This window comes from Anser anser (genome assembly GCF_964211835.1).
Source record: "Anser anser genome assembly, chromosome: 19".
In the NCBI taxonomy this organism is placed as follows: domain Eukaryota; kingdom Metazoa; phylum Chordata; class Aves; order Anseriformes; family Anatidae; genus Anser; species Anser anser.
The window spans coordinates 4,567,903-4,671,416 of NC_139740.1; the positions used below are offsets into that span (position 1 = coordinate 4,567,903).

The window sequence follows — 103,514 nt, forward strand, 5'->3', positions numbered from 1 at the left end:
TTCTCCATCCCTCTCTATCCATCCTTCCATCCCTCCCTCCCTCCATCTCTCCATCCTTCCCTCCAACCCTCCCTCCCTCCTTCCCTACAGCCATCCCTCCATCCACGTCTTTGCTGCCCCATCCCTCCCCCCCTCCACTCCTCCACCCTATGTGACCCTGTTCTCCCTCCCTCCCTGCTCATCCCTATTTCCCTGCTGGAGAAGCCCTTGGCACCTCCCCAGCACTGTGAAGCCACCCATGGCCGGGCTGGGTGACAGCAGGCTGGGGACACGCTGCTGCTTTCTGCTCTGGTGGCACCTGGAAACGGCCTTTCCTTGGTGCCTTCGAGGGAGCTCCTAAGAAAGGGCCCGTGCCAGCATCGATCACGGGCAATGCTCTCCCCCAGCGTCTTTGCAACAGTACGTCTGCTGCAGGGGGCCAGATCCAGCCCAGCTGATGTTGCGGGCAGCGGCAAGGATCCAGCTCTGGGTTTCTTTGAGGGTTTTCGTTTTTCAGAAGAGAGTGACCGCTGCTACGGATGCTCTGAGACTCGAAAACCGCTTGGGCACTGAAATAGATGTGGGTTTCGCAGTGAGATTCCAGTGAATTTTAAAAAAAGCAACCAGAGTCAGAGCCAAAATCCCCCGTAAGTGCTGATCCCCGGTACAACTGCCCACAGCACACATTGCGTGGGACGCTGCGCTCTGAGCCCCCGATGCCACCCGCGCCCTGCAGCACCCTGGGGCTCGCACCGGGTGAAACCCTGCGGTGAGGGGACGGAGCTCGGCCTTCGCCAGCTGAGCCGCCCCGGCGATTCGGAAGAAATTCAGCAAAAATAATAGAGAGGGGAAAGTCTGGTGCCTGTCACGGTGCCACCTGCCTCGCACAGCACAGCACCCAGGTGGAGCAGGCGGAGGTGGGAGCGGCACAGTGCCCTGCACTGCTGCCTCTGCAAGGCCAGGGCCGGGAAGGGCGGCAGTGGGTTGGGGAAAGGCTGCTGGGCACCAGCCCGGTGTCAGTTTTGGGGATGCCAGTCTGACCTCTGGCACTCCTTCTGCTCCAATCCCATCTCCACATTTCTTCCCCAGCCCTTCATGCTTATCCCCAAGCCGGAGGAATCGGGATGTCAGAAGGCCAGACCAGCAGAGGCCACACAGCTCAGGCTGTTAGAGCTGCCACGCGTCCCCCCCCGTCCCTCCGGATCCCACCCCATGCGCTGTGCATGCCATCATCGCCTTGTTTTGCTCCTCGGGGCACGCGGCATGAGGAAGTTACCAAAACTGGTGACTCAGGGGGCTCGTGCCGGGCGGAAGGAAGCGGAGCAGAGCAGGGAGGTGCCGTGCCCTGCCCCTGCTGCAGTGCGCAGTGACAAGGATGACAAACAGCAGAGTGGTGGCCACCAGGCTGGAGCAGCCACCTGGGGGAAGGGACCCCAGAGTAGAGGTGCCTCCAAGGGACCTGAGCGCTGAGCTCCTCCTTATCGCTGAGTTTTTCTAATTTGAGGTCAGGAGACCCTGGGGACACCTGTGCCATGCTCCAGGGTGATCCAAGGTGGCTTTTCAGGTCCTCACAGGGAGCAGTGAGGCAGCCCCAAGCCTGCCCCGGGTGGGTCCACAGCAGGGTTGCGGTCAGGGTGGCTGTGGTCGCACTGACAGCGATGCCAAAGCTCCAGAGCACACTGGTGCCATCAGCACAGTACTGCTGAGCAGGCTGGCAGCCGGCTGCATGCATCTCAGCTGCTGTCACCCAGCCCCACAGCTCTGTCCCCTGCCCTCGAGCTGCCCACTGCTCCAGAGACCCATCTCAGGAGGAGGAGGCTGAGGCTGCACTCCAACGACACCAAGAGCTAGAGATGTGGGTTCTCGGTACCACACTGAGTTCCAGCGAAGGCACCAGAAAAGCCCCCGCCCATGCAAATCGATTCAGGGAGCAGAGATCTGGTGTTCACACCCGTGTCTCCAGGTGGAGGTTTGCCACCATGGCGCTGCTGCCTGGGTGCCGCCTGGGGACCCGGCCACCTCTCCACTTCCAGACATCCACAGGACACTGCCTCTGTTCCAAAGGATGCTCAAGAGCAGATACAGGACTCAAAGATAAAAGTATTTGGGCTTAAACTTTCCACAAGTGACTCCAAAGCAATTCATGGAAACTCCTGGCTGGAACAAGACACTTCCTTCAGTAGAGCAATTGCCACACAATACCCCTTTGGTGATAGAAAGTGATTTCCATAGCGAACATTTCTAAGCAAATCAGGTTTCCGACGCATGCAAAGGGACTGGGGTGTGTGAGTGGCGGCAGGCTGTAAACACTCCCCGCGAGAGTCCCCAGTCAGTCTGCTTCCATCAAATCCTTTCTCGTTTCCAGCAAAGTGAATTCACAAACCCAAATCTCCTTTTCCCAGCTTCTAGTTTCATCCCTCGTCCTCCAAACCATCCCCAAGACACCACTGCCTGCTCAAAATGGGCTCGCCCCTAGCTGGCAGGGGTGCTTGGAAATTTGGCTCACCATCCCACCCCTCTCTGCCCGACACACTTCTAGCAGGCACGTACGTGCTTCCCTGAATCGACCACACGCTGCCGGGTCAGGCTGAGCTGCGTGGAGCATTTCCAGACCGGTGTGAGAAATTCCTGGAAGGCAGTTTTTCTGTCTCAAATATTGCAGTATCGGTTTCTGCTTAGAATACTGTAGTTACAGGCCACATCTAAGCATATTTGTTCTTGATGGCTGCCAGTCAGAGTAGTTAGTTCAGTTGGGCATGTCCTATTGATAAAAATGCTTCAAATCTAGGTGGGAAAAGAGCCTGTGGGGCAAGACCAATTGCTGAGCTTTTTGTTGGGGCACTAACAAACTCTGTTCTCCGTCTCTTCTTCTGCAGCAAGACCAGGAGAGGCTTTAACACAAAGTTACAAACCAAGCAATTAACGACACTCTCTGCAAATGCCTCTTTTCAAAGATGATTTTTTCTTGTGCCCGCGTGCCCCTGTGTCCTCCCACCCCACAGCAGTGGTTCCCATTTGCCCAGCGGATGCCAACGTGGGGACCTCAGGGACAGGGAGCACTGTGGGCGCAGTGACAGCTGCAGGTGGCTTGAGCCAGTGCTGCAGCAGGCAGAGGGAAGGAATTTCCTTCCACAGCCCTCGGTCTCCCCAGGGATTTGCCCCCCATCACACGGATGCACCACCCAGCTCATCCACGTCCCAGCTGAGGGGTCCCTGTGTCTCAGCAAGGGGGGAGCAGCAGGCTCAGGAGCTGGGAATTACCCGAACATCCCACACAGGCATCCCCCTTCCTGCAGCAGCTTTCTGCTGGGTTTTTGCACGCCTGTGTCCCTGGCCCCAATGGCCCTTTGCAGGAAGCCCGGTGGAATGTCCCCTCGCCCTGGGCAGCACCTCCGCAGACAGAAACTCTCCCCGCGCAGGCTGTGATCTCCCTTCGCCACCTCAAATTCCCCCATGCTGGCCCACATCTGCCCTGAAGCCTCTCCCCCACCCCAAATCCACCCCAGCCCAGTGCAGGAGGCACTGGCACATCATCCTTGCATGGGTCACACCAGTGCAGAAACAGCACTGGAGCCTGGTGGCAGCTCCTGGGCTGCAGCAGGGCAGGACTCAGCTGAATGTTAGCCAGGGAATGACCAGGACAGGGAGCAAAGCCGACTACGGGATGGGATGTCCTCTCAGCCACAGAGGTGCTGGGGTGTCCTTGATGGATTCAGGCCCAGCCACACATTGGAAATGCAAAAATTTAGCACCAAAAAAGGGCTACAAAGTCATCAAGCTGGAGTTGACCATGAACATGGTCCAACGGCTGCAGACCACAGCCGGCACATCTCCCGAGGTTGTGCTCACATCTCTTTAGGATATATTTGCATCTCCCAGAGCTGTGTTCTCATCTCCCAGGGATGTTCTCACATCTCTTTAGGATCCATTCACATCTCCCAGAGATGCACCCGGGGCTGCTCTTCCTGTGGCTGCAGAGGCTCTCGGTGCACCCGTTGCTTCCTTCTCTTCTTGTTCCCACAATGACGGAGCCCCACAGCCCCAGCTCAGCACCCCAGGCCTATGCCCACTGCCTGCGCAGCTTCAGAGGGAAGGGGAAGCAGGATCCAGCAAAAAGGGAACCTGCTTTTTCTCGCTTGTTCCTCCCACGACTTGTGTTTTTCATTTCTCTGGTGCAATTTAAAGGATACTGAAAGATTGCTCAACACCACCTGAATCTGACCCTTGAGAAACGAAAATGGGCCATAGGCTTCGGTGGCGGCAGACCTGACCCCAACCTTCCCCTTCTGCCTTCCACACAGGAGGTGAAAACATGACCTTAAACGACCTGATCCTGCGAAGTGATGAAGGTTTGGGGCTGGGGGCGGAGGGCTGCAAAGCAGCCCTCAGCATTCACACATCCCACTCAGATTTTGTCTGACCCACTCTATCCTGCCCTGCACAGGTGGATTTAGCCGGCTAAGTCAGGGTGTGGGGTGCCTGGAGCAAACCCCTGCTAAACACAGGCTCTCTTCCACCTCCTGTCCCTTCTTCCACAGAGAAGGTCTGATCCTGGCCCTCCTGCAGCCCTCAGGATCATTTCCATTTCAGTCTCTGGCTTCAGCACACCAAAAGCCAACCTGGTGCTTGCTGGAAGCCCTCTGTGCTTGTCACAGGGAGAAGGAAGACCTGGGGAACCATCTGGGTAGGAGTCTGATGCAGGATATCAAACATCTTCCCCACTGTGATATTAACAATCTCAGGGGTGATTGTGAGCACAGGGACATACACACACACACACACACACACACACACACACCCCTGCTGCCCCCACAGCCACATCGCACCGTGGTTGGGGTTTGCAGGTGAGCTGTGCACTGCTGTGCAAGTGGCCCACGCTCTTTATAGGACCAGGTTTGCAGCTGGCAAAGAATGACAGAGGTGTGGAACAGGATGGGGTCCTCTTTTCCTACAAACAAAGAGGTGCAGAAATCAGGGCTGACATGGAAACCTGCAGGAGACAGCTGGACCTCGAGGGACCATGCTTTCCATGGCGTGGGGCTGAGCAGAGGGTTGCTTTGCACAGTATTTCCCTGCCATTCCTGCCCATACACTTTGCTGGATGTTTGCCATTTTGCAGGTAAAGATGCTGAGCTGCTCTGACACCGGGCTGTGCCTGCTAAGCTGCTGCCCCATCGTCTGCCTCTGGGATTCACTCCACGACCCCTTGGGGCAAGATGCTGCTGTAAGAGCTCCCCTTGCATGCAGAGAGCCGGCCTTATCCCAGCCTTGCCTGAGCCTAAAACTCTCTCCCGAAGCTGGAACCCCTTATCCCTGACCTTTCGGAGCTTCCTCCCGTGCCCGCTTCCCCAGGGCTTTGCAGCAGGGCTGATCCTGGCCCCCGGGACGGGGCAGGGGGAAGGGGCAGAGCCCTGGGAAGGCCGGGGGCTGGCAGCGGGCTGGCTTTGCACGGGCTGAGGCTTCCACCCTGCGTCCTGCCGCAGAACTGCAGCGCTGGGTGCTGAGCAACACCCGGGGGTGCGCCCTGCGCCCCTGGACAGCACCCACCCGGGGTCCTGCACCCCCGTTAGCACCCAGCCGGGGGGCTCTGCCGCCAGCAGCTTCATGGGGCCAGCACGGAGGAGAGCTGCGGGGTGCCAGGGCAGCTGCGAGCACGAAGAGCTCCAGCACAGCCACGCCTGAGCCCGCAGCACCTCGGTGTTGGGGCATCCCCGCTCCTGCCGAGCCCCTCCGCAGCGATCGGTGCCTTCGGGTGCCAAAGCCTGGATTTGGGAACACGCTCCGGGCACTGTGGCTGGAGCAGGGGCCATACCCCGTTGACCCCACTCCATGTCACCATGGGGCTGAAGAAACCTTCTGGGTTGTCCATCGGCAGCAGTGCGCTGCTCGGGGGCTGGGGGGAGCCGAGGGGAGCCCTCAGCAGCCCCCCGGTCAGACGTGGAGGTGGCAGCGCGCGAAGGCAGCCCCGAGCCCCCAGCACGCTGTGCCAGGAGCCCTGCAGCCACTGCCTCCGCCCTGGCTGCCACCCGGGGCCACCAGGTCCCCAGGCGGTGCCACCCAGCCGTGCCCCCCCTCCCTGCACAGTGGCCGGGGACAGCTTTGGGGTGCTGCTGTCCTCTCCGCCACCCTACGGGAGAGGCACATTTTCAAGCCGCATTTGGTGATGGACGAGCGAGGCATCCGAAGCCGCAAAATCCGAGCAGAGGGCAGGAACCGGTTCCTGGGGTTCCTGCCCTTCCCCACAACTGGTGACAAAGCCTTTCTGCCAGCCCGGCCTTTGGGGACAGGGGCTCCCGGGGCTCCCCAGCCGTCCCGCTCCCCGTGCTGGGCTCTGGGTGCCCGGCAGGTGGCAGCAGGGCCCGGGGTGACAGCGGTGGCACCGCGCCGGGAGCTCTGGGGTCCCCAGCCGGGCTGCGAGGGGGACGCCAGCACCATGGCATCCGAGGTCGCTGCTGCCTGGGATGGGAAAGGTTTTGGGGCCATCCCGCTCCTCTTGGAAGGACAAAGCCCTGCTGCCAGCGCCAGCTGGAGGGGATTTTTGCAAAGGTCTGGGGAGGGCCCGACCTGAGCGGCTGGGAGCACGCAGGGGCTGCAGGAGGCAGGGTACTGCTGGTGACAGTGTCCCGAGCACATGTCCTGGGGGAACCTGCGGGCAGCGAGCCCTTCCAGCTCCCCTCCAGATGAAGCACCTGAGCTGCTGCTGAAACCTCGCTCGCTTGAACATGCCTCAGCAGTGTATTTAATGTTTGGCATTTTGTGGATGGAAGGGTGCTGGGGGCTTGGGGGAAAGCAAAGTGCGATGGCAACGGCACCTCCCCGGCCTTTTGGAGGTACCCACCGAAGGCTGCTCCCCTTCACCAGCCCCAGGCTGCAGAAACTACGGGGAGGGAAGTGGGGAAAGGCAGGGGATGGGGACAGGGACAGGGACGGGGACAGGGACAGGGATGGGGCCAGGGCCAGGGCAGGCAGGCAGCACAGCCCCTGAAGGTGGCAGTGCCCAGGGCCCGGGGTGGGGAAAGGCAGATGTGTGCAGCCGGGAAAGTGTCTGCGAGCCCTCCTCTCCTAGGAGGTTTGTCGGGATGTCAAACCTTTGCCTTTCAGGCCCCAGGGGCAGGTGCAAAGCAAGTCAGGAGGGTGGGGAAGGTGCAACATGAGCAGCCTTTTGTCCCCCAAATTGAGAAGGAACAAAAGACCTGTTTGTCAGCTGGAGGAAACGCTATTCAACATTTCTCCCAGGCTGAAAAAACGCATTGCAAGGCAACACATAGCAGTTGGGAGCTTTTTAATATCAGTAAATTATCTCTGCCAAGGGCTGGTACAGGCAATCCAGCAAAGCCCCGGAGCAGCCCCTGGGCCACCCCACGGGGAGGACGGGGCAGGAGAGGCCGGGTGAGGGGACGTGCAGGGGGCAGCCCTGGGTGAGGACCAAGTGCAGGACCCCCCTTCTCCCCCGGGCAGGAGACCCCCTCGGCCTCTCTGCCCTGCATAAATCCTTAAACTTCAATTAACTCCACTTCCCCCAGGGGTGGGTTTCACCCTGGTGCTCTAATTCTCATTTATTTTAAAGCTGCTCCATGCTTGGGAAATCCATTGGCATTTCTCAGCTCGGATTTGCAAATTCGTATGTTTTAGCATGATTGTAAAACCAAGCCTAGCAGTCGGTAGGAGGCCAGCAGGGGTGGCTGTGTCACTCTTTGTGCTCTCCAGGTCTCAGGTGGTGCAGAGATGTGCACCTTCATCTGTGCATTTTGGGGCAGCACAGGAACAGTCGATGCTGTGTATCAAATCTCACAGAAGTAATAGTTTTCCGTGTCTGTGTCCGCACACCTGGGGATACCTCCAAGTGACCAGGAGACCAGTGTCAGGGACAGGAGGGAGCAGTGAGACCCTGGTGCAGTGTTTGGTAGCAGTGAGCCGGTGACAGCTGGAATTTGTCCTCCGAGGGATCTGTGTGCATCCTTCCGGCCACCCGTGGGCTGGGGACAGGGACAGGCAGGACCCCAGAGATAGGGTTGTTCTCCAGCTGAATCAAAACCCGGCAGTGTGCTGGGAGGATGGGTTTGCTTTTCTCTAGCACACAATGAACACTGAAAAAAAAATTTATATAAATAATTGAAAAAAAATATTTAAAAATTAAGAAATATATATTGATGCCAAAGAGGGTAGAGATGGGCCAGAAAAATGAACTTTTCTCTCTTCCCACCCCGTGTTACTAAGGCATCTGGGGGGCAGGGATGGGGAGTGTGACCAGCTGGCATGTAGCAGCCTTTCCTGCTACGAGCAGCAGAGAGCTTTACCCACAGCGCAAACATCACTGCCCTGCTGAGCACCTGGGGAAACTGAGGCCAGAACACAGTCGCCCACCTGCCTTTGGGCAGGAGGGATGCCGGGTGGGTTTGGGAGGCTGCGGGCCCATCAGCAAGACTCTGCCTCCCTGGAGGCCGATGCAGGCAGGCGAAGGCTGCGCAGAGCCCCTTCCCCAGCCCCCGCGCCTGGGGCTGACCCCGTGCCTCGCCGCCCAGCCAGAGCACACTCCTGCTGCCTTTCCACAGGTTCCCCTATTAAAAGGTTATAGCCACTCGAAGGCCACTTCATCCAGCTTAATACATACTTAATTATAATTGGGTTAGGATGGCTGCCAAAAAGAGAGCGAGTGCTGCGAAGCGTTCTGGGTAAGGCTCAGGAAAAAGCCGTGTCCTCCTGTCCTTCGGGTGACGTGCCCTCGCCGCACTGAGCCCCATGGGTGGGGACACCGCTGCTCCCGGCAGCCTCTCCGTGCAGAGGTGGGTTGGGGTCTGGGGAGTCCCTCGGCACCCGGCGGGCCCCCTCGTGTGACAAGAGGGCGTTCTGCTTAAGGAAGGCGTGCGCTCGCAGTCCCCATGGCCATTTGCATGATGCCCTCTGCTCAGCCCCAAGGACAGACCCTGCTGGCTCAGTCCTGCAAAGCCCCTGCCACGCTGTGACTGTGCCTAAGGGAGCAGGGTATTTTCTGGAACCTGTCTTTATTATTTATAAACATACAAAGACAGACAGCAGCCCCATCACCTGCACTGCTGAAACAGAGCCGGCCCAGGACTGCCACCATTGCAAATGGAGCCAAACCCCAAGAGCCCCCTCATCCCTGCAAAGCAAATGCTGGAGAGGAGAAAATTATTTGGTGAAGAGAGTTATTAGGTGGCTCAGAAGCTCTGGGGATGTGTGTTTGAACAACCCTGCTCCTGAGGCAGCTGGGGTACCCCCGGTTCTGCCTGTCCCAGCCCCACGCAGCCGCGTGCCCTTCCTCCCCGCCCTCTCTGCCCAGGTCTGATCTTTGCCTAACATCAGCTTAAGAAGATCAAATTCCTTTTCACGACTCTATTCTGACTCAGTGGGGAGGAAAATTCCCAACAAGAAGCTCAGCGCCTCAGCTCCCCGGCCTTTCACAGGTCCTGTATGAAACGAAGGTCTCGGGCTCTCCTGGACAGACTCCACTGAGATAGGAAACTTCTGCAGGGCCACTTTCTGGTGCCATACCCAAAGAAAATCCCACACCAGGCTGGTGTCAATTGTGTCCATTGTGCCCAGAGGACATTTCTGTAACATAGGTGAGGAGCTGCCTCCGCTCCAGTTTGCTATTTTAAAGGCACATTTGTTGTTTTCAAGGAGCTGTTGTTTTTCAAGGCGCTTGCTGCACATTGCTCACCCTTTGCTCTGGGCAGCGTTTAGCCACTGCCGTAACACCGACAGGTTTCCCTCTCCATCGAGGTTCCAGAAACCTTGTGCTTTATTTGCTGCTCCAATTTTGTTAACAAATGTAAAAGCAGCAAGAAAAAAAGATCATTTTTTATTTGAATAGTATTGGCCTAGACTCAAGAGCAAGAAACTTCACTGTGTTTTTCCCCAGATGGGACCTGGAGGCAGATGCTTCTCAATCAGCTCAATTTTCCTACTGAAATAATGTCCAGCAGCTCCCAGTGCCTGCCACGGGTGCCAGGGCCAACAGCCACTGGGAACGCGCTGGTGCCCACCGAGGCTGCATTGTCTGAAGGCAGCAAGGGGGGAGGTCGGCACGCCCAAAGCCTCCATCCAAGGGGAACAGAAGGGCAGCTGCAGGGGAGAGATCAGTGCTAAAGATCAGAGCTGGGTACGTGGGGGCAGATTTGCTTATCGTGGCTCCCAAACAGCTTCACAGGCTGCCCAGACCCTTGGCTCAGCACCAAGGGGAGGTTTCTTGGGTGGGCACAGAGCTGGGGGTCCTGGGGCAGGTCTGTCCCCAGAGCCCAGGGACAGCAGCTCGGAGCTGGCCAGTGGGTGGTTGTGAGTTCCCTGTGTCCATCCATAAATCAGGGCCACAACCTTCACGGGAAGAGGCTAGCCCTAAAAGCAGCAGCAAGTCCTTTGCAAAGGGTGGACTTGCCCCCAGGTACCCTGAGATCCAGGATCCTTTGTTCAGATTTGGGGAATGGCTGCTTCTGCATCACTAAAGCTCTGCAGGTCAAACACTGCTGCTGTTTGTCCTACAGTTACTGCACTGTGCCTTCCCAAACCCCACAACCTTGGCACAAGTCTTCCTGGACAAAACATTTTACTGAATGAGTCAGATAACTCTACCCCTTGTGTCCCTCATCTCTTGTGTTTGCTCCTCAGCAAACTTTGAACAGGAATTTTCCTCCCCAGAGCCAAAACCTGCTTTCTGCACCCCACATCTTCCAGCTCCACAAAATCAGGATAATGCCACCAGTGCCCAAAAGGCACCATGTTTTTCTGTTCCACTGGTGCGGGTGTTCCTGCCAGCCCCAGCAAGGTTTCTTCAGCTGTGCTGGGGCGTTCCCAGCAGACCGAGCTCCCATTTCACTTCTGGTGGTTTTGCACATTGAGATCAGAACATTGCTGCAAGGTCATTGTGTTCCTCTCGTCCTGCTCCCTGTGACGTAGTGCTCAGAAAAGTAATTTTCCTGTGGAAATAGCTTAATAATGTAGGATAGCCTTCTTTGGGACACAGGAGCAAATGAAGTCAGGAGTGTCCATGCATATTTTGTAGCTATGCCATGTAACATCCACTTTTTCACCCTGATGACACCTTGACAGCATGTCCAATGTCCAGAACATGAACACATTTTCCAGGCTAATCTGCACTATTTTTTGTTCTGCTACATTTGCACCCATCCAAATTAAGCCATTCTTTCTGCCAAGAAGCACACAACTAAATCGTGGCATTTAACAAATTTATCATGGAGCAGTGCCTTGGGTGTTTGGGTGGTTTTGTACCTGCGCTGCTGCAGGTCCCGGTGGGGGCTGAACCCACCTGCCAGTCCCCGCTCGGTACGGAGGGGAGCTGCTGCATGTCAGCCTGCTCTGCTCAAAGCGAACCGCATATCGCACACAGAGCTTTCTAGCCTGCCTGCCCTAAAGCAAACATTTTGCAGGAGAAAATATAGTATTCCAGGGGCTTATCTCACTTGGTGGCAATTCTGGGTGAATAATTGAAATCCAAGTTGATCATTAGAGGTTCACAGAGATGCTGAATAGCCCAGTGTTCAGTGGTCTCTGCCAGCCATGGCCAATTTACATTAAAGGCTTGATTCCTTCTACAGCCCACTTCTCAGCCCATGGGAAACCTCCCTGTTGCTTATTCTTCGTTTGCAAGGACTGTCTAGTTTAGGGGAAAGCCTTGCCTAGCTGTGCTCTTTCTGCTGCCAGCACTGCTGCCCGGGGTTTCAGCAGGCTGAGGGAGGATGTCACTGGCCATGTGCGCTTGCTGAGGAAGATTTAGCATCGTCCACATGGCCAGCTCTCCTCGTGCTGAAATTGATAGCCAAGGTCTACCTAGTGATCGCTAAACTGAGCAATTTTTGTGTAAATGAGAAGAGGCAGAGGTGTGCTTTCCCGGGAACTGGAGAGAAAACTGGATTATGGGCTGGGGATCTGCGAAATGATCAGAGGCTTATGTGCAAATGATACTTGGTTGGGAGAGAACCATAAGTATTAGAGTAATAATAATAACAATAACTGCCTGCCGGGAGCCAAAGAGCTTTTGGGAGGGAATTAAATGTCATGTGCAAATGTCGTGATCTGTGCTGGCAGGGGCAGCAGTCCGGGAAGAGCCAGCGGTGCCTTCTTGCCTAATTCCCTTGGCACATCTCGGCAGGTTCCCAGATCCTGCTATCTGCCAGCGCTGCAGCCGCGTTTCCACACGCTCCTGCAAATGTGCAACCCGTGTGAGCAGCGGGGAGCCCCGGCCCCGGGGGGACAGCCCCGGGCTCCGCTCGCAGCAGGAGCATCGGGGCGAGGGCGAGCGGCCGCGGCTCGGGCTCTGCCCTGCCCGGGGACCCGCGGAGGGGACGGGGGGGACAGCAGCGGAGCCCCCGGGGGTCGCTGCCCCCGCACCTGCAGCGTGAGGAGGTTTTTTTTACTTTTTTTTTTTTTTGGGGGGGGGGGGCGGGGTCCCGGGGCCGCCCCCGTGCCCGGGTTTAAAACCCGCGGAGATATTTTCACACCTCGAACCGCCGCCCCCCCCTCCCCTCCAGCCCCCATCGCCTTGATTTAGCCCTTGGTAATTAATTTGGCATTTCAGAATAGCTACTGGGCTGGATAATGGCCTCATTCATCTCCCCAGCCTAATCTGAACAGAATCTGGAAGAAAAGCTTTCAGAAAGACAGAAACTGCCATTCGGCAACTGCTCAAAAGAACTGTCACTCCAGGGGAATAAATCGCTCCTGATTATTTCAACCCGGGTCTTCTCTGCTTTTCCAGCCGCTCCCGGTCCCCGCCGGGGGGACGGCCCCCAGATATTTGAGGAGGGGAAGATCTGGTTGGGTTTCCCCCTCCCTTCCCCAAAATCCAAGGCCGGGCGATGGCAGGGGGAGCGCTTTGTTCCCGAGGAGTGGACGAGCTGCGGGGACACGAAGCGATTTGACTTTTAAAACAGGCTCTGAGAGCCGGGGCCGCGTTTTCCCTCTGCCCACGGCGGGGCCGAAATAAAGCCCTTCGCCCCTCTTATTCTCCCCCCAAAAAGGGGCCGCTCTGCCCTGCCCCGGCCCGTCGGGGCTCGCCGTCGGGGCTCTCGGTCCCGCTCCCGGGGATGCCCGGGAGCAGAGCGGGGCTGGCTGGTGCTTAATGCTGGGAAGAACAAACCCAAACTGGGCCGGGGGGCACGGCTTGGGCCCCCCCGAGCATCCCCCGGCCCCTGCCCCGAAGGGGCGGCAGCCTCGGAACCGGCCGCGGGGAGCTGCGCTTCGGTTCCCGCCGAGCTGCTTCCACGCGTTTAATAGCTCGAGGGAGAGGTAATTAGAGGAAAGCCTCAGTAAATCACGTTAATGACCGCAAGAGCCACTGCAAACGCCGAGGGCTGGGAAACGCCGAGCAAAGCCTGCAGGACGGGCAGCGCGGAGGCGAGAACCTGCGCTCGGCGGCCGGGGCAGCGCCGGCTGGTCGTTAAATTGACACCCGGGGAGGGGACTGAACAGCACCTAGGAGCTGCAGGGGAGTTCAGCGATGACCGTCTTTCTTTTTTAAAATTTTTTTTTTCTTAGTATTATTTCGTCCCACTTTGCCCCGAGGTGATGAAGCCTTGGTCCAGGCTGGGCTGGAGGGGCCGGGAGGTGTCCGGGGGGCGGCGTCGGGGCTGCGGGCACCACGATCCCGCCCGCAGGAGCCGCTTTTGGGATCAGTCGTGGGTCTTTAAGAAATCTCCGAAAATCCCCCCTCTGCCCGTCCGGACAGGGCAGAGCGGGGCCGGGGAGGGGGCCGCGGGTTCTGGGGCAGCCGGAGCCAAAAAAAAAACAGGAGAGAACGACAGGCCCGGACAGACACCTGCTCCGGACGGAGCCCCCCCGGGCAGAGGAGTCCCGCACACGGCTACAGGGCCCGGACGGGGCCCCCGTGGGGAAGGGCTGGTCTCGGACACGCGTGGCCGGAGGAGAAGGGCCGGGAAGGCAGAGGGGGACCTCGGACACGACGAGGGGGCATGCTGATAGCAGCCACCCCTGGGGGCAGCCCTTGGCCCGGATTTGGGGTGCCCGGCTGGGCAAGGCGATGCTGAGCCGACGGCTCGGTCACCTGGAGGGGCGCAGCCCGGACCTGGCCCCCTGCAGGGGGGAAAAACTCCGCGGAGGGGGTGCTGGGGCGTGCAGCGGGGCTGGCTTACACCGGGATGCGTGTGTGTGCCCCGGGGTGGGGTGGGGGACTGCAACCTCATCTCTGGACGGCTCGGGTGGGACCAGCAGGAGCGGGACCCCCCCGAGCCGATCGCATCCTTCCCACACGCGTCTCCCTCTGGCCAAGGCCGAGCAGCGGGAGCAGCAAGGGCGGCGGGAGCAGGGCGGAGGGGCTGCTTCCCGGGGAAGAGTTAACAAATCCCGGCAGCCGCGGGGCTGCCGGGGGGGGGTCGGGGGGAGCGATGGGGGCAGGGAGGCTGCGGAGCCCCGCTGCCCTGCAGGGAAGGCGGTTGCATTGCCAAAGACGCCCCGCTGGGCTAGCAGGCCCGGGAGCAGATTAATCAGGCACTAATTCAATTTACAACAACCACTTTTATTCAGCTCGGTGGCAAGGAATTCAAAGCGGGGAGAGGGGCGGGCGGAGGGGAGGGGGCGGAGGCCGGCGCGGGGCTCGCCGCTGCCCGGGCACCCCCGTCCCCTCGGGCCGCCCCGTCGGGGCTGGCAGCGGAGGGGGTCGCGCCGCCGTGCCAGGGCCCGGCCGCTTGAGTGACACGGCGTGGGCAGCGCTCCGAGAAAGGGCACGTCGGTTGGAAAAATAAAAGTGCCCTTTTAATCAAGGGGAGCGGCTGAAGGAGGCAGGGAGGCCGGCAGGGAGGCCGCTCGCCGGGAGGCTCCGCGGCTCCCGGGGTCTCGGCACCGGCACGTCGGGGCAGCGAGGGGCTCAGCGCCCCGAGGGGAGGCGGCCGTCGGGGGGCACGAGGCTGGGGAGGCCAGGGAGGGGAGGTCGGGGCTGGGTACGGCCCGGTGCGGGACAAGTGCTGCCCTCCAACCCCTTCCTCCCGTGGGCGGGCGGAGTCACAAGGTGCGAGCCGAGGGGGAGAGGCCGGGCCGGGCTGTGCCGGGCCTCCGAAATAACCTGCCGGGCTCTGCCGGCCCCTGGGCTACCGAGTCGTGTCCGAGGACTCGAGACTTCCCCGAGTGCAACTTTCCCGGCATCCGGTTTTCTCTCACAGAATCACCCGGGCTGGGACGCGGCGGGCCGGGAGTCCCCCGGGAACGGGCCGGGCACAGACGGGCCCCCTCCCACCTCCGGGCACCTGCGCTCGGGCTCTGCCCCGGGTCTCCCCGCCGCGCCCGGCACCGCTCCGTCTGTTCGGGGCGGCCTCCGCCGTGCGGAGGGGTCAGGCCCGACCTGACTCGAGGACGGGGAGAGGGGGGGATGCCGGCAGCGAGAGGCTGGGAGGGGGCCCGATCCCGGCCCTCTCGGCATCCTCACGGGTGTGCGCGACCCCCGCGGGCTCTCCCCGCCCGGTGCGCACGGAGCCTCGGCGGCTTTGGGCTCTCCCGGCTCCGTCGGGGCACGGCGGCGGCCAGGAGGAACCGAGGGCGGGGGGACCCCCGGCGCGGCGGTGGGAGGGGGCGGCCAGAGCCGGGCCCTTCCCCGGCTTCTCGGGGCGCCCATGGCCGCGGCGTCGGGGCGGGACCCCCCCCACACAGCCCGGGCTCGGCACCCCCCCCACACAGCCCGGGCTCGGCGGGCCCGCTCCCATCCCTCCCCCCTCTTCCCCCCCCGACGCCTGTGCGTGTCTCTGGCTGAGCCGCCAGTGGATGTCGTTGTTCTGTTCCTTGAGCGCAATGTCACTCCTTTAGCATGACCTCAAACGCGGCGGGGGCTGGGACCGCCAGTCATTCTCCGTGCGAGAGCCGGGGCGGGAGGCAGGCGGGACCCAGCCCCGCCGCCAGCGGCACTTTTGTGGTGCCGCCGCCGCCGCCGTCCCCCTTTCCTCCGCGGGGCTGGCCGCGGGGCGGGCGATGCTCCGGGCTCCGTGAGCCGCCCCCCGCGTCCCGCCGCCCTCGGCCGCGTCGCCCCGCGGAGCTGCGCGCAAGAGCCCGGCGCGGCCCCGCGGGTGCCCGGCGGGTCCCTCGCTGCTGCTGCGCGCAGGTCGGCGGCCGCAGGATGCCGCGGAGGGGCGCGGAGGCGCCGCTCGCCCTGCTGCTGGCCGCGGCGTGGCTGGCGCAGCCGCTGCGCGGTGGCTACCACGGGCTGAGCATGTTCGCCGTGCAGACGGCGCAGCCCGACCCCTGCTACGACGAGCACGGGCTGCCCCGCCGCTGCATCCCCGACTTCGTCAACTCGGCCTTCGGCAAGGAGGTGAAGGTGTCGAGCACCTGCGGGAAGCCGCCGTCGCGGTACTGCGTGGTCACGGAGAAGGGCGAGGAGCAGGTCCGCTCCTGCCACCTCTGCAACGCCTCCGACCCCAAGCGCGCCCACCCGCCCTCCTTCCTCACCGACCTCAACAACCCGCACAACCTGACGTGCTGGCAGTCCGACAGCTACGTGCAGTACCCGCACAACGTCACCCTCACCCTCTCCCTCGGCAAGAAGTTCGAGGTGACCTACGTGAGCCTGCAGTTCTGCTCGCCGCGCCCCGAGTCCATGGCCATCTACAAGTCCATGGACTACGGCAAGACCTGGGTGCCCTTCCAGTTCTACTCCACGCAGTGCCGCAAGATGTACAACAAGCCCAGCCGCGCCACCATCACCAAGCAGAACGAGCAGGAGGCCATCTGCACCGACTCGCACACCGACGTGCGGCCCCTCTCCGGCGGCCTCATCGCCTTCAGCACCCTGGACGGCCGCCCCACGGCCCACGACTTCGACAACTCGCCCGTGCTGCAGGACTGGGTGACGGCCACCGACATCAAGGTGACCTTCAGCCGCCTCCACACCTTCGGCGACGAGAACGAGGACGACTCCGAGCTCGCCCGCGACTCCTACTTCTACGCCGTGTCCGACCTGCAGGTCGGCGGGCGCTGCAAGTGCAACGGCCACGCGTCCCGCTGCGTGCGCGACCGCGACGACAACCTGGTGTGCGACTGCAAGCACAACACGGCCGGCCCCGAGTGCGACCGCTGCAAGCCCTTCCACTACGACCGGCCCTGGCAGAGAGCCACGGCCCGGGAGGCCAACGAGTGCGTGGGTGAGTCCCCGCGTGGGAGCGCACGGCGTGGGCACCGCCGGGACCCCGGGGAGAGGGCGCTGGGGTCCCCCCGAAAGGGCACGGCGAGGGAGGGGACAGCCACGGGCACCCAAACCCGCGGCGGGGACCTGCGGGGACAGGGAGCGAAAGGCGCGGGGGCAGCCGGGGCCATCCCGGGACACGGGGAGCGGCGCGGGGACACGCGGGGACACGGGGAGCGGGACGCGGAGAGGACACGGGAGTAGCCGGAAATGCAGGGCAAAGGAGGGGACACCCGAGGGACTCCCAGGGACACAGAAACGCGGAGCGGGGGATACTGAGGCACCCGGGAGCGCAAGGCAGGGGACGCAGCAGCGGCCGGGAGCGCAGCGGTGAGGAGCCCGGGGGACCCCGAGGCGCAGAGCGGGGACCCCGGGGGACCCGGGACCGCCGGCCAGGGGACGGCGAGGGGTCTGCGACAGGGCGGGGGGCACGGAGCACCGAGCGACCCGAGAGTGCAGGGCAGGGGATGCGGGAGGGCCGGGACGCGGAGGCGCCCGGAGGGTCGGGGGCACCGAGGGACGCTGGAGAGCGGAGCAGGGGCCGCGGGCGGCTCGGAAGGACAGGACAGGGGACACGGCGGAGATCAGCGCGGGGAGAGGGGACACGGAGCAAAACGGCAAAACCCCGTTCGTGCGCGACGCCGCCCGGAGAGGCGCGGGCGGGGCAGGGTCCCCTGTCCCGGGCTGGGGTCGGGGGCTCCGTGCCGGGGGCCGGCGCTCGCAGGGAGCCCCGGCCGGGGCCGGGAACGGCTCCGGTCCTGACCGGGAGGAGAAGGCGGCCGGGCGCGGAGCAGCTCGGCCAAGTCCCGGTCCCCGTCCTGCCCCGAGGTGGGGACGGCCCCGGGCGGGCAGCGGGAGGCGGCGGGGACGTGGACGGGAACGGGGACGGGGACGGGACCCGAGAGCAAACGGCAGCGGCAGCAGCGCTCCGGGACGGGCCGGTTCGCTCCGTGCCTGGCGAGAAACCCGCGCCGTCCGGGCTGAAAGCGAGCCCCAGCTCCGGGGCTAACCCGAGGGGAGACGGGGGCGTCCCTGGCACGGGGTGAGGTTTTGGGGGGCAGTTCCCCTGCAGCCCTGTGCACCCCGCCGACGCCTCCCCTTGCGCTGCCGGTCCCCTTCTCGGTCCGGTTTACGGAGCCGTGCCAGGTCCTGCGTGGGACGGGGTCTCGGGGTGAGCTAGCCCGGAGTCTGGGCTCGGCTCGGCTCGGCTCGGTTCGGCTCCGCTCGGTTCGGCTCGGCACGGCACGGCACGGCTCGGCTCGGTTCGGCTCGGCTCGGCAGGGCTCGCCCCTCCGCTCCGGAGCGCGTCTCCGGCACTCCGCCGCCCGCAGCCGCTTGTTTACGCGGAAAACTCGGCCCCGTCGTCCAAAACATTTGCAGCTCCGACGATAGGAAAAAAAAAAAAATCAACAACGAGCGGCCGGGTTGGGCTTTGGCTTTTTTTTTTTTTTCTGCTTTCTTTCCTTTTTTTTTTTTTTATTTTTTTCTTCCCAAATCACAATCAGATGTGTCCCTTGCAGAGAGCACAATTTCTTCGCCGGCGCCTTCAGCACCGAGGCACGGCCAAGCCGGGCAGCGGCCGCGGGTTACCGGCCTCGGGCAGGGGGCTGCGGGGGCCGGGGGCACCGGGACCCGCCGGGGGCGGCCGCGGGGAGCTCCAGGTGCCGCCGCCGGGAAGGTGCAGGGCGAGGGGGGTCCGGGGGAGTCCGGGGGGTGCCGGCTGTGCCCTCGGTGCCGCGGGGCTGCTCAGCGCCGGGGGGGGAACCCGGGGGGCCGGGCCGGGCCGAGCCTCCGCTCCCCGCCGGGCTGCGGCTCACGTCGGGGCGGCTCCGGGGCGGCGGCGGCGGGGAGAGGCCGGGCCCCGGGGGGAGGCGGGCGGGGAGAGCCGCTCGGACGTGCGAACAGCGCCGAGCCGTGATTTATCTCCGGTTTTCCTTCTGTCCCTGCGGGGTTCCTCTGTGCGGCAGTGCTTTGCGCCTGCGGAAGGGGCTCCGCGCCCCGGCCACCGGGCAGGGACAGATCCCAGCGGCACCCCGGGGTGAGCATCCCCGCCAGCAGCTGGAGGGGCTCAGCTTCCCCCAGGCCTCTGCCCCATCTCGCGGCCCGGGACAGGTTCCCTGCGCGCAGAAAGTTCTCTCCGTCAGCAGTGCCGTAAAATTCAGGGTGCCCCAGGGTCACTGCCAGATCCTTGTCTGCTCTGCAGCGCCCTGAAGTGCTCCCGTAAACGCTGCTGTTCAGTCATCGTGCTGGCCCTGTGTGCCTACCATCTTTCTTACTTCCAATTTACTTCCAATAAAGTTCACGGTTTCCAGTAAAATGTGTGTCTTCGTGCCAGGCTCTGCATTTGAGACCATGCACAGTTATAGCCGTGTCGAACTTCTGCAAACGAAAATCTCCGAGGCTTTTTCCTCTTCCTCAGAGTTTGCTGGGAAATGAATGTTTTGCAACGGTAAAGCTACTGTAAAACAATTTTCCTGAGTCTGTTTCTCCTGCAGATTCCCTGGGGCCATACCTATCAGTCTGCAACACCAACCACAGACAAACAACTGCATTGCCCTGCCAAGCCCACACGGCCCGGAATAATCCCCCGAGATAAAGATCACAATAACCCCATTCAGCTCCCACCCACTTGCTCATGACCATCAGCCCACCCTGATTTCTCTCCCAAACCTGGAGATAAAGTCAGCCTTTGCGCTCACTCGGAGGCTGCGGGTGCCAGCCTTCACCGGGCAGAGGCCGGGGACTGGCGGTGAGGAAGTCTGCGGATGATGGTGGTGGTGAAGCCGTTGGCCACGCTCTGGAGGGATCTTCAACCTCTTGAAGAGGTTGAGAAGGAGGTGAATGAGTGGCAGTGATAAGGGGGCAGGTGAATTAGCCAAATTTGCTGAATTTGCACCAGCCAGGGGTGTGAGGAGCAGTTCTGACTTTTTCATTGAATTTGCTCTTTTTCGGGAAAGTTGGGTTTTCAACCAAAGAGAAAAATGACAGAATGTGTCTGCTCTGCCTGAAAATTTGGGTGTTTTCTTTGGTAAGCCCATTCCCCCTGCCAAAACCTGATCTTTGTTCCTATTCATGCTTATTTGGGGCTGAAAAAGAAACGCGCTGGAGTTTCTGACAAAAAGTCAAAATTTCCCACGGGAACGTTTTTCGCCAGCCAGATCTAATTTTTCTTTATCAATTCTTGCTGCCTGCAAGAGCCCGGGCACCATGCAGGGAGAGGACAGGACATGGCCCCAGGAGATGTTCTCCAGGGACCTGCTCCTGCAAAAGGAGCTCGGCCAGGATAACTTCCCTCTGGTTCAGGTTCCCATCGACTTTACCTGGCAAATAACTCCTCCACGTAGAGCTTGGCCTTACAGTCTGGCTTTGGCCAGGCGCCTGGGAGCTAACATGCTCCAGGGAGGACACAGCTTGGAGGGAAGCTGTTGCAATCACTCAGCCAGTCAGGGAGGTCTGCTCTCCATCCTCTGTCTCCCCAGCACCGCTCTGCACCGGCGGGCCAGCTCAGTGTCCGGCCAGCCCAAGCCCCGCTTTTTGTCCAACCCATGTTGTCCTGATGAAGCTTCCAGCTCCCCCGTGAGAGGAGAACGCAGCTGGAAAAGGCTGAACTGAAACGCCTTCAGAGCTCTACTGCTGGTGAGCTTGTGTGGATGCACAAAAACAGCCAGGGACCCAGCTTCGACCAGGTTTAGCAATAGCAACATCAGTAAATTCAATCAACACCACCCCACAATTTCTCATGGACCGTGGTGTTATTTTGAGTGCTGGAAATGAATGCGGACAAAAAAGCCGTGAAACACTTTTGAAATCTCACTTTCGCTTGGAGAAAATACCACTGCACTTGCCTTGGCTGGAGAAAGCTCTGCCAGACAAGCACAGGCTGCAGGCGCTTTGGGAACAACCTCCAGACACCGTTCCCAGTGCCGCCTCGGGCTCTCCGCAGTGTTTTCCCCGCAGGGACAGGAGATGCGCCCGGCACCTGCACATTTCTCTGACGTCAGTGGCGTTTGCAGGTGCCGGGCGCCTCTCGGATTTTGGCCTTCTGTTATGCCTAGAGAGCATTTAACAATAACAAGTGCGATTGCAGTGAGAAAAAGGAAACATATTGTGTTTTCAGATAGGGGATTTGGCACAAGAGGCGCACGAATCCTGGTGTTAGACAGGCTCTGCTCCACGGCGAGCGCTGCGGTGGGGTTCCCAGGCTGCGATACGTCTCTTGTCAGAGCAATTTGCGAGCCAGCCTCTCCTCCAGCTGAGAGGAAACTTCATCTCCGAGGCAGAGGGGTCCAGGAATTACTAGAGACCAGGCTGCCAGACATTCCCAATGAAAAACTTCCTCCCAGACAAACCTGGGGCTGGACCTTTATGTCTCCGTGGCAGTTCAGGGAGATATTTGCGGGGCAGTGCTGACTATAGCAGCTGTTGGGCTCCCCTCCATCCTCATCACAACCGGGGAAATCAAATCCTCCCATGTCCGCAGCGTGCTGCCCCAGCCGTGCCGCAGCAGCATGCTCTTCTCGTTCCAGTCCTGCAGAGGGATCTAGGGACTGTAGGATTTCCTCTCAGGGCATTCCTGGTGTCCCTTATGAAACTTTGGTGATCCTTTTTCTTTAGCCCACCTTAATCATCATGGCTCGTGGTGGCTCAGACCCACCAGGCGGGCAGGGCTGGGCTGGTGGGAGATGTCCTCCTGCCACCTTCTTCCCTCCTGTGGGGGCTCAGGGCCTTGTGAGCAGTCTCGAGGTGAGGAGTTGGGGCAGGAGCAGCGTGGCTGGCAGAGACCAGCTTGGGAGGCAGCTCTGTAAGTGCCCCTGTGAGTTGGGGTGGGGCTGCCCCAACATTTACCCCATGTATCGCTGGGGCTCTTCCAGAGGGAAGGTTGCGAGCATCCCTTCTCTCCTTGTAAAGCAGCGACTTCTCGTATTTGAACAAAAAGGCTCTGAGCAGGATTTCCAAGGTGCCCCTGCAGGATCCCCAGTGTCCCCATAGAGGATCCCAGGGTGCTCGTGCAGGGTCCCCGGGGTGCCCGTTTTGTCCCCTGCACCCAGCTGGGACAGCACAGCCCGACAATGTGCCCGGCTTGAGGCAGTCAGGTGAGGCTGACCAGTGGATTTTGGAGCTGCTGGGTGCCCATGCCACCCAGTACCTATGGAGGATATGCAGGATACTCATCATTTCTTATATCCGGGCTTGTCTTGTCCCCCCGTGCCTCAGTATCCTCTTATATAGAGACCAAAATGGGGCTGTGCAGACTGCTTTGGTCTCGGCGCAGGAAAGGTGTTTAGCAGCAGCAGCACGGCATCCCGGTGCCCAGGCAAACCCCACGGCTGTGGCACCTTCCCCAGCAGCTGGACCAACGCCTGCCCAGGCTGCACCCCTCACGCTGCCATGTGCTGTCCATGGAGCAGCGGATCCGCTGCACCCCAGTCCCGGTTCTGCTCCCGGCGGGTTGTTCTGCATGGGGAACTGCACGAGATGTGGGTAACACGGTTTTGCTGAGCAGATGGGTGCTGTAGCCATAGAAATATGGGCCCATAAGCTGCTGAGACTCCCATTGTAGCCTCCCAAGCGGGCCTTGCATGGGCAGAGCTTTCTCACAGGCTTTTATTCTCAGGAAGCTTAAAGTTAAACTGATTTCCAACAGAAAGGTTTTTACACCAACAAACAAACAAACAAAAAAGCGCAGTTAAGGCTAAAACAAAACCAGGCTTGGCACTCGGGGTTGGACACTTGCCTTCCCTTGAGCTTGTCCACGGCTAATCTCTGCCCTCCTCTTTCTGGGCCAAAGCATGTCATCCTTATTCAGCCAGCGCTGTCCTCGTCTCAGCAAACTCCCTGTGACCGCCCGGGGGGACGTGCTCCTGCCCAGGACGGAGCAAAAAGCACGTGAGGGCTCGCGAGTGGCCGCTGCCCGCAGGGCTCTGCTTGTAAAATCTCCCCCGGCATTCATGCCTTCGTACCTGGGCTGGGATGTGGGGCAGCTGGGACGTGTGAGCACTTCTTTCTATTCTAAATGTATGTCCCCTTCACCCTGGGGATGGGGGACGGGCTTTCTGGCTGTGGGGGGCTGCTGCCCTCCTTTTCCTAGGGGCAAACCCGGCTTTTGGTGCAGTGTTTCTGGAAGCTCTCATGATTTTTACAGGGCAGTTTGTGTTGGGGTTGAGCTGTGCAAGTGCAGGGGCTTTGGGAGGATTTGGGGTGCTGTGATGAGTTTCTTCCCCAGCCAGCTTTGCCTGTGGGACATGCAGGGTGAAGGAGGTGTTGAGGACTGGAGGCTAGCTGGGTACCTTCAGAGCGCTGCAGAGGGCTGCACCGAACATTTAGCCCTGTGTTGCTGTTAGATGGCAGAAACAAACCCAAGACAACCTCAGGACCCACCAAATACCATGGTCAGCCTTCCCTAGAAAACACTGACAGGTCTGCCTGCAGCACAGGACTCAGCAGCCCTTGTCCCTATGGGGCTGAGCCCCGGCCACACGGAGGGATTGCAGCCCTCGGACTTGACCCCACGCACACCATTTATCTGAGGCATCTTCCTAATTCCACCAGGCAGCATCTCCCCAGATTTTCAGGCAGCAGCAGGGCTGGGAGAGGGTTTGCAGCTGCGATCAGCCCATGCGGATGGCTTGGACACGGGGAAAGGGCTCAGCAGGGACAGATTAGCGGCTTTGACGGAGGCAGATCCCAGCCCCAGGCAACCCTCACCCTCCTGATCGCAGGGACCTTGCCGGGTCTGGGGACGTGTTTGAGGGGAGCAATGCCACCGAGAACACCCCCAGAACGAGCCCAGCTCTGCTGCCAGGGGCTTCCTGCTGCACTGCCCTCCTCCCCCTGTGTGGCAGGGATGCAGCCAAGGCAGCGCGGCGCGACTTCGGACGGGCTTCCCATCGCGCAGAACGTGTGAGGAGCAGCCAGAGACACCCGGGGACACTCAGCCACCACATCTGCTCCAACCCCAGGGTGTCTCCAGAGCGGTGGCTGCCGTTTGGCCTTAGCCGCTGCAATCAGTGGGTGACATTTCCTTTGCACAACCCGACCTCCCCACCCTGAGAGTCACTGCCAGCTCCCCGCTGCCTCGTGGAGCCGGGCAGCTCGCGGCCGTGGTGCTCAGCCTGGGCTCAGCCTAAAACCAGGTGCCCACGTGCATCGTGTAAGGAAACGGGGCCAGATCCTCACCCGGTGCAAACCAGGCTCTGCCCGGTGATGGTGCTTCCCCCCTGCGAATGCACTCCAAAAAAAAAATCCCCTGATGGGGAAGTGACAGGCAGGCTTTTAAAAAGATATCTGTATAATAGCTTTCATTTATAGGGGGATTAGGATGCCCTGGGGACTGATAACGAGACGGGGAGGCTTTTCCTACTCGAGCTGAGCAGCCGGGAGCCTGCAGGAGATGGGCTGGGGAGCGGAGCGGGCGCTCGGCAGTGCATTTGCAGCAGGGATCAGCGCACAACGGGGCTGAGCATGCCTCGGCTCCGGCTCCTGCGGCTCGTGGTCTGTGCTGAGCTTGGAGTTTGTGCTGTGCCCGTCAGAATGCAGGGGGTGAGCAGGGGAAGGAAAAATGTCGCTTTTTTGGGATAGCTACTAAAGAAATGTGGGACAGCACAGGCAGCCATGTTGGCATGGGTTGGGGATAGAAGAAGCATGCCGTTCAGCTGGGAATTGGATTTGGGGATTTATGTTAGTGGTTCCCAGAGTTTAAAAATTAATGGGGTGCTACAGCCAGACAGACTGCTCCATCCCCTCCATCCCAGGGATGGTGCTGAGTACCCGAGGTCCCCACTGGCAAAGGCAATCCCGTTGCATTGAAGGCACAAAGCTAGCACAAAATTGCAGCTGTGCACAGTGTGCCCTTCCTGTGCAAAGTGACCTTCCCTCTGCCCAGGAGCTGCATCGCTGGGAGCACAGTGAGCAGGAAAGCAGAGGGTAGGGAAGGAGCCCGGCCCCATGTCCCACACACAGCTCTGAAAGTGAGGAGGATGCAGCTGGGAGTTTTAGTTTCAAACTTTTTCAAAGCATCTCATAAATGATGAGAGGGTTGAAATTTATATCTGTATCTCCCACCTGGATAGGCTGGGATTAAAAAAAAAAAAAAGGCAAACAAAATAAAAACAGTTTTACCCTCATCTTGTAGCACAGGGTCATCCTAAAGTATTTTGTAGTAGGCTAAGGGCTGGAAGGGACCTTTTGCTTCGCCCGCTGGTCATTGTCACCGGGTTGTGGCACACCTGGAGAGCCCAGCACAGGGCAGAGCAGCCCCAGCCCTGCTCCTCAGCAGCTGTTGTGATGCACAACGGATGAGCCCAGGAGATCTTTGCTGTCCTGGGCCAAAAATGAGCAGCGAGCAGGAGGTTGTGCAGCTAGCACACGGGAACGTCAGCATGAGCGGGATTCCTGGGGCAAGCAGCCTCGGGGTGTCTCAGAGACAAACATTTTCCCTGCTTGAGGGTCACAGCTGCTGCATCTCGCCCGTTGGGGGAGAGGGCGAAGGACACCCAGCAGCCCACCCCCACCACCCCCAGTTTCACCTGGAAAGGGCCCAAATGATGTGAGGAGCAGGAGCAGCTGGGCACCGAGGCAGGCTGCGAGCAGCCAGGCTCCGCAGGTCTGTTTTACAGCACATTCATACTTTTTGACCTGCTGTGGGGAACTGTTGGGATGGGTTCAATAATGGTGTGGGACAGAGCGAGAAGAGCGCTCTCTTATCTCTCACAGTGCTTCCAGGTGGGAATCAGAGAGGGAAAAGCAGCAGAGGAGGAGAGCTGCTCCCCGGGCTGCGTGCGGGGCTCTGCTCAGCCACTCTGACCCTATCACTGGTTTTACACCTGCCTTTGTATGCCAAATTCATGGATTGGGATGGAAAGATGGATGAGGAGCCCGTGACATCTTCCCCCTACTATTTCTGAGCCATCCATCAGCCGGATCCCTACCAGGCTGCGTTCTGCAGCACTGCGTGAATCGTCGAGATCCCCACTTCATTTTAACTGAGTATGACTTTATTTTCATGGCAGCTCCACGGGGCAAATTAATGTGCCTTAATGTCAGCCATCTGGATATTGAGGGTCCAGTCTTCGGCAGTTGAGCTGTAGTGGATGCAGAGAGCATGGACAAGACATTTGATGAACAAAAGGGATTTTCTTTACACCCACCAGGGATCGCTCAGCAGCCCCATGCAGCACCTTGGTTTGCTCTTGCAGCCCCAGAAATGCTTTCATTTGGGGACCAGTGGATGATCTGGGGTCCATCAGGAGATGCTCTTCTCACCATGCGTGCAGTGAGGTGGGAAGGACTGGGGGAGAGGCACCACCAGCAGGCAAGACCGGAGCATCCCTGGCTCTCTGCCTCCTCTTGTTCATTCTAGACCTGCCCCAGGCCCCCGTCTCCATCCAGTGAAGCCCTGGCTCTGCTGGGCACTGGGCACCGCGGTGTTCCTTGCCCAGAGGGAGCCTCTCGCGGGAGCAAATCCAGTCCTGGGGTGTGGCAGAGATTTCTGTAACTGGAACGGGGAAGGAGAGGGTAAAAGACAGGGAGAGTTACAGAGGGGAGAAAGTGTGGTGGTTCTGAAAACTAGCCATGGTGGTGCAGGAGGAATAAGCCGAGCCGCCCTCAGAGCACCGTCGGGATGCCAGAGCTGGCTTCTCCCTCGCAGCACTGGCCAGGGGCTGCTGCTCGCGGCCGCATCCGACCCGCGGTGCGGGACCAGGCGGGCAGCCAGGCGGGTTCTGCCTTCCCCTCGCCTCGCAGGCTGTCCCCAGCCAGGCTGTTTACTCGGTCGTTCGCCCGCCCTTTTGCAATAGGGAGTCAGTTCTGGTTAATGTTGGAGATCGTAACGTGATTACCGAAAGTCTCATGAAATTAAATCACTTTGCTTCAAAGCGGACGGGGAGGGGGAGCGTCTCTCTGGCAGCGGGGATGGCCGAGCGGATATTGAAAGCAGACTGGTAGCCAGCATTGCTCTGCACACAATTGAGCTCTGACAGTGTGAAGGCAAATACAAACAGCAGCTTGTGTTTGCACACAAAGGCTCTGTGCACCAGTATCCCCGGCCCTGTACTTTACACCCTCGGCTCTTGGGCAAAAAGTCCTGGGAGGGTAGGAGGGAGGGAAACTCCACTGAATATTTAGAAATGAATTGAACTGTGCAAACATGCCATTGGGAAGCTCTCAGTGTAACGCTTTGGATCAGCTACCCGCCGGGGCTGGAACACAACTGCTGGACTTGAAAGGGCGACTTTCACGCTGAAGCAAAACCGGACAAAAGAAGATAAATGAAACGGGCTCCCGGCGGGGTTTGGTTTGTTTGTTTTTGTAACTCGGCTAATATTCCCGCATTGTTCAGCCCAGCGGCCCAGTGTCTGTCCTTCACACGCTGCTCGTAAATCGGGGCTAAGCAGGCAGTGAGCGGTGCGGGGCTGGGAGCTGATGAGCCCCCCCCGGCTCAGGGCCCCGGCACCACGAGGTTATCCTGCACCGCCGTGGGGCGGGCAGTGGGATGCTCCGCGGGGTCGCAGTCACACCGTGCGGCAGGCTGAGCCGGGGCGGTGCCCCACAGGCTGCTAATTCCCAGGTGAACCTGTGCTCGGATTCAAGCTGTGGCATTTGGGGGCACGGAGCATCATTTGGGCTCGAGGGATGGGGATAAAATCAGTGGACCAACCCAGCTTTGCTGTCGGTTCATTCTCCAGCTGAGCGTGGTGTATCCTAATGATTTTCATGGTGGTCTGGGTGCTGGAGGTAAAAACTGCAGGATGTCCAGGTGGGGACAGCCCAGGCAAGCTGTGGGTACTGGCGGTGATGTCTCCATCCCATGCCCCGGCAGGAGGGCGAGGAGCAGGGCTCATCCTCACAGCACCCTGGGCATGCCTCTGCCACTGGGCCCCAAAACCAGCCGCAGCAGTCAGAGCCTGGTTTACAGGGGCGCTCGACACTTACTGGATTGCTAATGCCAAAATATGCTCAAATGCAAGCCTTTCAAAAATCCGCTTGTTCCTGTGATTTTAGGCAAGGAGGTAGCCACGTCTTACACCTCAATATTTCTCTAGTTAACACCGAGGAAGCAAAAGCTTAACAATCCTCCATATCACAGTTTTGATCAAATCAAACAGCAAATAGAAATGCCTTTAAAACATTAAACAGTGCTTAATCTACTCCATAGCATTTACTTTTCACAAGCCTCTGTGAAGCCACCAAATGTTCACAAAAATGTGGCGGCAAAGTGATTTCTCCAGAAATCCAGCCCCCCAGATGAGCTATTTGGTACTCTCCACTTCACCAAGTTTCACCCAATCAATAAAAAAAAAAAAAAACCCCACCCCAACAAAACCCCAGACGGCCCTTCACGTGCTCGGGGTGACCAAAGAAATCCCCTGGTTTGGGTGACCAATGAATATCCCCAGGAATGAAAAGCGAACAATTTGTCGGCAGCCCATGCACTTGAAAACGAATGATCCAAATTATTCAGCAAGTCTCCCTGGATAGTGAATCCATTGAAAGGGGCTGGAGACAGAGTCATAAATTATTCATAACCCAAAAGAGAATGAAATGCATATAATCATAACAATAATAATAACAACAACAATCACAACTCCAATAATAGCAACGGCGATTCAGCCGGCCCCGCTAAGAGAAGCACGGAGGCATGAAGGCTCGCAGACTTTATTTTTCCTTTATTCCGGCAGCCCTTCAGAGCAGCTGTGTAATATAAAGAGATGCAAAGTGGGTATACATTTGGAATAAATGTATTTATTGCCAATAATTGGGCTAGCTTGCTTTGACCAGGGGTGATGTGGTTTGTGCTCAGGTCCTGGGCACTAAGCAGGTCCCATGGGCTCAGATGTGGTGCCGTTAATTGCTTAACAGAATTAATTTCTCAGGGTCACGGATTACCTTGAAGGAGTCTGTGGGGTGGCTGCAGCGGAAGCTGCCCTGTACCGCAGCCCCAGGTGCCTGCAGGGTCCCTGGAAAATGTGTGGGTGTCCATGAACTGAAAGAGAAGTGGGAAGTGCCGGCTGGCCACACAAACCGGGGATGCAGCTCCTGAGCGGGGCCTCGGTCGCGGTCACCTGGGACCCACTGAGGAGCTCTGAGAGAAGAGGAGAGGCCACAGCCCCATCTGGCCGCGGGTGCACCACGTGCCCGAATTCCTCGCGCTGCAGCCTGCCGTCCTTTTGCCACCCTCGGGACCGGGGTTTCATCTGGGCACCCGCTGTGTTACCTCCCGGGGGGGTTCTCCACGGGCAGCGCACTGCCGGCGATACGGAAGACCCAGACCCATTGATATGCTCCCACCGTGTTGCAAAGTGCCCAGCTACACCGCTGGCATGCAAATGAATTCCCGTTTGCGGCGGAGGGGCTCAGCTGTGGCACTCAGCCATCTCCCATCGCTTTCCCACAGGTTGCCCCGTGTCGGCAAGGGGGGGTCGGGAGGGCTGCAGGGTCCCTTTGGCACCGTGGGGCCTCCCCAGGACGTTTTGCACCTGCTCGTCTCAGCAACGTCCCACTGCTTGGTGCACAGCAGTTGCATGAAAAAAAAAAAAAAAAAAAAAAAAAAGGAAAAAGGGCATTTTTAAGGCTGGGAATCAGCAGGTTGGACCCGAAAAGAGCAAAGTGCTCACCTACATGGCTCCTGTCAGCTCTGGGTGCTCTGGTTGAACTGGACCCTGCATGGGTGCTGCAGAGTGGGGCGGTCATGGAGCTGGATTAGTATTTGCTCGCTGAAATAATCCCAAATCCAGGAGGCACAAGGGCTCAGCCCTGCTGCGGTGGGGCAGGAGGGGAGGCTGGGGCTGGAAGGGGCACAGCAGGGTGCGGGTGGCACGGCCACTGGGCCCGGGGACAGCTCCGTGTCACCGCGCACTGAGCCCAGGGATCCTTGCTGCACGGGCAGCTGCAACGGGAGGAGGAGAAGGAGTTCCTGCTGGCATTTCTGCTGGAAGTCGCATGTGCGCTAAGTGGAGCGCGGTTTTCATTACCAGCTACATTTTGGTACAATAAATCATGAACAAGAAAACACACTTTTGGCCTAGATTCTGCCCTCAGTTATGAGTGGCAGTAACCAGAGGCAGAACCCAGCGCCGGCATTGCAGCCCATATGTTCACCTTTTGGAATTAATTTCTTCTGGTAATTTCTGTGTAATTATACAGCATTGAAGGCTGATTATACGCTTCCTCTCACGGGCAATTAATATCACTGCGCTAGTGCCAGAGGTGCACTTTGCACTGTGTAAACCCACAGGGAGAAGCTCAGCCTCTGGCGCCCGCTGCAAGGTGCCAGCCTGGGCCCTGCTCCCCTCGGAGGGGCTCGGGTCCCCCCGGCATCCTCGGACGAGGGGACCCCCAGCCCGGGGCTGGCTGCAGAGCAGGCACTCGCTGCTCGGCCACACGCAGCACACGGAGGGCTTGCACGAGCTCCAGCTGCCGCCGAAATATTCGGGAGGTCATTTGTGCCGCGCGGGGCTGGAGGAACCTGTAATTGCAACAGATGCTCTCCGACGGCAGCAGCCCCGTGGGTGAGCACAGCGGCTCGTCTCCCGAGCAATAATCTAATTTATATCTCAGAAGACAGTTTTATTTTTCTGAATTAGCGACGCCGTGGGCTGTGCGCGAGCAGCGGCCCCGTGCCACGGGAGGGATGCAGCCGTGTTCCTGCCTGAGACAGGGGGAGTTGAGAGTCGTAAAAGCAACTTCTCGCGGCGGGTTATGGTGCCTATAAAATTAGCCCTGTTAGAAGCCGGCTGCCCATTTAAACGAGCAATTTAAACGGATAACAACAGCATCCCCCCGCCCCAACCCCATCGCAGCCTCTGTAAAATAACTGAGGTTAACTGGATGGAGCAGAGGAACAGCAACAGCTTTGCTTGAGTCAGACTCGGAGGTTTCTGCTGTGACATTTGGGTTTGTTTGTTTATTTCTGCATCCCAAACGCCTTGGTTCAAATTAGATAGAGAAAGAAAGCATGTGGGAGGAGGAGAAATGATTACCAGTTCCATTGCTGGTTTCCATGGGCTTTGGATGAAGCCCTGCTCTCCCTCTGTGCAATTTGTTCTCCCCGTCCGGGTTTGGGCAGAAGGTTGGGTTTGGCCGCGCACGAGCTTTGCTCGCGCTGGTGAATTCGCAAGCAGCCGCTCCGAGCATCAGATTCTCTTGGCCAGGGGAGCGCGGCCCCACCGTGTGCACATTCCCCCCTCTGCGGGAAGCACTTTGTGTGTCACTCCGTCACGTCTGAGCTCGGGAGCTTAACATAAATCCTCATGCTCAGACCCAGCTTGAGGCCTTTCTGCCACAAAACGCTAGCCAAGCCACCGGTCGTTGTTAGGCTTCAGAGTGAACGCTCCTTCGCTATGCCAAAGCAGCTTGTCCCTGCTAGCTCGTGCCACCCGCTAGCTGCGACAGTGTCACTCATTCTGACAGCTTTTCCCAGCCTCCCTAAACCTCTGGTTTTGGGACAGAAGGACAGCCCGAGGTCTGTCCCTGCCAGGGACACAGCCGCTGTGGCTGAGCAGCCCTGCAGGCTCCCTCCTCGGAGACAGCCCCCTGAGAGCTTAATTTTTGGGAAGCTTTAACATCGCCAGCTTACCAACCGCTGAAAGAAAGGTCAGCTAATCCTCCACAATGTCTGAATGAATTCAGGCCCAGAAGTGAGATTACTAAAAGGGGACCGGGAGGCCGGGAATGCTGCATGGATACGGGGACCCTTCCCATAGTCAGGCCTTGCTTTCTAAAGAAATGCAGCTTTTCTTTCCGCTTGCCTCCCCTGGGAGGAGGGGGGTGGGTGCCCAGGTCCCCTCCCCCAGCAGCAGCCCTGCCACCATGATGTCCCAGCTCGGTGGGGGGAGCCCCAAGAGAGCCATGGGGTGCTGCCCATGGCCCAAGCATCCCCGCTGGGCACCCTGCTCTGGGGCTCAGCTCCATTCAGGAAGAAAACCCCCAAAATCAGGATGCCCGTGTCCCTCCTGCCTCGCGGCTCTGGAAGCACCATGTCCCCAGTGTTACCTGTGCCCGGGCACCCAAATGCTGCTGTGCACGGGGTGGTGCTCATGGAGCCCGTGGATTGAAGGCAATGTGGCCACAGCTTGCCGCCGTGCTTCAGGTCCCCTCGGTGGGACACGCGGGGACCCGGCGGTGTCCCAGCCCAGGAGGGGAGTGGGCACCATGCCCAGGGCAGCTCCCTTCTGGGCTGTACCCCCGGTCCTTTGTGAACCCCAGGGGCGATGACATGACAGGACCACTAAGGACTGGCTTTTCTTCTGCAAATCAACTGTCCTCCTCAATGCTGGAGGAGCGGAGCCACTGAAAGGCTGAATGCAGGCGCGAAGCAGCCCCCCGGGGTGTGGATGCACTGCGGATGAGCCATGGTAACCTGGCTACAAGTGTGACAGCACAGACACCCAGACCCCGAGCCTTCCTGCCAGCCTCCCCAGCCTCCCCAGACTGGGTATTCAGGCCACAGGGTTTTCTCTATTGACCTCAGAAAACTGTTCTGCATGGGAGAATTTTCTTTCTTTCTCTCTTGGTAACTGCAGAATCAAGTGTTTGCTGTCAGACCCTTTGGCTACCCCAGTGGCGAGGCGGTCATTCAGCAGGGAGCCGCTTGCCCAGTGGCAGGACTTCATTCTCGAAACCCAGAAGCCAGCTAAGAGAAAGTGGAGAGGATGTTTTTTTCAGGCACAGCAGCTCCAGGGCGGTGGGATGTTCCGTCACCACATGCAGAGCCCCCTGTGCCATCATGTCCTACAGAACCACCAGGTCCTGCCCCGTTGCCTTCCCTGACTTGCTGGGGATGTCTGATGGAAAAGCCCATCCAGAAAAACTCCTTTTGGTGGTGGGATGAAGGCTCTGTGCGACTAGGTGTTGAATTAACAGCCGTGGGCACAGCTGCACCCATCTGTTCTGGACGCGCCTGTGATGCTGTGCAATGCCGTGTGCAATTATGTGAGCCTCCTGGAAAGTACATGCCCAAATTACAGCCAGGTGATACCTAAAGTCAGCCCCAAAAGGTGACATTGATGGGCAGGGACATGGCAGGGTGGTGCCTGCAGGGCCCTGGGAGGTGCTGGAGCTGCCAGCCAGGAGCAGGAGCAGCGTTCCCTTTGTTGTGCGTCCTGTGGGAGTGCCACCTGTAGGTGTGCTGTTGGTTTGCTGCTACCTGCCGGTGTGCTACCTGTCGCTGGCCACAGAGACAGCCTAGGGCCACCAGAAGCACCTTTGAGAAAAACCTGCTGGGGTTTGTGCTTGCAGGCAGAAGGAGGCAGGGGATGGTACAGGGGGAGAAAGATGTGCGGTGATTGCAAGCAGCGGGGTTAAAACCAGCCCCCTGTGTCTTTTGGGGAATTTCCAGCTGCAGCCCTAATTAAGAAGCAGATAGATTCTAGAATATCTGAGCATGACATCATGTCTGCACCACATCTGCAGCACCTGCCCTAGGGAAACTGAGGCACAAGGAGGGGAGGACTAAACAATTGGTATTGCAGTGACAACCAGAGAGGCTCCCTGGTCCTGCTTCTCTCTTCTTTTCCCTGCTCCTGCACTGGCATTACAGGCAAGGAAGAGAGAGGGGGCTCATTGTCCCTGTTTCTCTGCTGGTTGCTATTAACCCAAAGGCTGGGGTGCACAGCATTCAGGGGATGCACACTTTGCTCCACCAGATCTCAGACTGGGCTGGTTTCAGGTATATCTAAAAACCTCTGTCTGTATCAAAAATCTTCTTTCCGCATCTTAATGCACCTAAACAGTTATAAACATTAGCCACGGGCATCTAAGGGAGATGCACAGCCAGTCCCCTTCCCGATGGGGAGGTGGGGAGGGGACAGCCCTGTCCTCGGCACATTCTGAGCATTCTCTCCTGTCCCGAGCTCATCGCAGCCTCCCCATCAGTCCCCTGCGCAGCTCCCGCGCCTCCGCAGACGTTGCCTCCAGCTATTCAACCGCTCTCCGGATCATTAAACATATTGAGCGACACCAGTCCTGTGACTGGTTAATTAGTAAAGAGTTGACTAATTAGTTAATCATGTTTACCGAGTGCTTTGAAAGTGCTCACTGTTATTATTTTTAATTATGACGGTGCCCCAGGCGCTGTTCACCTCGCCGCATGACAAATCCTGTGGGGTTCAAACTCTTTGTCTCTGCTACCCGAGTCCGGTTTTAAGATGGGAATGTGCCTCTTATCCTCTGGTTACCAGGTTTCCTTAACAGCCTCTTGTGTGGGATTTTAGAAAAGCCTCTCACAAAGTCTTCATATACCCTGGCACACTTAACTCGCTCTTTCAAAGCCGTGTTATCCGCTCAGGAGGCAGGACTGGCTCTTGCAGAGCCATACACAGCAATGCCTTTGTGCACACCTCATCCTGCATCCCTCTCCAGACCAGAAGACAAGATCAGCCAGTACCCAGATCTGCTTGCCCATCCCAGCCTGGGACGATCCTGCTTGCCCATCCCATGGCACCCACAGTGCCATGGACACCTCTGTCCCCTCCAACGCCAGAGAGGCCCGAGGCTCCCAGCAGAGGATGGGGAGTTTATTCCCACCTCTGTCTTCAGGCTGGTCAGCAGAGGACAATTTGTTGGATGGCAGGAAGAGGAAGTGCACTGTAAAGATTGCATCTAATGAGAAGAATGTGAACAGGGTTTGTTAGTCAGGAAAGAGTCTTGTCATCTCTGAAGAATCAACAAGTGTAATCATCTTGGGGCTTTCTTCATTCGTAAAAATGTCATCAGCTCGTTAAGCAATGTCATAAAGAGCCCCAGTCACCTCTTATCACTGTGCAATCTGAAGAGGGGGCTTCTGGCACCAGCTGCAGAAATAAGACCCACCTCCACACAACACTGAGACAGAAGGGCGGCTGGCTCTTGAACAGACAGTAAGCTGTAAAAATCACACGGGGCTGCCGCAGGAGCAAGGCTTGAAAACACGGCTGTCCCCGTGAGCTGATCAGGAGGGCACGTGGCCAGCCAGAGTGTGTTGGATGGGCATTACTACATGATGTGGCTGCTTGGTGCTGCTGCCTTCACCCAACAGCCTACAGTCCCTTGCTGCAGCTGCAGGCTCTTACTTTATGTTCTCCTGGAAAGCTCATAGTGGTGTGTTGTCCAGGCCTACCAGCTCCCTGTGACCCTTCCTTAAATGCTGACATCTTTACTCCTCATCCTGTGCTCATGATGTGGTTGCAGAGGCATGGACACATCGGTTGAGAAGGACCTCTGAGGTCTCCAGTCCAAACTATGGAAGTGGGAAGAAGCTCAACACTGCAGCAGGTTGAATTCCCCAATCATCTCTTGGTAATGTGTCCTGTGGGAGAAGCAGATTCTTCCAGAGGTAAACCAAGATAACATAATTTCTCCACGAAATTATGGAATTCTCCCTTCTTGGAAATCCTTCTTCCCTTCATGGCTGTTAACCAAGCTGTGCTGTGCCTTGGCTACCCATTCATTAAGATTACAAGGTTCTAAGGTCCCCCAGGACCCATTTATGCTATGGGCTCAGCATATGACCTCCCTGGAGAGCACTGTTGGCCATCAAGCTCAGTGCTGTGCAGCAGAGACTGTTTGTATGGGGTGCACGCAGGAAGGGCAGAGGCACTGGCACTCATCCTGATGTCTAGCCACAAGATCAGCTTTGCACCATGTCTCATCTTCTGTCCTCCTGCCCTCCCTCTCACAACCCATGTCTCGGCTCCTGAAGCTCTTCTTACAGCCAATGAGCACCAGAAATTCTTCCCCGACCTCCCTGCCATGCTTGGCGCTGGGACAGGGGCAACTTGCTTCCTCTCGAGTCCTCCTGGGGCAGGGCAAGACCTCCAGCCCCACTCCTCAAGCTGGCTGGCCGTTGCCTCACCATTTCCATCCAGGATGAGAGCCTGCTAAATATCTCTCTTCAAAAAGAAAGAGAAGCCAAGGAAGTCTGGAAGGGAGGGGAGACAAACACATCTGCACCTGGGAAATGTCATGTTTGGTTTTTCAACTCAAAATGGGCAGTGACAGCTTCTCCGTGGGGGTGTAAGTAGGGGGAGCGGTGCAGATTTATAGCTGTGGGTCATGCTCAAGCTGAGCCAAGTATTCTGCCTAGCATCAGTTTTATGAATGAGATGAAGTGCAGAACCTCAAGTGCAATGTCCTATTAGAGGAGAAACACTGGGAGAGCAGGAACAGGGAGTGCACAGAGAGAGGCCACCCTGCCCCTTCCCCTGCTCCAGTCCGGGTATCTCCTTTCAAGGCTGGATTTGGGCAGGTTGGGGATTGCAACAACCAAGCGTGACCAGGCTTCAGCGGGTCCAACGTCTGGTGCCACAAGTTCGTAGAAGTCGTGTGTTGTAAGCCATGAGTGAAGCAGCTGGACGCTGAAGCAAACAGGAGTCAAGAACTGCCCTCTTTCAAAACAAAATAAAATTCACAGCAATTCACAACTCTGCAGGAGGGAGTAATGAGAGATGGAGAACAGAAACCTCTTGGACAACTCCAAATTGAACACCCTTTTGGGCATTGAAATTACCACACCAAGGGGATGCTGTAGAGATTGTCACAACAGTGCAGAATGGAAGGGCACAAACGATGCCAGGGTTCCCTTTCTGGCCAGATACCCAGACTGAATGTCTTGTAAATTCAAATCCTTGTATGAAGATTAAGCAAAATTACTAGAGACTCCCAGTTCTCAATGAGATAAATGCCGTGCAGAACTTTTTTATAGACATGGGAGGATTATCACTTCATTGAGGTCTCATACTGAAAGCTGCATTTCAGCTGGGCTTTGATACAAAATTGGTGAATGATGCAATGGTGTATTGTGACTGTAATGCCCCCAAATTGTCTTCTCCAGCAATGCCTTTTGAGGTACCTCTTCAAGGATGTGTCGTAGACCCTGCCCTTTCCCATATGTCATGGTGACCAGGAAAGTCTTTGCAAATAATAAGTGTCTCTAGCACTGAGGTTGATTCTCCTTCATACAAAGTGTTTAAACTGAGGCAGGAGATATTTTTGACTGAAAGTTTTGCTGTCACTCCATTAGACCTTAGGGAGTAGGTGTAGATACTGTGGCAGGAGAGTCTCTGCCCTTTGATTTAGTCCCAGAGCCCACTTTGGCCATTAACAATCTGTGAATTTCTGCAAAAGGCCCTTGTGGGTAAAAAGGATGAGATTCTGTGGTGCACTCTCTGATTCTGCATTCCAGTATCTGGTTAAAAGGTTTTTGCCACAAGAGCAGTATCTTGGTGTTACCACACCAAGATGTCTAAAGACAACCCTAGAGCTCAAGCAGTCACGCTGAATGAGTGACAGAAGAATCAAATATCTTGGTCTGGAAATGGACAGAGGAAAACATTGGTTTGTGTTTTGTGAGGTTGGTTTGGTTGGCATTGTTTGTTTATGAGAAAGGGTAAAAGTTTGTACTGGAGTTGGAAGAAAGCCATGGTGGTCAGGGCAGGAGAAGGCAATCTCATCGGCATCATTGCTGTCAGTCCATAACAGGGTGACATGTCTGTGGCTGTTTCCCACTCCTCTCTGGACCAGGGATCCCCATGGCCGCATCCTTCCAAGCAAACCAAAGCTTGGAGCCCAGAGCTGCCTGGGCTGGTGCATCCTGAACCCCAGGAACATACAATAGGGGCCAAAATTCACTCGGATGCTATCTCAGAGTGAATTTTTCCTAAAGGTGTCCCTAAACCCTGTACAGGGCTGAAGCTTCCTGCAAGCAGTGCTTTATCCCTGGACAAAGCCTGGTGACACATCACGGGTGTCACCCGCAGCTTCCCCCCACAGAAGCAGCGTCTTACGGTGGGAAGCTGTGGGAGGATCGATTTATGTGCAAGGGGAGTGTGTGGGGGTGAGCCCTGTTTGTCATTGCTCAATACCCATGAAATATGCTGAGCAAATGAAGGACATGGTGAACTGGACATTAATGAGTTAAAAATCCTACCAGCTTTGATACGAAATAATATAAAAATCCCATTACTTATTTATGGGCTTCTGAGGGCTTGCTCCAAGCTGACGGGAGGGCTGATGGCAGTCTCTTCTCTGGAGTTAATTGAAGCATCCCCATTGATCACAGTGGGAGCCGTAGGGCAGAGCCCCGAGTAGAAAATGCCAGCACGCAGCTATCTGAGCCCTGGAGAAGGCTCCTCCACCTCCCGTGCCAATTTTAAACAGCGCCGGGCCCGAGCAAGGCCTGCACACAGACCGCAAAGGGCATGGCTGTCCAGGCGGCCCGTGGAGGCTTCCAAGCCGGCCAGGAGACACAACAGAGCCGTTTTATTTTCCGAGGAAGCCTTAGTCAGAGCTCAGGGCCCTCCAGTGTTACTTCTGAACTTTTACTCTCCACACCGCCATGGCGCCTCCTCCACACCGCTGACCTCCTGGCACGGCCGGGCCGGCAGAGGCCTTCATGTGGAGCCTGCCAAGGTTCCCCCAGCACGGCCAGGGCAGGCGGCAGCACTCCTCCAGCCTGGCCAGAACAGGCAGCGGAGCTCCTCCAGTGGCTCTGGCTGTGGCTGGGGAGCTCGGCCTGCCTCTGCAGCAGGATTTGAGCCTGGGGAGGTTTCACAGCCCCTGATCCTGCTCAGCAAAGCCTGATCTGTGTGGTGGATGGATCAGGGAGAAGCCATGAGGCTGGGGAGAGCTTTTCAGGGAAGGAGGTTGTTCTTGTTTCCTCTGGCATGGACATGGTGGCATCTCCTACTCGATCTTTTATTGTAGGTGTGAAAGCCTCACTGATTTTGAGAAAAACTCAGCTTCATGGTCTCCTTGTGCCCTTTTATTAGAGCAAGAGAGCAAAACCCCCAATAAAAAGTACAGTCCATGCGTTGATTCCACCCTCACTAGAAGGAACAGAGAAGGGTGATAACAGTGTCCCCGAGGCATCTTTCCCCCTTTCCCCCTCAGACACCTCTCCGAGCAGGACATGGGGCTGTTGGTGGGGCAGAACGGTCTGTGGTAACACGTGGGGCTTTGTGCAGGAGGGGATGAGTGGATCTCAATCCAAGTCAAAGGAAAGGAGATCGTTCCTCCAGCACTGTGGGCAAGCTGTGGAGCTCCTCATACTCCAGTGCAGGGATGACAGGTTTATGTGGCCTCAAGGGGGGGCGGCAGGGGAAAAGGGATAGGTTTTAGCATGAGATAGAGTGAGAGTGGATCATAGAACTGCTCTAATGACATTTAGGGCTCTCATTGTATTTGTGCTGTTAGGAGAAAATAGAGCATTGTCCTCCCACCTTGGGACTGGGGAAAGGGCCGGCCAACTTGGCCTTGTTCCTTGTGAACAAAACCCTCAGAGGACCTCTAAGCAGAAGAAAGTCCTCTCAAGGGGGGATATAATGGCAGATTACAGGGAGTCCCTGGGGTGGCATTGAGCCCTCTTTGTGCTGCTGGTCCCCCCAGCCTCTGCTGCAGGAAACCTGAGCTGCTCTTCCCCATACCCCATAGTGCCAGCATGGAGCTGTTGACAGGTTGCCCCTTTATCCACACCATTTGCTCCCCAGGAACCTTTCCATAGGCATTTTGATCCCACAGCTTGTCAATGGTGGCCCGGAAAGGGACAGGCTCCGTCCTGGGGTGCCTGAGGTCTGGGGGAGCTGAAGGTCTATTCAGCAGAAGAATGCCCCGAGCCAGCAGGTGGGACACAGGAACCCTTAATCCCAAATCATTTTTCTCGCTGGCATCCCTTTTTTTGTTTGGAATTATTACTATTATGGCCAGCAGCGAGGCATGGGCTCGCCGCCTGGGAGAGCGATATTATTCGCCTCCTTTTGTGCATGGCACCATGTTTGAATTGAGAAACAAAGGCGAGCAGCTTGTGCCTCCTGTTGGAAGCCTTCCTATCCCGCTGGGGATCCGGGACCTTTTCATCTCAGCCCATAGACTGCATAGGCTTCTGCCTCTTCCCATCTTTAAGTCTTTAGTAAATATCATAAAAGAGAAAATAAAGGCAATCCCCAGGGCTCAGGAGTCTTACCTTCCCTACATTAAAGAGGGGAAAAAAATAGAAAGCAGAGATTTAGCCTCATTTTATCATTTTGCACTCAGAGCTTGCAAAGAGTAAATATTATTTAGTCCCATTTTGCAGGCTGGAGGCTCTTTGGAACAGCTTTTTTTTTGCTCTTGGCGCTTATACCCAAATTCTGGGGTGATCTCAAAGCCATTGGATGCAGCTGTGAGATAGAGAGAAAAGGCAAAAACCCACCCAGGTGCCCCTGACCCAGCGATGCTCAGGGAAGGGTGGGCAGGCAAGGGGGTGCTCAGCCCCCCAGAGCCCCGCGGAAACAATTCAGCTTCAAACCAGGCACCCAAATATTAGCGTACCCCCTAGCGGGATGGAGGCAGGCAAAGCAGGACAGGTTGTGTCCTGATGCCAGTGCAAAGGAATTTACATTGCTGCTAATAAGGGAGCTGGTTGAAAACATTCAACTTCTTTTAATTTACTGTTTCAAACTGGATGTGAATGCTTGGAGAAAACTCTTCCCTTTCCATGAAGTTTTTGATTATCTGATGGAAGGCAATTCAAAACAGGACAGAAATATTTCCCTTTTTTGTTTTAAATCCAAACTTTTGGCTTGGCTTGGCTTTCAAAACCCCAAATGAAACCATTTCAATCTGAAATAAAACCAAAAATGTTTCTACTACATTTCAATGTTTTTCATTGGAAAACGAAAATGCTTCCTCAAAAGTCTCCAAGAAAAGGGTCACTCCCGTGATTTCTGTCTCAGGCACATATACCATGCAATCAGGTTTAGGTTTAACACCCAGGGAGGTTGGCAAAAGCCACAGTTTAACTTCCTAGCTCTGCTGTCAGGATCTGACAGCAACCGCAGTTGCACAACTGCTTGTTGTTTCCTATGCAGAGGAACTTCATGGCAGTAGGTTTCTTGGCACGGATTTGGGGGATGGCACTTCTTTGTATGAATAATGATATTCACATGCGGTCGTTGCTCTTTCATTGCTCTTTAATACTTCCTTTTCCCTTAAAGACATTTCCAGGCCAGGTTTTCAGTTACATTCATCTGAGATGGAGGGAGAATACCTGGAGAGCAGAGCTCCTGCTGGGGATGGAGGGTGACGGAGTGGATCCAAGGTGGCTCAAGGGGCCCTTGGAGAGCCCCTCACCCACAGTGGCATGTCCCCTTGGCAGAGGGCTGCCACCTAAGAGGTGCTTATCTCCTCTCCAGTGAGGTGGGGAATGGTATCCAGCTCCAGGAGGATCTTCTGCAGGAGATGTAGGGTGGCCAGGGATGGGGCAACAGTCTGCAAAGAGAGTTCTGCCAGCCTTGGGCAGTGACAGAAGTCACCACCTACCCCTCCGCAATACCCAAGCATAGAAGGCACAGGGAAGAAAAACACAGAAGCCAACACTTGTCCAAGCAAATAGCTGTGTAACTGGGAGCTCACAGAAAAATGTCCCGTTCCTAAGAAAGCCCTGGTAGCAGAAGGGCTTAAGCTCCCCTTGACTCTCATTTTCAGTCCCTCATTCAGCTGGCTTGAACCCAGCTTTCTGCTGGTGCAAATACAACGGGGAAAGAAGTGAATTTGCTGCCCTGAGTGCTTAGTACAGTTGCAAGCAAGCACATCTTGCTCTGTAAGGGTGCAGGAGGAAATCGGTGCTTGCTCCCCCATTACCCTGCTCTGGCCATCGTGGTGTGACGGGCACCATGAGCAGCGCTGCCCTGCAGGAGGTCTGTGATGCATGGCAGTGCCGATAACAAGACAAGCTGTGGTTACTTTAACTGCAGAAAGTTTGCCTGGTATCACTGGGGTGATTTCAAACCTTTCACTCAGGGTGCGTGGGCGAGGGCTCGTGCGCGTGTTTGCCAGTCCAGCAAGGAGCACTTTGAAAGGCTGCTCTGATGCCTGGATGCAGCTCACTGGAGCTCTGCAGGTTCCCCGGGGATTCTAATAATTGGTACATTTGGTTTGCTTTTCCTCATTATTTCTAAGTTTTCCAGCTCTAATGCCAAAGGAGCCTGTATTCTATGTAATTATTACTCAAAACTTTGAAAACATTAAGTAGGAAAAATAGACCATTAAACAACTAAAGAAGCAAAGTAACAAGTGTGAATTATGGCTCTGCCCTGTGGTTTGACTGTGATGGGTTTGTTCCACCCATGGAGAGATCCTGGAGAAGGGTAGGTTGAGTGGGTTGTTTTGCTTAATCTCTCTGCTGTCAGAGCTGCAGTCCCCGGAGAATGCAGATCTATAGAGAAATGTGCCTACCCTTTGAAAGGCAGTGCACATGCCCAGCTCCCAGCAGAGGACTTTTGTTCCGCTCTGATTTATACCGTTCTCCGGGGCAAAGAGAAGTGGCTGTCATGGTTGCAAGGATTACTCTCTACTGCAGGGAAGGGTGGACCACGCAAGAATAATTTGTTCTCTCGACAGGGCATGGAAAACCTGCTCCCCTGACCCCGTCCCTCACCCACTAGGGGATGCTGGCTCCCCAGGTGGGTCCGTCCTGCATGCTGCTGGCGGGGCAGAGAGGGTGGGAAATGCCCACTGATGCAGGGGAGCCCCCTGCCCTACTGCTGCCTGCCCCAGGACTGACCCCCCGGGGACACTTTGCCCAGGGCTGAAAGGGAGATACCGAGTCCGAGCATCTCCCCTGGCACAGCAGAGAGTGGCCTCTGCACATTGCAGCCTCAGACACCTGCCCAGGGTGAGGGGGCTGCTTCTCCCTGTGACTTTAAAGGTATTTTGGTGTGCCTAGCTCAGCTGTAGCCCACATGACATCCCCACACAGCTACTGAGACCACGTGGACCCGGCTTTCACCCCATGCACAGTTTGCTTACCACTTAGCATGTTTCATCTACAAGCTCCGCATGGTGAGCATCTTCTTAATACACACCCAGAGCCTCGAGCACTCCGGACCCACTCAGGCTGAGGTTCCCAGGGACTACCTCAATGCCAGGAAAGCCCAGGGGTCTGTTCTGGGGCATGGGGACACCCCGGGGCTGCTCGTGGAGCTGAGCCCCAGGGGCCGTGCCGGTGGGCGTGGAGCAGAGCGGAGATGCTGCACAGGACTCTGTTTATCCGTCCGAGGGTCGCTTGCCAACAAAGGCAACTCACTCCTTCCAGTGAAGGCCGTGCCTTCACTTATCTGCTCCCTGGGTTTTTCTGCTTGTTTGTTTTGTTTCCACCCTCTGAGGAGGAGGAGGGTGGTGCCCGGCACGCACAAGGCCAGCCACCTCTGAACCCCAGTGCCAGAAGCCCTTTTCATGCTCTATAAATTTTATTGGAAAATCTGTTTTGCTTGAGGGGGGTTATTTTTTTTTCTCCCCCAGTAACGCGCCATGAAAAGGCTCATTAAAAAGTGAGCTCCTTGTTCTGATTAATCCTTCCAAGCAGGCAGAGGTGACACATGCTAATGACATTTCCAGCCGGGCTTGTCCCCTGAGACGCCTGCTGCTATTGCAGGCCGAGTACCGCCGAAGGAGACAGCGTGTTGGACGTCAGAAAGGTTGCTCTTGGCTGCAGCATTCATTTGTAGTGGAGAAATGCCTGCAGGAGCCAGGCGGTCGCTGTCTCTCGGGCAAGCCTAGGAGACTTTGTTCTCCAGATGCATCTCACGGAGTGTCCTCCTGCGGACGCAGGCTGTTCCCAGCCTCCGGAAGGGCTCGGAAAGAGGAGGAATGGACATCCCTGGCGTCTGCACGCATCCCCGCAGCACGTACTGAGCTGCTGACTGAAGATTTCTCGGATGCATCAGAGCGCCTGTCTGCACCGGGTTGTTTTGTTAACCTCAGCCTGCTGCTTGGCCCCTGCCAAAGCTCTGATGTTCTTGGAAAACGCGGGGCTAACGAGACGCCTTTCCAAAACAACAGCTGACCTAACGGACCGGCCGGCCACTGGATCAGCAGGCGCCGACCCGCAGCAAACAGGAGCGAGGCGGATCTCTGAGGACCTCATGTCATTCCCTTTCCTCGTCATCACCTTGGTTGGGTGCTAGGGAGGTCTACTTCACCCTAACCTTTCTCTGCTGCTTTCCTTCTCAGCCAAACCTGACCTCTGGTGAAGGTCTCTGTGGTGCAGGTCCCTTTTTAAGGTGGTGGAGACCCAAATCTGAAATCTGATTCTTCCCTTCCCTGCTGGAAACCAGGGTCCCTGTGCAGCTGGAGAAAGGAAGAGCCAGGGATGATCCCAGACTGGGACAAAGATGTGCCTGGGACCACCCAAAGTGCACTGGACAAAGGGCAGACCAGCTCAGGAGATGCTGAGCAGCCTGAGCCGTGCTGACATTTCTCCTCTTGGACCCAGCTCCACCGTGACACAAGGCAGAGAGCTGCCAGAAGAAAGCCTGTGCATCCTGCCAGGCTCCCCTGCCCTTAGCAAACACGCAGCCCTTAATGCACCGAGTGTTTCACGTCCGTCTTGACATGTACCAGCAAGGTGTACCCGCGCTGACTCCGCGCCGTTTTGGTTTTCTCAGAGGGTCTTGGCCATTGTGGCCAAGAAACATAAGGGCTCTGTAATGCTTTGTTGGGCCAGGAATAAAGCGAATTTGTTGAAAGAAGGTTACCATGATATATAAGTAAGAAAAGGGGAATTGTATTTAACCTGGCACGGGGCAGTTGTTTTCACTTGCACAGAACTATGCACGGAGCATAGCTCATGGCTTCTTCTTCAGTGAGGTCTTGTTCGTTTTGGCCTGAGCAGCCCCAGGTCAGGGGTGCGAAGCTGCAGTCAGCCCGCGGGGCAGCAGGGGAAGGGGAGGGATGCAGAGGGCAGGGCAGAGCTGTCCACAGCCCCACACCAGCTCCTGAGCTGGGCTCAGCCCTGCCTCCTCTGCGGTGCGATGCAGCCTCCCGGCCTCGTGTGCCAGAAGCCTTCAGTCCTGGTGTGTGCAGCCGCCTGCTCCCCAGGCTGGATCAACCAGCAAGGCGTTACTGAGAGCCGGCTGCCCAAAAGCTGTGTAGGCAACCTGCACCGAAGAACCAAGGCAGAAACGTGGTGCTTGACACAGGGAATATATTGCACATGCTACTGAGTGTTTGAACTACTTCAGAAGGCTGAAAACTCTTCAAAAAGAGTTTTTATGATGAAATTACAGAGACACGGCTGAGCTCAGAGCAGTGTGCTGATACGGACGGATATCCTCCAGGTGAAGCCTGTGAGGACGCATCCTGGGAGCAACTGGAGTTACAAGGGGAATGGAGCAATGGCTGGAGCAAATAAATCAGATGGAGCTTTGCCAAAAACGTGGTGAAAGGCACCAGTGGTGGGAGGGGATGGGACAGGAGGCTTTTTTTCTTGGTGCAGTTGAAATAAGATGTGGAAAACTTGCAGACAATCCCCCCAGGGCTGGGGGGGGGGGGGTCTGGTGGACATCTCCTCCCTCTTCCTCTTGGGTCCCAGCTGTGAGATCCTCGCCTGCTTTATCTTGGGTGGCTGAACCAGCCTGTGGTAAAAGGAGACAAGCACAATGCAATGGTGTTTGACTTTGTTTCTGTGCTGTGTGGTTTATTCAGAGGGATTACTGGTGTTTTTCAGCCTGTTACCACCTGGAGAGGCAAATACAAGGGAGTGCTGCTTCCAATAGGCTACCCACGGAGCAGCCTCCGTTCTGCCAGAGCCAAAGTTGTGGAAGGTTAAAAATGAGCTGGGCAGGATCCAGGCTGAACAATTGCCCAGAGCAGGGGACGTGTTGGGTTCACGGGGCTGCAGCCAGCACTGCCCGGCTGTTAGCAAAGCAGCTCGGTGCGGTACAGGGGCATGAAAGGGAGGTGAAAACCGCTCTGAAGGAATCCATCTCTTGTATTTTTTGACGGAAAAGAGGGAAATTGCATAAGGAGTATGCTCACGGTGTCTGTGTGTCCTACAAGGCAGGATGCCGCTCAGGGTGCAGCTCAGCATCCCAGACCCATGCCCTTGCTTCTCACCTCCAACTGCTGTGAAACCAATGTTTTTTTCCATCCAGGTGGGCTCCCTGGGCTTTGGCCTGATTAATATTGATTTGGGACTGTATTGCCTGAAAGAATAGGCGTTTTGGTTTATTAAACATATGAGCTGAGTGACAGTGAATATGAAGGCTGTTCTCAAGGGCTTATTGTTGATGAAGCCTCACTAGAAATGTTCATCCCATGTCCTTAGGGCAATACGCTTGCAATTTTGCTGCTCTGCTGCCAAGGGCAGGTGAGGTGGGAAGCAGGGCAAGCAGCACCACCTCCCCGGGGTGATGTTCCTGAGTCCTGGATCCTTTCAGGCCATAGGGAAATGGCCCATTTTGGGCACCACCTCTTGCTGGAGTCTGGTGGTGAGGGGGTGATGATGGAGGGTGGCCGTGCGCCTTTCTGTGTTCATGCTGCTGCTGGAGAAATCCCCTTCATCCTCCAACACCGAGGGATGCAAATCCCTCCCCATCACCCAGGGGGGCATGGGCAGGACCCCTGTGTGCCATGGGGCTGCCCCTCTGCCCAAAGTATCGGCACTGAGCCAGCCGTACCCAGGCCAGCCCCCTGCTGATGGCCCTGGTTCAGCTCTCATCCGCAGATGTCTCCGCGCAAGGCTGCAGCAGATACTCCGATTCCAGATTACAAGTGTCAGTTTAGTTTAGCTTGTCAACAAAAGCAATAAATAACCCCCTCTCACTTGCACTCCCCAAAATGGTGCAGCTGGAAAAAATCTGCTTTGCTTGCTTTCAGAGGGAGAAAAAGAGTTTTCTCCATCTGGGAAACATGCTTGGCCAAAGGTGAAGATTTCTGCTCCTGGAGGGGACATCAGAAAGCGTTTGGGGCTGATTGTCCAAGTTTGCTTTGAAAGGGAGAAATAATATTTGCCCTGGTGAAGATACGTTTGGTTCTTTGCTGGAGACTGGAGGTTCCCAGGTCCTTCAGGTGAAAACAAGGCCAGGGAGTCAGCAACCAGCCCACCACTGAGCGGCAGGACCCCAGTCCAGCGCCCTGCATGGCAGCCAGAAAGCACTCAGGGACAGATTTAAGCCTGTAAGAACCTAAAAGAGCTTCAGCTGCTAACACAGGGCTGAGAGCTGAATCCCCCTTACATCTCAGCTTCCACCCACCTCACCTTGCCTTACTGCCCTTATAGGCTGCCTGTGTGCCTGATGCCTCCTGCTCCCCCAGCCCTGGTGACGCAGTGGCATCACCCGCTTTGGTGGGTGTCGTGGGCTCATTTTCCTCACCTCATCCCCAGAGTCCCTGTTTTTGTGGTTTTCGAGGACATTGTTTCCTAATGTAGGAACATCCCTTGAGGCCCTGAGCGTACCCTGACACCCGCGCGAGCGCGGCGCGCTGGAGTAGCCCTTTGGTTTGCAAACATCTGGGTTCCTAGGAAATGCTGCGTATTCCTGCCGGTGCTCTGCTGTCTGTTAACGCTTATAAAATTATGTTTATTTCCTGCCGTGGGGATCAGGCTTCAGCTCAGGGTTATTTCCAGGGCTGCGGCAAGCTTTGTGCCAGAGATGCAAACCGTGGCAAACAAGCACTTAAAAGCCTTATGTGCAGCAATGGGCAAACCACAGACACTTCAGAGGTTTGGCTCGGGAAAGCGCTTGCCCGAAGGGAGACAACTGTGAGGTAGTGCCCAGGAGCTGCCCCGGGCCGGGTGCGGGGATGCTCATCCCGCTCGGCCACAGCGGGTGACACCTGGCCAGGCGGGACAGTGCCTGCCGTCACCCAAGGGCGTCACAGCTGGTCTTCACCAGGGCTGGTGGTCCAGGCAGCAGCTGTCCCAGAAACCCAGCCAAAAATCCTCCGTGGGAGGGATTTTACACGTCAGCCTGCACTGCGGTCAGGCGTTTCGGAGCTAGTGCGCTTCTGGGTCTGCCTGACAGCTCCGAGCTTGCTCTGGGGCGAGAGGCAGGGGTTGCTTGGGGCTGCTCCGGCTCTCCTCGTCCTGGTGGGACGGGTGGGTTTCGGCGCTCGTGGGGCTCTCGTCATGGGGAGTGGGCGAGCGCCGGTGTCTCCGGCCAAGCTGGGAACTGCAAAAGCTTTTCTGTCCGGAGGTGGGCTTGAGCTGCAGCTTGTTTCCCTTCTCCTGCCAAAGCATCTGCTGTCCTGCACACTTCCCTTCCCCCGGCCCGCTGGTAGTTCAGACCATAGAAATGTTTTATCTGATCCCCCCCAAAAACGCTTATTTAGTTGGATTGTTTGTGGCTTGATTTCCCTCCTCCGCCTGCCTTGAGGTGGCCTTGGCTTCCCAGTGCCCTTTTGCAGTGGAAAACCAAAATGCTGTATTTCCAAAATGCCCAGATGGGTATTTCCAATGACCTAACAGGAAAACTAGCTTTTCTTTACAGCTCGGGCCCCAGGACTTTGCAGGCACCTCCAGCTGGTCCCAAGCTGCTGTAATCAATTGATAATTTGGCTGGAAAATACCCCTCGGCTGAAGTGGGATGCCACAGGTTTGGGGTCTGCGTCCTGTGACCATTGCTGTGGTCCAGCCATGCAGGACTGCAAATTTGCAAATTGGGCTCTTAGGGCTGTGAATGCGAGACCGCAGTGCAGATGCTGGTCTGCATTAATGTCCCTTAAACCTCCAGCATCGTGTGGCCCCTCTTGCTCATGCCGCGTGGAGCTGGCATCACCAGGAACTGCACAAGGGGCTCGGGGATGAAGGACAGATGGGGATGTCTCTGCAGGAGGAGGTTTCAGGAGAAACAGGCAGGGCTGGGGAGCTGACGGTAGGAATGATGGAGAAATCACTGTCCTGGGCATCCAGGTCCACTCCCGAGGTACTCAGCATCCTCAGCCCCCAGTGAAGCCAAGTTCCCGTGTGCCAGGATCGGGCCCCTCACTGACTGTGTTGGGTTGTGGGAAGCCTCTCGCCCGGCTCTGTGAAGTCATCCAGGCTCGTTTTGTGGCCATGCTGGAATGCACTAACCAGGAGTTGTTTTGAGGTCAGAAAGGAATAAGTCTTTTGCAGACAATTGATGTTGTTATTAAAAACATCCACGCGAGAGAGAGGAGGGGGGAGGGAGGTCCCCTTTCCTGTTTGGGAAATAGTTTCTCACTGCATCCATCAAGCAAAAGAATTCTGTATGAAAAATTAATTTAGAAAAAAAGTTTCTGGGGCACACGCGCCTGAAAATGAACCACAGCAGGATCAGAGGTTTGGCTCAGGGCAGCGTCCAAGACGCAACAGCAGAGGCCAAATTGAAATACAGGAGTCCTTGCTCCCAGCCGGGTGCTGGAACTGGAGGAAATGCAGTTTCCTTATAAGAAATGCAATCTCCTTTCTGCAACACTTGGGCAAAAATTCATGAACTTCAGCTGAAGCCCAGAGCAGGTCTCCCACCGAGACGGGCTCGTTGTAAGCTTCATGCCACATCTGGGACTGCAGAAAAGTGGGGATCACTTAAAAAAAAAAAAAAAAAAGGAAAAAAAAAAGGAAAAGAAACCCAGAATGAACAAATTAGACCTGTCACCCTGCCCTTCACATCATTAATCTTCCAGCCCAGGGCAAGTGGCTTTCCCAACCCCATCCCAGGGGGAGACATGACCCCAGCTGCAGCCGCATCACGCGGCACCGTCGTGCCACGGCCACCCGCTCGCCGGGCCCTCCTCACCGCCGGCGCTGTGTGGTCCCTGCCTGGCCCCCGTCCTCGCCAGCCTTCTCCAGGCATCCCTACAGGGCCCCTCTGTGGGCACTCGGGGTGGAGAGCAGCCAGGAGGGGGGCGGTTTGGGTAGGAGCTCCGAAGCCTCCTGGCAAAGTTGAGTTCAAGCTGTAGGCACATTGTCGGGGTATTTGGGGATGGGGATATGATCGTGAGTGCTTCTGTGTTTATGGGGATGTGGCTCAGTTCCTGGCCATGCTCAGGCTGCCCCATGTCCATGTGGGCACCCTGTGGTGCTCTCACTGGGTGAAGAGAGGCTGAGGGATCTGGGGTTGTTCAGCCTGGAGAGGAGAAGGCCCCAGGGAGACCTCACAGAGGCCTGCCCGTGCCTGAAAGGGGCTGCAGGAAAGCTGGGGAGGGACTCTGTGTCAGGGGGTGTGGGGATAGGACAAGGGTGAAGGGCTTTAAACTAAAAGAGGGGAGGTTTAGATTAGATATGAGGAAGAAATTCTTCACTGACAGGGCGGTGAGGCCCTGGTGCAGGCTGCCCCAGGAGCTGTGGGTGCCCCATCCCTGGCAGTGCCCAAGGCCAGGCTGGGTGGGGCTGGGGGCAGCCGGGACTGGGGGCAGGGGGCCCTGCCCATGGCAGGGGTTGGAGTTAATGGACTTTAACGTCCCTTCCAACCCAAACCCTTCTGGGATTCTGTGATGCTCCCTGCTTGTCAGCACAGGGATGGCCGGGGACCCAGAACCAGGCTCAGGCCCAGGACAGACTGAGTCCTCATGCTGGGACCGGTGATTTTGGGACCAAAGTGGCCCATCCCTGGGATGGAGTGGCCCGAGCCCATCTCAGAGCATTCTGAATGGGTTTGAAACCATCCAGGTCTGCAGACTCTGCCTGGAGCAGTCTGAGCAGTGGAGCTAATTGCCCATGATAAGCTAATTAAAGGCGTCTGATAAAATCTGCCTTGCAGGCGCGGGAGCGTGCAGCAGCTGCAGCATCCCTGAGAGCAGGGAAGAGGGCGGCGGCTGGGACCCCTGGGCTCGGCGGGACCTCCACCTCCTCCCAGAGGGCTTGTCAATGCCTCTGCTTGGGCCTGGACGCTCTTGTAGTCATTTCTGCATCCCTGCTGGTTTCTGACAGTGGCTGTGGGGTTGTGGAGACGGGCGCTGGGTGCTGGTGGGGCTTTGCAGCAGCACCCCTATAGCTAGCAGAGAGCTGGGGGGGGTGCAGATGATGTGACGTTGGCATTTCCAGGAACATTGTTCTCATCTGAGGGCTCTGTAGGTCGAGATTTGGTGACTTTGCTTCAGGATCAAGCAGATGTCTGCCTGCTTCATTCTTGGTAATGTTGTAGGGGCCGGGCTGGGCCCACCTTGGGGCTGGGCTGAGCATCCTTCAGGGGTGTCCCCTGGTGCTGCTGGGCTATGGCCATGGGGGAAATGGCCCCTGCCTCGCATCGCCCAATGCTGTGCATTCCATAGGTACCATGACCCCAAAAATGCTTGTGTCTCCAGCTCCTCCATTCTCCCTCTAAGGAGCCTACCACCTCTAGGATCCCACACCAAAACCTTTTTAAGTGAACAGCAGCTGCAGGTGCGGCTAAGCACACACAGACCATGATGCTGGCACCCAAGGAGCGCCGGGGCTGCAGAAGGACGGGGCTGTAGCACATCGCTCCCGGCAGCACTGGCTCTGGGTGAGCTTCCAGCAAACCACCACTGGTCTGCTGTGCGGCAGCCGAAAGCAATCCGTTAACAGTAGCACTGATAAGAGGGATAAGCCTGTCTGCTCCGATAAAACCCCAATCTCCAAGAAAACCAAACACAGCAGCGCCTTGCAGGGGAGTCCTGGCACTAGCCTGGGCTACGGGAGCAGAAAGCCCAGCACCTCCTCAAAATAAATCCATGTCCGCACTGGTGATAATGCTGCTGGGGAGGTCAGGCACATGAGACAGAGTTTTCCTTCTCTCTTAGATCCCCGATAACCTTGCTGGAGATAAGATAGCTCTATTTACCTGGACTCAGGCACACCACAAAGGAGAGCTTTGTGCACAGCCCCAAAGGTGTGAATATCTCTGAGCAAACATAAGCATCCCCAGACTTTCACACCTGGACAGGGTCTTGAAAGCCAGGACAGGGCTCATACAGGGTCCAGGTTAACACCCTTGGGAGGTGTTAAAAAAAAAAAAAAAAAAAAAAAAAGAGGAGGAAGAAAGAAAAGAGGGCTTCCTGTAACCAGGTCTCTGAGTCTGCCAGGATGGGAAACTGAGGCACGGTGGTGTTGAGTAACTTGGCCAGGCTCACACTGGGATCAGCAGCGAAGCCAAGGCAGGACCCTCTCTGCACCTGCAGTTTGTGGGTGCACAGGAGTGCAGGGAGGGGATGGTGCAGCTCATTTGTCAGCAGTGGTGGTAGCCCAGGCATCACCCAAACGTGCCTTCGGAGAGGCACGAGTGGGCTGCCAGTGCTGCCCGCTGCTGGGTGCCCCGGTGTCAGGACAGCTGCCGAATTTTGGGGCAGTCACAGAGCAGGAACAAGGACAGAGCAGTGGGAACAAACACAGCCTGTGCCAGTGGTGGGCTGCCACCCTCCCTGTCACGCACGGGGATGGATGGTCCTCGCTGTCCTAGCCACTGCCTGATGCAGGACCGATGGAACTTTAATTAATTTGCACCAATCTAGCACAGTTTGTTAACATAACAGGGAGGTGATGGGTGCACAAGGGAAACAACCTCAGAACGATGTTCCCATGTGCATGCCTGCCTTTGCTGAGCACTCTGCAGATTTCCAAGGGCTCTGGCCCTTTTCGGGGCTGGTTGCAGGTGATCTGAAGTGGTCAGGGACTGCAGCTGCTCCGTCCTACAGTGGCACGGTGACAGAGGCTGTCTGGGTGGTGCCACCAGCTCCATGTCACCTCAGAGGGGACACCACTGGGTTTGGAGGTGACCACCAGCCATGCAGTGCGCATGGGAGCAGAGCCACAGCTTAGGTCACGGGTCTGGCTGGGGACAGTTTAACAGTTCCTCTGGCCCTGATACAGACAAGATTGGGAAATGATCTAGGGTTAAAACAACACAACATGCTCCTGCACATGCTATGTTTGCTTTTCAGCGCTAGCCCTGTACAGCCCGACCTCACGGGCAGCTGGGTGAGCACAGGCGGAGCAGCAGGGACAGGATTTCAAGCCAGGGCTGCTGTGGAGGCATTGCAGCTCCTGCAAGTTTAAAACCACTCGGCATCGTTTTCACCCTGTTCGGCATTGCTGTCACCCCGCTTGGCATCGCTGACACCCCCCAGCTGCCAGTTCCGAGTCTCCCCATTCCCCAGGGCAGTGCTGGAGTGGAGCTGAGGCTGTTTGTAGCACTGTAGGCTGAGAGGATTTAATACGGATATTTAAGTCTTTTCCCTCCTTGCTGAGTTGGTTGCATTATTGTGCTTTTTGCATTTCAATAACCTTTGCTCTGTATGTGCAAATTCTTTCAATATTGTTTTCTGCTGTGACTTTAACCCTCAAGTGGCATACGTCTTACTGGGAGTGTGGGAAAACCTTCAGGAAAATGTCTCGTTCTGTGCAGGGAAAGCAATGCCCCTGTGTGACGGGTGTGCTGCATCCTGCCCCTGGCTCTGGTCTGGAGCACCAGCACTCAGATCCAGCACATCCCCTCCTCGTGAGCTCTGAGGCTCTGATTTTATGACAGAAATACAACAATATTGGTGAGACCAAGTGTTTTGGGACAGGGATGCTGACATCAGCACCTTGAAAACCACTCACTAAGTCCCCCACGGTCCACGCCAGCCAGAGAGGTGAGCACCATAAGGCCTTCCCCTGCTGCACCACAGCCCTGCGGCGGTAGGAGGAAAGCTGCCGAGATCGGCACCAGATAAGAGGGAAACCACAGGAAACCACACGGGCAGAGCCTAAGTGCAGGACTTGTCCCCACTCGGATTCCCCTGGGCTCGGCACTTACGGGACACCTGGGGGCTCGACCAGTGGGCAGCCCATGGCCAGCGGCTCTCTGCTGCCCCTGGGTGCCCGCAGGGTCCCGGGTGAGGTCCCCATCTGCTCAGATGGCAGCCCGGTGAGTTACGGGATGCAAACTGTTCATTTCAAAGTATTGCAACCTTGGGAGGCAAGGTTTGGGTGGTGCAATTAAATAAAAAACACTGATGGCAGCCTGGCATCATCTCCCAGATCAAAGTAAAGAGTTTGCTTTTTGACTTTTCCTTTCTAAAAAAAAAATAGTTTGATCAAGTACTTTCCAGGATGAAACTTAACTGCAGACTTCCTGCACAAAATCTGCTTGGAAGAGAAAACTGACTGGTCAGGTCCTGCAGCAACTAAAGAAAACAGGGTTCATCCCCGATCACAGAGACTGACCCGAGGTGGGCACGCCATGCTCGCAGTCTCAGTGCAGAACAGGACACCCCCTGGCACCCACTGGCTCCAGGCAAGGACCACCTGGGGGTCTCCTCCCAGCCCTCAGGGGTGCCTCCTCCACTTCTTATCCAGGATCTGGGCTACAAGGCTCAAGCCTTCATCTCCAGACAGCTTTCACAGGATTTTAGATGGACGAAAACCCCACTCAAGTGTCTCTGTTGGGGCAGCCAGTGCCAGAATGCTCACTGGAGGAAGCGAGGGCAAACTGCAGAACATTTCCAGGCACTTGGAATACAAGCCTGTGTGCTGCACCAGGGCTCGGCTTTGTGCTTTGTATCCTGTGTTGAGTAAGACTGCTTTTGTCTTGGGCTAAAATGCCTTGGGTGAGAAGCTGCCAGAAGTCTCAACATTTCAATGCAACACAACAGGCCCACAGGTTTCTCATCCATCCTCTTTGCCTGTTGATAGAGCGTCAGCTGCCCGGTTGCTTTGAAGGAGCTATTGTAGGTCACTGGAGATGTCCCCGAGGATTCGGGGCAGGAATACACAAATCAGTGGGACCTCGCTGGATGCAAGCAGCTGCTTGCCACGTGTGGTGGCGAGCAACAGGGAGACCTCAACTGCTCAGAGGCTGATAAAATCTGGCTCATAATCTGAACGTCTCAGAGCCGTAAATCTCCTAGGGAAAAGTCTTGCTCTTCCTCCTGGTGCTCCTTGAGGGGCCACGTGGACAGCCCGGAAATACCTATGGAGATCCTGGTGCTTCAGTCCGGTCCGGGAGGAATAAATGTGGAAGCAGTTATGAAAACATCTCCCTCCCTGAAATTAATAACATCATGCATCAGTCGGGCAGGCTCATGCTGCAGGTTAAGTCGCGAGCGGTGTCTGTCGGTGCTGGGACTGGATCCCATGCCATGGGGACAAGCAGGCATCGTGCCCCGTTGGCAGCAGTGCACCCAAAGGGATGTCAGGTGTAAGGCAGAGCTTGGCTCCCACAGCACTGGAGAGAGATTGGTGATGGCGAGTGTCGCCAAAGTGACCTTCTGTAGTGGATCTGATGGGACTTGTTCTTCCTGCCTTTTGCGTTTGGTCAGTGTTCAGCTCCAGACTTTCTCTATTTGTTCCCAAAACCCTACGCCAGTGACCACGGCCATTTCAGACTTTGGTTCTGGGCCCTGGGCTTTGCCAAGCCATCTGCTGCTCACTTTGAGAGCCAATATCCGAGCTGGCTACGGGTGCTGATGGGCAGCAGCACGTGCCTGGTTCACCCCTACCCTCTGTTTGCCTGGGGGCAAATCCCCCAAACACCCCTGGGTTGAATCCATCAGGCTCTGACGTTCAGTGTTTGCTTCTCCTACCTGCTCCTTGAGCTTGGTTTGGCCACTGGAAATAAGCTCTTCAGGAATTTAGTTGCAAATCTCTTCCAACTTTGACCAAACTTGTCCTCCATTTTTTCAGTGACTTATTCAAATTCAAATTTGACTTACTCAAATTTCAGTGACTTATGACAAATTCAAGCAAGATGGAGCAGTTCATCTTAGAGCAGTTCTTCTCAGAGACAGCAAAAGACACATCCCTACCACGGAGCAGTGTTTTTCTTTTTAAGCCTTGGCTTCAAATATAAGGGCAATAGATTTTCTTTAAGGAAAGAAATCCCTGAATTTGTTGCCATTGGCAAAACACTGGATTTTTCACTAGCCTCGTTTCTCATTAGCAACTGAATCATTTTAGCAGGAACTTGTCCAAAAACATTCAGCCTGAGTCAGACACCCAGTCTCAAACATTTAAGCCCAAACAACGAGTTTGGCGTTTTAAACGTAAAAGAAATCCGGGGCCTTATCACTGGAAATCTCGGGCAGGAAACCTGCTGCTGTGACGGGCTGGGGCTGCACCCTGCAGAACCCGCGCTGGGTGGGAACAGCTCCAGGACCTCCTGGTCCCCGGACACGTGGGGGTTTGGGCAGTGTGGGGAGCAGAGGGCCCCTGGGATGTGCAGCTTCCTGGGGGCTCCTCAGTCGCTCTGATGCCGTCTTTTCCAGAGCTGTTTCCCCAGAATTGCCATTCCTCGGGTTTCCCACACATGGAGATATCGTCCATTCCCTGGTCCCTTTCCCTCTGGGGTGCATCAGCAGGGATGGGGCTTCTTCCCTTCCTCCCCTGCCTGTACTGCAAACTTGGTTTGTGGCTCTGGTTTTGTGAGTGACACCAGCTGTAGATGCATTTTCTGTGGCAAGTACACACATTTTCCTCCATCTCTTTGTGCCAAATGTCAGAAAACCTGGGGTCTGGCACAGACCATGTGTCTCCCTCACAGCCACAGCCTCCCCTGGGTTTCTCCTTTGCTGGATCATCTTCAGCAAACCAAACCGAGTTCCCATCCTCCTCCTCCCTCAGGCTTAGTGCACACAAATGGCTTTTTCCCAGACAAAGGTTTGGCTCAGTGTGGCACAGGGCACTGGTCCATGCAGGAGACACAGGGCCACCTGCCCTGCCAGTAGAGCTGGATTTGGCCATGTGTCCTGATGGCTCTGAGCTCCTGGGCCACACACGCTGGAGGACTTCACTGCCACCACAACTGGGTCGTTCCACACTTTACCATTTTCATGCAACAAGACTGAAGGAAAATCCCTGTCCCAGTGGGGACAGTATCCGGGCCCCCAGGGACATGTGGGGCCACCACTGGGGCTCGTTCCCCAGGTGCAGCCCCACACCATGGTAGAGGAACTCCACCAGCATCTCCAGGTTCATCCCCAGCTGCTCCAAAACTTCAAATGAAGCAGCAAGCTTGAAGGCATGCGATGCTGGAGGGCTCCATCCATAGGGCTTTCTCCTCACCTTCTGGTCCAGCAATCAGACAGGTCTCCATCAGCTCGGGTTGCTCCATCTCCGATATCCCTTCCCTTGGAGTTAAGGGATATATGTTCTTCTATCCATATGGACCCCCCAAAAAGTATCCCCAAAGATGTCTCCAGGGGTTTGGGGCCCAGGCACAGGCAGGGTGGCCCTTGCAGCATGAAGCACGTGAGGTTTGATCCTGCGAGAGACAAATAATGGCTTGGGCTGAGCTAGCAGTTTTTTGGGAAAAAAAAAAAAAGAAAAAAGAGAAAAAAACTTATCTGGAAGAGGGACAATTTTAAGGAGACTGAGGCTATTCATTAATTCAAGTCAAGTTTAGAGATTAATTTCAGCCCCTGGCTTCTTCTTTCTTCCCCCGTCCCTTCCCCCCTTCCCCTGAATTATTGTTCACAAAAATTAAAACAAAATGTTTTGGGGGGCTCGTTTGTTTAAAAAGCAATTTTCATTTTGAAAATTGCCAAAATATAAGTCTGGAAAGGGTGGGGTGTTTTGAAAGGGCAGCATTGTCATTGCTGAATGAAAACCGCAGTGAGGAATGCGTCCGGGGAGATGCCGGGCGCAGGGACACGGGGCCTGGGGATGCGGTGGCAGCACAAAGGACTGCAACCAGCCTGCGCCTCTGACCTGGATATCTCCTTTCATTCCCCCAAACGGGAAATCCTGCCTGCCTTGATCTTCGACAGAGCTTTTCTACCAAGATGCTGTATTTAAGGAGGGGATGCTGCTGCCGTTGTAGTTTATTTGACTGGCCCCAGACCACAACTTTCCCCTTTTCCGCTCTGAGCTCCTCCAGGTTTCTGAACATCTGCGTTTCAGGGATGTCTGGTTGTTGGTGTCGGAGCCTGGCAGCCCAGGTAGAGGCCCTTTGATGAAGCTGTCTACATCTGTGCACAATAAAGTCAGCGAACAAAAGGCTGGGGAGGTCCTTGGCAGAATAAGAGAAAGGAAGGAGCAGGAGGCAGCAGCGCTGAGCTTTGCCGAGCAACTGGAACCGAAACTTTCATCAGGGAGCTTGTGGCACCTGGCACGTGCTTTGCCCCAGGGTCTTCAGCTGGAGCATCTTCTCCACCGGGTGAAAGCAAAGCACGAGTAGCAGAGGTGGTGCTGACCCTGGGAGGTGTTTTTTTATTGCAGCCAGCAAAGATGTTCATAGAAAGAAAGGATGGGTTGCTAAAGAGCCGCTTGTTGCAGCAGGGAAATTCGAACCGAGGAGCACTGGCTGGAAATTAAAGCCAGGCCAATGCGTGTTCAAAACCAGGCAGGAGGCTTCAGCACAGCGGGCGACGGACTCTCAGCGAGGGGAGGCTGGGTGGGAGCCTCCTTTCCTGAGTGCCTCCATCCTTGCTCAGCATCTCCGTGCCCCCATCACCAGTTTGCCCCGAGCCTGTGGCACCAGCATGATGGATCCCACCGTCGTCCTCAGCAGGGACTTTCTGACGCCTGCATGGGCCATTTGTTGCATTGCCCTAATTCCTCCGTCCCTATGTGCTATTGTCAGGGAAAAAAGAGGAGGGCTCTTCTGTCTAAGCCTCTCCCATTGGGCATCTCTGAGCACATCAGGGTACAGATGGAGCTCCCAGCACAGAGCCGTCTGCTCTGGGATAGCACAGGGACAACTATTTCCACAAAACTCAGTCTCTTTGGGGGTTTAGCCCCACTGTCTGTACAAGCAGGTGCATCCCGAGGTGGGGATGATGGCAAAGCATCCAGGGGTGGGATTAGGAGGTGATCAGTGCCCAGCAAATGCCCTCAGTGCCCTGGGAGAGCAGGTGGAAAGAGGGGACAGCCCAGGCCATGCTGCTGGAGCCAAGATTCACTGAGAAATCATATCAGAGAGGTGGCCCCTGCAGCCTCATGTGAGGTTCAGCTTCTTCCCTCCTCCAGACATAGGATTTTTGCATTCCTGGAAGCCTGAAATCGATCCCAGGCTGTGAGCAGCTCCGTGCACCCTGCTCACTCCTCCGCTTGCCCACGCAGCTCTGCCCGGTGGGACCAGACGAAATATTTGCACAGACCTTGAGAAAACCCCAGGAGCTCCGTGTCCTGGCTTTGCAAACACGTCTCTGTTTACCGAGTAACCCAAAGAAATGCAAAGATTTTCACTTGCTCTCCGGGTGGGCTCAGCCTTGGGTTTTGGAAAAGGACTCACCAATGCAGTCTTGCAAAATACTGGAGTACCAGCGCCAGCTTTCCTCAAGCACTAGTTTCAGGAGGTGAGCTTGCACGCTCTTTGGAAAACATGAATTCCTGCTGGCTTTGAGGAAAAAGGAGGTCTTCTCCATGCCACCCCTTGGAGAAATATCCCCCCATGTTGGTCAGCTGGGTGTAAATCTTGCTGTTTGTAGCACCGAAGAGAGAGTCCCTGGCAAGTCTCAAGGCTTTCAGTGGCAGAGATGTGCCTGCACATTCCTAGCCTGCAGCAGAGGGGACAGATGGAGGGACCTGAATCTCCCCTTCTCTGCCCAAGCCAAGCGATGTGGCTGGTGCTGGTAATGTGCCTTGGTGGTTAGCCACAGCCCGGAGGACACCCATGCTCTGCCTTTGTGTCACAGCTCCTGTCCCCATCTTGGCCAGTCTTCTGCTGCCGGAGCAGGACCAGCCCTCAGTCTCACCCCGCCATCTGCCCCTGCGTGCCCCATGGGAAGGGTTTAATCTCAGCTTCTCCCCGCTGCAAATCAAGGGTTGCTGTTTTATGAACTCCACCACCACTTCCCAACAGCTCCATTCCTGTGTGCTGCAGGGCAGAGCCCCCAGTTGCATGTGTACAGTGCTGAGGTTAAGCAGGAAGGGCGCATGCCCCCGCGCTTCTTTCTGATGCAAACAGCCTGGTTACCCGCGCTCACTGCATCAGCAAACCAGGGCCGAGCTGGGTCTCCAGAGCCACGAGTCCCTCGGCACACAGGAGCTGTGGGGCCGCTCACCCTGATGCTCCTCTCCTGCCCTGGGAGATGGCAAATGTCCCCGCAGGCTGGGGGCTCGCCTACGGGGACGCAAAACACAGTTCGAAGCCGTGGCATTGGGAATCGCGCTGTCTCACGGCTGACAAAGCGCCCTGGGGCCACCCTCACACCATCCGAGTTCTTCTCCAGCTCTGCAGGCATTTGGGTCTGGTGGGGACGTGAGGCCGGGCCCCTGCACGGCAGCTGCAGGAGTTTGGGTTACATGGAGAAAAGCAGGGAAACGGTTCTGCATCACGCTGGGCGGACGTGGCCAGAGGGTTGTGCTCCCCACTATGATTTTGCATCATGAGTTAAGCGGGGATTGTTCCCGATATATAATCCGGAACTGCGCTGTAATTTTGGGGTCTGAAATTTGATAATTAAACAAATACAGCATGCCTTTGTCCTGGGCAAGCACCATAAGGTAAACAGGAAGGAATGAAGGATTAAGATGTCTCTGCTGGAAAGGAAGGTGACAAGCCCAGGGCCGTGACACCTTCGCACTGAGCAGGGGGCCCAGCTGCGGGCTGGCATTGCACAGCTGCGTTGTTCAGGGGTGAAGAGCAAATAAAAGCAAAGGGAAAAGAAAACAAGCTATAAAACCCTCAGCAAAGCGCACAGCCGCAGAGACCGCCTCTTGATGGCCCCGTGACAGCCCCGGGGAGCGGCAGGAGAAGGGTCACGCTTTTGAAGTCCTCGAGTTGCCTTTTGCGAAGGCCCCTTGTGAAAGCAGCGCCCGTGTTGACTTTAGGGTGCATGGGGGGGGGGACATGGGATGTCTCCTGGCAGGCTTGGTCACAGCACGGCCAGCTGGAGCGGTGTTTGAGCAGCTGGGTGGGATGGGATGAGATGGGATGGGATGGGATGGGATGGGATGGGATGGGATGGGATGGGATGGGATGGGATGGGATGGGATGGGATGGGATGGGATGGGAGGCATGCAGGTGAGGTCTTGCAGACATGTTTTAGGCTGCACACACACCACAGAGCCTTGTGCTCCACGTACAAACATGGCAAGGAGAGCCAGGGAATAAGATAATGAGGAAGACTTTGAAATGTTGTGTAGAGCTCAAACACGCATGTCGGGATGGATGTGAATGAGAACACTGGGAAGGGTGGGATGGGGCTGCTGGAACCCCCTGGGGCAGAGGGACTGGGATCAGGGGGTGCTGGGGAGAAGAAAGGGGGCTGTGCCCTGCATGGCTCAAGGCCCTGCGGTGCCAGGAGCCGAAGGGAGGGAGCAGAGCAGGGCTCACAAAGGGCAAAGCTCCGGCAGCAAAGCTGTGCGTGGCCGTGTCCCAGCCACGCGTGCCAGCTCCCTGTCCGTGCCCGGCTTTTAATTCACATGAGGAGCGGGGAGAGGCAGAAGGTACATTGTAAGTTTCGGTGGTGAAGCACAAAGTCTTGCTGACCTCAGCTTCCCCTCCAAAAAGCCGGGTTCACCAAAAAGTGGCAGTCGGGGAGAGGCGTGGGCTGGTATTGGGGCGGGCACCCCCGGGGGACCCTCTGTGTTTGGGGGTCCTGGGGTGCTGACGGGCTGCACTCTGTGCCCTCTGCAGCCTGCAACTGCAACCTGCACGCGCGGCGCTGCCGCTTCAACATGGAGCTGTACAAGCTGTCGGGGCGCAAGAGCGGCGGCGTCTGCCTCAACTGCCGGCACAACACGGCCGGCCGGCACTGCCACTACTGCAAGGAGGGCTTCTACCGCGACCTCAGCAAGCCCATCTCCCACCGCAAGGCCTGCAAAGGTACTTTTTTTTTTGGGGGGGTGGGACGGGTGGGACAGCACGGCCCCTTCTCCGCCTGCCTCTTCTGCTTTCACCGCTCCTGTTATGCCCACCTCCTCCTGCTCCTCTCCCAGCCAAGCCACCAAAATGAATTTTCCTACATCCTCCTCTCCCCTCCCCTCACCACCCCAGTCTCCCCAGCCTCCCAGTGAGGATAAAGCCTCCAAGATATAAAAGGTCCTCCTTGCTGAGGATGAGTTTTGAGATGTTTCCAGGTTACAAGGGCTGTTTTCTCACTCCCATGCATCAGGGCAGACTCGTGCAAAGCCCCAGGTGTGGGGCAGATGGGGGGTTTGCAAGCCAGCGCTCATCTCCCCCAAACCCCCAGGAGCCAGGGCAACACCAAACCCATGCACCAGCCGCTCCCCTCCTCCGGATGAGGCCAGAGCAGTAAAACGGGAAACAATTTTATTTTTTCGCTCAGCAGACAGGGTTTTCTGAGGTCTCCTCTTTGGCAGGGGCGAGTAGCCCCCCAGCCTCTGCAGGGTGTATTTTAGGGGGATTCCCAGCACACCTGAGGCCAGCCATCCCCAGAAGGCATGGGGTGGCCCTCTGGCACAGGTGGGTGCCCCTGGCAGCCCCCACATTACCAAGCTCTGTTGCTTTGCATAGGATCAAGTCCTGCAAGCACACTTTTTTAACCCTCAGCTGGATGAGGCATAAATCCCAAACCTGTGGCACTTGCAAACCGAGGGCAGGAGATGCTAGGCTTTTCTGCAGAAAGCTTCACCTCTTTTCTCTCAAAGCACTAATATCAACAAGAAATGGAAAGCTTTTTGGCCTTGCTTGGTATTTTTGGCTGGAAAGCTCCAGGTCTTCAGCATTTTCAGTTTTTTAATGAAAATGCTTCTTCATTTTTTTTTTCCACTGAAAACAGACACACTTTGCCAAAGCAGAAAAAGCAATCAGTTCCTCAGACAGCCCTCCCCTCTTTTTTTTTCACCTTGTAAAAACTTTTTCAATGACGGATTTCTGAGCTGCCCCATTATATGGCCACTAAGGATTGCACTGGGGGGACTTTAGGGTGCTGGGCTCCAATGTCCCACACTCACCCTGACCCCGCTTTTGGGGTGCAGCCCCTCTCTGTTCATGCACCATGCTGCAAGAAGGGCACCCTTTGGGCTCCATTTGTCCCAGCTCACCCCAGCTCCCTCCACCCCAGGGACGTGGGGGGTCCCCCTTTCCATCCCCATCCCTGACTTCCCCATGTATCCCATCACAAGGCAGCCCCACAGTGGTGTCCACGTCCCTGTCCCTCACCCGTGTCTCCCAGGGCTTTCCTCGCTCTGGCATTTCCCATCCTCCAGCCCACAGCACCCCACACCTGCCTCAGTTTCCCCAGGCAGCCAGGCAGAGCCCCACCAGCCTCCGCCGGGCGCTTTGCATTGCTTTAAGCCCACGCTTCCCAGATGCAGGCTCATCTGCTCCTCGAACACCCTCTGCAATTGTTCTTCTCCCCTTCCCCTGCCTTCTCAACTGCTCCTGCTCTTGAAACTTGAGATCGCCACATTTAAATGCTTCTCCAAACCCCCCACAGGTTATAACAAAAATGTGGCTATTGGAGCTACCAGATACAAAGGTTTGTAATAAATATGCTGGTGCATGAGCAGCTCCCCGACTCGCAGGCTATTAGCACGATTTCACAGCAGTTGGAATGGTTTATTGTTGGCATAATCCACCGTCCTATACAAAAGCAGGCGAAATGAAGTTTCCTACAGCAAAGGCATTCCTTTGAACACCGGCTTTTCCTGAGCCCTGTTTATGGCACAGTGTGTTTTATGTTCCCCCTGTTTTGTGTCCCCGATTCAGGGAATGTTCTGAAATAATTGGTAAAAATGAGCATTTAAAACAAACAAACAAAACAAAAATGCCATCTAACAACTTCAGCCATTTCTCCATCAATAACAATATTAATTTATCATCTCACCAAGCCATCTGCCGATGGGCAAAGCTCTCCCAGAGCCTCCTCTTGACCCAATGTGTTTAGAATTAAGGAATTAACTGTCCTGCAGCATCTGCCATCTCCCTGCCTGCCGCTGCATCTCACGCAGCACATCATGTTTTCTCCATAAGACTTGATTCTTTCAACCATCGCATCGCTCCGTTCATGTTTCACGTGTAACACATTTAAAGCAGTGCATATAACGGGCAGGGACCCGCCGGGGGAGCATGCAGCACGTTTAACCACCCTGCGAGTGTGCGTGAGCTCGGGCAAACTCCCAGCAAATGTTCCATGAACGAGCTGCTGGAGACGGTTTGTGTTAATTCAGCCTCATTCATTCAGCCTAACAGACACATCCAGCCCGCCTTCCTCTCCCCTGTGCGTCTCATCTCTCACCCCATCCTTTGCGCTAGGTTCTATATCTCCATCCATAACACATCTCATGTCACACATCAGGAAACCGTAGAGGAAAAGTTGTGTTATTTTAAATGGTGTTTGCAGTACCTGGTTCCGGTGAGGGATTTATGCAAAAATATCATGTTGCAGAAATGTTTGCATGATGTCTGTTTTGTTTTGTTTTTGTTTCTTTTTAAACTTGGATAAAAAGAAAATGCCACCGCTTTTTGCACATCTTGCAGGACATGGCAATGAAATGAAATGTGAGCAGAAAGCAAAGCTGGGCAGCACCCAGGCTGAGTGCTGGCAGCTTTTCCAACAGCCAAACATGTAACACCTTTGTCCTCACTTGTGTAAAAGATATTTTAAAGATCTGAAGCTGTCCTACCAGCACAGGTAAAAGCATAAGAGTTTGCCTCTAGGGATGATTTCTAACCCAACAGTAGCTAACCGCAGAGTTGTGCAGCTATGCTACGTTTCTCGCCTGCGTGCTAGCTTCCAGTTACTTTCTGGGGAAAAAAAAAAAAAAGAAAACCAAGTTGCGGTGATCAGAGATGCCATGTCCCAGAGCCATGCAACAGGCAGATCATGGCATGAAGCCTGCAAACCACATGGGAAGGAGTCGATGACAGCTGGAGCAGGGATAGTGCACGAAGCAAAACCCTGCCACACTGCCCTTTTAACAACAAAAACCCACATGTAAGAAATCTCAAATATTCATCTTTTCAAAGCTCTGAACAAGTGCGAATTTTCCTTCCTTTCTTGATGATTTTTGCAAGAGTGTGAACAGCTCCCAGAGTGCCCAACCTGCGCTTCCCGTTTCTTGTGCTTTCCTCTGCTCCAAACGATGCCGCAAGCAAAACCCCACATCTGGCCCCTGCAAGCCTCCGCCCGCTCCTCTCCATCATGGGCTGCTGCAAATCAGTGTCCCGGTGTTAGCTCTGGTCATTAAATTCACTCCTGATATTAGCCAGTTTATTGGCATTAATGTCACTCTATCAGAAGAGAAATTCCTCAGGGTTTTATAGCCCAGCCATAAAACAGCCCCGCGCCCTGGGGAAGGGATTTACACGCTTTTTGAGTAAAAGATGACAAACGAGGGGCATTACGAGCATCGTACTGAGGCTGCCAGAGCACAGCTAGGTGGAGGGGCCGGCTTTGGCACCTGTAGCCCTCCTGCCATCGGCGTGCCAGCGCCGTCCATCTGCCTTGGCATCTGTGGGTGCGTGCCCCCAGCCTGCTGCTCGAGGATTTGGGGTTTGCTTTTTGGAGGTGGTTTGGGGGCAAGCGGAGAGGCAGCGATCGCTGCTCCCATGGGCTCAGCCTCTGGCCCTAAGTGTGCAGGCGCAGGTTGTGTCCCCGGCCGGCCGCAGGCATGCGGGGGGTCTGGCCCAGCAGAGACCCCCCCCCCCGCTCCTGTGCCACGGGAGGGGAGAGCAGAGCCCCCCTGGTGACAGGGACAGAGGGACGGGTCCCCCGTCTCTCTCCACTGACTATAGAGGGAGCTGCGTGACCAGCTTAGAGCACGGAGCTCATCTCTGCGTGGCCGAAGCCGGGGGAGATGAGCCTCCTGCCGAGCCCCAGCGAGATGCTGGGATGCGGGAGGCAGCCGGGGTAAAGCCCAGGGGAGGGCAGGGGCTGAGGACGGGCTCGCTGCCAGCGCCACGCTGGTGTCCCCGTGGCTGTGGCCCACTGCAGGTCAGGAGGAATAGCCCGGGCTTCCCTTCCTTGCAGTGCCGTGCCTGTGGTGCATCTCTGCAGGCTTTGGTGGCCAAGAGGACCCTCTGGCCTTGGAGATGTCCCCCGCCACCGCGGCAGCCGACCTGCAGGGCTGGGGTTGGACACCTCGCAGCTGGCACCTCCCAGAGGCAATGGGATGCCCGAGGCCATCGGTGGGAGCTCCTGGCAGGGCTCCTGTCCCCAGCCCTTCCTCATCCACAGCGAGTCCCCTCTGCTGGACAGGTCCCACAGGCTCCCCTATCACGTCCTTGGTGTCCACCTCAGGACAGGGGGTGCATCCTACGAGAGGTGCTTCCTGCCCCACAGGCAGCCTCTCACTGATCCCACCTCGTTCGTGGTTTCCCAGGCCCAGGCCCAAGCCCAAAGTGAGACTTTCTGTGACCCCACCCCCCCCCAGGGAGTTGTCTTCAGTTTTCCAGCTTTCTTCCCTTCCTCTTCTCATTATTTTCTTCCCTGAAGACCAGCTGGAGCCACCAGGGAAATGGGAGATGTGCCTGGTGCCGGCAGGGCTTGCATCGAGTTCTTGCACCAGGGCTTGGTCACCTCTGAGAAATCACATCCTTGGAGAAAGCTGCAGCTTCCACGGCATTGATCTGCCAAACACAGCCTTTAATTCCCCTGTGAAGCAAGCTCTGCTCAGGCTGAATGAGCAGCCTTCTAGCTGTGATCCTATACAGCGCTCCTTAGCGGCTCTGCCTGACGCCCTCTTCCCAGAGGCCCCGTGGTTCCTTATATTGATCCTATTCCAAGTGCTGAGCTCTGGTTTGTGCTTCCTGCATCTACGACTTGTCATCAGCAGCCCCAGGCAGACACAAACCACTCAGAGGAAGTGTACAAAAATGCTGTTTAAGCCGTCTCAGGCACTAGTGTGGAGGTGTCCCGGAGCACCGCAGGAGCCCTGAGTGTCACCGCCCTCAAGTGCCACCCCTGCCTCGGCACGTGGGGACCATTCACCCACTTCAGTTGGTCCCAGACTGCAGAAGGGACGTGGTTATTACAGAAACTCTGAAATTACTTTGAGACAGTAGAGTGAAAACATGGAAAAGGAGGGGTTCTCTTTTTTATAGAAGTTGATGCCCAACGCCACACCTCTTCCTGGCCGTGCCGGCTATTAAACCCGCAGGATTGTAACAACGTGCAAGCAGCTACGCCAAATTAAGCAGCCACTTCCGAGGGAGCAGCACTTGCCGTGGGGCAGCAGCAACTGTTCCTGCAGCTCCGGGCAGCGATGGGGACTCCTCTGAGTTGTTCCAAGCCAGGCGGGCTCCAGCCGGTCACCTTCAGCCCTGCTCTCCCTCTACTCAAGGACTTTCTAAACTCCAACATATGTGGGCATCAGGAGGAATGCACGCAGACCCTTCCCCAGCACAGGGCAGCTCCACCACCACAAGGATGGAGCCGTGCACTGGGGTGCACCTCTGGGGACCACAAAGGTCCCGTTCCCGTGCCAGGTGTGCAGCCACTGGCGAGATCGCCAGTACCAGGGCTTGTTCTACATTTCCCTGCAGATTAACTGGGACAGGGATAAAATCCTGTTCTCGGCTCTTTCCAGCAACTTCACCGCTGACTTTCTTCAGCTGGGACAACCTCCTGAATTACAGCAGCATCTAGACAGACATTTGCTTTCAGCAGAATGTGTTTTGAGTGGTCAGGGACTGAAATGCAGATGTTGGGAGCAATGAGTGCGGGGGGTCCGTGGGGACCCCTCGCCAGGGGCTGGGGGCAAGACAGGGCTCTGCTCTTCTGTGGCCTCCAGAGATTGTCCTAGGAACTTAGTGAGCAAAAAAAGAGAGATGAAAAGAAGAAAGACAGGGGTTTGTCCATGCCTGGTGACAACAGCAGAGCAAAAGCACCTCCGTGCCAAAAGTTCCCTTGTGCTGTGGCTGTCTTCGGGCTGCTGGGGAGCTGAGAGCTGCGCGTACTGCTCCCACCCCAGCCCCTGCTGCACGCACCAGGGAGGTGCCTGGACCCCCCCCCCCAGCAGGTGAGCTGGAAGAGCCAGCAAAGAGCCCCTAGAAGGAGCAAAAGCCACAGCAGAAGATACTGGCACTGGCTGGGCTGGTAGAGGTGGCGCAGGATGCTCTGCTGGTGCTGGGAGCTTGGGGAGTTTGGCCATGGGCCCCCAGAGCAGCCTCAAGTCCTCCAAATCCACCTTGAGCCCCCCAGGGCAGCCCAGAGACCTCCCTGCCCCAGTCTTTGGAGGACTCAGAGCTTGGGGCTGGGTCCCGGGTCGCTGCAAGAGACCTGGAGGACTAGAAGAGCTGAAGTTGCTAAATTCATTTGCGCAGATAGACCTTTGCATATCTCTGAGACAGAGGAAAGAAAAGCAATAATTTCCCTTCCCCATAAATATTTTCAAATATCTGAATTGATTTCCTGCTTCAGATCATTGCTAGAGAGTGCAAAATCCTCCAGACCAATGTCAAAAGAAAGCTCAGCCCAGCTCCCTTAGCATGCCCTGTTCTGACTTGAACCATACTAAAGCTAGAAGCCTTTTCCCCATTAGAAGAAGGCAGATATTGCCCGGTTAAACCTGCACCTCTCAGGGCATCACAAGCCAGCTGCTCCCCAGGAGCTCTCATTGCAATCCTTCGCTCCCCCCCGGGGGGGTTCAGTGTCTGTCCAGGTCCCCCCTGTGCGGAGCTGCTCGCAGGGCTCCCCGCTCCCTCCTGCCTCGTTTCGTCAGGCTTGTGGCAAGCTCATCAGCCCCGAGACTGGCTGTGCTGCCAGATTTGATTGAAATATTATTAGTGGGAGAATACACCCGCAGGAACCTCATTTCCTCAGGAGCCAGCCTAAAAACGCATCAGGAGGAGAAAATGTTTGAATTGTTTTCCCCCCTCAATGAAAGTATTTTCCAATATGCTCTTTTTTTTCTGCAAGCAGCTCAGGATCTGTGCAAGAAGCAATTTCTCCCCTCAGAGCAGGTTGAGCCTTATGTTGCTTTAGAGTCGCGAGGACACGTCTTTGTGCCTGCTCAGCTGCTCTCTGCCTGCCCACACCTGCATGCAAAAAAAAAAGAAAAAAAAAACAAAAAAAAAAACAGGCTCTGTCAGCAAAGCCAGGAGAAGGAGGCAGCGATGCTTGGTCCCTGGAGGTCTCAGTGTCCCCAAGAGCTCCTCTGCGATCACTTCAAGACGCAAGACACACCTAAACGGTGGAGCTCAGAGACGAGAGGGAATCTCTAGCAGGTCTTAACGAGGATTTTCCAGCATTTTGGAAAGCGCTGTGATAATCGCTGTCTGTATCACTAACGACTGCCCAAAAAGTGGATTTATTGCTGCCATTCAGAGCCCCCCACTCCGGATTAGTGGCGACTCTCACTCAGCAGAGGCACTGGGGGCCCCATCCATTCCTTGGTGCAGAGGGGACAAAGACCAGGTCTGATCTGTGAAATTTGGCCCCAACTGCAGGGTGCCGGTGCCCTTGGCTTCCCTGAGTGCCAGCTCAGGAGGAGGAAATGGGAGAGCCCTGAGAAGCAGCGCAGGAGGACGGACGCTGTGAAATGCCAAGAGATTATTTGTCTTTGCCTGATAAAAGGGGGAATTCATTTTCTGCTGGCAAGAAAACCTTTAAATCTCCTAGAGAATGTGCTGAGGGACACGCTGCATGAACATGATCCTTTGGAGAGCTAAATCCAGTTCACAATACCGCAGGCAAGCCAATGATCTCATTGCAAAGCAGTTAACAGTTAATATTTAGAGCCATCATTAGGGTTCAGAATTAACACAGGCATGTTTCAACCTCTGCTTCTTGTTAGCAAACTTCCTGGAGAGGGACGAGGTCGGGCTGGGTGCGGACACATTAGATGCCACAGATTTTTCATGCCCATGGCATAAATCTGTGGGACTTGCTGGCCATGCCATCCCTGGTGGAGGTGCAGCCGGACCGCCCGCAGGACTTCTGCTGGAATCGGGATCACAGCACCCGGGCTGCCAAAGGTGCAGGAGCAGGAAAAAGCAAGTGTGTGGCTGCACAACAGCTTGCTTGCGCAGCGCTGTCCAAGCCCTACCTCTAAATGCTAAAACAGCAGGCGAAGAGAAATACATTTACTGCGTCAGGAGGGCACAGGCTGTGTTCTTGAAGCAACAGGCAAATGTAAGTTGCTGTTTTGCTGTTTAAAATATTGTTGGAGTCAAAGCATCCACACGTGAAGCTTCACTTCGGTGCTTTATTTTTTTTCCAGCAGAAAATTTCTCTAGCCACATTTTTTTTTATTCTAGTCAGAGTCTTTGGAGGGAAGACAGAAAGCAACCAAAGGGAGGCAATTTTGGCCACGATTCTGGAAAAGCGCTTAAAAGCATGTTTAAATATAAACGTGTACCTGAGGCACATTGGCTACACGGGGCTTCGATTCATACTTAAACCTGAGCGTGATTTCCTGAAGAAGGCTCGTTCTGTGAAACGGAGCCCCAGCCGATGGCTAGTACGAGGAAGGAGGGTTTTTCCAGTTAATCCATTTGCTGTTTTACTGCTCCTTGCACGGCGCAGTGCAAAGCAGCCACATTTGGGGCTTTGAAATCTGGAAACCCTGCGAGGTATGTTATCATTGCTGATACAGCGTGACGAGGGGAGATCTGGACAATCCCCGAAATTACGCCTTTCTCTGTTCTTCGGTCAAATGGGCTTTTCATCATTTTGAAAACCTCCCAAGGCCAGGGCTTCTTCGAAAACAGGAAGATGCTAATTCTCCAAAAATGCGGGTCCTTTCAGGTACCTTCTCACAAATGGTCACACCTGAGGAGAGCTAAGCCCGGAGATTTGTGCCTCTGTTTACCTTTCGATGCACGTGTGTGGGGGAAGATTAGCACCTGGGAATGCCTCTGACCAAAATTCAGGGGTGGAAAAATATTTGCATTTTTGTCATGCTACATGCCCACCTTTGGTGGGCCGGAGACATACCAGCAAGTCCAAACACTTTTCCAGGGCAGTTTGCATCCTTTCATGCACAGTCCTAAGTTTTGCCTGCCGATTTTCTTAGCCCAAGTCACACCATTGCCCATGCTCTGACAGATGATGGGCTGTCTCTGTAGCTTCGTGCAAGTAATAGTGGCTTGTCCTGGAAGCCTCAGACAAAGATACAAACCTCTACAACAGGCAGTTTTGCAACAGCATGCCCCCAGGGGAAATCTCTTCCTAACTGCAGGCAGTTAGTAACTGGCTCGGAGTGCTTATATCCGTATATATATTAATCCCAGCTAATGTAACTACAGATGTTCTCATTCACGGGCCCATCTAATCCTGTTGGGTCTTTGCCATGGTGTCTCGTAGCACGAGTCCTACGAGTTAATTACGTGCAGTGCAAAGAAGCATTTCCTTTTATCGCTGAAAAAGGTTGCCTTTTGAGTGTGCTGAATGTCCCTTTGTTCCCGGGGCTGGAGGAGCAGAGGAGAGGAGCACCTGTCTGACCTCCTCGGCGCGGCGCGTTCCTTGGCACCCCTCCACCGTCTCTTGGCAGGGCTTCGCTAATCTTCTCCGTCGCCCTCCGATGGGTGCTTCTCCCTGCCTTTCACCGCGGGCTCCCAGCTGAGGACCTGCTATTGATTTCTGTAGTGTCATGATATGATATTCAGTGTCGCTCTCTCCCCCTTTCAGAACACAAGCTGCTATCTTGTTGCTCTTCCGAGCTCCGTTGCAATCAGCCAGATGTTTCATTGACTCCTGGGTCTGTTCCTGGAGTGGTTACAGCTGATCGCGACCCTTCAGCGCTCCTTCCCCTTGCGCATCCTTCCGCACGCTGGGGTTTATCCGCTGCCCCCACACCTGTCGGGGCACTTTGGGCAGGTCTCAGACAAGCCCTGTGTGGTCTGCTCACCTCTGGGCTAGCTGAGCTGAAGATGGTCACATAGAGGTGGAGTTAGCTCCTTGCTTTCCAGGCCAGGGCTATCGTATAAAAGAAATCAGTTTTTGTGGGCAGAGGCACCCCCACTGCTCCCTCATTCCCCCTTTATGCCTCACCATCTGCTCCTTGTCTGCGCCACAGCCTTGAGCATAGAAGAACTTCATTTCTCGCCGGTAATTCCCGGTCAGCTCTGCCACGGATGCTTGCCAAAGCTTTTTCTCAAAGACTTCCTGAAAGAGCAACTAAACCGTGACCGTCACCATCCTTGTCCGTGCTGCTGGATCTGGGGCTCAGCCACCAAGAGCGCTCCCCTCCCAGCGGCTCCGCACCTCCACTGCGGGGATTCTCCAAGCAAGGCACCATCTCGGAGGGCAGAAGCCAGCTGTTGCCCCACTTGCTATCCCTGATGATATCCAGGCACCTTCCTGCAGTGATTAGTGAGGTTGTCCCTGCTCCTGTGCCTCCTGCTCTTGGCTCCGCTCAGCGCTGGGGACCACTGATCTTGGTGGGTGATGGAGCACACCTGCACACTGGGGAGTCCAGGCATGAAAACATGCTTAGTGACCCAAAAACGCTGATGACAGGAAGGTGATGAGGAAGCCAGAAAGATGTTTGCCCTAATCACCTCCCCTCGTGATTCTCGTGAAGTCTTTCCTCACTTTGGGGCTATGACCCGGAGGAATCTGAGCTGCACCGGCCAAGCCAGCGTCAGCTGCCAGCGGCCCAGCCACGCCGGGAAGGAGAAGAGCCTGTAACTGCTGGCTGCAGTGTTTGCACTGACCAGGGAACTGCAAATTGCCTTTAATTGCTCGTAATTGCTGGCACTGGCTCCATTCCTGGGGGACAGGGAAAGCACATCTGGAGATGCTGCTTGGGCCCCTTCCCACCTCCCTGCTCCAGGGCAATGCACGGGGCTGATCCACGCCTCGACCGGGAGAAGCAGCAGAGGCAGGCGGCCTCCACTCCACCCTTGTCCCCTCGGTCACCGCACGTGGCTGTCACGGCCACCCCAGAGCCCCGGGCAGGCGCAGGGGGCCGGCAGCCCCAGGAGCTGGGGGCCAGGGGGAGCAGCATCGCCGCGGGGTCTGAGGGACCCAAGCAGCTCCCCACGCTCTGCAGCCCGTCCTCCACACACCCCATTCTGCAAATCTTACTCATCACAGTCTTTTTTCCTTTTCTCTTTTTTTCCTTCTTCCTTTTCTTTTTTCCTTTTTTCTTTTTTCTCTTATCTCTTTTTCCTTATTTTCTCTTTTTCTTATTTTCCCTTTACCTTTCTTTCCCTTTTCCTTTTTCTTTTTTTTTTTCATTTTTCTTTTTACTCCCTTTTAAATTGTTTTCCCTTTTTTTCCTTTTTCCCCTCTCTCGTCCAAGCGGTCCCACCGAAACCCGCAGGATCCGCTCGCACGGGGGAGGATTACTCACAGGATGGGGGTTTGCAGGCGCTGCTGAAAGCAGCACACGCAGCCCCAGCGGGGACGCCTGAAACATGAGGCATGTTCCTCCCGCTCCTCCTGCCCTTTGCCTCTTCTTGTGTAACCCTTCCCTGATTTGCTTATTTTCGTGTTAACTCCTGCCTCTCTGCTCCACTTTCACGCTTTTCCACTCTGCTCCTTTTTGCACTTCCTCGATGTATTTTTATTCTGTCTCCCCTGGAAGTACTGGAGCCATCCCACGTGGCTGCCGAGAGCAGGTTCCCCACCTGAAGGTCTCTGTGCTCATCACCAGCCTTGCTGATTTAACCTTAAAGCAGAGCTGTTAAAATATTTCCAATCAAAACTGGATTTGATAGAAAATGAAGGTTTTTTTTTGCTCCAGGCAGGTCTGCAAGCAGCTGGTTCCCAGAGGTCTGGGGGCAGAGCAGGACTTCTAGCCAAAATCCCCAAGTCAGAAGTGGCAGGGAAAGGGAAAAAGAAGTAAATGCTTTGCTATTTTTTTTTCCTTGAAAAATCATCATATTTTGGCAAGACTTCGTCTCTTTCTGTCCTGTGCAGGAACAAGGGGACATCCCAGGCAGAGAGCCCCAGGCAACGTCCAAACCCCAGAGGTCGAACTGGGGAAAATTGGAGCTGGGGTGGAGGAAGGTCCAGCTTGGGGGCGGAGGGAGGGGCATGGGAACCCGCAAACCCAACCCAAATGGATGTGGGATGTCCCCAAACAAGGAGGATTTGGGGTGTCTCAGAGCCAGGAGGTGGCAGAACAAAGCAGGAAGCATTGCAGTGTCCCTTATGGGAGTGACAGCCTCGGTCTGGGGGCTTTGGGGGTGTTTGAAAGCAAAGCCCAGCCTCTGGGGGCACCCGGGCTGGTTCCCGACCCCCGGAGCAGCCCCGTCCAGGCTCTGGGCAGTGGGGCAAGGTCTTTCCCCCAAGCCCCCTTTCTGGCAGGCAGCGCCCTGAGGGGCACGAGGCGGGCAGGATCCGTGCTCCCCGGGCAGGGCTTTGGCTGGCTCCGTCCCGAGGATGTGCACGAGAGAAGGAAGCTTTCCTGCCTCTGCCTGCCACGGCTCAGCAGGGGCAGACCGCAGTCTGGCACGGCTCTCGCAGCTCTTAGAAACCAGGGCTGTTAACAAATGTGCGAGGCCATAATCCTTTTGGAGCAGTGATGATAACAAGCCCCGATGCTTTTTCTCCTTTTTTTTTTTTTTTTTTTTTTTGGCTTTTTTTTTAACCAACAGCTGCGCCGGTAAGTCCCACTGTGGGAAATGAGCTGGTGAATGATTTCAAGTGCAGTATTTACATCCCCTGCCAAACCCTTCACATCTGCCCAGCTCTGCCGTCAAGCCTCCATCCATCTGGCCGGGAACAGCAGGTCCTCAGGCTGCCTGCACCCACAAGGGCATTTCCTTCCTGCGCCCGCCGTGCCAGCTGCCGGGGATGCTGCTCAGTGGGGAAGGGCTCGAGCAAAAGCACTGAAAGGAGTTTTTTGTGTGTGTGGTTTTTTTTATTATTTTTTTACATTGCACGTGAAATGAATTCCCAAAGTCATTGAAAGCAATTACTTCCACCCGAGAACTCGTGTGCTGAAGGGATGATGAAACACTCCTTGGTTTTGTGCCCCTTCCCTACAACCCTGGCAGTGCTCCAGGGAGCCGGGGAGGTTAGGGTTAGGGTTAGGGTCTGCTCCAGCGATGCTGCCCCACAGCTCCAATTTGAGCCCTGCAGCCGTTCTTCCATCTCAGCACCCAAGCAGTGCAGTGGGTGTCCTAGAGCAGGACCTCAGGCACCCCGTTCTGCTCCCCAGCTCCACGGAGCACAAAGCACCCGTAGCATATGTGAGATGTCCCCCCTGGTCCCCGCTGCTCCTGTGCCAAACGCCACCTCTGTTTCAGGTCGGTGCGGTCCCCGGCTGGACGAGACGCTCGCAGGACGCCCAAACGTTGCTGGTGGAGCCGCGCCACCTTGCCCACCTCCGCTCTCCTCGCGCCCTCACCCTCCTCTTGTGTGTTCCCCCCGCAGAGTGCGATTGCCATCCCGTGGGCGCCGCCGGCCAAACCTGTAACCAAACCACGGGCCAATGTCCCTGTAAGGACGGCGTCACCGGCATCACGTGCAACCGATGCGCCAAGGGCTACCAGCAAAGCCGCTCTCCCATTGCCCCCTGCATAAGTAGGTGGATCGCATTTTCGCTGTCTGTAGATTAGAGATTAACCCTTAGCACAACACGCGTGAGCTCGGCCGAGGCAGCCACTAACCCCCCAGCATACGTGCTGACGGCTGGGGCTGGGGGATGGAGCTGCCGGTGCCCCCACACATCACCTGCTATGGGGCACATTGCCCAAAACAAACCTCCCGTGTCGGGGAGTTGTGTTGTGTGAGTGCAGCCACAGCCCGATTTCCTCAAGCTGTGATTCTGCCTCGGGGTACAGCATGGGGTCTGGGTGCTCAGGCAAGTCGCTACATGCAGATTTTTCTCTCCAAACTCCAGGCTGCACTGGCACAGAGCTCAAATCAAAAGAGCTGCTGGTGCGATGGAGCTGCCATCAGAGCAGCACAGCCTGATTGTGCTGCTGGATTTTAGCACCTGGATTGCTAAAGGCGACCATCAACTCACACAATGCACACAGAAACACGGGCTGGCTCACCACATGGTCCCTTGGGTCTGCTTTTTGGTTTGCCTTCCCAAGGGTGCCCTCATCCTCTGCTCTTAACAGCAGCAAGCTCCAGGTACGGCTCCCAAAGGCACTGCAGCGTTTGCTCTGCCAAGAGCCACATCCCCACTCATCCCCTTTTGACCGATGCCTGGGCAAGGTGTGGTTTCACCCCGTGCTTCTCTACAGTGCCTCCTGGGTTTGCTGTTGTTGGATCATTTGGTGCTCGCACACCTTGCCAGAGACCTCCCCACCTGCCCTAACATCAGGCACCGAAATGACAGTGCCCAGGGCAGGCTGGGGAGGAGGGCTGTTCCCCTCGAGGCTGCCTCCCTGCTGCTAAAAATAGGGGGAAAATGGGAAAAGAAAGATGAAGGTTGAAAGAATCAAGTCTTTGTCGGATCCCACAGTCTGCTGCCCACTCCCAGTGCCTGCCCTTTCCAAATTACGGGGCAGGCACCCTTTCTCCACCTTCTCCTGTGGAAGAAAACACACATTCCAGGGTGGTTTTTGGTCACTTGAGGCTCATTCTTCCCCATGTCGCAATGGGACGGCAAGAGCTCAAACCAGATGCTTGTTTCCCCCAGATGCTACAGTCATGGCTCCGGTATGCTTTGCAGCAAGTATGCGCAAAGGTTTATCATCCGTCATTCCCCAGGGCCATGGTAAATCAGAGGGTAAGTTGTTCCTTGCATCACCTCCCCTGGGATTTGCTGCACTAAATGAAGACAGACGCAGAATTTCAACACGATCGCAGCCGGGCTGTGTTTGCGCCAGCTGCCGAAGCGGCGAGCTCACGGCTGCCCCTGCCCTGCCACCCTGCCACCCTCCGGGCCCCGTGACAGCTGCTTGCTTCTGTGACACTGCAGAGCATCCTCCCAGGGGGCTGCGAGGCTTGGTCCAGATGCATTTCAAGCAACGCTCTGGCCTGGCTGCAAAATCGTTGTGTAGTTGTTGGGTGTTTGATCAGCTTGTACGAGGCCAAAGCAATTAGAATGAGTATATGAGCATCTCACAATTCTCCTATGCTAAAAAATTAAATAATAATAATAATAATAAAAAAACAAAACAGCAGCACATTTTCATCCCTGAAAAAAGTCAGTGAGCATATCTATTGTTTGGGGGGGGGTATTCCACAGGTTTTATACATGCACAGTGCAGGGCACCAGCTCTCCATCCCCACCCACCCCGATCTCTCCTGGTCACTGCACCAAGCGAGGGTCTGGCCACCCTGTCTGCAAGAGCACACTTACTCTCTGATTTACCACTGACTGTATTTTCCCTGTCCCAGAAACTTCTATCCACACAAAAATCGTGCCATGGGAATGAGCAAGGCGCCAGGCAGGGTCTGTCTGCTCTGCAGCCCACGCAAGGCGAGCATCCGTCGTCGCCACTCGGCACGGCCGTGCTGGCTGCTCGTGCACCACCCACGTGTGCGCCACGTGTTCCACAGGGGCTTGTGCCTGCGCTGAGCTGCATGAGGGTGAACGACCCCAAAAGCTGTCTAACGCTAATGGGGCTGCAATGCAGACAGACCCGAATGTCCAAGCTTTGCATCCCTCCTGCCTAAATTCCACTCTCAGACCCAGACGAGGGATCGGGACAGCAGGGTGTTCCCCCAGCAGGATTCCCAGGGATACTCGGGAATTGCTGTGCCCTAAATGCGCAAAAGATGTCACTGATGAGAGCCGCGTATGCGCGCTGGGGAAAAGAGCTTGTCTTGCCAAAGCTGGGACCATATAATGCGCTCCATCTGCAGCCCAGCCTCCTCAACATCAACAAACACAGTCAGACTTGGGCATGAAGACCCAGAACATTATGTGGTTTCAGCTATGCATACAAAGCCCAAATCAAAACCAGGGAGCACCGCGCTGGCACCAGATCCGTTTGCATTTCCTCTGAACGTGTGAGATGAGGCTAGTGTCCCAGCGAGGGGATGCAACACTTTACCTGCAGCCTCTCACGGGGGCTGCGGGCACCTCGCGCTACTGGGCAGGGCTGGGCAGGGCTCAGCTCCTCGGGATCGGGACTAACGCTGCTTTCTTTTGTCCCCTCTCCGCTCCCGCCTGCTCTTCCCTGCCGGGCACAGAGATCCCCGCCGCTCCCCCCACCACCGCCGCCAGCAGCACAGAGGAGCCTGCAGGTATGTTGCCTCCTCTCCTAAAGCCTCTTCTCTCTGCTTCCGAGGTAAAGGTCTTGAAAACGCATAAAATTAACGGATAAATTCTGTTGCCTGTACTGGGACAAGTGGATACCTTTAATGCCCCAAATATCTGAGCTCTGAAAACACGCGTGCAGCACCCTGAGATGGGAGCTTCTGGGAGCAAGTGGGAGCACGGGGAAGTTGCAGAAAGGTGTTCCCGAGGGGGAGAATCACTGAGCAAATGGGGGTTACTGCATGGGACCGGCCCTTACTGGGAACCAGGGAAGGACTGGAGAGCACCGCTGGCTGATGTACGTAGTGGCTGCACAAGTACAAGAGCGCTAAAGAGGGCAATATAAATCTCAGCTGAGTTTTTCTTGGGGAGGAGGACCGGAGAACAAAAAGATAACAGAATACCTAAGTGTTGCTTACAGTTGCATGTGAGCCTTCCCTTTTTCTATCCAGATCTGTGTGTTTCTTGCGCTAAGCAATCTGAGGTGTGGCAGGTGTGGCCGATGTGTTGCGGCACCGTGTCTCACCACCAGCATTGCAGGTTCTCGGGGTGGGACAGGGCTGTGGTCAGTACAGGGGCACCCTGGGGACACTTTGGCACCTCCCGGTGCGCATCTTCCCATCTCTCCTCCCCTGTCCTTGCCCCACAATCACCCTGTGCAGTGCCATCATTTCATTCACTCCACCTCCACCAGCACCACAGCACTGGTTCCCAGCACCCTCCCCTCCTGATACACACCCCAGGGGGACAGACACCTGCCTCCTCGTGTCACCGAGGGACTTTCCTGTCCCCAGTCCCCTCCATGGACCTGCCTGAGCAGGCGATGACAGGAGGAGCGCAGCAGCTCCTCCTGTCCCGCAGCCTGCAGATTCCTGGGATATTTGGACAGTGCCACGATGGCGAAGGACTCAGGGAGGAAAGGCTGTTTACTTTTGCCTCACCAGTGCAGGAGGCTTCATAAATTAAAGCTTTTGCACTAAAAGTGATGGACGTCACCTGAAGTTGAACTCCAAGCCCTGTGGCTGGGCTTTTCCCACCAGCTGTGCTGGCAGCGTGCTCAGGAGCAATGCCCAGGACGGGAAACCAGGCAGCAAAGGGACAAGGTCTTCAAACCCCAGTGCCAAGGGAAGGGGAACTCCGGGGTTTTCTGTACTGCTGACTTAAAGCCAACCTCTGGGGCTGTAAACACAATAGCAGCGATTACAGTATCTTCTCTTAGGCGGGTATGAGCAAGAAATATCTCGTGGCATTGAGTTTGTGCCTTTTGCTTTGTGTGTGCTTCCTAAAGTGTCTCCACCGACCTGCAGTGCTGAGCGGAGCATGAGGCCGCGCACCAGAACTCTGCCTAGGGAGCATGCTTCGAGCTGGGGGTCTGGTGATGAGCCCCTTTGCTGCTTTGCTTATTAATTAGGTGCCAACGTGCAATGTGAGGTTCGGCGAGTCCATCGCAGCCTAGTGTTGGGCTATTAGCAATAGGGGCTGTCCCACCTTACCCGAATTCAAGCAGCAGTGGGTCTTCTCTTCCTTAAAGCACCATCTCCCAACACCAACCGAGGTTACCCTCTCCTACCAACATAAGTCATCTTCCTCAACTCCTCAGGAGCTTAATTATGAGCCACAGAGCATCTCACCATCTTCCAGCCCCAGTGAGCTCCTCCCCCAGACCCATTTTACAGGCAGGGATTTACAGGCGGGCAGAGCACATCAGGTGCTGGTTTGAGGATCAGCAGGACCCCCCAGAGGAACGTGCCCATCACACTGCTGTATGCACGCTGCAGGAGAGACCCGACCCCAACCGGTCCCACCCGCAGCACCAGGAGGGTGGGAGCAGAGCAGGCTCTGAAGGGTTTGCTCGGTCCTGCCAGGGCGAGCTCTGCTCCATCATGTCATCGCGTTCAGCTGAGCCTCTCCTGCCCGATTCGCCTCCCCACCCTAGGGGATGGAAATTGGCATCACCATTTCCGACCCGAACGTGTTGAGAAAGGAGCCAGGCAGTCCGCAGCCCTTGTCGCCCTGCTGGGCAGCGCATTAAATCCAAGCAGTGCTTAAAAACAAAAGCTCATCAGATGAAATGCTGCATTTCTCACTGCCCAGCAAGGATTGCCGACTGAATGTTCCTTATCCTGGTCTGGGAACGCAGAGATTTTGTTCTCCACTCCAGGAGCCGCATGTTCATCCCCCCGCAGCCTCCCAAACCTGCTCAGCTCCCAGCCTGCCGCAGGGGTAGTGGGGCATCCCCCTCGGACCCTAACACCAGCACTTTGCTGTAGGATCTGCCAACAAACACAGGCATTGGGCAGCCCAGGAGAGGCAGCCAGGGCTTCTCACAGCCCCTTCTGCAGGGACAGCGGCTGCTGGGGCGAGTCCCTGAGCGCACAGAGCCACGCTGTGGTTCCGTCACCGCAGCCAGGAACGGAGCCAGCCCCATCATCGCAGTGGCGATGCTCCCTCGGGTCCCTGCCAGCCTCAGGGCTGGTGCCGCGAGGGGACACTTGTGCAGCGTCCCTGAGCTCGAGCTGGCCACAGAGATCCCCAGCATCTGTTTGCTCCTGGTGGGAGCGCGGTCATCTGGGCATGGTCCTACCCAGGGGCTTTCAGAGGGGGTCCTTGGTCTTTTCCCTGCCTGTCCTGTGTCCTCTCGCACCTTCCCCAGCCGTGACCGTGAGCAGGGCGAACACAAGGAGCCTGCATTCTCAGTGCCCTCAAGCAGGACAAGGCAGTACGTGACCAGTTTCAGGCTGAACATGGACACTTTCGGCATCACCCAGCTGCCAGCATCCTGCCGAAACCCCTGGTGGTTCCTCCTCTAACCTGTGGTGTGGGAGCAAAAGGTGGACATGCAGGGAGGATGCAGAGGGAGGCTCTGGGTGCAGCCCCTTTGTTTCCCCTGCTGGTAGCTGAGCGCGATGGGAAGTATCTTCCCCGCTGGGAGCCGAGGCAGCGTCCCACTGATCTGAGGCAATGCAGGGGGAGTTTTAAAAGAGCACGGATGAAAGCTGGCTGGGGAACAGGGGGTGGAAGCATTGACTTTTGGGGGGGGGGGGGGGGGGTCCTGCCTGGTTCCGCTTAGCCCCGAGGGGTCCCAATCAATTTAGGGAAACTGTCCAAAAGGGCCTTGTTTAGATGAAATGCAGCCATGCTCTGCCGTGCCGGGGCTCGGAGGATGAGGAGGGGCTGCTGCGGGAAGATCTTCCTCCCTGCCCTCTGCTGCCGGTCCCACTCCGAGATGTAGAAAGGGTGAAAAAATAATGGGGGGGAAGGTTTACAAACCTGCCAGTCAGTCGCTGTCTTATCTGAATCTAATCCAGATTGGCTTGGAAATGATTACCTTAGGTGGATGATTTCAGCGAGGGAGTTTAAATAAAACCAGGTGATTGGATCGATGCAGCTCTGCACAGCTTTCCCCTGGAAATCGGCCTCCGCAGTTTCAAAACCAGAGCTGGATTTTCCAAAAGCGGTTGGGGCTCCAGGTGGTGTCCGGGCGCTCGTGTTCCTGGCCGGTGGGGCCGGGGCGGGATGCTCGTGCAGAAGGGAGGTGGGCAGCCAGGCGCCTGCTCTGGAACAAGCTGAAATAGTCTGAACAACAACAACAACAACAACAACAACAAAGAAAAAAAGAAAAAAAGAAAAACCCACCAACAAATCCCGCCGGCTGTCCGAGCCTTTCAAGGCTGTTCCTGCTTCTCTGGCTCTCTTGGAAAAAACACATGCAAAGGTTATGGCTTCGGGCCGGGAAAATAGAAACTTTATAGGAAATAGTAGAAAACATTGACTTGAAAGCATTTGTTCCCCAGGGGAACTCGCTGTGTGCCTTGCATGGCTGGGACCCGCCAGCAACCACACCATGTCCCAGCTTTGGGAGCATCCCAGGTGCCTCCAACCCCTTCCCATGGCTTTTCCGTATTTACACACTTGGGCTTTGGGGTGAAATCCCCAACTTTTAGCCAGTCTTGCTGCCACCAGCACTCTCATCACCGCAGCAAATCTCCACCAGGTGCTCCCTGGGGATAACTCACGCCATTTGCTGTGAATTTGACTTTCAGGGCTCAGCCTGCTGGGAGCCACCCCGTTTCCAGCCTCCCGGTCAGTTTGTACCCATCCGTCCCCATGGGAACGTGGTCTTTTTGGTCCAACATCTCCATCCCAAGCGGAGGCTGTGGACCACCGACCCCTGCTCACGGTCACATAAACACTGCCATCGTCCCTGCGGCAACAGATTCAGGGGAAAAGTGATATTAGGAAAGGATTAAATGTACCACAGCTCCTTCTAATGAGCTGCAGCAGCTGGAAAGAAGGAGTCAAGGCCCCGTGAGCTGCCAGCTGCCTCCACTACATCTGCAAGGCGCACTCAGGACGGGCCAGCATGCAGCCACACCACAGACATCACACAAAGCCCCTGGGCAGGAGGGGGCACAGGGCCAAGGTGCTGTTCCTGGCCCCTTCTCCAGCACTTGTCCCCATGGCCAGACTGGCCCCAGCCCCATGAGAAGCTGGTAAAGCTCTCCTGGTGCTGGACCCCCAGGGGCAAACACAGCAGGTGCCATTGATGTTGTCCATGAGCACCAGCTCCTTGCTCTCTGCTTGGCCTTGGCACGGCTTTTGGGGGGGCTGGAGGAAGCAACTCCCACCCCTTGCTGAAGTTTGCATCTGCCCTGCCTTGCTGCAGAATCTGGAATTGTGCGTTTTGCCTTTTTGGAGGCCCCAAATCCTTGCAGTTTACATCAAACCCTTCCCAAACCTCAGCTCACCACCCCTGGGTAGTCACTCCAGCAGGTCTCAGTGTCTGCTGCGAGCTCCAGCACGTGGCCATGTCCCCTTCAAGTCATCTCCCCCAGTCCCTGGGGACTCGCTGGGTTCTTGGCCCAGAAGGTGCCACCCCGGCAGGGCAGCCAGGCTGCCACGGCCCCTGTACAGTGCCAGGAGGGGGGCTCTGGGCTGGGAAGCAGGAGCGCAGGCTCCTGCCAGAGGCTGGCTCTTGGCAGGTCTCCTTTATCGGAGGCAAACAGAAGGAAAACAAAACCACCCTAATGCAGCGCCTTGCAAATGCAGTGTGAAAGGCTCTGGCTGAAGATTGATGGGCTCGCACATCTGGAGAAGATCAGCAGAGCAAGGGACCGGCCGGAGCAGGGCACGGGGCTCAGGAGACAAAATGCTCATTTTGGTTGCCCTGGTGTAAATCTGGCCTCAGTCTGGGGGGGCTCCACCTTTGTAGCAGTCCAAATGAGTAATTAATTCAGCCCTGCGTGGGTATTCTCTTGCTTGTCTTGGGCTGTAAGCAAGGTGATGGATTGACTGTGTGATTGATTGACTGCTGGATCGGCTGCAGCATCCAGCGCCTTGCTGAAAAGAGGTTTCTCATGGAGATCCGCAGTGAATGGCCATGAGCACAATGAGGGGCGAGGGGCTTCCAGGGAAGAAACTTCTGGTCACTTCAAAATATTTCTGAATGTGTGTGAACAGAAAAGCAACTGCTGAAATGCAGAGAAGCTTCGTGCACAACTGCATGGTACTCCTACAGCTCCACCACAGCGCTTCCTGCATCCCTGCATCCCAGCATCCCAACATCCTGCATCCTGACATCCCTCTATAGCCTCATCCTTCCTTCCCCATGTCCCTGCACCCCCACATCCCCAGCTCTGGGACCCTGCCACCTCAGGGACCGTCCTCCTGACCCAGGGCAGGACCTGGGTCCCCACAAGGGCTAGACATTTTGGCCAAGCCTTGAGCTTCAGAGCAGGGACTTGTAAGCTCAGCACGAAACACATCTAAATTAATAATATTTTTGAAGTGAAACGAACTGTGTCTCTCCCCTTCCTGAGACATTTCCAGCAGCTCCCCTTTGGTGAAGCAAATTTCTTGTCCCCAGCTCTGGCTCCTCATTGCCACATCCCCCAGAGCAAAGCCTGCTCTGTCCCAGCTCTGGTGACATGGTGACACCCTGCCCCGCACAGCACCCACCCAGCCAGGGAGCTGCCATCAGGCTGGGAATTTATAGGGTGGCCGATGCTTCCGAGGACAGACAGTTTCCTATTAATGCCTTCAATCATCTCGGCCGCAGCTCTCGGCGGGGCTGTGCCGGTGGGGTGGTGACCCTGGAGTTTGTCAGCGGCGGAGGCAGGGGCGGAGGGAGGCACTCTGCAGCGGGGACAGAGCATCCCCTGCACAGCCTGGGGCTCGCACCAGTTGCTCCGGGGTGCTGCCAGCCCCAGCTGTGGCTGCTTGCAGGAGAGGAGGCTGTACGGGCAGGTGTGCCATCTCAAAATGCCCCAAAAGGGCTCGGGACTGTTCCTTCCCATCCCAAAACGGGTGGCAGGCAGCTGAAGAAGCAGGGAGCAAACCATCCCCAGCCCGTGGAGGGGGTCCTGGGGCAGTACCATGCACGGACCCATGGGCGCTGGACCCGTGGTGGAGCTGGGAACAGGGCTGTGGGTGCTGCAAAGCGCCCGGTCCCTGCTTTCCCCCCTGGCTGCTCCAGGCGAGAGGCTTTAATCTAATTACATGCTTTATTTGCGCCAATTTGTTTTCCAATCAATCTTGTTCAGCCAGAAGAAAGGAGGCTTCTGTGGGCTCATTTGCACCTTCTTGTTCCAAGGGAGAGGCTGGGCAGTTATCCTTGCCGGGAGCGCCTGCGGGCCGCACATCCCACTCCCCCTGTGCGGGGCTGCCCTGCCCGCTGCACAGGCGCATTCGGCCCCAGCACGGTGCACGGATGCATCCCCAGCCCGATCAAGGAGCAGCCTGGCTTGTAAAAAGAGGCTGCTTTGTGGGGATGGATCCTTCACAGCCAGGGACACGCTGGTGGCCCTGGCTGGGGTGTGCAGCACTGGGCAGGCCGGGATGTGGGGTAGGTTTCGGGTCACTCCTGCCTGTCGGTCCCAAGTTGTTCGGGGGCTCTGCTGTAGTGTAGACTTAGCACTTCTGTTGCCAGAGGTTTCAATAGGGTGCAGAGAAAGAAAAACATGGCTATCCTGGACAGCTCAGCACATTTTTCCTGCCTGTCTGGGGCTGGCGCAGCTCCCTGTTGTGGTGCTGTGCTCATTATGGGGCAGGGACGGCCCCAGCACCCCGCACACGTGTGATGGTGCAAAGGGTTCCTGAGACCACTTTGGGGACCAGGAGGTGCTGCTGTGCCCACACAGGTGCCTCTGCCCTTGCCCACAGAGCAGACTGGTCACAGACACCCCCCAAGCCCCCATCTTCAGCCCGAGCCCCTCTGCCACTCCCCTCGGTGCCCTCCAGCCCCTGCTGACTGCAGGTGCTGCAGTTGTTGCCAGAAGAGCTACGGGATTAAATGTAATCCTGTGCTTGAGGCGTGCTTCGTGCAGACCCCTTGGGGCAGGCTCGAGCCCTTGAGGTCCCTGTGCACAGGCTGAGGGGGATTTGGGGCCTGGGGACCACTTCCCAGGCCATGCAATGTGTGCGATGTGAGCAGCCCAGTCCCGGCTCATCTGAGTCTTGCAAACCTCTGGGAGCTGCTAGGGCAAGGAGCACCGCTGGGGAGGTGGCCAGGGACACCAGCGAGGGACCCCAGCTGTCCCCTGCCAGCCTCAAAATGAAGAGCACTCGCTGGCGGGCTGCATTCACAAGGGCATCCTCAGCAGGGTCATCGCCAGGTGGGGGACAAAGAGCCACCTTGGTGACAACAGAGTCCCCTGCTTTGGTCCATGGCCACACTAGGAGAGCAGCAGAGCGCAGGAGAGGCGATTCCAATGCTAAAGCACCCAGGAGGGGTTCTCTGCCTGAAGTCTGCTTTTACTTTAAAGAAGGCAGCTCTGAGACAAAGACTCCAAGTGCAGTCCGGCCCATGTTAAATTACAGCATCCATCCCAGTTACAGACCGTGGGATCCACTCAGGGAACCCCCTGCCACCCGTTGCACAGGGAAGAGCCCATGCGTGCTCCTCTGCAAGGAGAGGGTTCCTCCGGAGCCTCCCCTCCCTCAGGACACGTGGTCAAAGGCCAGGAGCTCAAAGCTGGTTCGGAGCCAGCGTGTTTGGCCGGCAGAACTGGCACTCTCCGCAACGACTCTAACAGCCGCTCACCGAGACTGATGGAGGAGATGTTAAAATAATTATTTGGGATGGAAGCAATGGGCAGCTTCAAAGCTGGAGGAAGTGAACCAGGATTTCATGGTCATTCAGGGAAATGTCCAGGAGTCTGGGAGCCAAAGGCACCGAAAACACTCAGCACCAGCCCCAGCACAGCATCACCATCTCCTGTCCTGCCGCTGGCCGGTCTTGGATTGCACTTCATCACCTGGGAGCTCCGGAGTTCCTACAGCCCAGCTTCCACCAGCCTTGGGGATGGTGTGAGATGGCTCGTAGAAATGTTTTCCTCCCTTCGGGCACCCCAAGCACCCTCCTGAGCCCACGTCCAGCCAAGGAGCAGGGACGATGCCTCTGCCCCTGCCCAGAGGCTGGCTCCCCGCTCACACGCTGCTGCTCAGCAAGCTCATCCTCCAGCTGAAGCTGCTGCCTGCAAGCAGGGCCAGAGATTAATTTCTGCAGGCCGAGGAGCTGGCGGGAGCCCTTGGCGATGGCAGTGCAAAGCCCTGCAGACCTGCTGAGTGGCCAGGCGTCCCATGGGAGCACGGTACAGAGCAGTGCTTTGGAGCACCTGAAGAGTTTTGTGGGTGCTGGGTGGGCTCAGGAAACATCTTGACGCAGACAGTAGCAAGGCTTTGCTCGAGGTCGTCATCGACTCTGGGCATGGACCACATCCGAGTGCTGGGGTTCCCCGACCCCCAGGGTGCGTCTTCAGCTGCCAGAGCCCACAGAGCCGTGGCAGCGAGCCATCCGCCTCCGTCCCCTGGGCAGGGAGGGTTTTACGTCCATCCCTGGGTGTGGATTTTAGTGCGGAGATGACAGTCGCGTCCCTCAAGTGTGGGTAGAGACCCTCCAGCCTCAAGGGCTGGTCGAAAAGAGGAGGAAGCAGCAGTGCAAGTGCTGGGCTGCAGGTCTGGAGCATCTGCGGAGGGGAATTTTAATTCTGCACCAGAGCTGGTCTTTCCAAGCACGGGTTGACCTGGAGGAAGCAAGGACCAGGATGTGGCCACATTCCCCGTGGTCACTGCCACCAGCAGCCCCAGTGCAAGGGGCAGCTCAGGCACTGCTCCTCACAGGGGTGCTGCAGTGCCCCAGCATCACCCAGCGGAAGATTTCTGGCCAATTTCTGCTGGTCTCCAAATTTCCCAGCCCTGCTCTGTCCCACGATGGGCTCCCAGATTTGGGATTTGACATATGGACCCACACCATCATTTTGAAGCTAGGTCACAGCACACTCTCTCTCACATCCCACCTGGTGCAAAGAGGACACGGGGACACCGCGAGCCTGCCCCAGAGCCCCAGCAAGACCCGCGGCCCCTCGGGAGTGTGCAGAAGGGGGACAAGTGTCCCTCCTAAGCCACGGAAATGTCACAGCCAGGCTGTCAAGGCTGGGGATTCCCTCCTGAGCCACAACACCTCCACGCTGGACGTCAGCCCGCAAAGGTATTTAGGGCCCTACCTGGGGGAAATCAATCGGAATTTAGCGTATAAATTGGGATTAGAAATCCAAATCCCCTGGGGGATCGAAGCCTTATATCTGCGTTTCGAGTTAGGTACCCGGGCCAAGAAATGTGGCTTTAATCGCTCTATCATGTCAGAACCAAGGGGCCTTTCATTTCCGTTCCCGACATGTGGCTTTCACAGAGGCTTAGCGATCGGTTGGGAACTGCAAGCGCAGCAAGTTGCAGCCCCACGCGGCTGCTCCTGGGGCAGGCAGCGTCGAGCCCCAGCGCCTTCGTCCCACCCGGCCCCAGGGGCAGCCAGTGGGCCCGGACCCGATCAGGGGCTGTGCGATAGCAGGGGGCAAGCAGGACCCCAGTGCTGGGCTCTTCCACAGCTTTCAGTCTCGTGTAAACAGCCCCAGCCCTGCACCACTAAAGCAATCCCCTCAAAATGAAGAAAATTTAAAAAAATAAAATAAATGTAACTTAAAAAAAAAGAATTAAGCAAAATGAAGGTGTTTAGCTGTGAAACCTCTTTGCTCAGCCAGAGAATTAGTTATATCAAGGGGATGGGCCGAGCTGCAAAGCTGCTGAACGCTCTGCTGACACGTTTTACTAAGCTGCCACGGACACGAAACAGCCGCCCGCCACCTGCTCCCGGCCCTCACGAGCAGCCTGCAGCCACTTTCCCCGCTTGTTATTTATCTGCGAAACTCAGAAAGTTTGGGCTTCCTCGCTGGGAGGTGCCTGGTTGTTCCCAGCCCTGGGGACCCAGCAGGGCAGTGCAGGATGCAACCCCTGCAGTTTGCGGTGCTTTGGGAGCGGCAGCACCGCTCGGCAGTGCAGGAAAAGCATCGCTCGGTGGGAGAAACACCACAGGGTGTGGGAGGGCTGTGTCCTCCTCTGCTAAGCCTCTGGGTCTCTCTGGTTTTGGTTGCAAAAATTTGGAGCTGGAATAGGAAAGCCACATGACGCAATCTTCAGTTTTTGAAAAAACGTATATATAATCAAGAATTAAATGTAGAAGAGAGGTGCTTTGGTTCCCAAAGTCACTGCCGAAGCATTTATATCTGGCTGTGCGTTGCGTTTGCATCGCTAAAACAGGGTTTTGCACAGAAGTACTTGTGCCGTGCAGGAAGGAGAGGACTGGGAGCAGGAGGGTGCCTGGATCACAGTGCGCCAGTTCTCCCGCACCAAGGTGCTGGGGCTGTCCCAGTCCCCCAGACACAGGTTAGGAGGGACTTGGAGAGGCATCGGGGTCCCAGAAAAGCCCTGGGACTCTGTAGGCTTGAAGCAGGGAAGGATTCGGGGACAAGTCCTGCAGGAGTCTCGTGTAACAAGTGCATCCCACGTACTGGTGCATGGGTTGCCACAGGAGCACGTGCAGCCCTCCAGCCACAGGCACATCACGCCTCTCCTCCCCTCGTAGCAGCCCCCCCTGCCCCAGCCTCTGCTGTCCCCTTCCACCAGGGGACCAGCAGCTCTGCCAGCAGGTCCCCAGCTGCCGAGATGTCCCCTGATGGCAACAGCAAGTCTTGGCCAGGGGCTAGGACGGGATGACCTGCAGCACCCCCTCCATGCACCCACCCTGAGCAAGCAGTGAGCATGCAGTATCACCCCCACCTGCAGCACTGCTGGGGACACAAACTGGAGGCTTCACTTAAATGTTCAGTTTGGTCCCAGAGAGGCCCTGGGGAGCTGCACATGGCCCAGGAGGCAGGAGCAGCTCCCACGGGGAGGCAATGAAGCGGGACAGATCCCCGACCCTAGGGGAGTCACGCTGATCTACACCAGCTGGCTCTGGCCACAGCAAGCTCAATTTAAAGCAGCCTGTGGGGTTGGGTGAAGGGGAAGGAGAAAGGCAGAGCAGGGCTGGTGCCAGCAAGAGCACGTTCAGGGCTCTGCTGGCACTGGGTGGTTTCACCCATTTTGGGGAGGTGTTGTGTGGGTCTGCATCCCTGGACAGAGTGGGAATATTGTGGTGGGAGCACACAGATGGGGGAGCTCAGGTGTGGCTGGGGATGCCTCCATGGGAAGAGGCTGCTGAAAAGGTTTGGGGTTGTTCAGCTCCTGGCCGCTGTCCCTGCCCTGGTCCCTCTCTCTGCAGAGCTGTACTGTGCTGTCCCCTTCTGCGATGCAGCAGGAGGGACGAATGTTTATAGAGCCGCACCATATCTGTGCCTGAGGAGAATCAGGCTCTTGTCCTTGTGATTACCATGGCCACGATGCTCCGACAGCACTGGCTGCCCTGCGAAGCTGCCCTGTGGCCAGTCACCTATCCGTCCCCGCTCAGCCTGCAAGGGAAAGGCTCACGGGTTGTTAGGCTGTGGCACTCACATTTATTTCCTTTATTGTCTTTTTTTTTTTTATGTTTATGGCTGGGGGCACCTTGCCAGTGAGCTGGGTCAGGAACAGTTCTGTTCCCTGGGCCCGGTGACACCAGGCAGCCATGGCCCACAGCAGCACCCTGACAGGCAGGCATGGCTAGGGCCTTGTTAGCAAATCCCCAACCCCTCAGCTGCGGTGTTGATGAAATACCCATTCCGTATCTTATGCAATAGCCAATATCCATGTATATCACTGAGAAGTGCTACAGCTGCTACAGCCGTGCTGCCACCTCCGGCTCCGTGCCTCAGCTTCCCCTCCCAGCCTGTTTCATATCAGCTCTTGGACCTGCCTCTTGCTTGTGCTCCTGCAGGACAGGAGGAATGGGGCCCTGAGCTCTGCTGGGCCTGGGTGCGTGCAGCCCGGTGTGACACAGCCGTGCTGTGGGGGGCACACAGGGGGACACTGCACGGCTCCTCCCTGGGGCTGCGGATGGCGGCCTGCTGGAGGACAGCCTTGGGGAGCTCAGGGCGTTGTATGGGCCTGGTTCTGCTACAGCTGACATGGTGTGGGGCACAGTGGGTATGTCCTGCACCCACTGCCCATGGGGTGCCAGCCCTGCCCCACTGACAGCACCTGTCCTGCTCACCGAGCCTTGGGGCTGCTTGGTGGCATCTCAGCAGGGTCCCACGCCACATGCAGTGGCAGTGGAGAAGCCACATGTAGTCAGGAGAGGTGGAGGCACCCGAGCACCATTGCTGTCCCACTGGGGCCAATGTGTCCCATTTTCCCCTGACCATAGGCTTTGCCCTAGTGCTGGGGACCTGCCTGCAGCACCCATGGGTGGCCAGGAGCCACGGGTTGCACACAGACAGCACGTCCACTGGCCAGCCATGATGCTGGGGCCTACTCTGTCATGTCACATCCCCTCTCACCACGCCATCGCCAGGCCACGGTGCCACTGGGTCATCACCACCGCGATGCTGCCCAACCTCGCCCCGTGCCAAGCAGTGCCCCGGGGGTCCCTGTGCCTCCGTGGCCGCGTGGCCCAGATCCAGGCCGCGGTGCCAGCTCCCGCCGGGCCGCCCGCGCGCAGCCATCGTGTCACAGCGGTGGGGCCCATTGGGAGCAGAGTGTTCCTACTGGGGCATTTTATTTGCACACTTCACTAGAGTGGACACCAAAGGGCTTTGCTAATGCTTCATGGGCTGCTAATTTCCTCTCTGACCCGCATTGTCAGAGGGTGACCCCAGCCCGAATCTCTCGGCAATGAATGCCAAAGGCTGACACCGGCCTGGGTTAGGGGTGACAATGGGGCCTCTGTGGGCTCCGGGCAGGCTCCGGCACGGAGCTGGAGAACAGGGGGAATTTGTGTGGCTCTCAAAAGCCCTGGGTGGCACAATAAGGGAGGCCCCAGGGTCTCCCAGGAAGACAGAGGCGGCCGGGGAAGCCGGGCTGGGGGAGGCGCGGAGGACGCTGCCTTTGTGAGCAGCTTTCTTTAGAAAGGAAGGGTTTTCTCAAAGCCCCCTTAGACAACCCAACGGGGGCCTGGCAGATGGATATCACAGGCACGCTGCACATTCACCGCAGGCTGCGGCTTTGAGCCACCCCCCCCCCCTTCTCTCCCCCAGCCTTTTCTTCATTTTAAGGCTAATTTGTTTTGTTAATGTTTTCTTGCCCTCCCCCTCTCTCCTGCAGACTGTGACTCATACTGCAAAGCCTCCAAGGGGAAGCTGAAGATCAACATGAAGAAGTACTGCAAGAAAGACTATGGTGAGTTGCCCTCGCCGAGCACTTGTGTACCCGTCCCGGCCCCTTCCCGGGCTGTGGCACTTTGGGGTTTGCCTCTGGTTGGGTCTGGAGACGAAGCCCTGGCTGGGAGCGCTCAGCGGAGCAGTGCCTTGCATGTGAAACCCTTGGCCCCACACAGGTGTTGGGACAGCCCCAAGCCACAGGCCAGGCATCTTCACCCCCAGGTGTCTGCAGGGCTACGGCGATGCCCAGCCCTGTTCTCCTGGCTCATTGCCAGTGGGGTCGGGCCCAAGTGCTCACCGGTGGCTCCATGGAGGAGGTGGTCAGGGTGTCCCCGGGCAGATGACCCCTCCCCATCCCCAGCACTGGAAACGGGGCCCACCTGGAAAAATCGGAGAAGAGGAATATATGCTATATATATATATACATGTGTATGTAAGTGTGGGTGTGCAGCTATCCCTATAGATATTATTTTCCCCAAGCTACAATGCAAAAAGCCCCACCTATCAGCATCACAGAGCCCTGCCGTGCAGGTTCCTTTTCGCTCCCCAGGCATGCTCACGGCAGCAGCTCGGCATGCAGGGGGAGCGGTGGTGCCAGCAGAACAAATTCCCTTTCATCGGCCTCCATACGCCTTCCTTGGGCGAGCCCCTGCCCTCAGGAATGCCCCGGAGGCTCCCCAAGAACTGGGGCAAGACACTGGGCTTGGAGGCAAATATCTGAATCCCGTGCTAGGAGTGATGCTCAGCACCACTCTGTTACAGGCATTGGGTTGCTCACAGGTGGATTCTCTGCTGGCTGATAGGCAAAACCATGTTTCCCACACGTGGCACTGGCACTATTTTATTTCCTCACCCAGCTTCTCCAGTGTCCTGTAGGGGCTGAGCTTACACTGGTGTGTTTGCAGCCATTTGGCTGGAGGACATTTGCAGGGAGTGAGTCTGTCTTTGCTGGGCTGATTCAAATAAGCCACGGGTGTTTGGATGAGGAAAAGAGGTAAATGCATCGAACTGGAGCCACATTTCCCACCCGAGCTGTGTTGGCTCTCCTCTGCTTGGGTGAAAGGTTGTGATGGTTTTGTTTGTGGCTGTAAGGTGGGCTCTGGGCTTCAGCAGCCCCATGAGACCTGGGGAGAGGAAGGCATCTCAGGAGCCTATATGGGTTATGAGAAAACCCACAGAGCAGTGCATAGGAAGAAGAGTGCTGGAAAGGGGCTTTCTGGTGTCTGTTATCAAGCAGCAATGCTGCTTCAGAAGGAAAAATGGACAAAGCTGCCTGCCTGGGGGAGTGGGTGCAAGGTGGGGACACTGGGATGATCCCAAACAGGAGATGGCCACAACAGATTCACTTTTTCCAGAGCAGAGAGCAAAGCTGCAGTCTGGCCAGGGAGGGGATGTGTGATGCTGCAGGGTAGGTGATGCCACAGGATAAATAATCCTGCAGGATAGGTGATGCCATGGGATAAACAATGGTACGGGATAAGCAATGCTGCAGGTTAGGCAATGCTATGGGATGACTGATGTTACGGGATGATTGATGCTATGGGATAAGCGATGTTGCAGGATAAATGATGCCATGGGATAAGCGATGCTCTGGAATAAGAGACGCTACAGGATGAGCAATGCTGCAGGGTAGGCAATGCTAGGGGATAAGAGATGCTATGGGCTAAGCGATGCCGTGGGATAAGCGATGCTATGGGACAATCGATGCTGCAGGATAAGTGATGCTATGGGATAAGCAGTGCTTCAGGGTACGCAATGGTATGGGATGACTGATGCTATGGGATAAGCGATGCCGTGGGATGTGTGATGCTGCAGGATAAGTGATGCTGCGGCACAGCCCCTGTGCTGTGCCTGTAGCCATGCCTTTGGCAGAGCCAGGAGGGAAGAAAGGGTTGAAAAGGTGCACAAGGGGGGATAATAAAGACTTTCTGACTGACACCCCAGCAGGAAGCCAATTAGGAGGCTCTTTTCCTCACCGTTACGCCAGCGTCGCCACGCTGAATGTCCTAAAAGGCCCTAATTAGCTTGAACAGAGTTACTTCTCCCTCAGGCTCAATCGGGAAGCTATCATCCGCCCCGAGCTCCTCAATGGGGCTTTTTAGCTCCCTCGTTCATTCAGGGATTCAAAGGGGATATTTTCCCTTATTTATTTTTCTTATCTGTTTGTTTTTGGTATTGTTGCTTTTTTCTTTTTTTCTTTTTCTTTTTTTTAAATTGGGCTCTTTCCTGCAAGATCAATTCGGTGCAAATATTTGGAGTGAAACAGTGCATGGAGAGGGCAGGCTGGGAGATTTCGGGGAGGGGGGGACAGACAACAGCAGAAACAGAAAATCCCTGTCTGGGTTTATTTGGGCTGCCTGGCAGAGCGCAGGGGTCGCTCGGCTCCCAAGGAGCTGGGGGCAGGGGGTTGTTGCTCTGGGCAGTAAAAATCAGCCCAGCAGAGAGCTGGGGGAGCGGGGAGCATCGCTGTGCACCGTGGCTGTGCCCCTCTGCAGCACAGCTTTGCTGCAGGAGGATGGAGATGTTCCCCCATGACCCCAAAGCACTTTTATTTCTGCTCTGGAAAGGGGATTATTTTTATTAGAAAAGGTGATTGGCACTGCCGCCTGCGGCCCCTCTGCTGCTGGGTGTCTGTCGGGAGCATCCTTCGCTCGCTCAGTGCCTCTGCTTCTAGCCCCGTCTGGGGGCTTTCCCCCTGCCCGGGCTCTGCGGTTAATCCCAGCCAGGTGGGAGGCTGCGGTAAGCAAACCCAGCCCTTTTTAATCCCAATATCCCCCCACTCCGATCCCCGGACCCCTTTACTTCTGTGGGGCCACATCCTGCACCATCGATGCCAGGGCGTTTCGCTGGGCAGCGGCTCCCTGCCCGGGGGTGGTGGGCGCACATCCTGGGCTGAAAGGTGAGCTCATCTGCTCGCTTCGCCCTTTCTTGGAAAAAAATCCTTCCTTTCGTGGAGACTCCACTTAGTCACCCCCTTTGTCAGAGGCAACTTGGCAGGGGCCGGTGGAAAAAAGCAGAATGTGTTTTCAAAAGGCAGCTCCGAAATGAAACGCGGGGGGAAACCCGAGTCCGTGTAAAAAACCCACAGTGGGGGATGCGCTGAGCTGGCTGCCCCCAGCTTGCAGCCCGGTAAGGGATGGATCCCCCGACCCTGGTGTGATGGAGAAGGGCTGGGACATCCTGCCCCAAAACCGCATCCCTGGGCTCGGCCGCGGCCCCGCAGGAGGGGAACGCACCCGGCTGGGATTAAGGGTCATAAATCTCCAATATTAAACCGGTAGGAAATTGGCAACCGGAGCAGGCAAAGCGCAGTGCCGCGTGCCAAATAAATTAAAAAATAATAAAAAAAATAGCACTTTGCTCCAGTGGGGGAGGACCCAGTGCTTTCCATCCCCAAACTGCCATCCCTGTGCTCCCTCAGGCTCTGCCCTGGCTCAGCAGCGCTCCCGGTCACTGGCGGCTCTGCCAGGCTCCAGCTCATGGGGCTGTGTGGGGGATGCTCTGGGTCTGCGTGCAGAATGCTGTGCCTGTGTGTAGGGTGCCCTGTGTCTGCATGTAGGATGCTCTGGGATTGTCCACACAGCCCAGTCCCAGGTCTGCTTTGGCAGGGCCAAGCCTGAAAGAAGGAAGTTTAAGATAAACCCTAAAAGTAAATTAAGAAAAAAAAAAAAAAAAAAGATTTTTTTCCAGCCTCACTATTATTCTGCAATCTCATAATTTTGGTCCCCTGACTCATGGTCTCCAAATGCTCTGGGGGTGCTGCTTTTTCTTTCAGCCTTTATGTGGCTGTCCTCGGACATGCAGTTTCGACAGTTTGGGGTCAGTTTCCTAAATCATCGCCTCCTCCTCCCCCTGCTTCCATCGGCGGCAGCCGGTCCCTGGCGCTTTCTTGTGGCTGGCAGCTCCCGGCCAAGGCTCAGAGCCGCTGGGCAGCACCGGGGCTGGGGCTGAGCCGTGCTGGTGGCACTGCCCGGTGGCACTGGGACCCTCCTGCCCTGCCCGCAGCCCCAGGAACCTCAGGTGCCTTTTCTTGGAAAAGAAGCACGGCGCGGGGACAGCCTCCCGTGCACCACGCTGGGGAATGCAGTTTGCGAGGTGCCTCCCTGGTGGGATTTGCAGCTCAGCGTCGCTGCTGGCAATGGGGCAGAGCAGGGCTAAAGTTTGAGAGCCAGGCAGCTCCTCGCCCCCGGCACCTTCCCTGGGCTGCCCTGGCCTCGGAGGGCTCCCATGGCAGCGCTGCAAGTGCTGTTTGCCCGCCGCAGAGTGATGTGGGCAAAGCCAAGCGAGCGGAGAGCATTGCTTAGGAGGGAGGCAGCAGGTGAAGGACAACACCAGGGGCCGAAGCCAGCCTCAGGGTGCTGAGCCCCGCAGATGCCTAAATCCCACGGGATTTTCCAGGGGGAGGGATGGAGCCAGCCTAGGAGCTGCCAAACCTCCTCCTGGCATCTCCAACATCCCTTGGGAGATGATGGAGTCCCCATCCTCCAAAACCCCCAGGCAATTCACCCCGAGCTTCAGCTCTGAGAACACCGAGGCTTCTCCAGGGGTGCTGCAAACCCCTGAGCCCACGGGGTCAGACCCAAACCCACCCGGGCTGCGGCTCCCGGCCCGGCAGAGCTCAGCTGTCCTGCAGGCAGCAGCTCGAGGGCTCCGGCTCCGGGCAAGCCGTGTGTCCTAGACGCAGAGTTTGAGGGCATAAAACTTGCTGTCAGGGAACGCAGCTGCGGCGCTGCCAGCCAAGCCTTCACCTAAGCTTTCACTCCTTCCACTTCATTAATAAAGGGGGAAAAAAAAAAAAAAAAAAGACGGGGCCCTGACATCAAAAAAATACAGACTGTGTATGTTAGAGCGGAGTTTCCTGTAACCACCTCTCTCCGGTTCCTTTTCATTCATTTTCTCCATTTTGTCAGTGTGGACCCAGGCAGGTCAAAGGTTTAAGCTTTTTTGGAAAGATTTGTTTCCAAAAAAATAAAAATTGGCTAATCTTCACATTTTGTTACCTTCACACCAGACTGGGAAATACATGGTCAGAGCTTAGGGTTGTTTTCTTTCTTCTCTCTTTTTTTTTTTTTTTTTAATGAAAGCATCTGGCGTCCATGACATGCTCTGAAAGAAAAAAAATATATATATATATTTTGCAATGTGTTAAAAAGCATTGCTGGGCTGCGCAGCCCTGCAGCCCCCCTGCCTTTCCTAGCTGGAAATCAGTCTGCACGCTGCGGCTTTAGAGCAAGGGGGATGCTGACCTGCAGCTGATCTGTGGGTGCAAAATTCATGTGTCAACAAGGCAAATCTCAGATTTTTGCCCATTTTTGTCTTTTTATTTTCTTTTTTTCTTTTTTTTTCTTTTTCTTTTCTTTTTTTTTCTGTTTTGAAGAGCTTGTTTCCCCTATGGCAATTTTTGCCCTCGGGACCGCACCTACCTGGGATGGGGTCAGTTTCTGGGAGAGGTGGGCAGAGGGGGTGAGACTGTGCCAGGGTTGGAAGGGAGGCGGAAAAAAGAGGAAAGGCTCAAACGTTGGGTCAAAAAGCGTTTTGTGGTTGGACTAGAGAGGAACAGGGAAAATGCAGCGGGGCTGCGCCTCCCGCACACGCCAGCCCCAGCGGTGCCACCTCCCCCCCGGCTCCCGGCCAGCGCTGGAGCCTCGGCCGGCGGCGTCCCCTCCGTCCCCGCTGCTCCCGGTCCCCCTCGCCTCACAATTTGTGAATAAACGCGAGGGCTGTGTAGCCGCTGCCCGGTGATGATGCCATTTTCCTGGACGCCAACGCTGAGCGAGGAGACACGCGTTTAACCCCGCCGGAGGCAGCGGCCGGAGGTTTGTGGGCAGCTGCAGGAGGCTGCGCACCGGGAGCTGCCTCCGGCCTTGCGCCTCCTCTTCCTCACCGGCGGTGGGGCCAAGCACCCCGCTGGCCTCGTGGGGACACACGTCCCCGTCCTTCCCTGCGGCTGGGACCCCGGTCTGCAGAACCTGCGTGTTTATGGGCGGCAGCGCGGCTGCAAGCACGTGGGAGGCATGGACATGGCCAGCAGGGATGGAGGAGGAAGAGGAGGAGGAGGAAGGCTGGCAGAGGCCACCCCAGCCTGCTCAGGACCACCAGGGCTGCAGCCTGGGTCTGCCCCATGGGACAAAACCGCACTGGCTCCGGGGGCTTCTGAAATCAGCCCCGATCTCACCCTTGAGCACTTTGCTCTCAGCTCTGTGTGAGCAGGAGGCAGCACCCACCACCGCCCCAGCTCTGCAGTACCGTGGTGGCTGACACCCAGAGAGCCCTCTCCTGCCTCGGTCAGGACGTTGTCACCTCGGTGTGTGGCTCCCATGGGGATGCCGGTCGCCGGAGGGATGCAGTAACGCAGGGTGTGCCTCGGGAAGGAGCAAGGCAGGGAGCGGAGAGGGGCTGGGAACTCGCTCCTGCTTCCCTTCGCCGAGTGCTCGGAGACAGGGGCCAGTCCCCACGCACTGCTCCGGGTCTTGGCTACGCCGCTCTTAAAAGCAGGGGCTGCCTTAGGGGCCTGGGGCAGACGCATTGAGTTGTCCTGTGGCTGGGAAGGGGAGCGGAGGGGCTGGAGAGGTCACGCAGAAACCTGTGGCCAGATGGGGATCGGTCTGGGTCTGCTCCAGCCTGGAGCTATCCCTGGGGTTGGTGCTCGTCCCTTTTTCTGTGCTTGTTGCTTCAAGGGAAGAGGCAGAGTCTGGCAAACATGAATACACCTAATTCTGAAAGAGTTTTTTTGATGGCTTAAAGACTTTGCAGGTGCTGGGGCAGATGGTGGAGGCACCACTGCACGAGCGGCCCTGGGGAAACCACTCCATCCGTGTGTGCTTTGTGGCCACATCCTGCTGGCCCCTGGCACCTCTCTAGGACATAGGCAGGAGAAAGAGGCCCCTGCCGTGGGTAGGGCAGCTCCCGGACTTCCCTCTCCAGCCTCCATGGTCCATAGGGCAATCGTGTGCCTGTCTGGGGGGACCCGGGGGCCTTGCTCCTGGTGGCTGCGGCCCCTCTGCCACCAGTACTGGCTGCTGCTGCCCTTGGTGAACCTCCAAAGCCAGAGGTTGTCTCCACGCTCCCCGTTGGTCTCTCCCTTTTCCTCTCACACGCCGTTAGGTAGGACTCTGAATTGCACTCTCTTCCCACCGGCACGAGCTGTAACATCTTTTCCTCTCTTTTTCTCTCCAGCTGTCCAGATCCACATCCTGAAAGCGGAAAAAAATGCCGACTGGTGGAAGTTCACGGTCAACATCATCTCCGTCTACAAACAAGGCAGCAACCGGATACGGCGCGGAGACCAGACCCTGTGGATCCACTCCAAGGACATAGCCTGCAAGTGCCCCAAAATCAAGCCCATGAAGAAGTACCTGCTGCTGGGCAACAACGAGGACTCTCCCGACCAGAGCGGCATCATTGCGGACAAAACCAGCCTGGTGATCCAGTGGCGGGATACGTGGGCCCGGCGGCTCAGGAAGTTCCAGCAGCGGGAGAAGAAGGGCAAGTGTAAGAAAGCCTAAAGGAGGAGAAGGTGATGGAGCGCGCGAGAGTGAGAGTCTGAGTGTGCATGCTGCTTTGTGTCGGGCTGGGGCGGGCAGGGCCGGCGGGGGGGAAAGCTGCGGCACCGTGTGCGCTGGGGGACACAGCCGTGCCAGGCGGGCGCCTCACATCCCAGGATAAAAAAGGAAAAAAAAATACACAACAAACCACCAACGGCAAAATCACAGACATGGCAGTTTAACACCACCGTGAGAGGAGGGGGGACGCGGGTGTGTGGCACTGCTGATGCTGCCCCTTGGCTGGAGGATCCGGAGACACCGAACCGCTTACAGCTGCTGACACCGGCTGCGGCCAAAGCCCAGGCTGGGAACACCGAGGCTGCAAGAAACAAATCAACAACGCTGGAAATGAGCCCCCCTCCCCAGAATACACACAGCGAGCTGAGATTGAACCTAAGAAGAACCTAAGCGGAGGCTCAGTGCTGAGGACCAGCCGGTGCGGGTTGTGCCAGGGCTCCTCGGCCACGATGCTCCCCCATGGAGGACCCGGGGCAGGACAAGGTCTCCGCGTGCTGATCCCACAGCACCGGGTCAGCCTCCCACAGGCACCGAGCGAGCACCACCTGAGGTAGCGACTGCCACTCGGGTGGCCTGGTCCCCTCCTGGCCACAGGTTCCCACTCAAGGAGTTCATAACCCAAGGAAACACACAGAAAAAAAAAAAAAAAAAAAAAGAAAAAAGGAAAAAAAAAAAAGGAAAATTGGCATCCCATAGGTGCTCTGAAAAAACCTCACCCCAGTGTAACCGCAGTCTCCAGCCACGGCCACCCCGATACCTTCATGGGCTTGGCCCTTCCTGCTGCCGCCCTCAGGCACACGCTGGGAGCAGAGCCCCCGGCTGGCAGCGGCTGGGCTCCAGCCTCAGCCACCCCCCGAAAGCACCGCGGCGCTGCCCCCGCTCCCTCGGGAGCAGCCTGCTGCCCCTGGCAGGTGCCCCCTGGGGACGCAGGGAGGCAGGACAGCGGGTGCCAAGGCTTTGCCTGCCCCGCGGGACCGGGGGGCAAGGTCTGGCCCACCGCAGCTCCCCGGGTTGCTCTTCCCCTTCCGCCAGGGTGAGAGGAGCTGATCGGCCCAGAGGGAATGGTGTTCCCAACCTAACCTCTGATGTCTGAAGCCAGGCAGTGGCCGCATCGTCTCCATCTCCCACCCCAGGGGCACCCGTCCTGGGGCAGGGTGTGGGCAGATGGGGTGCTGAGCCGCTCAGCACCCAGCCGGAGCCCCTGTGGCAGCAAGAGCCGGGGTGGAAAGGCAGGGAGGGCAGGCCAGGTACCTGGAGGGGAAGCAAACATTCAAGTTGCTCCGAAAAGCAAAACCTCCCTGATATTTTTCCTTTTAGGAAACTTGGAAACATCCATTTTATGACATTTTCCAGTGGTTTTGCCTTGTTTTATAGCAATTGACAATATTTATATAATGACATAAACTACCATAAAGCGAGGCAGCCATGTAAATAGGTGTAAAGGGGAGGGCTCCCAGGGAAGCCCCGGCCAGAGCCACGTGCTGGAGCCACAGCAGGGAGGGCGCGAGCTCCGCAGAGCCCCCCCAGCCGCACGGCCCTGTAGAAATGAATTGGGGTACCAGGAAATTTGGGGGCACCAAGCGACCCACTCCACCAAGCCACAGCTGCCCCCCCTTACTCCAGGCAGACTCGGTCTTCTTCACTTCAGGGCTCAAGGACAGCCAGCAGATTTGCAGCCGAGGGAACCCAAGCCACGAAGAAAGACAAAATCTGAGCTTCAGTGTCCAAACGGAGGCCTAAAGCCCCAAAGCGGGACCAGATGCTCCCCTCCAGCCGGCATCGGGGGATGCCCGGGGCAGCCTGGTCCCCGTTTAGCCAGGACGAGCCGCAGGTGACCCCGTTGCTCCCAACAGCCCCAAAGCAGCAGGATACAGCCCCAGATTACTTCTTCACCCGCAGTGTGGGAAGGTGAGGCCAGGGGACTCGGGGCTGCCCATGCCGCACACCCCGCGCTCCCTCAGCCCCTTCCCAAGCCCGGCGAGCGCTGGGTGCCCCCCAGCACCCCCCTGGGGACGAGCCCCGGCCCTTTCACTGACGCTGGTGTTCGGGAGGCAGTGGGATTAACGCCGCCCGCCCGCTGCCTGCCGAGCCCAGCAGATCGGGAACGGGGCTTGCACAGGGCGAGAGCAGCTCGGGGACCCCAAGCCCCCGTCCCCATCCCCCTGCCAGCCCGCTCCGAGGTGGCTGCAGGAGTTCTGCGCTCACCAACAGGAGCGGAGGCGCTCCAGCCATGCTCCCAGTAAGCCTGACCTGCGGCAGCAGCTGGTACAACTGGCGCGCTTTCCCTTGGGATGCCCCAATTTCGGGGCGTCTGGGGATGCAGCTGCTCCCCGCAGCCTCCCCCGCTCCACAACACATCCCGGGGGGGGGGACCTCTGGTCGTCACCCAGCGGGGAGCAGATCTCACCCCTAAGCATCACCGCCTCGGCCAGGGGAGCAGCAGTCGGGGCGGGCAACACGGAAACCCCATCATAACCCCCAGGAACCGCAGCCCCCACCCACTGCCTGCCCTGCGCGCCCCACGCCTCGGCCCCCACGAACCGCCCCCGTCCCACGGCCAAGGAGGTGACAAAGAGCCGGGGGGGCACGAGCAGGGGCTGGGACGGGGCAGAGGGGCTGCGGCGCCTTCAGCGCGAGATCGGAAAGCAGCTGAAATGCCAAAACAATCACCACTCGGCGGTAGCACCCGACAGGAGTCGTTTCGTCTCATTTTTGTTCGTCTCGTCGTGTCCGTCCCCCCCGCACACCCGCTCCTCTCCGGTCACACAGACCTGTCACAAAACCTGTGTTCGTTGTTGGTTTTTTTTTTTTTTTGGTTTTGGTTTTGTTTTGTTTTTTTTTTTTTTTGGTTATTTCTGTTAATATCTTGAATTGTAAATGTTGTTTAGTTATGACCATTGCATACGGCTTTGGGCGATGTTTCTTTACAATGCATACTAATATATTATGGTTATTATATATGAATATATTTAATGACACGTGAAAAAAGTTGTGGATTTTCTTATTGTTTTTCTGAATTATTTTTTTCTTTGTCTGTTTCGTTAGATTGGCTGTAATTGAACCCGAAAGAGCTTGTAACTGTTCAGCACCCACGCGGTAGAACTAAAGTCAGAACCAGTTGAATAAACTCTTGTAAACCGTACCCATCTCCGCGCACCTCTGCTTCCTCCCGCCCCAAGGGGCCCCGCTCCGCGCAGGGGCTGCTGACACCCCCCCGGCACCCCCAGCACCCCCTGGGGACAGCAGGGTTGCCACGGGCTCACCGGACACATGGGACCGGGTCCCTGGGGGTGCCTTTGGGTGCTGACACCTGCGGGACCCCCGTCCAGCACCAGGAGCAGGATCGAGGGCCAAGTGTGGGGATCGGGACATGGACAGAGCTACGGGGGGGCTGCCAGCCCGAGGGCCGTGCTCGGGGCCCCCCTTTGCTCCCCCAGCAAAGGGATTTCGAGCCCCAGCAGCCGGAGTGCGGGCAGAGGGAGGGCGCAGAGGGAGCGAGGCAGCAAAATGCTTCCAGAGAGAAAAACACGGGCAAAAGGTGCTGCAAACGGCAGAGGGGTCAGCCCGCGTGACCCACGCTCTCAGTGTCTCCGATAATTTATTAATTCGAAAACATCTCCGAGGTCAGAAATCTCAGATGTTTATTGCAGGGACAAATGGGTCAGCAGTGCCCCCACCTCCGCCCCGGGGCTCTTGGGGGCTTTGCAGAGGAGCAAATGGATTTCCCAGCCCCGGCCGGCGATCCCCAGGGCTCAGCCTGGTCCCCGGCGAGGGGCACGCTCGCGGCATCTGCAGTGGGGCGCTCGGTGCAGCCCCAGAAACGAGGGCACCCAAAAAGGCTCCGGGGTGCGACCGCAGCACCCGCTGCACCCCACGGGCACGGTGCAGCCCCAAGTGCCACCCGCCCCGTGCTGGGACCCCGGGGCAGGGGGGTGACAGCAGGGCGGTGACAACGCGACAGAGCCCCGCGACCCCGGCTTCCCAACCCCGCTGGCTCCGGGGCCGCCGCGAGCTGCTCCGGTGTTTTAACCTTCCTTCTTCTTTTGTGGAGCCGGGAGACAGAAAAGCGCTCCACACACAGCAGAGCGCTGCCAAATCCACTTCTTTTTAATAAAGCTCCTCACCCACATGACACGTTAAATGTTACCTAAAGGGCAAACCTAAGAATCCCTTTGTTAGACGCTTCAGCAGAGCAATCCTCGCGTTCCCACCTTTCCCATGCACCAACAGAAAAATGTGTTTGAGGACAAAACGGGCCAGAAAACATCTTTTTTAAAGCCTCTGTCGGCTCAAAGTCACTGTCCCATTGATCAGGATGAATTACGCATCCATTCTGCCCGTCCTGGGAGTTTAAACAAAGCCTTAATTGTCTCTGTAAAGTGCAGATTTAATCAGAAAGCCAAGTCGGTGGGCTCATCCCGGACCCCAGCCGGGCAGGTTTGGCACCCAGCTCCCCCCTCGCCAGCGCCGCGGGAGTGCATGGGTGCTGGAGACGTCTCCAAAGCTCCCTGTTGTTCCCTTCCAGCTGGGGCAGCCTTGCTTAAAGCTCCATTTCTACTGAGATCAAGCAATAAACTAATCAAAAACCTGTTGTGTCCTTTTGAAAACCACAAGAAAGTAAAACTTTTTTTCCATCCCTCCTTTGAAGGTTG

At 56.5% G+C, this 103,514-nt stretch overlaps 1 protein-coding gene across 2 annotated transcripts; it reads left to right on the forward strand.

Moving 5' to 3' along the window:
* Window positions 1-15,766: 15,766 nt before the first annotated feature.
* Window positions 15,767-102,004, forward strand: NTN1 (netrin 1; the record flags this gene model as incomplete). Of its 2 annotated transcripts, XM_083804880.1 has the most annotated exons (6): window positions 15,770-17,096; window positions 61,348-61,536; window positions 74,948-75,097; window positions 77,669-77,722; window positions 91,245-91,319; window positions 98,477-102,004. In XM_083804880.1, the coding sequence occupies 6 exons, from the start codon at window positions 16,073-16,075 to the stop codon at window positions 98,803-98,805; spliced, it is 1,821 nt and encodes a 606-aa protein (XP_083661006.1). In that variant the 3' UTR covers window positions 98,806-102,004. The 2 variants fall into 2 exon arrangements, with proteins under 2 accessions (XP_083661007.1, XP_083661006.1); XM_083804881.1 differs by lacking the exon at window positions 74,948-75,097 and having other exon boundaries at window positions 15,767-17,096.
* Window positions 102,005-103,514: the final 1,510 nt, after the last annotated feature.